Genomic DNA, 128,272 nt, shown 5'->3' on the forward strand with positions numbered 1-128,272 from the left:
GCGCGCACACAATACTCAAACCAGTATGTACCTGAAAACAAACAAACGCACAAACAAACAAACAACATTGTTAAAAAGTAAGTTCAAAGTCTCACATTTCTAAAGAGCAGAAAACGGTCATTAGTATCAACAGACATTTATTTATTTATTCATTTATTTTTTACCAATATTTTATTCATTTTTAGTTCATTGCATCAGTTCATCAGCAATGATTATCCATGCCATCGTTATAGATGGCGCTTGCCAGCACATCCATCTGACAGCAAGCCTAGTGTTTGCTTGACAAAGTCAGTGGAAAAAGGCTGTAAATACAATTCATGTCACCTGGTCTACGTATGTTCATTCTGGTTTTGATATGATTGATAAATTCCATAATGTTACTTTGGGCAAGCTTCAAATGCGTTATCCCACAAAGAAGACGAGTGCAGTGCATGTCTATTGTATTGACAAAAAAAGAAAGATCAGTAGAATGTACCAAAATGTGCACATGAACTGGCTGATTGTAGTGGTAATCATTAATCGATGACCTTTCTTGCTAAAGAAGCGCATGCGCAATGCAGCGTTAAACAATGGCTCGCCAGTGGATCATGGACAGAGCTTTGACCCCTGACGAGGAAAATCACGCAGCATCGACCGTATTATGACGTCATCAGTCTTAGCCGACAGGCCATTATACAGTTTATAACCGTAACCTTCACACAGAGACAAAACAATGCCACAATCGATACACTTCTACTGTGCGACCGAGATCGATACGTGAGAGTTAAAGGATAAGTCCACCTTCATATACAATAAGGAGTGAGAGAATGCAGCAATAATAGTAGAACACATCAGTGAAAGTTTGAGGAAAATTGGACAATCCGTTCAAAAGTTACGAATATTTCATTATCTGCGCAGTCACTGCTGGAAGAGAAGACTACTACAGTGTATGATGTCACATGCGTACAACTATATAAGGAAAATAAAAAGGGAATTTCACCAAACTTTACTTTTTGAATAAAGTGCACAGTTCTTCGACTTGCTACTGACGTATGTTCAGGGTAATATTATTCCCCCTGCCTTCTGAAAGAGAGATGTCGAGTGTTCTTTTGTTATGGGAGAAAAATGGAAATATGTTGAATTTTCTTTATTCTTTCTTTATATCGTTGTACTCATGTGACATTACAAGCTATAGTAGTCTTTTCATCCAGTCGTGACTGAGCAGAAACTTCAAAAATTCCTAACTTTTTAACGGATTGTCCGATTTTGCTCAAACTCTCACTGATGTGTTCTACTAATATCGCTGCATTCACTCAACCCACATGTCTATGAAGGTGAACTTGTCCTTTAAAGAGCTAAATACTAGTTGTTGTACATTTCACAGGCATGTGATTTGATGCCGAGCGGACTCGAGTTATTTCGATGTGTACATAAAGCCCAGGCCTGCAATTGGCGAAAAGAGATTTACAACGTATATGCAAAGTACAATATCATGAAATAGAAATACATGTATACTGAATACCTGTGAATATATACGCAAACAATCCGGACAAACTGCAGAAATTAGAATGTAAAAAACTAATATCGATTTGAATCGATTTGGGGACTTGTACCAGGGAAGATAATTATAGAGACACTGTAATGATTATGCATTGGTATATAGGCCTGTGGGGACCACGCTTGATTTTTGGTCTGTAAAGAGAAAGGAAAACAATCCCCCCATCAAAAAGAAAATTAAACTTCGATATACAATACCATGACTACTTATTTGGTGAAGAAAAGGCGAAAATCTACTTTTGGCTAAACAGGCATATAATGATAAAAATGTACCTTAAAAATCCATTGATTATTTCATGATTCCTTTACTTAATGTTTTTTGTTTTCAAACTATTTTTACTGAAATTGTGCACTATGCTAAAGTGTATCACGTATTTAACGGAAACTATTTTTTGTTCTTTTGAAAAGTTAATAAGGAAGATATAAAAAGAAAACAAAGAAAGCGGAATGAACAAAAAATCGATAAAGCAAGGTGAACGAGAAGTATGCAGAGTCAGATTATCGGTTTCATGTTGGAGGTCACCCGCAATGATGCGTTGCAAAGATAGCCAAGTGTACAGTGAAAGGTGTCCGTATAAGCAGTGTACAGCATCGTGTGGTCCACCGGACTCCGATGGTGTTATCGATTGATCGTGACGGTATTTTAAAGGGAACAAACTTCATCAAAGCCATAGTCCAGGCTAGAAGGCACCTAACCTTGTTTTTTTTTAGATATATACAATGTTTTTTGATGGTTTCTTGTCAATTCGAGGGTGCTGATTCCAAATCCGATTGATGCCACTCGCGTAACCTTGAGCATTTTCGGCAAAATGCAAAAATCCAACATGGCCGCCAAATATGCTAATTTGGCCGTGATAATCAGAATAAGGCGCATTCTATTACCAATTATTCCGCCAAACTTTGTACATTTCCTTTCCTAGAGTTACTCTATCTGTATTTGCAAGAGAATTTTCATTTCATATAGGTTTATTTGGTATTTAAAGCTCATTTTCAATTAAAAATGCATGGAAATATAGAACAAATTTACTGTATTTCTAGTCCCCTCCCTACGTACATGTACGCTGTTATTTCCACATATGTTTTTGCCATTCATATTGTACAGAATAAGAGTGACGACCATTTTGAAGAATAAAAATGCTGGGTGTTTCTTTTTTTCTGACTTCCAGCTATATTATTGTTTATTAAGATCTAGTGCTGATCAGTATTATATCTGAAGGATGTTCTTAACAAAAAGTTATTCTTTAGTGATGCAAAAGTCCTTATTTACCACATAAATTAGGATTATTACTAGGAATTACGAATGGTAAACCTTACGATGTTTAACACAATTTCTTATCTCTTATTTTGTTTCATCAAAGAATATGAGTGCACTACACATCACGCAAAAAAAAAATCAATATACCATCCTGTTCTGCATGCAGGTTGCATTTAAAAATGTAATACTCACACAATATTAACAACCTAGATACATGGTATTTATCAAATAATGTTGAAAATGGAGGGGAAGCTAGAAAGCAAGGCATCTAACATGTATCTCACTGAAACCATTATTTATAGGGTACAGAAAAGGTGCAAGGAATGGGAGGGGGGAGTCCTGTGGTGAAATTGAAATGGATCATAACTTCCATCACTTTTATATGATTTAATTTAAGACAACCGCCTTGATGTTATCGAGCAAACTTGATTTTCTTCTTGAATTAAAACAACATCAAACACTGGTGAAGGTATTTAATAAACAAAACTGTCCAAACGCAATACCTTTCAAACTATTCAAAACCAAGGACCAATGTGAAGTACCTTCACTTCTGTCAGACTTCCCATGTGTTTATTATATATACTTTGACATCATGAGGTCATTCATTCTCGTCTTAAAACCAAAACTGTTCTTTATTTATTGTCTTCAAAGATCTCTTTAATTTGAGGTTTGGCAGCAGGCGACATCAGCCCCAAATATGCAGGATTCTACGGCTAAAGATGCATATCAGTCCTGCAATTGCCTTAGTTGCAACCACATCTGATGATGTTCAGCACTTCCATGACTTCCTCAAGGGTCAGAGGGTGATTTTTTTTTTTTTTTTTTTTGCCATAGGACCAGGATGAAAGCCCGTTGAAGCCATCTGGCTTTGTTGCCATGCCAGAGACAGTATTGTAGGTAACTTGGATGGTCCATGGCCTCAGACCAGACCAGCATCTGCACCATCCGGTTTTGGGGTCAAAGCTGTCAGTGATGGGGAGAGGGGGGAGGGAGATCTGGATTGGCTTATGGGATTTCAGACACATTGATGGCAGGTTCCTGGGGGGGGGGGGGGAGCATTTAATGAAGCGTTTTGTCAGATATATATATTATATATTGGACAAACTGTTATATAAGCCTAAAAACCATTGCATCTGATTGGCTGAGAACAAATTTGTCAGACAAAACGCTTTATGAAATGCCCCCAGGTCAGGTTAGCAGGTTATTATGATTGGAAGCCAAGATCAGGGTATGCGTAGACGGCACTGGGGACACTTGCCATCCTTTCCTTCAAGCGTAAGGAGGGAGAGTGATTGAGCACCAGTTAAGGAGGAAAGACTTCCTTAGCCTATGCCTGCCACAGAAGGCTACCTTTAACATATAGCGTTGCCAAGATCATTGCTAAGATGGGAGGCATGGGCCTAATGGTAATCTTGTAAAGGTTGAGGCAAAGTCTCCAGAGGGAGAATTACTCCTCTATTGTCTTGAGATGGGTCAGCACTCGGCTAATGTCATCCAAGGACCTTCTATGCAAATGAGACGTAAGGGTAAGATCATCTGCACGAGCAAACTTCCTTCATGAAGTGGTTATCATGTCACCATGTTAAAAGGAGTGGAGTTAGTTTATAGCCACCCTGGAGGAGGCCATCATTCAGAGTCCTAAGTCAGTTGGTCTGCGACATCATGAAGCTGCAAGGGCTGAAATTTACGGAGAAGCAGTGTGAAGTTGTTATAGCACTGCTTTCAGAATGAGGCAGCACTTTAGAAATCTTAGAGCCTCCCTAGACATAATTCGCAAAGACATTCACTCTGAGAAAACTGGTGGTAAAATCCATCTATCGCGAGAACAGTGAAGCCTTTCACCTATCATGTCTACAATGTCAGCATGTCTATTGTCAGATAGCTCTGTGGATGGTTGCTGGTAAGGTTGGGCTTTGGATCTTCTGTAAAGGAGTGCTCAAGCAAGTCCCCACGTCTTTACCTTCTTTCTATGGCAAGATCACCCAAAGTACCTTGTAAGGCAATTGCAGTATTGCAGGGGTCGCGGTCGGGCAGGGCTGGGCAGCAGCAGAGGTGGGGGCAAACAGGTGTAAAACAAGCCCCTTGACTATGGGCTCATCCCATTATATTCATCATGAATCACCTGCATTGTACTAACATTGGTAAACATTCAATAATTCCACAATTCATCACTGAAGAAAAGGTAAGAGCAGTGTACCTATCTCCAGACAAAAAAAAAAAAATGTGTCAATTTTACGGGTGCTGCTCGTTATTCCGAAGGTTCGCTATTTCGAGGGTTCGTTATTCCGAAGGGTCGTCACTCCGAAACACACAAATTCCCTATACCTAGAGGTTCGTTAATCCGAAAATGAAAAAAGGGTTCGTTAATCCGAAGGGTCGTCAATCCGAAACACACGAATTCCCTATACCTAGAGGTTCGTTAATTCGAAAATGAAAAAGGGTTTGTTAATCCGAACATTTGTGGCGTTATCCCGAAGGTTCGTCATTCCGACGATTCATTAATCCGAACATGAAATTCGGAAAAATGAACCTTCGGACTAACGAATCTTCGGATTAAAGAGCCTTCGGAATAACCAACCTTCGGAATAACGAGCTGTAACCAATCTTACAGTGGCAAGTAAACAAGTTCATGCTGTTACATTTTAACCAACCTTGAGCAAATACACTGTAGGTGAAAAATCACGCCATCACAGAACAAGTGATAAATGTGATCTACCTAATATACAGATCAGACAGAAGGTCATTTGTCATTTGTATTTTCAAGCAAATCATATACTCTGGGTAAACATGAAAACCTTTTTTTTTTAAATATCAGAGATTTGAGGGAAGGAAGTGGGGTGGTCCCTTTTTTCAACTTTCCCCTGCCTCATGTTCTTTCTCGGAAGAGGGGATTGAACAGTTTGTATAATATCACTGTTAGATTAACTGAGTTATTTTAGGTAACGATATTTTAGACAGTTATTTGGATATTTTAATTGTGTTATCATCTGAGATTTAGCTTCAGTAAATCAGAGTAAATTTTATGATGTTGAACATCTCAAGGCAAGTAAGTGGCACATTTTCATGTCTAATAATTCCTGTCAAACGATCGTGATGTTGGCATCAATTCAAGTTTTGTTGGGCTTTTTCCCAAATTCCTTGTGAAAAATCGAGATTAAGGAACCAGACTTGGATGATTGCATCACAAATAAAACAGCCCTAAACATCCTTCTGATTTCTTCTGATTTGTAATCAGCACCCAAATTGATAAACAGTGTTGCTGCGTGACAGAAAAAAGAGAAAATTCGTTTATTTCCGTGCACATTTTATCGTTCATATTGTACAGGGGTATATGAGTGGCATTCATTTTGAATTTTTGTATTAAGAAGAACATAAGATTACAAAGAATTTATTTTCTGTTTGTTTGTTTGTTTGTTTGTTTGCTTGTGTTGCAAGTGGCACTCATCAGATTTGCATTACACATGCAAAACTTGATAACAGCGTAGGTATGTGACTGGAAAAACAGCAAATTCGTCTTCTATTTCTATGCATGCATATTCTTTTTTTTGCCATTCGTAAAGTACATGAGTATAGGAATGGCGGCCATTTTGAATTAAAATACGCTTAAAATACCAAATGTACCTACATTAAATGAAAATTTTCTTGCATGTGCAAATACAATTACTCAAGGAACAAAAATTTTGAAAAGTTTGATGGAATAATCGGTCATAAAATTGACATAAATGGGATTATCATGGCCAAATTAGCATAGCTGGCGGCCATTTTGGATTTTTGCATTTTGCCGAAAATGCTCAAGGTTACGCGAGTGGCATCAATCGGATTTGGAATCAGCACCCTCGAATTGACAAGAAACCATCAAAAAACATTGTATATATGGAAAAACAAGGTTAGGTGCACTTTCTATGGAGCCTAGCCTGGACTACCAGACGGATCTGCAAAACCCATCATAATCATTTGAACATATAGGCCTCGTGTGCTAACGCGTGACTTTCTGTAACTCAGATGGTTACATTTCCACATATTATTATGAGCAAGCGAAACCGTCATTTTGCTGTCAAAACTTATTTCAGAATCTCGTCTCCGACATCATCAGGAAAGGCACAGGAAACGTCACATTGCAATACAAATAAAAGTGAAAACAACAACAACACAACAACCCACGAAATAGACTGTAAACAGCAGTAACAGTAGAACAGCAACAAGAATAAACAAATAGCGATTCAAGTTGAGCGTGTCGAGAAACAGATATGGTTCTGGATCTGGAATTCGAAACCGTTCTGATTTTGAAGTAGAGCGTAAGTTTATTTGTTTTTAATCTCTCTTTGTTGCACCTGCCCCCTCCCCCACCATCCCATCATAACTCCTATGAGTCATTCCCAAGATATTAATTTCTTGCGGTGATATGGTAATAATATGGTAACATTGAGGACCGGGCATGTGGTTAACCAGGGACTAGTAATACTGTAGGTGTGGTTCAGATAAGACCTCATTATTACCGTTATTATTATTATTTTTTTTTGGTAGTAACATTATCATCACCACTTCTCTTATTTTCGTTGCTTTCAACATTGTCATCACTTTCATAATTATCATCATTGTTATGTGAAATATCGCTGCCACTACAAAACTCATCGTTGCTAACCCACTTTTTGCTTGAACTAGGTGAATATATCCCACATTGTAGTGGATAAAGACTTGACTTTCAAATCAGCGGTCCCGAGTTCGAATCCTGTAAAGTGCCTATTAACATTAAAGTTGAAATTTATAGAGAATTTAGAAATATGACAAGTTTGATATCTACGGAAAGCAAAGAAGCTAGTTAACAAAACTGGCTATCTTTTAGACGATGTAACTTTATCCCCAAACTGTTTTTGAGATTGAAAAAACATCCAATTTCCATGACCACGTAGCTCAGTTCGCTACAAGAAACATCGGATTTGAGTGACGTCACCAATGTGTATGAGCTGATTTGCCGTATGGCTATATGAGACCCGCTCTGGCAAAACCCGAAACTGCTCGGCAAATGTGATTTCGCGCTACAGCCCGAAAAAAGGTAAAAAAAAAAAAAAAAATGACCTCAGGGACCAAATTGACATTTTGGTATCACGTTGTAGGGGAAATTTTCTAGTTTCTGATAAATATCAACAACATTTCGAAATACAACCTACGAAATGTGGAATTTTGAGGAGAAAAGTGGGATGTCAATCTCAAAAGTTGGCCAAAATCTTAAGTCTATAAAGACCAAATCGCCTTCGCTTACGGCGAAAATGACTGTTCTTTTGCCGATCGTGTCTTAGATATTCTGCGTTGAACCCTGACACATTTGGTACCTACAGAAAGCTCTACCTCTGCTTATTCCGAATATGGTCATGGCATGATGTCATCCTACTCACTTTCATTCATAAATTCGTCTGAAACATGTGTTAGTTTATGCAAATCGTCTTCCAGACGCGTAAACAGCCTTGTTACCAAGACACGTGATCGAAATACGTGTTCACGATTGGTCAACTGCGCCGAGGACCCCCTTGTTTACAAGCAACCTACGTATATATTATACTATAGGGATCGCTGCAGCAGCGGTGCATGCTTGCATGCAACACGTGTATCGTGACTGCTGCTCAGCACGGAAATGTTGCAGTTTCCCGCTTTGTTAGACTGTTTTTTAGCAAGTTGAGGTAGAAATTAGAATTTAAACCAACACACAAGAGAAAAAGAAGGTCACATTTATCTGACAAACCTTCATCATGCCATTTCGAAGAAGAATCAAGCTGAAATCACGGCATCAAGGAATATTTCTTCACTGCCGATTCTGCTGGTACTGTTGTGCGAACACCTGATCACGGCGGTCGCGATTCTTGAGCTGATTACGGTAGGTTTTGTGCTTTTCAAACGTCGTATTTCCGTAAATTTATGGGTGTAAAAATGATTTCCAATCAATTACAGCTCTTTGGCTTAGTTATCATCCTTCATGAGTATGTAAGATTACCTCAGCTATACGCAATTCCCCCACAATGATCGATTTGTTGTGTCAATAATAACAGCAAATTGTGGCTGTACGAAGGAACAGCTGATCACGGCGATCGTGAATCTTGAGCTGACATAGGTTTTGTGCTTTTAAAACTTTGTTTTTCCGTAAGCTTTTGGGTGTAAAAAATGATTCCACTGAACACAAACAAACAAACAATTTCACGACGTGAATATATAGTTTTGGCGGACGATTTATTGTAGATTGACGACAAATTACACACCAATTTCCTGAAAAGTGCACACAGTTTGACTGTAGATATGTAAATGCCACTGGGTTGCATACACATTTGGTGACGTCACAGATTTGGCACTTTTCGTAGCCGCATCGAACTTTTTCCAGGGCTCAAATTTGGTAAAAATAAAAATTCTTATATTCAAAGCAGAGACAACTTTATTGCATGATTTATGTCAGAAATTAATCAAAATAACATTAAATGATGGAAAACAGTCAATTTATATGATATTATTTCCTATAAATTTCAACTTTAAGTTCTGGGACAAGGTGTTTTACCAAGCACATCCTTCTCTATATACCCAGGCATATAATTCGGTTTTTTGCAACACTGTACTATAACAATGACAAAGCAGGGGTCCCTGGTATACACTAGGCCTTGGAGTATAAAATAGTTGTAAACACTCAAGAGGTTAATCTGCATAAAGAAATACGTGTACCATGTTATCTATATCATTTTACTTTCTTTGTATAATTGCAATTATATTCAAGAAGGTGCGGTAATACTTGAGTGGTAATTTTATAATTCTTTATACGAACAGGTCTTAAAGTGGCCACTAAAACGTGGATGTTATACAGTGGCAATGCCAATGTAGCGTTGTCTTGATGGGTTGGAGGTTAAGTGTTCTATAGGTATGATTGTATGAAGGTTCACTATAAGTCAATTTGTAATTTGATAGCTCATGTATACACATTAGTACAAATGATCTTTCCTTTTTCTCAGTAGGTTATTAGTATAGGCACTTTGTCCGTTTTCAAAGCGGCATAATACACAAGCTTGCCCGACGTAACAATTTATGAAACTCTTGTTTAAACAAAGAATGGACTTGCGTTTAAACCAGATAACCATAACAGAATAATCGGTCAGTTGACATTCTAGCAGGCTTCCGTTTCATCGTTTGGTATTGAATGCAATAACATTTTTCTTTTGATATTGCCAAATGCCATGCTTGCTATCACGTGGATGTGCTGGCAAGCACCATTTAGATAAGGATCACACGAATAATCGTCACATCACAGATGCAGCTTATCTCAGTGAATTAACAAACCAAAATGCCTGTTGGTACAAATGACCTTTTTCTGTTCATACACAAAGGGGACTTACGAACTTGTCTACTATAGTATTCGCTAGTATGTCAATGGTTGCAAGGTTTCTCAGGGTCATCTCTTTGTAATTATTCGTCTGTACATTGCTCATAGAATAATCAGTCTACCAGAGAAGTACTGCTGAAGATCCATTACGTGATTGCATGAATATTTGACATAAATAGTTATTGTAATCTTGTAATCGTCATTGAACGTTAATTCTCTTGATGTGCATGGGGATAGACAGTGATGTAGTTGACGACATCCAAGGCTTGTGTGTGAAATCAAACCGCCAAAGGGATGTACAACAAGCAATTATTATATATAATAGACTTTTACATTACAAACATTTTGGTGATATGATTTTTTTTGTGTGTGTGCAACAGAAAAACAAAAGTTTACATGAGACAAATGTTTTTCTTTCAAGGTGAACATATCAACTATTAATAACAAGCATATATCTCAAAACCAATCAGTGCGTTCAGGCCAGGATTAAGTTCTTGACGTGGGTTAACAAAATTATTAGAAAAAATTGTTGAATATGAAATACTCCCTCCTTAAAGATAAATCAGTGGTATAAACACTCGAACAGTATAATGATAATGATAATAAAAATAATAATGATAATATCATAATAATGATAATAAAAATGATGATATAGACATTCATAACGCGCAACATATCCACTGATAGGTGCTCAAGTCGCTCACAATTAATGTTTAGCTAATTTTACCAAATTATTTCTGTATGATTGGGAGAAACAACAACATGACTGATGATAGATTAAACGAAACGACCCTTAGTCCTTTTTTATGGAGGTATATAGGGGAGAAGTTGTTTCCAAACTGAGTGTTCTCTATTCTTTTTCTTCTTTTTTTTAACTGCCTCTTTGCGCCTGAGGGGAAAAGGTATAATAATAGTTCTTTATTAAATAATGATGCAAACATGCAGTGTCTTTCACAGCTGGATACGACAAAACACTCACAAATAAAGAGAACTGTTTGAGACACTGGTCAATTTACTTTTGAAAATATCTAATCAGCAATCTATTTAAATAACTTTGGTAGAGCTTTATTCAACTGACGCCATTGACATGCCTTGTCACGCTCTCATCACGCTCTTTCAAGCATTTCCGCTCACCCAAACACAATCCGTGCAATCGCCTCGGCACGGGAAACGGAAGTTCACCCTACAAACCTTGCCCTATCATATGCCTATGCCATTATTTCCGTGAACTAGTACCTTGCAAACTTGAAAATATAATTATTCTGTCCAAACAGGTCCCCATATGGTATTATTCGTATCATCACCCACTGTTTACTTTCCTTCTCTTTTGTTTCACTGATCTCCCTATCTTTTCCCCCTCTCTCGCTCTTTCTCTCTCTCTCTCTCTTTCCCTATATTGGAGATATGAGAAAGGAAGGAGAAATCGGTGTGTAGCTTTGGCATCATTATTCCTCTCACTGTTTTTCCTTTTATATATGAGATATAATATATCTATAATATATATATACACACATATATATATATACCTATATATATATATATATATATATATATATATATATATATATTATATCTTCTCTGTCTCTGCCTCTCCCTCTACACATGTTTTAACCTGAACGTCATTGGTTTGAAGAAGTAGTCATCTGATATTGTAACTGATTCATATGGAATGAGTAAAAACTAAATAAGAAGCCTGGCCAAATTTTGTTAGCAACCTTGTACAAGAGAGAACCGCTGTAAAGCGGTGGTGGAGAAGCGGATCATTTAGTCATTATGGTTCATTACAATTTCACCCTGATTGTTAATCTATGTTTTAGAAGTTATACAAATTATTATGCTGTCGGAAAATAACTTTTAACGACACCTGCAATTCGCAGTCATGATTATGAGTAATCTGCGAACTGACTGCGACATGATAACTTTTCTTCCATTTCCATCCCCATTATTACATGCTTTATGTATAATATATTTTTTTTTTCATCTGCTACTCATTTTCATATGTACTTTGTTAAATCACGTTCTGCAATTATTACAAATATCTTGTGCATATGCATTGTATATACTTTTTTTTTATTTGATAGAAGTAAAAATAAATTTGAATCTTGAATCTTGAATCTTGAAATTTTTCTTTTTGATAATGGGTTCGGGATAATTCTCTTTCTGCAGTGTTCGGTACAGCTAGTTAAATAAACTGTTAGATCCTATTTCATGTTACAGCTCAAAAGTAAACGGTTAGAATTAAAAGATGTTCCGACTTAAAGGGGAATGAAGCTTATATATGTATGTATATATATCAATATTTGAAATATGTATATATGCATATATATATATCAATATTCCAATATATATATATATATATGTATATATATATATACATATATATATATATCAATATTTCAATATATATATATATATATATATATATATGTATATATGTATATATATATATATATACACACCTGTACATGATATACATGTATGTATGTAGATTGGGTAACCAGTGAATATAAACATATCAATAGGACACTTCAGTGAAATTTGAGGAAAATCGGACAATACGTCCAAAGAAGTCACGAATTCATACTCATGTACCGCCATGGCTGGATAAGAAGGGTGCACGTCATGAGACCGACACTCACGAGTCATACAGCCCACGAATCATACAGCCCATGAGTTCGATACTAAGCAAACAAGGCCCACGAGACCGATACATTAAACCCTGTGTCGTATCTGTCGAACTCGTGGACTGTAGGACTCGTGGGAATGGGTGTCAGTCTTGTGGGATGCCTCCGATAAGAAGACTTCAACAATAAGTAATGTTACATTTTGACAATTACGGTAAAAATATAGAAAATAAAGTATTTGACATGCATTTCCAAACACAATAACAGATCTTTTGGCTTACCTCTTTTAGGAGGCAGGTAGAAGGTCATTACACTTATCATCGTTATGTCAGTTGAAGGAATGAAAAGTTTTCATAAAATGTTAAATTTATGGCATTTTCATCATGTTGATTAATTGTGATTGTGCTAACATCAAGTAACTTTCAACAACAATTATCACGTTCACATTCTTTCACCAAATGATCCACAAAGCATATTGAAACTACAAAGAGGTACGTAAGTACATGTATCCTTGAAAGAAAGTGTCCATTGCACATACATGGACGTGTGCTCTTAAAGTATAGCTTTCAATCCAGGTGTATCCAATAAGGTTATATTATGACGTCTTATTTTCCTTTCTTTATCCTTACCTCCCTCGTTGGATCTTTCTTTCATTCTTTTTATAGTTTTTTCTCTTGCATTCTCTCCATTCTTCTTTCCTACCTTTGTTTTACTTTCCTAGCTGCTTTAATATACTTTCTCTTTATTCCCTTCATTCTCTCTTTAAAGGTGATGTCCTGGCCGAATTCCACTCCGAAGACCTTGAATTGCAGACCGGAATATCGAGGGTTTGTATCCTGCTACGACGATGAAATCTTTGACCAAGACACTTAAGTGTTATGACTTTGACCTGATATATTCAACAGGGAAAATAAAACAAGTGATAAAACTAGGCTACAGTAGGTATCAGTTTCCGTAGGACCGTATTACAAATGGCAACCTAATTCTACACGAAGGGTCCATTCGAGGGTTGCTGACCATGATTTAATCTTAAAAGTGAGAAAAGAAAATGATTCAATGGAAAAAGGTGTTGTGTTAATGTTGGTATAATTTTTCACACACGGTTTCTGTTCAATGCGATGCAAGTAGACTGACCCCCGAAGTGATAATGTCACAGTCTCTTGCCATAGCTAGGGTTGGGACCAGGTGCGAGCACAATGAGCAACGTTAGGGTTCACAGACCGGGCTGGGTGAGGTGTTTTAGAACCAATTTCCATAACGATGCATGGCCATGACATCACACTTTGCTATTCTATCAATCTATAGGGGCCAAATGGAGGAATATATTGAACCTGTTTTGAAGCTGACATAACATTTATGATCTGGTTGGCTACTGGTCTTTAAGCATTGTTAAGTAGTCGGCGATTGGTCGGGAATTGGTCAGCAACTCGTCATGTCGTCGACCAATAATCGTCATGGCAAGAGCCAGAAATAATCTCTTATGGCAATCAGTTGTCAAGAATTTCAGGGCCAATCAAACACACACACACACACACACACACACACACACACACAAATGCCAAACTAGTCTGGTCATCAAAAGGTTCCTGATGCAACGTTAACCTGACAACCACGTGCCAACCTCCAAGAAGCAACTGCCCATCAAGACCAGTCAATATTGATGGGGTCGTAGAATGGTCGACAACCGGTCTTTGTTTATGGGTTACCGGTGCCTTTGAAATAATCAGGGTTGTTTTGTTGTCACACATGTATGAAGAACACTCCTTTAGGATGTATTCTTGCTATTCGTTGGTAATTAGATTTGTGTCATTTATTAACAAAGGAATTGATCTGTCCAGGAGGGTCATAGTAAAGATAGAATGAGTAGAACGACAATAATGAATTTACCAACGGGTGAACATTACTTTACCAAATCGCTGGCACTGGTATTTAACTAATGCAAATGAGAGTAAAATGACATTGCTGTTGACATTCAAAACAAACTCGGGGCATGGTACTTTATCGAAGAATTATTGTAAATAATTCGATCTCCTGTTCTTGTCCAGACCCCCCCCCCCCCCCCCCCCAAGTCAGAATCGCACATGAGGGCGACAGAGCACGTGTATACAAGTTATACACCCTGCAAAACAACCATAAACTTCCACGGTCCGTTTTTACGTCAGCGCGTCATCAGAGTTGCGTAATCTTTGACGTTGCAGGCTCCTCAAGTTACCAAACTCTGTCCCGGAAACAGAACTTTTCAAGGTCTCTCGGCTCTCATATAACAAAAAAAAAGTTAAAGATGTAGTACTCGTCGGTTATCACGGGTTTTCTGATCATTGTCAATGTTTGCGTATGAGTAGCCAGGTTTGTCGAGGAACAACATTAGATAAGAATGTATTCTTTCAATTTGCTGGTGGGGTGAGAATCATGTTAACTGCGATATACTGTATCGTGAATAAATTTGAATTTGATACGTCAGTGTGTGCCGCCGCCTCTCCGACCGTCCTTCCTTTAACCTTCGCTTATCGCACATAACATTGATTAATTCTTTCCCTTTTCTATAAAATGTGTAGCTTATTCAATGATGCGCACTGGCAGCACAACAAACATAGATCATGATAATGTTTTTCAAGGTCGTCGTTGGAATAGAACGGAACTGGACAAGTTCCCCCTCCCCCACCCGCACATATACATACACGTCACATGCATACTTTTATTGAAAATTGCATTTACTGCTGGAAAAAAAAAGAAGTATCGCAAAAGCCTTTTAAAAGTATATATATATATATATATATATATATATATATATATATATATATATATATATATATATATTGTATAAGATTGTCACTAAAAAGCAGCATTTATTAGTAGTCTGTCTCGTATCGTGATTTGCTGGGTGGGGTGGGGTTAAAAAAGGGCATGTATACTAATCACTTTCAAGAAATTAAGAAATTATACAGTATGCCCACTCCAACAAAAAAAAAAAAAGAAAGAAAAAAGTATCATGTCTCCAAGATTAATATCATATAAAGAAGGGGGGGGGGGGATATTGTCCCGAATCTTCGGAGAGAGAAAGAGAGAAAGTCAGAGAGAAAATACCATGGACCAATTTCGTAATATATTAGTCCTGGTGTTTCCTTGGCTTGCACATCGAATACTGTTATCCAATTTAATGTTTGGGCACGTCGTAGATCATTATACACTTCCGTGCTCATCCCTTTATTTTGATAACGATGATAAGTTAACTGAACAAACCGATAAACATGTACAAATACTCTGTTCAGAAACAACATTACCGGAAAACTTCAAAATCTACTTGTCTGATTAGAAAACCCTAAAAAAAACTGCATTATCAACTTTTTTTACCGAGGATAAAGGTATTGGACGCAGATCTTTTCTTTCTTCTCTTTTGAAATTGAAAAGAGATGAATACAAATTCATGGAGATTGATTTTGACTCATTACGATTTTGAATATTTGATACTCATCTCTCATAATGATGAAAGACAGAAAAAAGACGTTCTATTTAACAACTGTCTCGCCGTGATAAAATACGGTGCACACTTCAATCCTGAACTGTTTCAAGAAACGGTATTTTTCAAACCCACGACAAAACCTCTTCCATAAAAAACAAAAGCAAACTAGAACACACACAAACAAACACAACGACTTCAGGAATAGTTAGATCCATTGTTTCATGCCCTTGCGATCAATATACCGTTATAATATTAGTAACCACTCCCATAAATGAAAAAAAAAGGCTACTATAGCTGCACAGACAAAAGAAATTCCTCGCACAAAAACAAGACACAACAATAAATTACAATAAGGATTGTAGACAATCGTGCTGGTATACACCACTGACGTATCCACTAACACGAAAGAATCTCAGGCTACATTTTTGTTTTACACTCCAGTTTTTTCCTGAACCTTTTTATAGGATATCTTTTTGTTCGAGTTTGTCAGAACACTGCGCGCTTGTCAAGTCATTGTGTTGTGCTTTTGTTTGTATTTCTGTCAGCCTATAAGAGTTTATTGACATTTCTCTTCTCTACCAGTAATTTTCGTGACATCTTATCCCTGTGTAAGGGCTGAGAATGTGAGGGTAGCAATTTTCAGGCAAGTTGCCAAAGAAATATTGGCATTTAGAACAATCGCTGTTAAAGCAAGACAACAGAGAGACTTCGGAATAGACACCACGCTGACTTGAACATGGGAAACCATGCACATTTTGGCGACCTTGAATTGATCTTGTGTGACGTCGTATATCTAATCCTCTAGATATTTCGTAAAACGTGCCCCCGAAATAGATTATGCAATAAGGGAAATTGCGTTTCATTTTCATCAAGCTTTATCCATTCAGTATCTATAAGATTTACCTAAGAAAATTACGATATTTACACGAAGTTACCCAGACGTACCTCAAACACACACCATTGTAGTTAGCCAAGCATAAGCATAAGCTTTCAGACGAGTTTTAGTTTGTACGGAATTCGTTTTTGTCCACCACAGCTAATAATTGTAAGGGGCATAATACATTTCAGCTAAATACTTCGGCGTGTACGTTAAAGGAGACCTCCGGATGACTTTCAGATTTTTACATTTTAACAACTATAAATCAGTTATAATGAGGACAGAGTTTCAGAATTTGTGATAATTGGGATAAAGAATAACACAATTTTCACAATTTAGAACAAACTGCAATGAGCAAGGATGATGCAGAGTCACCATAAGAATGCATGAGTTGGGGCTCAAGGAAGCAGAACAAAAGAAGAAGAAGAAGAAGAAGAAGAAGAAGGCATGCATAGATTATACACAGGTGAACTCGTAAGCAAGCGGTATTGTAATAAAAGTACACTGCTACATCTCTGAAATATGTGAACCCCATCATCCTTGTTCAGTGTAATTTGTTTAAGGTTTTTCAAAGCATTGTTTCTCTGCTCAAGAACCAAAATAAATTCCACAAATCTATATAATTATGGAGTTGTCGATTGATATGTACTACATGATGTGAAATTATGAAAATCGTCTGGAATGTCCCTTTAAGGAAGAGAATACCTCTAATGCACAGAAAGGGACGGAGAGTAATTCAGGCCATGATTAAACATCCCTTTGCCGTAGAGGGGGCTTGACGCGCTGAGGGTTCAGTTCGGGACATCATTACCTATTCCAGTAGAGAGTAAGTGTTTACGCAACGTCCATGTAATGCACTTCTGTCCATTCAATTAACAGTTTAAGTCAGTGAATCTAATTTCTAGTCCAGGGAAAAACTTAACATGACTGTATACACTCATCATCACATCTTAAATAGGGTAACAAACTCATAATCTGAAAAAGTGGTTGCATGCACAGGTGAAGTGTCCGTATTAGAATGTCCTAGTACAATATGTATGCAGTACAGAGTGAGTCAGAAAAGCAATATCCCATCATTTTGAAGTTGGCGTGTTTGAAGTATGAACATTTATCCAGGGTTTCATGACATGCCTTGGTAGAGTTTTCCTCCACGCATTTTCTTGTACCGATTTCATGTGGATCCTTGCATGCATGACTGAAATAACGGACATCATTTAGATAGAAGACGGCAAAATCTCACTTGCGCCAAGTAGCAGGGTAAAGATTGATCTTTTAAAAGAATGTTTAACTCTTCGTACACAGAAAGACACACACACATCCTCAAACACTCACATGATTTTTTAAACATGGATACCACTAAAGCACTGATTATTCAAGTCAATGTAGGGCAATTTGTCAGTTGCAATGAACAAATCTCGACGGAAGAATTTCACTATCATTTGACGTTTGCATTACACAGGTATATATATTGGTTGGAAATGAGAATAAAAACATGCCTGAATGAATGAATGCATGCATGAATGATTGACTGACTGACTGACTGACTGACTGACTGAATGACTGAATGAATGAATGAATGCCTGACTGACTGACTGACTGACTGACTGACTGACTGAATGAATGACTGAATGAATGAATGAATGAATGCCTGACTGACTGACTGACTGACTGACTGACTGACTGAATGAATGAATGAATGAATGAATGAATGAATGAATGCCTGACTGACTGACTGACTGACTGACTGACTGAATGAATGAATGAATGAATGAATGAATGAATGAATGCCTGACTGACTGACTGACTGACTGACTGAATGACTGAATGAATGAATGAATGAATGAATGAATGAATGAATGAATGAATTTGAATAACTGAGCAGTACCCGCTGCATATTGTGAGGATTAGAACCAACACTTTGCTGTAGGGCGGAAGCTCGGTGGCCTAGTGGAGATGACGCCTGTGCGGAGATCAGAAGGACGTAGGTTCGAATCCCGCTCGACTATGTACGCCAATGATTGTTTTATCATGGCTACTACTAGCACACCGATCAATTCATTGCTTACAACGATGTATTTACTTCGATGGAGTGCAATTTGTAAATCAGTTGCAAAGTAAAAGATTGTTTGACGTTGAAAATGGTAATGAACAGACGTAAAACAGAATGGCGAAGATAATAGTTATGACTATTCGTCTCATGGATGTTCTTTTCAGCTTTGTTTGTGATTTTTATTTTCCCGATTTCTCCTTCACTCAAGGCCCAATTCGTAGAAAAAAAAGTTAGTGACAAACAAGGACATATCTTGACTTCGTATTGTTTTGACCAACCTCATTTTGAAACATAAATTGTAATATGAGCCTGCAGCACTTTTCATCGGGTTCACATAGGAGAAAAGAGAGCGAAGAAAATGTTTTATTATACCGGGTGTCCCCCCAAAAAAGTGGAACGGTGGATTTTCAGTACCTTGCGTTCTAAAAGTGATATATTTTTTTGACATCATTAGAAAGAGCATCTTCCGCAGAAGACCATGACACCAAAATCATTAAATTTAGTTGAGCACTTTTTATTCTACGCTAATTTCTGTAAATGCAGTCATTTTCAATTTTTTGCGACTTATGAGATAATAATTTGGGTGCGACACGCGTTCCATACGGTGAATTGTGTAAGCTCGTTGATCCATGTCAACAAAAGATAACGCTTTCATATTGGGAGCGCGCGCACACACACACACACACACTGTTTTTTCTTGGCCTGAGCCCAATGTGAAAGCTGTATCTTTTGTTGACATGGATCACCGAGCTTACACAATATTCACCGTATGGATCGCGTGTCGCACTCAAATTCTTATCTCATAAGTCGCAAAAATCCGGCAAAATTTGACAATGACTGCATTTTCAGAAATTGGCGTAGAATAGAAAGTACTGAACCAAATTAAATGATTTTGGTATCATAGTTTTCTGCGGAAGATGCTCTTTCTAATGATGTCAACAGATATATAACTTTTAGACCGCAAGGTACAGAAAATCCACCGTTCCGCTTTTTTGGGACACCCGATACAGGGGTGTCACCAGCTTTTTTTCAAGGGGGGTGCGTTTTGACACTAAATGTTTACGAGATTTTTTTTTGACAGACATTTGGAATATAGGAAGCTCTCAATCCCTCGACTTTTACTGTTTTTTGAGGGAAACCAAGCGGGGAATGGGCACCGGTAGCTAGGATTTCATCTTGGGGGGGGGGGGGGGGAGGGGGGTAGTATGCGAGGGAGCGAGCAAGGGTGGGGGGAGGGTGTGGAAGTGCCGGAGAGGGTTGCACCCCTTATAAATGGATTGTGGAATGACGGTGTGAAACGACAAATTACTGGCAGGGATATCAGGGGAATGGCATAACGACTACATGCGAGCGAGCGGAGCGAGTGAGCTTGAAAATTTTGACATTTTACAGTCCCAAAACTGCCGTTTGTAGCCATATTTTTTTTGCTTTGTAAATTAAGGGGGGGGGGGGCGCACCGGGCCCAACTGCTGGCAATTACTGGCAGCAACATCAGGTGAATGGCATAATAATTAAACGCGAGCGAGCAAAGAGAGCGAGCTTTGAAATTTTTACATTTTACAGTCCAAAAACTGCCATTTGGAGCCATCTTTTTTCGCTTTGGAAATAAAGGAGGGGTGGGGGCGCACCGGGCGCAACTGCCGGTAATTACTGGCAGCAACATCAGGAGAACTGCATAACAATTAAATGCGAGCGAGCGAGCGAGCTTGAAAATTTTGACATTTTACAGTCCAAAAACTGCCGTTTGTAGCCATATTTTTTTGCTTTGAAAATTAAGGGGGGGGGGGGGGTTGCACCGGGCGCAACTGCTGGCAATTACTGGCAGCAACATCAGGTGAATGGCATAACAATTAAATGCCAGCGAGCTTGAAAATTTTGACATTTTACAGTCCAAACACTGCCATTTAGAGCCATCTTTTTTCGCTTTGGAGATAAAGGAGGGGTGGGGGCGCAACGGGCGCAACTTCCGGTAATTACTGGCAGCAACATTAGGAGAATTACATAACAATTAAATGCGTGCGAACGAGCGAGCGAGCGAGCTTGAAAATTTAACATTTTACAGTCCAAAAACTGCCGTTTGTAGCCATATTTTTTTTTGCTTTGGAAATCAAGGGGGGGCGCATCGGGTGCATCTTACTACTGGCAATTACTGGCAGCAACATCAGGTGAATGGCATAACAATTAAATGCGAGCGAGCGAAGAGAGCGAGCTTGAAAATGTTGACATTTTACAGTAAAAAACAAACAAACTGCCGTTTGTAGCTATATTTCTTCGCTTAAGAATTTAAGGGGGCGCATCGGGCGCAACTGCTGGCAAACACTGGCAGCAATATCAGGAGAGCATAATGATTACATTCGAGCCAGCGGAACGAGCGAGCTTGAAAATATTACATTTTACAGTCCAAAAACTGCCGTTCTTTTCTTAGCCATATTTTTTCGCTTTGGAAATTAAGGGGGAGGGGCACCGGGCGGAACTGCTGGCAATTACTGGTAGCAACATCAGGTGAATTGCATAACGATTGAATGCGAGCGAGCGAAGAGAGCGAGCTTGAAAATTTTACATTTTACAGTCCAAAAACTGCCGTTCTTAGCCATATTTTTTCGCTTTGGAAATTAAGGGGGGCGCAAGGGCGCAACTGCAGGCAATGGTATACTGGCAGCAACATCAGAAGAATGGCATAAAGATTAAATGCGAGCGAACGGAGCGAGCGAGCTTGAAAATTTTGACATTTTACAGTCCCAAAATTGCCGTTTGTAGCTATATTTTTTTTTTTGCTCTGGAAATTAAGGGGGGGGGGGGGCGCACCAGGCGCAACTGCCGGCAATTACTGGCAGCAACTTCAGGAGAATGGCATTACGACTAAATGCGAGCGAGAGGAGCTGTCCAAAAACTGCCGTTTGAAGCTATATTTTTTTTTTCGCTTTGGAAATTAAAGGGGGAGGGGGGGGGGGGGGGGGACGCCCGGTGCGCCCGGTGCGCCCCTCTCCCTGGATCCCCCATTGGTAGTCAAGGGTGTGGGTTTATGTTCATGACTGGGGGAGGTTTGACCAGCGAGGTGGCGTCGAAGTGACCAAGCGGGGAAAGGATGTCAAAAATCAGCACTTTAGAGCATCCCCTAAACTAATTGTGCGTGTTTGTTTGTCTGTGTGTATTATATGTACATGGAAAAGTTAGGAATTAGCCCAGGTCAAGTCTTTTTATTGGCAATGCAAGACATTTTTACATAGACTAGTATGTAAAGCAACACTGCAAAATCAATGATCTAGCTTTGATATAACGAAGCGTAAGGTACAAAGGTGTACATTCTACATCACATCGCGCAACATTGTAGCCACTCTTCGTTCGGATGTACTGAGTACACTGCGCACATCCTGCTTATAATTATGCAGAATGCCAGGAATCACGCTGAATCACAATCTTTTGTCGGGTCCGGGCTTTTTGAACAATGTTTCACACTATGTACCTATCTAATTATGGTTAAAAGAAATCATAGAAAAATATCTTATTTCTTGATCACCCTTTCATTCAAAAGCAGTTTACTAACACCTGAATTACTATTTCGGTAAGTCTTTTTTTTACCAGCGGATTGGGAGGGGGCGCACCCCCCGCCCCCCTCCGTAATAACGCCACTACTTTTGGGTGAAATAATTGGACAGATTTCTTGAATTCTAACAAAAAAGCAAGAAAATCTTTTCATCGCGGGAATTATGATTATGTGGGGTGGGGCAAGTGATGCGCTTGCCTCCCAATATTTTTATGGGGGCAACATTTTTGTTTTCTTTCAAAAGCAAGAAAATCCTCTCATTTCGGGAATTATTAATTAGGGGGGGGGGGCAAAATTAAAATATGCTGGCCCCTCAAATATTTTTATGGGGGTAACTTTTTGTTTTTCTGTCAAAAAAAAAAGATAAAATCTTCTCGTCTCTGGAATTATGGAGGGGGGGGGGGTGGGCAAAATGATATGCTTGCCCCTCCATTTTTTTTCATCTTTTGTTAATGAGGCTAAGGCTCGCTCTTGGGCTGGCAATATGGATTGGTCAGAAGTAACGTACATAGACCCTACATACTTGTAAGTGTGCACACGTACATGCAAACGTGTATAAGTGCTCCGTATCGTACGGATGTACAGTACGGTCGATAAATAGTAAACACTGTAGAATACTAATAGATATGTATAAAATCAGTGCTGCCAGAACCAGGGGTGCGAATTGATTTTGTGTGTGTGTGTGTGTGTGTGTGTGTGTGTGTCCCTGGTGCAAAATATGAAAGAAAAAAATAGAAAAGAGTAATTATTTAGCGTCCGGCGTTGAGGTCGCTCGCAGACTGATTTTTTTTTTTTTTTTAATGATCTGAAGGGGGGTGCGTTCGCACCCAACGCACCCCCCCTGGTGACGCCCATGCGATATAGTCTGAAATCAAGAGATTATTTACGCGTTAAGATTTGGGCTATGAGTTTTGCTCGGTTTTACTGCCCTCTGCAGACAAATCGAAGAAAACTAATAGCTCAGTAATACTTTCGTCTGTTGCAGTCATAATGATAATGATGATGGTGATGATGATAGTAATAGTAATAGGTTACCAGTCAAAGATCGCATTATTTTTAAGATTTGACTTTTGACTTTTCATTGCATTCAGGGCGCTGCTCCTCAGTATAACATTGACTTACTCCATAATTACATCCCTGCTAGATCTTTACGCTCATCCAACTCCGGTTCTCTGATAATTCCAAGATTCACTACAATATGGGGCACACGTGCTTTTGGCCATGCTGCTCCCACCTTATGGAATAACTTACCTTCAGCCGTATTGTTCTTCATCAGACTCCTTTAAAAGCAGTCTAAAAACTATGTACTATGTACTTGATATTTGTATGTCCTTTATCTCCTTCACTTTCTCTTCCTTCCGCGCCTAGAGCACTCTGCAGAGTGGATTTGGCGCTATATAAATCATATCAATTATTATTATTGTTATTAGTAATAGTAATAGTAATAGTAATAGTAAATTTAATAGTAATAGTAATAGTAATACTAATAGTAATAGTAATAGTAATAGTAATAGTAATTGTAATAGTGATAGTAATAGTAATGATAATGCTAATAATGATGATAATAGCAATAGTAGTAATTATGATAATAATGATGATAATAATGAAAATGATAATGATAATAATAATAATAATAATAATAATAATAATAATAATAATAATAATAATAATGATAATAATAAGTTCTCATTTATCCACGGTAGCTCTCCGGAGGGCCCTGCCATTATCATTACCCCGGCGTTGCTATGTACCCATTCATACATCTGGGTGGAGAGGGACATGGTGCATATGGGTAAGAACATAAACCAAGGAACATGTCCAAGGACGTGTAAGCACTGGGCGGGAATCGAACTCGGGTCCTCTGATTGGTAGTCGGGATTCTTACCCCTCTATTATGTCACAACGCTCCAAGGGTTCATTAAATGTATTTGTAATTTACCGGTACATCTTCATCGATGATAAAGAGGCGATATTCTAATCTTCATGTAAACAATCCCTCTTCACATCTTTACAGAAAAAAGAATATACATAACCTGAATTCCGAAGATTCTTTCCTAATTGTAATATTTGTCATTGATCACACGGACATTTGTTTAAACAACGCAATAATTATTATACAGAGGTTTTTCTCACAGACTATACGTGTGTCACCGGATGCTGATTCTGAAACTCTGAGAGAATTATTGCGCAACCATCGCAAATCGACCTTCAATTAGAAAATCAGCCAGAAAATGCAAATCATCCGAACGTGCGATGTAAATTCTTCATATTCTTGTTATTAGCAATGTTATGTTTCGTGCGGCATCCAGCCAGCTATTCACCTGCAAAAAATATATGTATATATATAATGAAATAAAAGAAAATCACCTTCATTCCTTCTTTTTTCTTCTTTTTTTTTTGCTGATTCATAAGAACAATGCCGAAATAAAAGTTTATTATCATTTCCAGTGTTTTATGAGAGGATCAGGATGCCAAATGCACTTTAAAAGTTCTGTCCTTTATTAGTATGTAGGAGCACTTAGTCCTCGAGTTTCACAACGATGGTAAAAAAAACCCAAACACAACAACAACACACAGTTGCTATCGAATGAATATAAAAGAAACATACTTGCTATTGATACCTTGGGAGTAGAAAAGTCTAATAGATAACATGTATAAGATACACATGAGGAAGAAAATGAAGGAGGATTGTAATTCTGAGTATTGGTAACGACTTTAGAAAAAGAGCATCAAATTTACATAGCATGCACATGTAACAGGAAAAATACAAGCAAAAAAACAACCAAAAACAAGACAACAAGAACAACAAGAACAACAACAAGAACAGCAACAACAACATAAGCAGCAACAACAACAACATCAGCAGCAACAACAACAACAAAACAAAACCCACTACCTACAAATGAATGAGAGAGCTTTAAGACATGAATTCTTTCATCTTATCTGCTACACTCTATCACTCATTACATTAAAGGGATCGTACAGTTTTGGCTGAGACCTAATTTCAGGTTTCTAACATTTTTTTTTTTTGGTGAAATAATGAGAAACCTCGTATGAAATATGAAAGAGCATGTAATACAATGAGGAACAACAATTCAGCGTTTATTTGATGAAATTTGGTTTGAAATGGCTGAGACATCCAAAAAAGAGCGACTCTAATAAAGTGGGAACCCACACTTTATTACGATCGCTTTGTTTTACTTTGTTTTTGGATGTTTCAGTCATTCCAAACCCGATTTTCATAAAAACAAATTTGAATTCCTCTTAAATGGTATGCTCTGTACTATATCATAAGTGTTTTCTTGGTATCTCGCAAAAAGTTAAAAGCCCAATTCTCATCTCCACCAATACTGTACCATTCCTTTAACGCAGTGTTGGCCTCGAGGGCCGTGTTTGCCTGTACTGTCGGACTCATAGACCTGTAATATAATTATGCCCAGTGTCAAACTCATGGACTTTTGGGCTGTATGACTCATGGACCTTTTCAATCTTTGGTACGTCGAACTCGTGGGCCGTATGAATCGTGGTTGTCGGGTTTGTGGGATGAACGCAACGAAATGAGTGCAATCACCGGGGCCGATGAGAGTCCAGTGTGTGGGGTGCAATCCAATACACAAGTTCGTATGTTGATGTGTCGAATGTATACAAGATCGAAGAATGCATAGAAGACGTTGCCCAAAATACACAGACAAAACAATGATTGTAGGCCTACCTAAAAGGGAAAGGCAAGAAAAATAAATGGAACATGAAAGACAAGAAGGACACCCGGTAATAAAGTGCGCGTGTATATACGTCACAAAACATACATACCATGTTTTTTCTTACTCATATGCCACTTTTCGCCAAATATGGCAACCCATTCGCCTTGTAACATGATAACATTCATTGATACCTTGAGGGAGGCAGTTTATGTTTGCACGCTACACTTTACACTCTTGTCTTACAACCATAACCCGCATTTTTCTGAAATTTTCCAGATGAATACAAACTCCCAACGGATATCCTTCAGCGTAGGATAATATCACATTGTTAAAGGGATGAACAGCTTTTGGCAGGTTGAGATAAGGGATTCAAGTTATTGTGAGATAATACGAAACGTCTTAAGACATATGAAAGTACATACAATTCTAAGAAGAATTTCAAGTTTATTTGATAAAAATCGGTTCTGAAATGGCTGACAAATCCAAAAACAAGATAGAACAAAGTGGTCGTAATAAAATATGGGTCCCACCTTTTATTAGAATCTCTTTGTTTTTAGTTATCTCGGCCATTTCAAAACTAATTTTCATCACATGAACTTTGCATTCCTCTTAGAATTGTCTGCTCTTTCATATTTTATAACAGGTTCTCGTTTTCTCACCAAAAAAGTTGGAAACCTGTATAGGCCCATCTCAACCAAAACTATACCATCCCTTAAATCCATGCTCTGCAATTGAAAGTCGACTGAGCAAGTGAATAAGCAGGGAGTGCATTGACCCAAAATATCTTTTTTTTTTCTACGCGTCAAATGTAGGTATTGAATTCCATTCTTTCAACAAATATCTACTTCTACTGACGCATTATGACATATTCCACCTTAACGTGAATGATTGGTAACGATGTAAAATTTTAAGTTTTCTTGTGCAGTTTTTGATCCCATGGTATGTGACAAAATGACGTTATGTTTTGGTCTGTCTTTATTCTAATGATATGCGTTTGGTATATCTTTTTTTCTTGCTTACCTGTGAGTATACAGGTGTGTGTTTGTGTGAGAAACAGTTATACATGTAGGCTGTGTATGGGGTGAAAGATACCTTGGTGTATTTGTGTGTTGGTGTGTGCGTGCGCACTTTACAGGTACAGTGAGTAAAACAAAAAGATGAGAAATAGAGTACAGGGTTTAACATATCAATATTACGACGCTCACATATAGATTACAATAATGTTGTCCTTGCACCAACTGAAAGCTAATGTAACCGAATCTCATTATCAATAGTTTCAAGGGGAGTATGAATGTAAATCAGGAACGCCATGATCGTTTCACGGAGGGACGATAAGCAACTGTGTGTCAACAGATGGCGCAATTGTATTTAAGTTAGACGGTCTCTCGTTTCTACCCTTCAACCTCCATCGGGAGCCAAACAGCCGTACTACTGGTAGCGCTGCCGCACTTCAAGTACTGAACTTCGAGTATGCCCACACACCCCGGCACTTATTGACGAAAGCAAAAGCAGAAAGATAGAAAGGAGAAGATATTGAACACCAAAAAAACCGAAGAAGAAGAAGAAGAAGAAGAAGAAGAAGAAGAAGAAGAAAAAAGATGAAGAAGGAGAAAGCAAGTAGAAGAAATGGAACAATTAAAGTAAATATCACCACAAAAAAAAAAAAAAAAAAAAACACCCAGCAAATTATTTGATGAAGAATGAGGAGGATGAAAAGAAAATGATATACGACGGAATATCAAAGTGGAGAAATAAAGAAGAGAAGAGCACAAGATAATGAATGCTAGAGGAAGTTGAAGGTAAAGGATAAATAATACAAGAGGGACAGACAGACAGACAAACAAACAAACAAGCAAAGGAAATAGGACGATGTGAGGGCTTATCTCATGGATATGAGCGACAGTTTCTTATGTGCTGCAAAAAAGAAAAAAAAAAGTCCCTTGAAAGGTCCGGGAACCTGACTGACAGAATGACGGATAAGGAATAGTTCAATTGACTCCGTCTGGTGTAATAGGCATTACAGGGGGCCCGTGCGGTAGAGATGTCTGAGAGCATTGCAGCTCGCAAATGATTGTTGTTGTCATGGAAACTATTTGAACACTGACTGCTAATTGGTCTTCGCTCGACGGTTATCTACCATGGCAGCAGCTGCGTCATCATACTCCAACTTATGATTTTGCTTTGCAAACTTTTGGGTACCACTCTTTTGAATACTAGTAGTAGAATATTGGACATAGGAAAAATACTTGCCGATCACTGCAGACCCTTTGTCACAAGAAAAATAGAAGCCCCGATGTTTCACCTCACAGTTCACACTGCGATCGTAATTTCTTTTAAATCTTATTGATTTAATGAAATTTTCATTTTATCGGAATTAATTCGGCAGTTGACAATGAGTCGGCTTTGCCAGACATAAGGATACCGCATGCAGTTCATGACGCCACTGAAATGGAATGACATTATTCACATATTATTCATTTCCATTTTATTGCACAGTTATAAAGTGGAATCATTTGACTTATCTCTTTAAGAAGGCAGTTGGAGTGATATCACCGTTTACACATCAGTGCTTTCCATTTAGAATGTTAAATTTGTTGAAATTCTTTGAATAATTTCTTTATATAGGCAATAGTATTGTGACAACGCGAATTGTTTCATTTTAGTCTTGATGGATTGAAGATTCATAACGCGTGAACGATTTGTTTGATCTTCCTCAAACTCATAAAAGCGTATATTCATATACTTTGTCTGCATCAGTTTAATTCAGATATATCTTTCGGGTAAAGATCTCATAAATTCTGTCTTCATAACATAATTATTTTTGTGCTATACATCAGTCATGGAAACCTAAATGATATGCTCCCGTTTTTTTTTACGAATGTTTGTTTGCATTAATTCCGCTTCTCTGGTAAAAATGAAAAGAAATTGCAGTGTTATCGTTGTTATAAAGAAGTAAACAAAACAAAGGCAAATTACAAAGTAGCAAAATAAAATCACAATCTCATGTAAATAGAATACTATGAAACATTTATGGCTGTATAATCATAAAGCCAGTCCATTTTGATTCAACAAGGAAGCACGAGACAGCAAGCGTAAGCATCGATTTCACTTAAAAGCAAAATATTTCGATTCTGATTATTCCATAAAGATGCAGTGCATTGTTATCAGTTCCTTGTGTAACGAGAGAATGATAATCAGCAGGCTTACGTGTTGTTAGACATGTTAGACGCACGTAGTTTACCATCTAACGGAGATAACGTTGTCGTGCAGAATGCGACGCACCGGGTTATAGCTCGCTCGTAAAAACAGCTAACCGCTGGGTGTTCCGTACCTAACCCAACCAACACAACCGCCGACCACTCATCATACACACAGCTCATACAGTGGACATTTGCACGAAAAGCGTGTCTGCGTAGTCTACATTATCAGACACAGTGTTTTTATTTCTGGGTGTGTGGTCATGAGTGCAGGTGTATTTGTTGTAATCATTTTTACGCACGTTTAGCTAAATTGTGTACACTATTTGATTTTCTGACAGTATAGCAAGGTATAAAAACGATTCCATACAATAATAGATTAATAGCTCCGTTACAGGTATTATGCTATCCACTTGTATTTCAATCCCTCTACGGTTTTTTTTTTTTTTTGGTGATCTTATTGATGCTTTATTAATGATAACGTGCTTATTGATTTACATGGACAAGTAACTTAAAATTTTCGGAAGATACTGTCGTATTTTCTCTATGAGTGCGAAAATTCCGTTCGTTATAATATCTACGAGAAAATTAATACTTCTAGATTATCTATGACTTTATATACGACAGTGGGAACATTATTTCAAATATCGGTTCCTGGATTTTTGCCATAACGAGACTTCCCCCGCATTAGACTACGACTTGATTCGCTCAAGGGGGATTGGACAGTCCGCACCGTCGCGTCCGAGCCCCTCACCACCCTCGCCTGCTTTTCGTCCGCTGCCGTACGCCATTTACGTGCAGCCTGACATTTCGCTATCTCGCCGCCCCAGCTGTGGGATTAGATAGTGATAAGCACCCATCATCACGTCAAAACTTTTCTCTATCACTTCCCCCCAAAACCGGGAAAAAGAAATGAGGAGAAATTTGCTGCATGCAAGAATTGCGTTATTTTCCCCTCAAACATTTACTTTTCTCCCTCCTCTGTATTTTCAGTTGATGTAGAAAGCAATTGCAATTAGCTTTCTTTAAACGGTGCGAGAGGTTTTTCCCCCGAACTGACAGCTCGTCACTCACGTGCCATGCTTACGAAGGTTTAGATGAATCGGCGTATTTGCGACACCTACGTTTCGGGGCGTTCTTGTTTTCGTGGGCCCGATATATTTATTTCCATCCCCAGCCTACCAAGGCCGTCATAGCCGCGCTGATCACGCCAGCCCCTGCCAGCGACAGATGGTGATGGTGATGTTCTGTAGTGGTGTAAGAGGAATGCGGGGACGTTAGGGTTTGATTTAACTCTTGGACTGCCGATCAGGTTCTGGTCTTCCAGCTCCCCCGCTCGTCATCCTGGAATACTTCATACTCGGTTCACTCTCTCCCTCGCAACTGCGGGACGGCAAGCATTCTGAGCGGGGTCGCGGATCCAAACCCTCGGGCGTCGGCCGGCGTCACAACCTTCCCAGCACCGATCGGACGAAGAAGAAGAGGAAGAAGCGAAAAATGGCAGTGCGAGGCGGGTGCATGCTCATCGTCAAATGCCTACTGTTTTTCTTCAATTTCGTGCTCTGGGTAAGTAGTGAGAATCAATCTAATCAGAATACCACGGATATCTTAGCACTGGGTATTATTGCTATTACTAACGTGTGTTGCCCACTTTACCAGGGTGGAGTTTTTTTTGTTATTTTTTTTTTTTTTTGGGAAGGGGGGGGGGGGAGTGGGGGACGGATCGTAGCGAACCATCTTCTTGAAATCCAAAAAAGATTATGATAAACTCTTATACTACTGTTTATCATCAGGTTTGTCACGATTTGCCAAGATTGAAGACTAAATATGAGAAGATCAAACGATGTAGACAAATAATGTCTACCATGCAGGTTGGACGAAAACAATGTACTGCACTTGCAACAGAAGGAAACCTATAGTTCAGTTCTCTTGTACAAAAGTTCAAGTTGCTTTCTTTAAAAAGTGATTTAAAGATAACGAATGAATGAAGGAATGTGAGAAAGAAAGAAGGAAGGAAAAGAAGAGAGAAAGAAAGAGGCAATATGTCACTCTTGTCATGGTCATCTAGGAAATGATATGGATGGCATTTGAGTCGAATGGTGAGTGTAAATGTGAATGCCTGTATATAAGGCGTCTTATTTCTTTGTAATAATGATTTCATATTATTTTCACCATCGAATGTGATCATTGAAGTACATTTCAGTATTTTTAGATTTGAGATGCATGAAATTCAGAAATTGTTCTCTGCTAAAGGCAGAAATATTCCCGATAATCAAGATCAAAGGGAAATTAATCATCTTTTACATTGTACCTGTGTGAAAAACTCTATCGCAGACTTATTTCTTGTTTGAGAACACAAGGCTCTCGAAAAACACATTATGACACCTCGGATTTGCGTTGACATAATTATATAGCGTTGCTGTGAGAATAATAACTAGGAAAATGCAACGTACATACAGTTTTACTGGTGTAGGCAAATGCCACTAATCTAAATACACAGTTATAAATCTGCATGTTTTTCGTACAGCGCAGTAGTCATTTGATAATTTTGACTTTGCGAAACGCGCGTCGAACTCTTTGGATAAGCACAGCGCTATGCTTATACCATTTACATTCGGGCGCGACCCCCGTGTTGTGCGCTCCGTAGTTTCATCATTGCGCGTTCTGGACGGGGCCCGCGAACCTGATTAAGTTCTTCACTTAAAATAATTCGAATAACTGGATTATCTCGGAGGGGTATATCTTTCCTCGGGCGTGACAGATAACACCCAGCAACATGACGAGGATCGATTTCTACGGCAGGAGATTAGTCCCGGTTATAAGTATCACATCTATGAAGAGTGCGAAGTAAGTTGAGACGTCTTCATTTTGGACGGAGAAGAAAGAAGAAAGAAAAGAAGAAGAAGTAAAAGAGATAAACGTAGAAGAAGAAGACGTTGATAATGATATCTATGTGTGTTACTTGGCCGGCTATCACGATAGCATGATGTGATGTATGACGCACAAATGCTCCGTCATCTTTTCACTCCATCACACACCAGAATGCACATAAACATTTTATACACATTCAGATAAAATCACCCTCTCCCCCTCCTACTCTCTCTCCCTCCCTCCATTTCAGTTACATTTCTCGCTCTCTCTGTCACACACACACACACACACACACACACACACACACACAAACACAAACACACACACATGCATGCTCTCTCTCTCTCTCTCCCTCTCTGTGTCCCTCCCCCCCCCCCTCTTTCCCTCCTTTCCCCATCATTCTTTTTCTTCCAACACTGGCGTGACACTAGGCGATTTTCACAGAGTCATGTAAACATACACTGTAATGTTTAGACGAATGTCGCCGCAGCATTGACTTGCAGTCCGCGTTTTCGTCTCAGGACATGCCGTCCAGACAAGGTGCTAACCTGACCATTTTTGACTGAGTAATAAGAATGTCTCTTATAGATTCATTCTGATTTATGTATCTTTTTTTTTCAGGTATGATGTATCAAAGTGAAATTCACCTTCTTCATCTCTGTCTGTAGTCTTCGTAGTGAATCTTTTGATAAATCCTGAGTCTGACCAGATAGACCATTTTAGTTCAATTATCTACATTATTTTACCCACATCTTCATCATACATAATTATCCTGACAACGAGGAAGTTTATATGAAGACCTGCCTAACATCTCTGCAAATTAAGAAATGATGAAACCTGTGTTACTACTGTTACTAAAATTAAATGCTTGAATTAATTAGTATATAATGAGTTTCAAAGTCCTGATTTGGCAGTTTTTGGGAAGGAATCATACACTCATTGTAGGAATTTGACAGAATGCTTTGAAAGGTGTGTACACAATACTACAATAATGCTACACAGGGGCGGAGCCAGGAATTCCGTAAAGAGGGGCGCGTAAAAAAAAAAATTAAAGAGGGAGGGAGCGCACGCACCCCTCCCCCATTTTTTTCTTTCTATATCTTTTGTTTCGACAAAAAAAAAAAAATGAGTATAAAGGAAGGGGGGTGGGGTGGGCGCGGCCCCGTGCGATCCTCCCTGGATCCGCCACTGCTACATCAGAGCAGATATAGAGAGACTGAGCTAATAAAGATGATAGAGAAACTGAGCTAATAAAAAAGGAGAGTCACACACTGCGGCTGCGACAGTGATGGCCTCGTTGACCGTGTTGCGAATGCATGTTCTTGGAAATCCATTCGATCGACACTGAATCGTACCTTTGCGAACATGAATACGTGACATTCGAATTGTCGTTGTACACGATCATGCCGGTGAACACCGACAAGACAAATACGCAAAGGGATCAATCATCGGTGATGCGACTCTCCCCTGCGTCGGGTCACGCCATTAACAGTCCCAACGCGAATCCATCATTTTTATATGTTTAACCCGTTGCATATTGATTGTCACAGAAACCTACGCACTGGACAAAGTCCCTGGGAAAGAAAGGATTAAAAGTAGCAAGATATCGTCTTTCAACACAGCTGGGGATCTTGAAATAACATTTAACCAATAATAATTGTGATGGTGACGATTACGATGATGATGCTATTAATATGCAATAACAATTTATATGATAACAAAAACAGAGCTACCAAGTCTCACGCATTCTGCGTGAGACACAAGCATTTAGGGGCCATCTCGCGATCTCACGCATGGCACCCATTTTTCTCACGCATCGGGCGAAGTCTGCAACTTGGGCCTATGATAATGAACATAGCTCAAAAGATTAGAGTGATAGTTGCAAATGAAGGTATATTTCCCTTTTGTCTGTCAAAAAAGTGAAAAATAGTCACTTAAGTATGCACCTGATCGCACCATTGAGAGCTAAAAATTGAAAAAACTCCCTACCGTGGGAGGCCACGGGGGGGGGGGGGGGAACCCCTCCCACACCCTCGCTTGCGCGCACATTAAAATTACCGAGATGCCGAGTCATGAAAATCTCACTCATAAATTGTTTTTGAACTTGGCATCCCTGCAAAAATAACAATGATAAAATGGATACACTCGATATAAGTGATAAGGAATAGAGAGGGGCATATAGCAACGCAGTGGTTTTATCTAAATTAGTGGCAGAGAAAAATTCTTCCTTTCAACGAGATAAGAAAGGTGCAGGTTCTAGATTAGATAGAAAATGCTAGACGCAGTTAGGTTAGGTATGTTATATGTATACATTATAATGACGTATAAAGATTATCATCATACATAGTTTACCTATTTCTTGGACACATCTATATTAGTATGTAATCTATATAGATTTGTATCAAACAAATTGATTAATAAACTAAATAACTTTTTTAATGTGCAGGGCAGCAGATTACATTCAAGAAAGTGCATGACTCTGTAGGTATGCATTTTATTTTTTATTGTGTAAAAGTTCGTCCTTTGTAGTGTTTCTTCTTCTCTGTTAGGATGATAAACTTTGTTGTGCACGAGTCGGATCATATTGCACATCTCCTTTCTGGCTTTGTCCGACATTCGAATGATCGTATGATGAGGAAGGGCTGCCTTGCGCACTGTCGTCTTCACGAGATCAGGTGTTTACTTCTGATTTAGAGAGGAACCTGCCAAAAGTCACGTGATTATCGACGTCCACCGGACGAAATTAAATATATCAGGCAAACAGAAGTCCGTAAACAAACGGGGAATTGATTTATCGCATCTTAACTGCCTGTATGCCTAGTGTATCAATAGCGATTCAATGTCGTCTTCTTCTAGTCTTCAATCTCCAACTTTTCTGCTGCTATTTTTTAGTTCAATCTTTCACTTCGTGAGTTTTGATATAGGCGATTTTTTTTTACATTATTTTACTTAACTATATCAATGCTCTGTGTTTTAGCCGGTTCAGAGTAGGTGCTTGTCTGCAATGAACCCTGATCCACAGATTTGTCAAAATATGGATTGATCTTTCAAGAGCAGTTGATAAAAGTCACGCATTAATTAGGGATAATAACATGTCATGTGCTCCGGGAATTGAGCTTTTGCTAATTTGGTTGAAAACATTCACCTGTGCATCCTATATGCACCCTAATTCGTATAAATATATTTTTAACATGCACAGTTTCGTGAAATGCCTATCCAGGTTTTCATATAGGCCTACCTCATTAACAAGTCAAGTTCAAGGAAAGGTCTGAAATGACCTTTATTTGCTCTTCCTCAGATTTTAAATGTGAACACCCCTATCTGTACGTACTTGTGCTCAGCTTTATGTTTGACCAAAATAATGTATAAACGGTTCTCAATAACTTTATTCTGTATTCTTTTGAAACTGTTGCTCTTGATTTGTAATATCGGAATGAAAATAATGTTGCCGCTTTTCTTTCAAAATACTGTTATCCCCCGAGTCCAATCTTTCTTTCCCCCTCTTGTTCATCCGATATAACATTTAGTTATATGCATTCATTTTCATTCTCCTTTTTTGTTTATTTTTTAACAGAAATTTATTGATGAACCACGCGTCTTTCCCAAGATTTAAAACTGCCGAGACGTGGCAATTTCTATGACTAGAAAAATATTTTAAGGTGGCGAAGTCTCTTCATGTAAGCCAGAGGTTAATGATAGTGTTCTCACGCAAGCCAAAATCCAATGTCGTGTCTGGATTAATAAGACTATGTGCCTACCTCCAAGCCCTGCTTCTTTTCCTCCGGCAAGTTGACTCGCGGAGTGTTTGGAAAGCAACGCCTCGCTACCTCGGGTGTGTGCTGGGCGAGGAGAGGTGTCCGTGACGGTCGTTTCTTACCTCAGCCTCTCTTCGGCTCGATAAGTGATACGCTCTGTCCGCCGTCGGCACTCTATTACCCCTCGCTCTTACGCGAGAGGGGAGAGCAAACACAATATCACGGCCAAATCAAGTTTACGAATTTAAACCTTTTACTCCCAGTATTTCAAACCGACACTTTCATCATTAGACGTGAAGTTATAGCCAGTTAAAAAAAAAAAAAATGGATAAAATGATGTGGAAACTGTCATTGATTTTTTATTTTTTATTTTTTATTTATTTTTTTTTTTTGGGGGGGGGGTTCTTTGCATTAACTTGATTTGTTGTTAATATATGACAAAGGATCTGTGATATTTGTTCCTTCAAGGCTTAAACACTTATATCAAGTGCATTATGATTTTTGGTAAGTGCGTACGAATTGATCCATGGTGATGATGGGGCAAACCATCGCAACTGACAGTCTTCAATGATGTATCAAACATGGACGTATAGGTTAGCTTTGTGCGTTAAGAACTTGGGATTAAGACCAAAACAACTGAATGATTCCTTCAGGCGTTATAATAACTAAACGTGCCTTTTTTTCCCGACATGTTTGTTAATTTACAGATCAGCAGTAACAAGTTGCGATCTTAACAAATCTAATTTGTAGTGGGAGACAAAGTGAAGAAACTCGCACCTGACAAAAATGCATTGCTGGGAAAATTTAGATCTTAATTCAGATTTTCAGGTTCCACCACTGTCAACAAACCAACAAACATTATAAGTATCTACTCAATCACATCAATTTCATAGAACTGCAACATTAAGGCGATCGCCGGTTAACTTTTCATTGAAAACAATCTAGAAAAAAAATCGGTCTGTTAAGTATCTTTGATGTCACCTTTATAGGACACTCCTATCTACACCTGTTGGTGGTTTATGAATTTGTCAGCAGTGATTCTAACTGCTTTAATTGTCTCATAGCTAATTGCTTGTTCGACCTTTAGCAGCTAATCCCTACCAATGCCTCCTGCCAGCACAACAATAAAAGAGATGTTTTACTGCTCTGACATCAGGATAATACAAAGTCTGATGGATCCATAAGACAAGCGTGTCCGCACGCACAGGGTCAGGAAATCAATTTCAATGATGAGGAAGAACATAAAAAAAAAAAAAAATGTTCTCCGGGAAATTAATGATCGCTCCTTGGATGGACACTGGTGAACGTCACGACCGAATTCCGCCATGACATTCTTACCTTCCCCCCTCCCTCCCCCCCCTCCCCCGTCCCCCTCCTCTCGCCTCGATTCCTCAGTTCATTGCGTTTTATGTCAATTCATATTTGTCATTTTATTGAGGTAAACGAGAGGACGTGATGTGAACATGTTATTACACCCTGGTCATAATCGTGATAAAGAATGTGAGATTGCCAGTATTGAGTATAATGGATAAGGGGGGTCAAGTTCTTACTTCCAAGAAAAAGAAGAACGGTGTTTATAGCAAATTAATGTTCATGCGATCTTTAATGTCGAGATGAATGAATGTCTGTTTAAGGTGACCAGTGATGTGCTTACCCATTAAAAACATATTCGATGAAAGGCAAGCCCAGTGCAGCAAAACCTTATCTTTTTCTTTTCTCTTTTCTTCATCATCTTCTCCTACACATGTCATGTGCCTTGTGCTACATTTTTGCTTCTACATTGTCTACTGCTTCATCGAATCTGTGTTTCTTCTTATTTCTTTTGTCTTCTGCTTCTTCTTCTTTTTCTCTGTCGACTTCTACTTCACATCATCATCATCATCATCATCATCATCATCATCTCATCATCGTCATCATCATCTTTATCGTCATCATCATGTTCCAATCTGTCTTTAGTTCTATCGATTCTGTGCTTCTTTTTTACCTCCGCCATATAGATGAAACCTACGTTCAGCGGAGGCTATTTTTTTTTTTTGTCTGACTGTCTGTCTGTCTGTCTGTTTGTGTACAAGATACTTCGAGAATGGATGATATGATTTTCATCAAACTTCTATGTAGGGTGCGCTTCTTATGAGGTACGAAAGAAGCGATTAAATTTGGGAGTGATGATGTCAAAGGTCAATATCATAGGGTCATAAAGGTCGTAAAATAAGCTTAATCTAACAATAACTCACGAACGGATAATTTGATTTTTACCAAACTTAAAGGCTGAGTTCATGATAAAGTAAAAAAAAAAAAGAAACAATCAAATTTCGGTTCGTGAGGTCAAAGGTCATAGGGATATAATCATTTCATCACTGTAAGTTTTGTAAGTTTTGTTTTTTAGTACCTCTGTGCCTATACGAAATAGCGATAATCTCTATCATGGTTGTCTGCCGGAGGTATAGTCTCTCGGAGTGCTTCTTTTGGGGTATTTTTCCGGCACATTGTCTTCTCCACTTTTCCAATATCCTCTCCTGGGCATCATCTTCTACTTTTCTGCTGTTCCTTCTCTCTCTTCCTCCTTTATCTGTTTCAACTGCGTCTCTATGCGGATCGACAACCCCCCCCCCCCCCCCACCACCACCACCAATGTCTCCACTCCCGATTCTCCTTAATTAGTTCAGCATGCATCACTGACCAATTTCTTTCCATCAGCCGAAATTATTAAACTGCAGTTCCCCTCATTTAATCGATCATTACTTCGGTAACCTTCCAGTTTCGTTCACGAGCTTCCCTCCGAGTAGCCTTCTGCAAAGGCGAATCGCTATAATTTCAGCACACGCACACAGACTATACTGAGTGCAGTGGACTCGCACACACAGCGCGCGACCGGCGAGCAGCGAGAGTAGCGAGCTCGCTCGGAGCAGGGAGGTGAGACAAAATTCACCTCCCTGCTCGGAGCTGCTCGCTGTGTGCGTGCGCGAGTCCACTGCTCGCTAGCGAGTCCATTGCGAGCTGCCTTTGCAAAAAGGCTATGCCTTCGAGACAACCACAGCAGGCGACAATCGATCAGTCGGCTGTGATTTTTTTAATAAATGGTTTTAATTCTATAGTTTTGTGCGTCTCCACACACAGAAATATTACCCTCTCTTTTCACACTATTTTATTTATTTATTTATTTATTTATTCATCTATTGATTTATTTATCTATCTTTTTATCTATTTATTTATTTATTTAATCAATGGCCTCTTGAAATTCGGAGGGAATTATGAACGATTCGAAACAGGCTTGTTTGCATCATTATTTTATTTGGTGTGTCTTTTATGACGAGTTGTGCATTTATAGCTGTTCATTCTTTTTTTTATGGTATATAGGCCAAGGACCAGAGATAAAACTTCGTTCTCAGTGATCGCCTATCATTCTCCGAAAGAATATATTATGGATAGTAAAGGTGGATTAATCGTGGTATCAGAATGTGAGATGAAAGGTGTGGTATACGACGCATCTGTGGTACACTTTTGTTTATATATATATATATATATATATTGAATATTTGTTTCAAAGGGAGAGATCATCGGGCAATATTTTGCGTCTTACAATTATCCCTAGACGTTATTGATGAAGTTGTCCTGTCATAATGAAAATTGTGAATGGATTATAATCTAACCTGAAATGAAGAAGATAAAAGAATATTTCGCTACATTATGATCCATTTAAATCATCCTAAACGACAGCTTCTTCGATGATGATGTCATGGGTGTATTCTTCAGGCAAACCTTCACCATCAATCCAGGGGTTGGCGTCTAAAGAGAATAATAATGTGATCTGCGCTACCTGCGGCGAGTCATGGTCCTTGTGCTCTGGGGTAAGAAGGGGAGGGGGGGGGGGTATAGAATGGTGTATGCTGAGATAGTTAAGGGATCATATTACTCGGCAGTATAAAGGAGACAGTCGGACAGTCATCGGTGTGGTGATGTAGGTCTCTCTGTGACGGGAGTATTAATTTCAGAACGATTAGATTTAGGTGAGCGCATGATCAGTGATAAGTGACTGATTTCATTCGAGCGGACGTTAATAGGTTGAGCAAGTCTAGTGGTAATACTCGTGTACGGATTTGACAGTATAAGCCAGGGCTTCGGAATTACGGGGCAGGTCATGGGGGTGGGGTGGGGGGGGGGGGTGAGGTGGGGGAAGGCTAGATGTTGTGGTGGAAAGAGATATACGGTGGGGACAGATATTGGCCTGCATGTGCGAATTTCGTATAATATGACAGATGAATGCATTTACAAATTATTGCTTCTTATATAATAATAATGATATTTCCCGCAATATTCACTCAGCCCTTCCCTCCGTTCCTCTTTCTTGCAATTCTTTCATTCTTTCACTCATTTACTATACTCTTGGTCTACTTTAAAAAAGACAGTTTTTTTTTAGAGTAATCACAGGTGTTAATACTTCATAGAACGATCTTCTCTTATCAAAGAAAAACGTTAAATCAAATATCATGAGTTCGTACATTAAGCACACCGAGGTTATTATGAGCCAGTACACTAATGAAATAGTGTAAACAGTTTTGAATGTGCATTCCGCTGAACTTACGCCTACACTATACACTGATTAAAGAGAGAGAGAGAGAGAGAGAGAGAGAGAGAGAGAAACAGGTACGCATATGCTTTGTTATAATCTGCTGGAGAGAAAAATGGACAGTCAGTAAAGACGAAAAATGTGAGAGACAGGGAGAGAGAGAAAACAATAATTTATCGGATTGCGGTTATTGTTATTATTTTGTTTGTTTACACAATTGATGGTTATCATGATCATCCTTATCTTTGTTATTGTCATCTTTATTTTAATTCTGAACAAATGTTAAGGAGTATACATAAAGAAAGAAAATAGGTAAAAGGGTTTTAAAACGATGTGTGTATAACGGCAATAATTTAACTTGATTGTTTAATGCAACCTTTCATGAGCATTTTATTATGAAATTGCATACATTAGAAGTGTAAGTCACGGTGACAATCTGATCATTTTCATTTATTTTATTTTCTGCATGATGTTACTTCACTTATAAAAATAATTCAAATTGTGGAACGAATGTTACGACATGAATGTGTTTGTCGTAAATGAATATCACAAGGACATGGGTTCGAATCCTCGCAGAAACGAATATCCTTGGGTGTGGTATTTACCCCCATCCTCCTTCCCCATTATTGTGTCTACAATGGCAGGATAGCAGAAATACCCTCTCGGTAGGATTGTGGTAGTATAAAAGGGGGCTACCCTTCTGAATTAATTTTAACAGTGTAATTTTAACCAAAAGGGAGCTTTACCCTTCTGAAATAATTCTAACAGTGTCATTTTTAACCAGCAATATCGATGGTCAATGAAGTGAATGATCTTTATTGAGGTAGATCCATCAAATCAGATGCGAAACCTGTAATGTAAGATTGGCACCGACACAATCATGATTAATTTGCTTGGTGCAGACTCGCTTATCTTCAAGAATTTGAGAATAGAGTATAAGGTATGCAATTAGAGTTATTACACTTGACAGTGATGCGGAAGACTATGTTGGGGCATAGTACCATATTCCCCTAGTTGACTCATTCTCTTGATATGTTAACGAGGCATCAACTCAAGATGATGTGACAACGAGCATTACGAAGGAAAGAATAAAAAAAGAAGAAGAAAATTTAAGGGGTCTGCATCTCGTTTGCAGGGGGTTCACAAGGAGGGGGGCACAACAGAACGAAAGCTCTCAGACATCTCTTTCAAAATGACTGGGTGTGTGTGTGAGAGGGAGAGAGAGAGAGAGAGAGAGAGGGGTTCAGATTGGACGAGGCACTGTGACGTGGCCATTGTGATGTATTCCCTTGGGATCAGTAGGCATTGGTGTTGTACACTTCGTCACAGATAGTGTCAGAAGTGTTTAAAGGGACACAGTCCTCACGAAATTTAAAAAAAAATATGTTGTTGTTGGTACCTCCAATGAACTACTTTCACCAAAAACAAACTTTCAAATCACCAAATAAGCTCGTACATTTTGGTTGAAAAAGTGTGACTCTGCATGGTGAATATGCTAATGAGCAAGTCTTGGCGGAGAGTCATGCGTCATCGATGCACAACTCTTCCCAGCCGTGTTCTGCTCGTTATCCGTACGCTCCCTAGTTTACCCGGATGCATGAAGACGTCGGTGGCTACTCCGACTCGTATTTGACATTGTTTCTACGTTGTGTGTGTGTGTGTGTGTGTGTGTGTGTGTGTGTGTGTTTGTGTGTGTGTGTATGTATTGTGTATTATATTCGCACGTGTGGACGGTACAACTAGATGATAGATCTACGGTAGATACGCGTACGCACCCCGTACGCGGTTTGCTCTTCGCACTTTTCCAGTCTCAAGCGCAGCTGCAGCCCTGTCGCCGCTCATGCATGTTCTATATAGTACGTACAGAGTGTACATATTTAGTAGGTAGAAACGATTCTACACAGGCCTGCTGCTAGTACACTATAGGGGCGACCGCATTCAGCGTCGTCTGGTCAGGCTATCTTACATCAGTAGTTTTGCTCGAATCGTGCAGAAAATTTCCCAGGAAAATCCTTTTTTCCTTCCCAGACCCACAGAAGTATCGTGAAAGGTGAGCTGTATGGCTGGGAAATATCGGTACAATGATGCCGAACATAAGAAACTTAGGGCCTACAAAATCTCGAAATCGTGTTGTGACCTACCTGTGCGTGGACAATTTGAGAAGCGATGTTTTTACGTGGACCGGCAGGCTGTGGCCCTCGGTTATAAACCGAGAAAACTCCTGAAACCAGATGCAATCCCGACCATTTGCTCACATGAGTTATAAAACAGAAACACCTCGAGCATCGACTTCGAAGAGAACCGAGGGAAAAAAGCGTAGAGAGGTAAGGAAAGTGGCTAGCTATGTTTAATTTACCGTGGGCCTGCAGCCGGGGTTGGACTGCAGTACAGTGCCACTGAGCTAGCTGCTGCCAGTGCCGACTGGACATGCACGGCAAAGTGGAGCGAAATCATATCCCTACGACCCCCTGTGTTTACCCTTCCCGGCTCACGTCATATTTTTTTTTTTTCGAGGAAAGGCGATTATCTGACTACTTACAGAAATACTGAGATACAAACAATATTTTCTTTGAAGAATTCGACTCTCTCATGCACAGGTTATCTTCGGTTTGAATGCCAAAATCGACTGGACGGAGTCGAGTGTACTGTGTATACATTGGTATGGTAAGGATTTGCGCGCGAGAGTGGTTTCTACGCTAAGAAGTATGCAACACGGACGGAAGCTAGAAAAGGACCGTGCCAATTTGATGTCAAGTTCATGGTTTATTTGGTTTAAAATACATATAAATTTATGTTAACAATATCAATTTTTCGTGAATTATATATATCTTAGCTTGAAATATTTTGTTTGAAATTATAAAACCACAAACTTTCACATTATATGATAAAATTGCAACTAATCATTTGAACACTTAAATTGGTTTTTAGAGGCACGGCTGTCAACTTGGTGAGTAGGGCATGCACTACGTAGCATCTTTTTGCCGGCTCTTACACGATCGCTTGCAGGAATTATTTTTCAAAAATCGCGTACGGAGACAATTTTTGATGTCCAAGCGTATAAATTGGTGAAAGTTTATATTTTTTACTCTTCTTAATTATCAGAACAGTGAAAATTCAGGACTGCTTCCCTTTAAGGGGATGCTGCAGGGACCTATGTGGCGCCTTCCGAATTCCAAGGTATTGGTTTTACCCCATCACAGATCCATCGAGGGTGTCATTGGCTTTACAAACGTTTCAATGAAGGATGAATTCTTCCCCTTCAATTTGTACGTAGTTAATTTGGGTCCTTACTGAACCTCGTGTAATAGTACTTCGTTTGAAGGGAAGATAGTTGTCCGTACTAACCCTTTCTGTGCAAGGGACTTTTTGGACAGTGAGCACAACGCAACAGGCTTTCATATCCCAATCGGTATTCAAACCAAACAAAGGGTTAATAACATATTAATGATTCTGATCCGAAGGATAGTGCAACGTGCCTGAGCAAACACCTTTAAGTTGATCGAGTGTCAATAACACCGTAATGCCAGTGAAGGTGGTAACAAAGTGGTGATGATATGAGATGCAATGCAAGTTTGTATGGAGTGACAATGGTTGCAAAACCTGTTGTAACGCATCATCTGCAGAAGGTTGTCCAACATGAGGTTTAAATAGATCTGGACTGAGCCAGTGTCTCGCCTGATTGAATCTGGCTGTTATTGAGACACGTGACGTACGAAGGAGGCAGGTGTCGAGAGAGTTGGGGCGAGTTGTAGTGTATCATTCCCTCTGGGAGATGGACCGTGACGTTATGCTGTGAAAAGGGATCTCCGCAGGACATCCCATGGCTGATGGAATGCACACGTCGTCCCATGTACCACTCGCCCGAACTAGCGGTTCAGAGCGCTAATGAGTTGATTACACTTTTATCATCTGCACATTAAAAAAAAAATGAAATATATACAAGAAGATACAAAGTATGGGAAGAATTACTGCCAAAGAAATGACTGATATCATTATCCAACATGATCGAACATAACATCCGATATCCGTTATCCGATATCATCTCTCGAAGTATGGCACATCCTCTGTACCGCATTTAACCAGCTCATAATGCATACCTTGACATTGTAAACTAAGAAATAATGGAAATTAAAGAAAAATACTCAGTAGATGAATGCCCTTTCCTTCAGATAATCCAATTTTAATTTTCATTTCGAAACATTATAGATGGAAAGTACAGCCGTACAAATGATATTTAGTATTTTGTGTAACATAATTTTACATCCTGTAACATATATCAACAGTTTAAATGAATGATATTCCGTATGCCTTTGTATATACATACATACATACATATATATATATATATATATATATATATATATATATTATATATATATTTATGGAACTCACCAAAATTTAATTTTCTCGGCAACGAAAGACGACTTGTTGACTTTGAACCTCTTCAGAAAGAAGAAAACATTTTCTATCTCAGCAACAATTCAGGGGGGGGGGGGGTGAATCAGACTTCTGATGAACTATAAAGATTCATATAACTCTTAAAGTGATTTTTTTTTATGGTTCGTATAATTTTTAGTGAGTATTCAACTACTTTTTGTACTTTCGGTTTTTTTTTTACATTTGCCGACTTCACAACGCTTATAGCAAGGAGCCATTTTCCAACTGACTTTCCATAAAGGATGGCGTCCACCCCACCCACCCCCTTTTCCCCATAGGCCTTTGTCGCCTACACTCCGACCTTTATTATTACAAACTCTTTCACCCCATCACTCCACACTATCCTCCAGTGGTTACAAATCTGACCTTAGAACTCGTCCAATGACGAATTGAAATGGACAACAGCTGAGCGCAGAGACATCATAGCAGTATTAAACACAGACTTCAAAACAGTGCACGTAATAATTAAGTTTATTGCTGGTTGTAAAAGAAATCTACTCTATGTTCATATCAGTAGTAGATGCGTGTATAATGCACCATAAATCCCTAAGCTGAAATACGAAGCCGCAAATTGGCAATTTCTGTGACGTGATGTACATTGTCAACGTAAATCAATTCAAGTCCCCATTAATTTCGTGCGTTCATGGCCACCGTAGATGCGACAAGATTTTTATTGTTAATATATCTTCATTGCCTGCCTGTCTATCTAAAACGTTATAGTTTGCAACCATGGTCGCTGCTGAGTGGTAAATGTTAAGAGTGATTTGGGGTTACACGCGACTGCATGAATAGTTCTCTTGCAATGCTAATAGTTCAATGATTGTTTACTTCTAGAAGATTATGATGTTCGCCATGAAAATGTCTCTGGAGCAATTTTTTTTTTCAAGTGTGAGAAAATTGTACTCCCCTTGGGCCGCTGCATGCAATGAATGTAATGCATACAATCATGATACATACTTGTTTAGTTCAAGTCAATTTAAATTTTATTAAAACATAGATATTTCACCTTCGTTGTAACAGAGAATACATGTAAGGTTTCATAAGCAAAACAAAACACACTGAGAATAGTATAAAATATTGTGGAAACTTATAGTAATCATACATTGCCATGAAAAGTGTTCCACGTCCTACAAGCTTGGGCTTTCAGTGGATCACTCTTTTCCGTCGTTATGATTACATATTTTTTTTATTTTTTTTACCATGACAAAGTTTGTATTGTTTCTTTTTTTTTTTGCTATGATATCATTCGTGCATCTGATTATGCCTTATAAATTATTGTGTTTAATGAACTGTCCATATGATTGAATGTCAAATTGACAACTTGTACTGCTCTGAATCATGTGTTTTTTCTCTTTGATTGAAATGAAACAAAAAACTATTAAATTGAAAAACAAATTTAACTGATAAAAATGAAATAAAACTGTACAAACTGCGAAAAATAGAGGGACCCAAGACAAAGTTTGTAGACAAATCTCCCTATAGGTACCTTCTTCATGAGATTAAACAAAATGTGCGCTTTACACGAATCACATCAAAATTTCATTAGAATATTATGGATACTTGTCCCACTTTCTCGCATCCAACAACCCCCTCCCTCCCCCTCTCTCACACACACACACACACACACACACACACACACACACACACATAAACATACTGAGCAAAACAGAGAGAGGGGGGGATAGAGAAGGGGGGGGGGGGGGGGAAGTAATGTGTCTTTATGTGGTTTTGCATGCACTCTGATTAACCAGAAGATTGTAGCGAGCCAGCTCCGTGCTCCGCTTATTCCCCTTTCCACTTCAGTAATGACGCCGGAGAATCACTCACAGCGAACATTACCCCGGGGAACATTATCGGTTGTCAGTGTCATGTTGCCTGTAAACTTTCTCGTTTCTTGTGAACTTGTGAACTTTCTCATTTCTGCCCTGGATATTATTTCTGCTTTGTGTAATTTTGATATCATGATCACAATCGATTAAAAACAGGAAAGTGGGATGTTCAATCATGAAGGATTCGCTATGATGGGCTTCCGCGGTGTTGAGAAACAGTTACATAATCTTTTTTGGAATTTTCTAAGACGTTGTAGACGAATCTGTCGAAACTTTTCATAGATTTGCCATTTTGTTTCTCTGCTCGTTGCTTCAAAGCTTAACCTCTTCTTTGTCCTTCTTCGTCCAGCGGAACCAGAGTGTTATGCTGTCCATACTGTCGAAGAATATATATGTTTCTCTAGGAACAAACGTCTAACTTCATTTTTCTGGTTACAAAGAAAAACAATAGGAAGAGAGAGTCATATCGTCACTCATCGACGGCTACAACTACGGCACGTGTAATAACGATGACCAGTTATCCATGTCCGCCATGCCATATACTCACAGGGTATTGGAATTTAGCCGTATCTCGAAACAGAACACCGGAAAACAATTTGGCGCGGAATGCCGACAATTGGCGCAAATCTGAAAGTCGATAGATGTTGGTTTAGCCTTATAACAAGGCTTGCTCGTGTCTCGAATTTTGACTTAGCGTACAAGATGCTAAACTTGTTTGGAGGGTTACGGTCAATCAAGGCAGTGAGTTCAGCCTTCAGCCTGTGCTAAGGTAATCGCTCGTGCGTTTATTCACGCCGGAAGCCGTTTTTTACTCCTTTTCAATCTAGTCTTAAAGGACAAGTTCACCTTCATAAACATAAGGATTGAGAAAATGCAACAATATTAGTAGAACACATCAGTGAAAGTTTGAGGAAAATTGGACAATCGATGCAAAAGTTATGAATTTTTTAAATTTTTGTGTTGGAACCGCTGGATGAGGAGACTACTACAGCTTGTGAGTCATATGCGTACAACAGTATAAAGAAAATATAAAAGAAAATTCAACATATTTTCACTTTTTTTCGCATAATAAAAGAGCAATTGACTTGCCTCTTTCTAAAGGCAGGGGGAATAATATTACCCATAACATTTATCGGTAACGAGTCAGGGGAATGTGTACTTTTTTCAAAAGATGGAATTTTGTGAAATTCTCTTTATATTTTCCTTGTATTGTTGTACGCATGTGACATCTAAGTTATTCATACACTGCAGTAGTCTTCTCATCCAGCGGGTACTGCACAAAAACTTCAAAAATTCATAACTTTTGAACGGATTGTCTGATTTTCCTCAAACTTTCAATGATGTGTTCTACTAATATTGCTACATTCTCTCAATCCTTATGTTTATGAAGGTGAACTTGTCCTTTAAAAAAATTCTAGACTGGACAATTTTGGGATAAAAATAGGGTTATAATTATTTAACTTGATTTCGGATACACAACACTTCGAACATGAGACATTGATACAAGACTAATGACGCTTGTTCTTTCTTTTTTTTTCACTTGGCGTGCTAGATCGAGCATACGATCTTTTTCATGGAGAGTTAAAGCAAAAAGAATAGAAAAGATATAAAAAACAACAACTTTGAAACTTACCTCTCTCCGCATTAAAACCTTTCATTTTTAAAGACTGACAATGCAGACGTTCGATCGAGAAAGGGTGAATCTCCCCCCTTTTTACTTGGTCTTCAAAATGCATACCGTAGATACGATCTTATTCATGGAGAGTAACGACAACAAAGAAAATCAGTAACCATACATTCTTTCCGGAAAAAAAAAGAGAAAAAAAAAATCCGTTCATTTTGCGGACGAATATGGCTATAGGCCTGCATTTGAAGTGAAGGACGTGGGAAAAAAACAACGGACAAAGAGAAGAAGAAGAGGAAAAGGAAGAAGCAGAAGCAGAAGAAGAAGAAGAAGAAGAAAAAGAAGAAGAATGGTTCAGAGTTCAGACGTTCTATCGAGAAATTGAGATGTCATGCCAAACTCAGAACGTTTTGGTTTATCCACGATTATCTGTGTTGAACACACTTTTGCATGATCTCTCACATAAAAACTTCGTCAAAAAGTGGAGGTGGAACTCTTTTCTGCCTCCCTGGTCATTGATACTGACCTTTTTGTTTCTGCTTTCTCGCTTGCCTTGGTCATCCCCCCCCCCCCGCCACATCTGACACACAGATGAGATATAAGCATGGCATAGATGAAAAGCCATGCGTACTGTAAATATATTGGACAATGACTTTGACCCTTTTAAATTGCCCCCCCCCCTCCACCTCAGAAATCTGCCCATTCCCATAATCATGTACCCACACTCTCAGCGGAGACGGAGTAGTGGATGTACAATGCATAGAGCGAAACTGCTGACATTTTTGAACCAACTGCAGGTACGACACCCCGTGTCTCCTCTTTTCCACCGCTGAGGGGGTGACAAGATGAACTTTTCTCGTCTTCCGTCCAGTGCAATTGGGGGCAGACGATTGTCACGGGTGTGCTGTTGAAAGTGACAGGCAATCAGGGCTGGATGGCGGGAAAATAGGACATGATATATCGCTCATACTATAGGGAGAGGGGAGCGAATGTCCGCCGGCGAACTCTAATGATGTACAAAGTGTAGAATAAGATCCAAGTCGAGATCTGGGAGTGTTTAGAGAACATGTCATCTTCTACGCAGTGGAGCGTGTAATGCCGCTACCTTTCACATTTTGAGGAAATCTATATTCCTTTATGTTCATTTGATTCTGTCTCCTCTTGGAAAGATGAGTGGGGGAAATCGCAGGTTAGCATGCTAGATACCAAGATGGAAAGAAAATAGTTTAACGACATCATACGCTGCGTTTTCTTTCAGTATTATTTGTTTTGTAGCCGTCAATTATAAATGTTTTCAGATGCAATTTACCCAGGCTTCATTTCTCTCTCGTTCTTCTTCTTTCTTTGCTCTTTCCGCCTAGTTACCGTTTCATTTTCTGTATAATCATTGTCTCTCTTTCTTTTTCATTATCTCTCTTTCGTTATATCTATTTACCTGTCGATCCATCAATCTATCTGTCAAGTTTTTTCCTATCTGCTTGTCCCTATCTATCTGTATATCTTTATCCAGAGAGTGATCAAATTTAGTTTAATTCAAATTGAATTTCATTTTACGACAAAACGTATTGACATACACTTCACCTTTTTTTTTGAAAGAAAGAACGATGCAAACAATGTATTCCAACTATACATTGTAAAATGAACAATATTATACAACGATACAAAATCTATCTATCAATATCTTTGTGTTTAATTATCTATATTTATCTTTCTATCTATATACTTCACTGTCTGTTTTTATTTATTTATTTATTTATTTATTCACTTATTTATTCATATATGTATTTATCTATCTATCTATCTATCTATCTATCTATCTATCTATCTATCTATCTATATATCTATCTGTATACCTATCTGCATCTATCTTTTTGTCTGACTATCACCCACAAATTCCAGTCTCGTTTAAGGCGGCATGGCGTTTAAGGCTCCGGGGAGTATCACGCTAAAATGCTGTCTCAAAGCACCAATAACAACCATGCCCGGAAAGAAATTGATTCATGGATCGGTAAAAATGGCGACATCAACAGACGGCGGAAAGGAAGGATCTCAGCGTTTAGCCGACAAACGAAACCGCTCCACATGAGCTTAACACGGCAAACAAGGACGGTCCTAGGAAGAAGCTACCGCTACAGTATATAAATACGCCACGATGTTTTTGGCGCACACGCAGGGGAGATCTAAGCAGTGCGAAATCCAAAAATAAACAGAGGTTTACATGACAGACACGTCATCCATATCGCAAGTCATAGATTGGAAATGGAGAATCCAGCCGACGTGTATATTTAAACATTCAAGAACACACAAACATAGATCTTTTCAAAAAAGAGAAAACACGCGCGTTCGCACGTACACTGTGGGAAACAGGTTAAAACAATGTCCTTATATAACGGATAAGAACCTTAGGATTAACTTTTCGGAAACGAAGCGCTTAGAAAAGAATATTCTGTTTTCAAGCAAATCAGGATTTGGAGTAAGAAATCCCTGGGAAATTCAAATAAACGATTAGTATGTTCAGAAGTCAAAATGTGGTCATAAAATTGACGCTTTATATGAAGGGAAAAGATGAGAAGGTATGATTTCATGTCTCTTCAGGAATTTATTTTTGGGGTTTTGTTTTTGGTGTTGACAAACTTTCTTGCGTATTAATGGTATCGGTATTATGCAAGAAAAAAACATACACATATGATAATTTGAATTGTTTTGAAACTCTAAATTAAATTCTGAAATACTACGGTAATAGCGTAATTTTACTGCCTGCATTCTTTTTAAATCAATCATTTACAAACACTAGAGCTGCATATATCTTGATTTAAATACGAAACCCAAACTATAGAAGAATGCATAACAGTGAAATTCAACCTCCTGTACAAGTTGACTTTAATATTTAAAGACAAAGGTGGCATTTTAACCCAAGTTTCACCTTATTCTTATATTTCCCAATGAAACTTCATACAAAACAATCATACAATACAACAAAACACTAAGTACAAATTAGGTGAACCCTTCACCTGAAACAGTGGTCTGTTTACAGTATTGGACCTAATCTTACAAAGCAGGAGAAATACAATGACGCCTATATACTGACACAAAAGCAAATTTGTTCAATTATCGCTCCCAGAATATAATCACGCAACAAAACGAGTATAGAATATATCCGTCGCAATAGGATAAAAAGCAAGACAATAAATTATGGAGTTTCCGTTACTCATAATATTTAACTGAAATAGGAATAGACGATGATTGCATCACCTCATGACTATACTCTCTTTTTGACCTGTACACAATCTTTCAGGAAGTTTTCTATTTCAAATGAAGAAAAAAAAACAATTGTATCAAACTCTATAATTATGTAAGCGAAGATGATTTTTAAGAATTAAGAGTGGATCACAGAAGGATGTGCTGTAAGAACAACTATTATAAGTATATTTCTATATTATGTTTTTAAGTAAAGTAAAGATATGAAAGGTGTAAGGTTTACCTATTATGCATAATTATTATGAAACTGCTTTTGAAATCCACTATTATATTGTAATGCTATGCATATTGAAATTAGATATTATTTTCAACTCTTTTTCGTTGTTGGAACGTATACCATTTTGATATTACATTTTTAACGTGTTCAATTTGACTCCGTTTATATATACAAAAAAAAAATGATCGTGGAAAGGTATTTCTTCCTTAAAGAAAATCTTATACAGGAGCAACTGATAGTCCAGCAACGAGAAAGAAGAGTAACAGCATTGAGTAGCAGCATCCCGCCTGTCCTTGCCGTGTTATATTTCGTATAATTTGAGGATGCTGCAGCGCGACTAGCATAACTTTCTTGTATACCATTAAAATTACCAACCTTCAACACGCCGGAGAACATGCCCGTCGAGCTTGTCTAATTTGGTGCGGAGCAAATCTCGCAAGAAAAATCAGGGACGGAGTTGTAATTAAATTGAGGGTCACCCTCGCGTTGGACCAGGCATGCATATGGACGCCAAGGATAGCCCTATATAGGCCTATAGTAGAGTGAATGCAGGAGGCCCGTGGCAAACTCGCCCGTGTCCTCTCAAGTTGGCTATGGGAGTCTATAAATATGTCTGCACCTTTCAATAATCTCGTAAACCCCATGGTAACCCCGGCTTTTTATTAACGGTTTATCATATTACCCCTCCCCCTCCCCCATATGCATTGTCAAAATTGGGAGATTGATAAATCAGTGTGTCTGTGTCTGAATAGTGAAGATACATTTTCAATTGTTGAAATACGTTTTAAATTAAAATGAAAAAAAAAATCTATATTCATTTATTTAGGCGCCAAGGAGTTTAAAATTCCAAGCTTAGATTGTATACCAATTTTGTATATACAAAACACGACATTATTGAAAGGTGCAGACTACTTTGTGGTTGAGCGTACTGAGTTAACAATGGATGAAAACAAATATGTTTCAAAAGAAAAGTGGCATGCACGATGTGTTTGTTTATATGTGTGTAAGTGTGTTTGTGTCCTTTCAGTAATACACAGATTGTCTTGCAAAGTGTCAACATGATACAATACAGCACAACGGCTTGATTCAGTCAGGGATATCCGTCGAGTTTGAGTGGTATACACAGAAGCCAACGTGTTGAATACACAGAATAGATACACAGGGCAATACGAGCCAAACAACGTACCACATTATATTATATCAATACAATGGATTTATTTGTGTGTGTGTATTTTTTCTTTTACTGTGGGACTACATGATAATGTCTGGGTCAGTGAAAAAGGTGAATTATGAATTATATCCTCCCGCTCAGTAGAGCTACTCTTGGTTAATATTCGTCATCATGGAAGAACTGGATATGAAAAAAAAAAAAAAACTTAATGTAATCTTCTCTAACTGAATTAATTTCTGAAGCAGAAAGCTGAAGCTGACTGGAAACTTTTGACGTCATAACGCAATCATATTATCACGTATCTTGTATCCCTTATAATTATAGACATTTATGTTAGTATATCAGTGTTTTTATCATTGTCATTATAAGCATTATTACTTCATTATCACGATAAGCGACTGTAAAAGATATTGCTGTTCTATGGACAACGTGTCACACGTGGAACTTTCCTATATCTCTTACATTTTGACTCCAATCTTGACGACATCATGGACATGTCTCTATATAATTCATGCTTAAACCAATCTGTTGACAATTCGTATCTTCGCATCCAGGACCACGACTCCAGTAATATTGTTTGTACGCACGTGAATTCTTCATAGAGGACGTACAAGACATCTGAAGGCAGAATACTCATTGTGACGTAGACATTAAACTTGATGGAACCATGCAGCAAGGACATTCTTTTGACTCATGACAAATTTACACACGCGACGTCATAATAGCTTAATGGCTCTACACGTTATACAGACCTCGGGAGGGAATCATCCTACATAATGAAGATCTTTATTGTTTGTTTGTTTGTTTTAGTTTGCTTGTTTTACTGCTCATTAAAATGGCGCCGCCGCTCGACCGGTGGCGGGTGATGGGGGCTCGTGCCCTTTCCGACTCGCTGAATTCGAACTGACATTGATTCCTTCATGCAACTTCCGAACTAGTCGAATAGACGTGTCCTTGATATCTGAGACAGATGTTTCTTAATTGATATATATATATATATATATATATATATATATATATATATATATATATATTCATATATATATATATACATATATATAATGAAGTTAATTCAAGCTCTCCAAGTGCATTTCTCTTTTTTATTTCTCCTGATCATGTTATGCTGCACTTTTGAGTAATTCATACACGCACGAACGTCCTATAAATCTTTCAACTCTATCCTTCTTCTTAGTTTAGGTATGATGCATGTGTCCTATATCTCAATGCTCAATTTTGCTTCAACTATGGCCAGCTATGAAAAATTCGCCATGCAAGTCGTGCTACGCTGAGTGAGCTGCGATGTATCCGAATTGCGTGGACGCCCGGAGGAGCCTGCGTTAGACATCAATCCCTGTAATGTCTGGGCGATGAGTTAATCAGGGAAGTTCCTACCACGCAATGGAATAGCCATGTGTCGGGATGCCCATAGGTATAGGTATTGTGGATGTGAGGGAATTCGTGGTGGGTATCTACTTTATAGATGTGTGATGAAAAGATGGGGTGGTGAGGAAGGGAGGGGGGCGTGGATGGAGGGTGGTGGTGGGGTGGAGACTTTGGCAGGGGGTGGAACAGAAATATCCGTTGGAATAAATTGCTGAATTAACCCTTTTGCCCTCGCAGAAGAAATTGTTTCAATGAAATTTACCATAATTACTTAATTAGAAGCAGAACACGGTTTGGGTAAGAGATCACTTAGAACAGTGTGTATTGCATTAACTTTTACTTTTTTATTATACAATGGACGAAATGTTTAATTTATCTTTTATCACAGCGACATTGGGACAATTATTATGCACGATCGGGTATTACAATGCTGTTGGGTGACAGGTATACTGAAGTAACTAGTAGTTATTACAACCATGTCACATAACTTCACTATAAACAGTGCAGGGAAGGGGGAGGGGGAATAGGATATTTTCCAACAGGATTTGCTAGAATGATTGAAACTTTTATTCCAGTTACGAGTCTTTGACGAAAAACAAAACATTTGATTTGGTTTCTCCTGGTGGAATGTGAATGTGTATGATCGTACTTGTTTTTTTGTTCTTCAGCCATGTGTGTGTTAATAAAAGAAGGACAAATTTACTATCAAAGTATCTACATCCCGAGGAAGGATACATTAAACGAGGCTTGATAAAAAATGTAACAAGTATATGAATAAACAAAAACAAAAAAAAATAAAATAATAAGAAAGATTGAAGAAACAAAAAACAGCAACAACAAGATAAAAATGAAGGCGAGCAAAGGGAAGCGTCATTCCCTCTCCCAGGACCAGCGACTCATAATGCAATTAACACCGTTTTTACACAACAATGTTGGCGAAAGTTAATGACGAATTTAAAGGAAGTAATCGTGTGGTTTACTCCCCTCCGAGCGTTTTCAACGCGAAATAAGTTATATGTTCGGCGATCCATTCCCATTTCCAGAAACAACAGCAAAAATAAAAACAAACAAACGATGAAAAACAAAAACAAAGAAAATCCAAAAAAATTGTATCTGATTGTTATACGAGGATATTCACTTTGTTGAATAAGACAGGTAACGCACACATTCACGAAAAGGGGAGAGATAGTTGTTGACACGTAATGTTGATTAAGAGAGGGAGAGATAGAGAGGTAGATGGAGGGGGGGGGGGAGAGAAATATGCAGACAGACGAAATCAGATATTTATAAATGGCTATACAAATAGAGTTCGAGGAGAAAGATGGATGGATAGATAGATAGATGGATAGATAGATAGATAGATAGATAGATAGATTGATAGATAGATAGATAGATACATAGATAGATAGATTGATAGATAGATAGATAGATGGATGGATAAATAGATATAGATGGATAGATAGATAGATGGATGGATGAATAGATAAAGATGGATAGATAGATAGATGGATGGATGAATAAATAGATAGATAGATATAGATAGAAAGAGAGAATGGTGGGAGGGGACGAATATCGGGAGACTGTGACAGAGGTGAAAGTGCACACAGGGAAGAATTTTCCTGCAGGGTCATGACGTCACGGAATGACAGTTCCCCGATGGGATTGGTTATCTGCGGGGAGGTTGCTAAGGTGGCTAATTTCGAAAGCGGAAGTGAACTGCGCGAAGTCGATGCACCGTGTACAGAAAGGACACATGCAGTGTCATGCACTCAGTGCTCCGGTACATTCTCGTTAGCATACTGTCTTATGGTTAAATTTATAACGGGAACATCTTCCTTGGAATTTTTCCTTTAAGACTAGAACATCATCATATCTCTAAACTCTCAGGTTAAGAAGGAAGAGACAGTGGAATCGGAAACCTAGGGCCAAAGTCATTCAAGTTGCATCTAGGATGCAGTCCCGATTTTTTTCGTCTTCTTAGAACGCCTAAAAACATAATTGCACATTGTGACTGTAATTGAACGGATTTCAATGGAATGATGAGAACATGTGGAATTTTTCAGAATCTTATTGAGACCAAGGATATCAACTGAGAGAGCTTTGTGTCAACTATGTGTTGGAAATTACTTAATGCCGAAGCCGATGGGTTACTTATTTGATTTGAAGAGTAAACTTTGTTAAAATTTTGTTGCATCTTTGTCTAAAGTTTTAACACCTAACAGCAGTCAAAAACCACCAATGGTATCGGAAGTGAACCACGCCCATTATCAGAGAGGTCAACCCTATTGTCTTTCCTGCATTCCTCGTTTAATCATTTTTTTTTTTTTGCTCGGCATTTTCGCCTTTATTACCATGTTGAGCAATTAGTATAATGATTTGCGACAAAACGCTCTCGCAAGATTTCCGGTACAACTCGAGGTAATCGCTCTCTGGGCAAACCATAATTTGAATTCCTCTTTGTCATTCTTGATTAAAATCACCTGTCAATTTGGAATACTGCTCGATGGTGTTTCCCCCGCCTGTCTTATTCGTTGTTTCAGACTGCTAAGCACTATCTCATATCATAACACGGTAGCACCGTATTTCGCAGAACGTTGCACGAATATTTGGGAGAACCATGTTGTATTGAGTGAATCACATCCATGTTTGCCTATACTTGATTGTGATATTTATCTTCAAAAACCCATTGGAAATGATATCTTGGATCGATATCGGGTTTTTTTCCTTTTCGGTAAAAAAATCTAGCTCGCCATGATACATGTATGATAAAGGTGTTTAGTGGAATTCGTGTAGCTCGCCTATGATGGAAACCACCGTGCCAAATATGGCATGGCAAAGTGCGAAAGCCCTACAGCGCCACACCTCGGCCGTGTTATGTTAGCAGCAGTAACTCAAGGGGAACTATTATTACCCCTCGCACCGATGAGAGATGCGACGGTGCAAAAAGCCAATTATGCGCTGCAGTCGACTTTTTAAAGCAATAATAGCAGGCATAGGAAGAAGAAAGAAGACATAAAGAAAGAACAACAATGCCGAGGGGGGAGATTTGTCGCCTGTTTTCAATCGCGAGAAACCTAGAGCTGTTTGCAGTTACCGGGGAATGGATAGATCATAATTTGATTTTTTTTTCTTCTTAATTTCAACACGAGCATAAATTTATGCGGCACTTCAACTTCAACCTACGTCAAGCTAAAGATGTCACAAAGCGGAATTAATAGCACATCCAAATTATACGTGTTATAATGCCAACGCGACATGGTATATAAAAAGAGTATACCAATGTTTCATTTCAACGGCATGCCTTGGAATGTGACGCACAGAGAGACCAGTCGTGTCGACTTTTACGTGACTGCATTGAACAGCTGCCGCTGTTTACTAGATGCCTTGTAATAGCGACACTGTACAACCATTATAGCCTTCTTGAAATGCAATAAAGTGATTATGAATAGGCGTTCAAGGAGTAAGTCAGAGAGAGATACCGTACATTAAGGTATATTAGTAATCAAAATGTTACAAACTTGCAATACCATAGTATTGTAAATACGAAGTTCATTGAAATGAACATTCGAAAACAAGAAACATTATTGAAGGTTTAAAAATGTATACACGATGCCTATGAAAAAAAGTACCATAGCGATTTTTTCGTCAGTTTGATTATGTTCTGTTGTTCTGTTTTTTTGTTTTTTTTTTGGAGGGTTGTTTGTTTTGCTTGAATTTTTTGGTTGTTTTGCATGATTACAAACAGCTGCGTGCCATGTTGTTTAAAAGTGCATTTAACCGACTCACAACAGGACGTCGGTTTGTAAATAAAATTTTGGAAACGTGGAAGTAAAATGTAGATTGATCTTGCTTCGAAACCAGTACATTAACCCTCTTTGATGTCAGTCACTCTTTGTGTTCAGTTTATGGCATGTGTATTGAAGAGGAGGGAATTGGATAGAAAGAATTGTGATCTACATTGAAGGTATAACGCCATAATTTGATGCAGGTCATCACGCTACTTGCATGACTTGGTCATTCTATCGAACTTGAACGCCACTATTGATTAAAAAAAATGTGTAAGAACAGAAAGAATAGGAAAGACAGGCTCTGAAGAGTTTTAGAGCACCAAGGAGCAATGAAGGTTAAATAGTCTCAATCTTGAGCATAATTTGCTCCTGTTTCAAAATTTAATCTCATGTCAATAATATGAAAATAGACCCTCCCAATCCTTGATTGCTTAAATTGCATCACATTAATCTTCAGATTTTGGGACCACGTTAAAAACAGTTATACATTATGATAATGTCAATCTATCTCAAAAGTTGGACAGGGATCTGGGTAAAGCTATCCTGTCCTCGAGTGAGTGTGTGTTAGTAGAGATAATCCACGACGTTACCTTGTGACGTCACAATTTGCAGGGGATCCACGAAAGGATCCGCTGGAACCAATTAGACGCTTCTATCACACTCAGCGTGCACTGTCTTTGGATTCAAGATGATTATTCATCTTGCTCGAGGATGTGGGGATGGGGGGTCGCATGCGGTAAAGTGCGGCAATCTTCAAAACCTTCCTAGGTCCGAACCCTATATGCCTCTAACCTGAGTAAGTTCAGGGAGGTGATATTGTCCTCTCATCTCTCTGGTAAGTCCCAATTAAGCCGAAGAGGAAAACATACAAAGAGATTACTTTTCGCTCATCGTTTTCCTTCAGATTGAACATCATTGTCAATGTCTATAATGATAGAGATGAAATAGTCTCTGTGATAAATACAATGTATATGCCTTCGTTCTTCATCTCCTTCTTCTTCTTCTTCTTCTTCTTTTTCCTTTTCCTCCTCCTCTTCTTCTTCTTCTACTTCTTGATCATCATCATCTTCTTTTTCACCGTCTGAGTTCTTTTTTTTCTACTTCTCCTTCTTTTTCCTTTTCTACTTGTAGTTCTCCGACAGATATCAATTATAACAGGTAATAAGAATTGCTTGGTTAATATCTTACAAACTGCCTTTGATGGAAGATTTTTGGAGATCGGCTGCTTGACGTAAGGAAGTTTGGGATCAGCCTTACCGACAATTACAATGGCACAACAACGCATTCCGAACTCTGAACACACACACGCACACACACACGCACACACACACACACACACACATTAAACACAAGAGAACTATTATAGCAACAGCAAAAAAAAATTGATAATCTCTATCCCAAGTTTCTGCCTTTGGTGATGTACAAAGGCCGACCCAGTGGAATGTCAAACAGTTTGCCCGACAAACGGTGTGGCCAAATGGTAGCATAGATAACGCAATATGTTTTCAAGGTGGCGGTGATGATAATCCAATATTGTAAGGTGAGGTAGCCTTCTGACGGTGGTGGGGGGGGGGGGGGGGAGGGGGTTGATCACATGTCCGGACGAAAACTGACCGGGATTATACTTTACGTTTTTATCTAATACTATGGTTATGAAATCATTGTATATCATACGGATACATGTATAACACACGCACGGATAGAATCACACACGAACGCACATATTATAATTCTAAATGATGATGCAGTGTGTAAGTCAAGATAATCATCCAGACCAGAATTAAAAAAAAAAGAATTGAAAAAAGAAATGTGTCTGCGCATGGCACTTTTGCTAAACCACCATTTTGTGTGCTTTGTGTGCCGAATACCTAATAGCGTTGCACACTCTGTCCCAAGCTCATGGTACCCCCCCCCCCAAAAAAAAAAAAAAAAGTTTAAAAAAGCTTTCTCTGCTATATACATATCAATCTTTTACCAATTCACAAATTTCGACAGCCAGTCATGCATCAACGTTACCTGTATACCTCTAAAAGATCAAAATGAATCAAACTAAATTAAGCAAAAATACGAAAAATTGGTCGTTCAGCCGTCTTGTATCTTTTTCGTTTACGACTTCTTTCCCTTTTTATTTGTCAGTTCAAGGTATGTTTAATGTTTGATGACGGCATTGTCAAAAATAAACGTATCCTCGTAATAATGGCTTTATTTCATAATTGTAATACGGAATATTTTAAGTTCTGATGAACCTCTTCGAAATACACTACTCTATATGCAATTACATCTCTTTCCTTTTCTCTGTCTGTCACTCTGTCTGTCTCTTTGTCTGTTTGTCTGTCTGTATCTCTGTATACATATGCATATATACACAATATACACATTCATATGCATACATACACACACATACAAAAATTATACACATAAGATACATCTTTATTATGTAAATGATTTACTTGCATAGCTGTATAACTGTGTATACAATATACATGGAATGCACACTCTCTTGTTATACATAATTATTCATTCAGTTATATCTCGAAATATCTACACAAAGGACTGTCTTTGTATATTGATCATCATGCTCGTGATTTTGGCTATTAAGGCGCATTATTCATGATGCAAAGGAACGAAATCATAATACACATCATGGGGGCGAGAGTATAATAGTAAAGGGAGGATGGTAAGGGATTCACCGAGGAGCTCCGGTGAAGAAACGCATCATTAGCCATCAGGGTCCGACGGCGAGTTGTCCTGTAATAGATAAACAATACGTAAATCACGGGCCGAACATATACAATCTCCTCCTACCTCTCATTTATACCAGTCATTGTATTCCCATGTATTCTCTCCTCCCTTTCACCCTCTCCCCTCCCTCTCCACCCCTCAGTCTCTCTCTTGCTCTCTCCTTCTCTTATCTAACCCCGCAATTCTCATTCACTATTTACAATATTGTGCAACCTCTTTGTATGAGGCCAAGAAATTATGATAATTTCACCTCCAGATGGTTCCCAGTTGTGTGGTGTGGGATTAAGATGCGCATCAGACATATCACATCGACTTTAGCAATAAGCAGTATACTATAGCAAAACGCGGAGAATATTATACATATACAAATTCATATAATACATTTCATTTCATTTTATTCAATTTCCGACAAAGGTATACAATACAATATGACATTTGCAAATACAAAACCTTGAGTACAATGTGACAACTTTTGCATATTCAAACGAAATTAATGCAGATCATTTTCTTTTTACAATAAAACAAAACTTAGTTGAAGGAAACGCATATACTATAATTATATTAGGCAAACTGTAACTGAATCGTATCAACATGATCAAGGAAAAATGACGGAAGTGGAGGGAACTACTAAAACGCCTTGCTTGTAGAATGCAGTCCCCTCGCGAGTAGTAAGTATAGTAATAGTCAAACGAAACGATAAGACAAATTGCCTAGGAAATTAAGGGAACATATCAATTATTCTATCCAGCTATCATCAATCTATCTATCTATCTATCTATCTATCTATCTATCTGTCTATCTATCTATCTATCTATCTATCCATCTATCTATCAATATACTTATTTGTTCATTTGTTTATCTATTCATTTTATTCATTTATTTACGCAATTTTTATTTATCTATTTATTTATTTATGTATTCATTCATTCATTCATTTTATTCATTTATCTATCTATCTATCTATCTATCTATCTATCTATCTATCTATCTGTCTATCAATTTATCTATCTATCTATCTATTTGTATATAGAGAGAAAGACAGAGAGGTAGTGACAAGAGGTGAACGGGGAGGGAGAGAACATGTCATATATACGCGGGATCTCTATTCAGTGAAATCTAACTACACTATAATAGCCGCATAAACATTGGATGCTGCTCCCGTTGCTCAACTTCGATGACTGTTAGTGTATAGTCCTGATGAAAATGGACATTATATAGACCAGGGAACCAGTTCACCATCAGAAAAGGGTTTTCGAAGATTCACTGTACGTGATGAGAACTGATAGACTGCTTTCTCCGCCCCCCTCTCTTTATCTCTTACGTTATAATTCCCATCGCGGTTATTAACGATCCTTTTCCCCAAACGTTTATGGAATAAAGGGGGGGGGGGGGGAAAAATAAAATGTCAGCGGCCCCTTAATCGCCCGTATCGCTGCGTGAGCGAATCTACATTGATCGGCCATGGAAACGGACGTCCCGCCGACTCCCAATAATGGCGGCCACTTGTGTTTATCTTCTCATGGACAGATCGAGCGACAGGCGGCGGGGAATTGATGTGAATTATTATTCATCTCCCCTCCCGTCCCGTCGCGGTTGCATCTACTGTTGATTCCCTGCGCATTCTAAGCTCCTAGGCACAAATTGTTCAAAGTCACGTGCATTACCGAAATCGACCATTGTTTTGCTTTCTTCTGTCGATATAGGCAGCAGCGTTGAGCAAGGGAGAACAAAAGCACCATTATATTGGAGCAATGATTGATCGTTATATTATGCTCTATAAGGAACGCTAAAGGGACTCCCCAAGGAACATCATACCGAATCATAACGATTCTATTTTTTTAATGCCATCATTTTGCCACATAATTTGTGAACAGTTTTTGTCTAATATGCATATCAATCATTTCATATTCATATAGATACCTAATTCATTCATTTCGTTTTTTATTATTAATTTTTGTCTATCTACGCATTTCTATACTTTCTAGACAGCCTATGAACATTATGCATTTTGTTCTTTATTCTTGTACAGATACATCCGTGTTTTATATGTGTCTAAAAAAGGATATTATATATTATATATACATATATGTATATATATACATATATATATATACATATATATTACATATATATGTATATATATATATATATGAATATATATATATATTCATTTATTATTATTTTTTTTAGAATGTCGCCTTCATATCCCTTTCGGTAAAGATTTAGAGTTGTCATCTTTTAAGAATAATCTTAAATAAGTAAAGTTGAAAACTTTTCCAGTGATCATAATCTGGAGTTTTAATAATAAGGTTCATTATACCTGTAGTGCACTATGCTATCTTTCGAAGATGTGAATATAATTATGTCGTGTGAATTGTGAGCAAAATGAGAAGAATTATGTAGATACCCGTGTATAGCACACCATGACCTGACCTAGAGGTACACGTGTATAGCACACCATGACGTGACCTGGAGGATGAAATGTAATTGTCACTGAGCAATCCTATCGACCTAAACCTACCCTTTTTAATGGGTCCCTCCATTTTTCGATATTTTGTGTAATGTTGTATCGTCTATATCACTTCAGTCAATTTTCATTACAACATTATTTGTTACCCCAAGTTTCAACAATTAGTATGTTTTCTCAATTTACTTTGTTTTGATTATATGTAACCTTATTCTCTGTTACCAAAGAAAGTGAAATGTTTATGTTCTTTTCGAAAAATGAAATTAAGTTTGAAATGAATTGAATTGAAGTGATTAGTTTGATTCGTTGAAATGTGTAATGGCCGTGGATCTTTTCTACTAAGTCTACATACACTGTAGTTGCTTTTTCGAAACTTTAAGGACATGTGTGTGTTTCTAAATCCCATGATCGTCACTTACTGTCAGTAGCATTTGACGGTGTGTGTGTGTGTATGTGTGATGTGTGTGTGTGTGTGTGTGTGTGTGTGTGTGTTTCTGCCCTGAAACTCATTTTACACACCACTTTGAAGCGTAAGGCTGATTGAATTATGAAGCTCCTTTTAGCGTTGTTCTTGCTGTGCTCATGCAATGGTACGTTTGTGTACGTAGAGATGGATAAGAAATAGATAGATAGGTAGATAAATAGAGAGAGAGAGAGAGAGAGAGAGAGAGAGGGAGGGAGGGAGAGAGAGGGAGAGAGAGAGAGAGAGAGAGAGAGAGAGAGAGAGAGGGAGGGAGAGAGTGGGTGGGGAGGAAGGTAGGGAGATAGCGGATTCCTGTGAAAGTGTCACCTGTAACAGACTGTACACGCGTAAACAGTTCCATTAGTCCATTAGCCCACAAGGGATCAACCTCGACTAAACCTGGAAGATATTCATGAAGAAACACATGCATGCTATCTTGGAAGGCACGCAGCTTGTTAAACCTTGCCCCCTCAAACAGGATGAGTATGCGGTAAGCAACACAGGTTTGGAGGAATGGCCACGGTTAGCCTGTTTTTCTGCAGTAACGAGATTGCATGGACCCTTTAATGTGTTGACTAATACATTTTAACGCCACTTCAGGTGTGGCCCCTCAGCCAGTGTGCAAAAGGCGAAGTGCTATATGGAGAAAAAGAATTAAGAAGTAGCAAAGTATAAGATGTTATTAAAGATGACAAAAAAAAACTCATTAAAACAATTTTGCTTGTGTGGTGATGATGATGATAGATGTTAATAGTAATGAAGACAATAATAATGATAATAATAATGATAACGATAATGATAATGATAATGATACGAACAACGATACTTATACCTTATAGTATTACTACAACTACTATATGCTACTACTACTGCTACTACTACTACTACTGTAAATAATAATGATAATAATAATGATAATCATAACAGTGATGATAATGACAATAATTATAATGATAAAAAACAACAAAGAAGAACAAGAATAAGATGAAGAAGAAGGAAGAAAATGATAACAACTAGAACATGTAGAAGGAGAAGAGAAGACGGAGAACAAGGTGTTGGAGGATAAAGTGAAGGAAGGAGTAGAGGAAAATCAAAAAAAGAAAGAGAGATAGAAAAAGAGGGAGAGGGAGAGAGAGAGCTTTCAACGTAAATCGGATCATCCCATTAGGCACACGAATTATAGCACGGTTGATCACGTTGATCAGCGTAATGGTTTTAGCCCAGTTATCATAGCCTCTGCATGACCCGGAAACGTGCCCTCAAGTTCTCTATAGGAGAAGGACCCATACAGATAGATAGGCAGGTGAAAGATGTATAAGACCTATAGGGCAGTTTCAATTAAATCACGAACGTACGTATACATGTACTTTGTACCCTACATACATACATAGAAATGCATACATACATACATACATACACACACAAACACACGCATACACACTTAAATACACACACATACACCGATTGAGAGACGCGACTCATTTACAGAGACAAACATAATCATACATACACACTCGCACACATACATTATTGGATGTATGCACATTGCATAATCACGCAAAAAACAAACAAACGAACAAACAAACAAACAAACGTACATACATATACATACACTCGCAATCAGGGTGATGTTCGCTCTAATTCAGGCGCGTTTATCCAAAAATAAGATAGCTTTCAGAATAGCGAACTGTAAGTTGTAAATGCAACTTCGATCCTCTAATGCTTTTTTTCTATTAACCTTACCATAATGGGGTGAAAACATAATCTGTGCTACCAAGTCTATTTTCCATTCTATGATTATATTGATATAAAGTTCATCTCTTACTCTATTGATGGGAGGTAAAGAAACAGGGACAGTAAGGGAGGGGGGTCTGATTGAGCGGTGAATGCTTATCCACCTTGCCATACTATTCGAATCCCTGTTTGCATAAAGATGGATAAGCAAAGAAATTTCTAACATGGTCAAAATTTCTTTGCGAAAAGAAAAACTGTTGGCGACAATAAAAACTGACTGCAAACTTGCCTGGAACAGTTTGTGAATCCTGACGAAACCCCAACATTCACTACGTTTGCAACCATTCACCGGAAACTCTTTTTATACCAAGCTGATTTTGGCACACTATATAGTGCGACGTACGTTAAACGGTTTTCATTGTCGCAGGCAGATTGCTAATTTGATTGGAACTGTTCATACGAACAGTGACACAATCTAAAATTTCTTGCGGGCGCTGTGGCATAGTGGATAAGACTCCCGACTCCCGATCGGAGGACCCGAATTCGAATCCCACCCAGTGCTTACGCCCTTGAACAAGATGTTTTTTGCCCACTATGTCCCTCTCGACCCAGGTGTATAAATGGGTACCTGGCAATGTAGAGTAATAATAATAGCAGGGCCCTCTGGTATAGAGCAGTGGCAACACTGAAGAGGCTACCCTGGGTTGATAAGTCATTATTATTATTATTATTATTATTATTATTATTATTATTATTATTATTATTATTATTATTATTATCATTATTATTATTGTTATTATTAAAATTTCTAAAATTCGCTATGCGTCCGCAAATATTCGCCGCTCAGTATGATACCCCTTTAGATAACCTTGTTGTCCTACTTGCCCTTCATAATGAAATAGAGAAGGTACAATTCAAACAAGTTATTGGTATTGGGAGATAAAGCAAATATAGCTACTCCAGAGGGTGCTTCCTTCGAGTAGCTCCTCAAAGAAATAACGTCAACTTTGTTTAAATCCTACTATGTACTCTTAAAAACATGTAGATACGGTTCACAGGTATAACCAACTCTCAGTGACATGTAGACGTAAACCTGGGTTGTATTAGTCCCACGTGACACGAAATACGCCCTCAAATGAATGACATTGTCTGTCAGTTCAGAATTAGGTCATGTGTTCGGCAACCGGTATCGCTGGCGGGGTTTCCGTTTCATTGCTGCTTTATCTTTACACGGGCCAAGTATCGCCTGTCTCCAATATTAGACCACATACAAATTCCTCGCGCCGAAATGGGAACGGACAAGCTATTATGGCTTGAGGCGAAGTCTGCTATTGCACTCATAGGTCAAAAGGTAAACTCTCCTGAGAAAAGACGCATACACACACACACACACACTCACACACAAAACACACACACACACACACACACACACACACACACACACACACACACACACACACACACACACACACACACACACACACACACACGCACGCACATTATACATGTATATAGGCCCATAGTGGGATATTTACATTGTATACCCACTTTGTCCTTAAAATCGTGAATACATCAAAACATTCAACAGTTTTGTAGCTTTAGAAATGCGTATCAGATATCAATAAAGAAGTCATTGGTGTGTGTTCTAACATAAAAGAAAAAAATCTTTTTCATTACATTTTGTTTGAGTAATCCAAGCTTATAAAATGCTCTGCAATTGACAACATCATTTACCCGATCGAAGCATACCTTAAACTTGTTTACCTCTAGCGTCATCTGCACACTGGAGCAGATATGAACTATATTTCTTTTCTTTTAGCATGGAGATTGTGTTTGTAAGCAGGCTTACTTTTTTGTCGTTCATTTGTAGATTTTGGGCAAGAATGATAAATATTTTAAAGTTTATGAACCTTTTTCTCCCGTCCTGTTACTTTCCGTTTTTTCCTTTTTCTTCTTCATTTTGTTCCTTTTCTTCTCCGTCGTACCATCGCCGTTCACTCAACCCGCTTATGGCCAAAAATTTTCCTCTGTTTCCGTTTTTCCCATAAATCCTTAATTTCGTTCTCATCAAGAAGGGACCCTCTTTGTCATTACTACTTCTTTTATTTTGTCTTCTTCCTTCTTTTTCCCTTTCCCTTTTTCATTATCATACTCATCATCATCGTCATGAACCTGTATCTTTGAATTTTTCTTCCATTAAACTCTGCACTTCTTTCATTCATTTCATTTCATTAATTCCATTTATTAGGTTCTACACAAATTATACAGCGCTGTCTTTGCAACATCCATCCGTGACAAGTTAAAGTAACACATACATTTTCGTTATATAAAGACTATGATAACATAAACATGAAACAAAATCAATCAAAATCAATCTCAAGAACATTACATTCATGGAAAATGAATAAAATTGTGTGCGTATTAGGAACCTGCATAAAAGCAGACATGATTGTGAGAGTCACTCTCATTGCTTTTTTCGAATGATATACCACTTGTAATGAAGTGTTTCTCAAAAGTGAAGAAACAAACTGAAAACTAGTTATTCTCTCTGCTTTCTTTTTATTATATTCCCCCCTCCTTCAGTGCGCAGGAGGCACGATTCTCGGCTTCGCCATCTGGGTACGCTTCGACGAGAACTCGCTCAAACAGCTCCCAGACGACAGCGGCATCAGCATCTATGGCGGCACCTACGTACTCATGGCCGCTGGGGGCGCCATCATGGTGGTGGGTTTCTTCGGCTGCTGCGGCGCCATTCGGGAGAGCATCTGCCAGCTCTCAACGGTAAAGCGATCCATCGAGTGTCGATGATGATGGTGAAGATGCAATTGATAGTGATCAGGGGCGGATCCAGGAATTCCGTAAAGAGGGGGCGCCTTTACAAAATTAAAGGGGGGGGGGGGGGCGCACGCACCCCACCCCAAACTTTTACTTTTATTTCTTTTGTTTTCACAAAAGATAAAAAACAAGGGGGGTGCATGCGCCCGGACCACCCCCGTCTGGATCCGCCACTGGTGATGATGGTGATGATGGTGATGATAATGATGATGGTGATGATGGAGATGATGGAGATGGTAATAATGATGACGATGGAGATAGTGATATTAGCGATGTTGGAGGTTATGATGGTGGTGATGGTAATGATGACGGTGGTGATGCAGCTGCTGCTGATGATAATGAATATGGCAATAATAATAGCACTGTTTATAGCATTCAAATTTTCAAATTCAAATCCAAAGGTTTTATTTTCACTTCTTTCAACAGAATGTACAAAAAATATAGATTCGACATACGTTTGAAGGAATGATACATAGATAGCAAAGGATAGCATATGTCAATAATCATTACAAATTTAGGCATTTTTCATACAGACGTATTTATACATTCTGCCAAAAAAAGTGGAGGTACCCACTCAAAAGACTATGCTTGTACAACGTGGGCACCTCACAGGAAGAAAAAAAAAGGTGAAAACTTAACTACAAGTGTGCGGGATGAAAAAAGAAGTGGAAAAGGGGAAAGGGAAGAAGCATAAATACAAGTAAAGAGACGAGACAACTAAGAACAAAAAGCCTAGATCAATCGGTACATTCAAGATCAAACCAACAGAGACTATTAGCCATATTAGAAGTGTAGAGCGTTAAAAGCGACGAGAAAGTGATATATACAATTGTATGGAATTGCTGATAGCAGAACACATTATTCTGTTCTGTGAAGGCACGTAAGTTTGCAATAGGAAAAACAGGAGATGCGATGCGGAATTCCGGGAAAGACACGACCTAATTGAATATTTAGGACCTAAAGAAAATTGTAATAATTGTGTGTGCATTGTTTCTATTCATAATTGTAATAGAAAATAAAATTTCCATTGATTCGGGCCTTGAAAAGCCCTTATTACCATCTTAATCAATATTGATTTTTATATTTACTGTTATTTACTGTTTCACTGTTATTGTAAATGTCATCTCTATGAATAAGCTCTGGTGCAAATGAAATCATTGTATACTATCAATAATATCATCATCACTGCCATTATCACCATGCACTATTATTAGACATAAATCAGTTTTAAGAGACTGGATGTAATCTAAAGTATAATGTGTGTTTCATAATGTTTAAGTATTACCTAAAAAAGTAACTCCTTTCATAGTCATTAGTGATCCTGCAAATTAAAAAGGAAAAGACTCAAGCAAAACTAATGTACCAACAATCAATAAAGAATGAAAAATCTCACCTCCTTATCATTCTAATTGCACTGTTTGATTATTAGCTACCGGAATAATGTCAACACGACACTGTTTCATGCACGTTTACTATGCGTGTGAAAAAAACAAACAAACATTGTATAATAAAGATACTGTGATACTCTGACACTATGAGTATCGCTTGCCTTATACGGGCAAGAATCAATGCAAAAAGAAAGAGCAAGCATTTTGGTGCACTATGCAAGAGCTGTACTCATTTTCCTGCTGTCTTTACGATCTTTCTCCGTCAGTATTTCGTCATCGTGTTCGCGATATTCTGCGCCGAGATCGGCGTCGGCATCTGGGTCTACCTGGAGAAGGAGGAGATCGGCAACGAAGTCGGCGACTACTTCGTGTCCATGGTGGAGGAAAAATACGTCGGTGACGTGTCGATACAGCTCATGGTCGACATCACTCAACGAAGGGTGAGTACTTTATCACGATCAAGGCCAACGACAAAAAAGGTGGGGGAATCCTCAAAGGGAAGAAAAAGGGAAGTACACCTGTAACCATGGTGAGTAGTAATGGTTTATGATTAAAATGGTGATAACAGCATAAAATTGCAACAATAAATTATGCCTGTAGCCTCTTAGTAGTGTGAGCACTGCTCTTCCATAGACATGATAGGGGCCCTGTATGCCTAATCGTTATTAGCTATCAATGCATTTTAACCTTTTGTGAGCCCTATGAGTGCACATTAGCACACAAAACCTCATAATACAGTGTCGTACACATAAAAAACATTGGTGTTTGATGGGCGGGAAACCATAAAAGATGGGGAATCCAAAAAGAAAAATAATGATGATGTTATATTACAACCAGTTGTAATAACTACGCATAATAACAGACCTCCCAACCTTTCTGACTGAAAAACAGGGATGATTTGGCTCAAAAGTAGGAAAGAAAGAACAGTCCCCATAAGTAAAATTATCCAGAAAAGTAGGAAACTCTTGTTGAAACAAGAGCTGGGAAAGGTCAAATTCATTTTTCCCCCTCCAAATTCAGTATGGTTAGGAGGTGTGACAATAATCTTTTGTGTGCCCTGAGTGCACATTGGCACACAAAATCTCACAGTGTTGTACACATAGAATTACTGGCACACGACAGTTTATGGGATGTTTGATGGGCGGGAAACCATAGGCGTCTTTGCTGTAAAACATCTTGTTTCAGGATGGGGGCAGTGGATATCTTCACGATCTCCTGTAAATATCGTCTACAATGTTATTTTGCTTTTAACTGCTTTATTTGTTGACGATGCGAATGTCGTTCCCTTTCGCCTGTAACCCCAAAGTAACGAATAAGGTATATGTTTTTTACTTCCTGATACACTTTCTGTAAAACTAATATGGATGCATGCATATAGATATAAACATTACAAATACTTAGTTTCCAAAATATTTATACGAAAATCACAAAGGAGTGAGGCCAAATAGGGTGTAGAGGTCACTTGAAAACAAAACAGGTAAATTTGCCATTCGATATAATCAAAGATGATATTGTAGTTTGTCTTTCACGAGAAAAATATAATGGCAAAACCAAAATCGGATCGACCAAACACTAACTTGTTCCCGTCTCTCCGTCTGTGTGTATACATCCTTGAAATTTTTAAATTAATATTGTACATTTCCCTTGGTTTATAGTGGATTAAGCATATCAAAGCGATATAAAAGCTATTACTTAAGCAATGTGATTTCTATAAGCTCTTTAATCAACTCCTGTACGAATATTCATTCCTTCAGTTCAAATGCTGCGGGGCTAATGGTCCGACTGACTGGACTGATTCTGGCCAGATGATCCCCGATTCCTGTTCCTCAAACTGTACGGAATGCGAGGACGTCGGGGAGTACGAATCCTACGAAGTGGTGAGTGTGTTTATTTATCCCTTCGACATCAATATCTGTCTAAAAACTTTTCAGTTATGGTTTACCTATAATTATGCATACGTCACAGCCACTGCTCATGAATATTCACGATAGGTGATGCGTTTAGCGACTGAAATATAAAGAGGAATGTATGAAATGACAGGATGGCCGAATCGGGGGCTATATAGGAGTTAGTAGGAATTGGTGGTTCAAGTATGATTCGTTCCAATTGTCAATGGAATGATTATTAACAAATAATGAAAACGTAATGTCACAAGGCCACGACAGAAATTATTCTTGCTGAAAAGAACACAGTGTCTCTGAGTCACAGTGTGAACCATAATGTGAAACACAATGTGACATCTCTTTATACACTTAAATTTGAGTGTTATGACATTGCGAACATGCTGTGAATCATAATTTCACAGTTTGAATAAAACATTAATATGCGAATTCCCTGTGTGAAAAACTACACCGCAGCTTGAAATCACATTCACACTGTTAAATTAGAGCTTTTTCATAATACTAGTAGTTCACTATGAAAGCACATCGTGAACACACTGTGGGACTCTGCGTTCTTTCCAGCAGAGATAATAATAATGTTCGCCTTTCTGCATTTATACTTCCTCCCCTATATCACAATTACATCTTCTTTTTTTTTAACGAATTCATACTACGGGGATAAACCCCTGCAAACACGTGCAAATGTGTACATATCATATTGAATCGCTAATCCACCGCTTGGGGGCCCTTATCTCATTTTTCTTTCTTCGCCTTACGACTTCCCTTTCCTTTGGTACCAATTTTTCCTGTCTTTCTTCCAACAGGGATGTAAACCGAAGATTATCGGATTACTTCAGCAAAATCTGTATATAGTCGGAGTGGCAGTTACCACAGTTGCACTTGTAGAGGTAAGGAGATTTGCCTTTTGGTGTAATAAAGTAGAATCCTCATTACATTCGACTATGCTTCAAGGAGATATCTTACTCCTTTTTCATTGGGAATTTTCCCAAAGGTATATGTGACCCTGCACCTTAAAACAAACAAAAAGTCGCCAGACATGAATTTTTAGTTAAGACCATATTCTGAAAGAGCAGACTTTAAGCTTTAAGATTATGTATAACTCAAATCAAATGGACTCTCCTAACCTATCTAAATATTGGAAAGAAAGCACAGACTCAGGAAAAGTGTGAACTGAGAAAAGAGGCTCTGAAGTACAGTGTCTATTCAAGCGCTTAATCTGTACCAGACCGTGCTGGCTGTGCGATGAATGGGACAAAAAACAGGAAGTAAACCACCAGAGTAACAACAATGAAGGGATTATCTGATTGAACTGAAATCAAGAATGCCTCATTAACATTTTCTGTCCATAATTAATGCCAACTTTCAAAGCAGTAGCACTATCTTTTCAAAAGTTATTAGAGTTGAAAGTGAAGAGTGTGGACAAGGTTTGTCAGAAATGAAAAAGGGATTATAAAGACACACCTAATCACACTATTCTTCCAAAACTGTTCGAGATAAACTGCTAAAAAACACATTTTCCTGCCCGTTTTATGATACCAAATTTTAGCATAATTTAAAAAGAAGACCCGCTTTTTCAGAAAATATGAAAAAGTCAAGTTCGGCTAGTTTGACCCATTTCACTTATTTTCAGTCCTCACGCAAAATCAGTGTGTGCGACTTTATGTTCGTTTTGAGGTGCATGGTCACATATTGTCTGCTGCAAGCATTTTTTTCTTTTCAGTTGAGAGCAGCAAAATCAAGAATGGTGAAATGGATTTAGTAATTCATTTGTTGGAATTCTTCGTGACATGGCGACACAAATCATAATCGAATTTGATAAAGAGATTCATTACAACGATAATAAACTTAGTTTCCAGAGAGTGACATAAAGTATAAACTATCACAAAGATATTCTGTACATTTCACGCTCATTGTATAGTTTTGAGAAGGAGCTGTTCTTGCTCATGAATGAACTACGGTGACTCCCGGCCAATCACCAGATTGCTGGTTCGAGTCCCGTAGCTGCAGCGGTGCCGTTGTGCCCCAATAGATAGACAAGATATTATTTTCAGCCTCATTGCGTAGTCATTTGAAGGGGAGTAAGACCGTTGGTCACGTGATTGCTTCCTTACAAACACTCCTTGCTAATATTCCTTTCAGTAGTCATGCAAAATAAATTCAAAATGATTCAATCCAATAAAAACACAAATCGTCAATTATTGTGGTATTACGATAATGAAACAACTGATGTGACGCTCTTTTGTTGAAGGCATCGTATTTCCTTCGGAGCATTCCCTTTGCTCGATGCGAGGTTATCTCACTGACATTCTCATTTTCATTTAACATAGTAAAGCAAAGTTCATTGATCTCGTGATCAAAATTTTACTACCAATAATCATTATTTTTACAACTCTCTTGCAACGACGTGAAAAGAGCCCTCACCAGGTCCAGCGCATATTACTTTGTAAGTGTGTGCTCTTGTTCGTCTTGTTTGACCTGCAGGTATTGGCTATGATTCTCACCGTCTTGCTATGTCGGGCAATACGACGAGACATTGACGATGATGACGAGAAACCGTACAACGCTTGATAGAAGTCAAATGTATTTACAGCGAATTGCCATCATTGGATTAAGGTTTCAAAGCTGTGCAGTCGAACTGTATCATTCATCTATCAGAACATGATATTTGTATTTCTTTGTATGTCGGGGAACATTACATTACTTTGTGGAAGAAAATGCAATTGTGACTTATAGCTACATTGTACATGATTGTATCTATATTACGATTTACACGAATGGTTATCTACAGAACGTTGCGTTGAGGTTAAAGGACAAGTTCACCTTCATAGACATGTGATGGGTTGAGTGAATGCAGCATTATTAGTAGAACACATCAGTGAGAGTTTGAGCAAAATCGGACAATCCGTTAAAAAGTTATGAATTTTTCAAGTTTCTGCTCAGTCACGGCTGGAGGAAAAGACTACTATAGCTTGTGATGTCACATGAGTACAAGGATATAAAGAAAGAATAAAGAAAATTCAACATATTTCCATTTTTCTCGCATGACAAAAGAACACTCGACTTCTCTCTTTCAGAAGGCAGGGGGAATAATATTACCCTTAACATACGTCAGTAGCAAGACGAAGAAATGTGCACTTTATTCAAAAAGTATTATTTAAAAAGTAAAGTTTTGTGAAATTCTCTTTTTATTTTCATTATAGAGTTGTACGCATGTGACATCATACACTGTGGTAGTCTTCTCTTCCAGCAGTGACTGCGCAGATACTCGTAACTTTTGAACGGCTTGTCCAATTTTCCTCAAACTTTCACTGATGTGTTCTACTACTCAGTATTACTGCTGCATTCTTTCAATCCTTATGTATATGAAGGTGGACTTGTCCTTTAAGTGTAATTGCCAATCACGTTGTAAAAGAAACCTATAGAACTCGTCGAATGACTACCACTACAGCATTCATGATGTTAGTGTGTATGTGTCCAGTCATGATATACCACTTGCTGATCTAACATTCATGTTAGAACAGTCAGTATCACATTCATTGCCTATAACAGCAAACAATTTCCTGTCAGTCGAGCGGAACTTTTTCAGCAGCTGGCGACCAAAGAAAACGCCCTCTCGTGCTTTGAGGCATTTCGTTTGGTCACTCCGACGCCAGAACGTGTTGGTTGTTCACAATCTATGTACTATAATATAGGCCTACCTATTGTGCGTGTGTATAAGTCATTTTGAACACTAGCAGATTGTTTGTTTGTTTGTTTTGATACGTGTAATATAATACAATGTCAGTTTGTCGTCGCTATTATTAATGTTTTGATTCTCTAATTGGTGACACTATGTTGAACACATAAGCTGTTATGAAAAGTGGCTCTGGCAGCTCGAATAACAGAACTGTATATGCTTCATAATATCATGACATTCATACAGACTACATTAAATCCGTATACTGTTTGTAATGGGTTTATAAATCACTTAAGTGTTATTCATATTCAAACTGATATTATGAGTCAAAAGTGCACAATCCAGTTTCTACGCAGTTTTCTCTGCTTTTCCATACAGTCATCACATCATTCTCAGTCGCCTTAAAAACGAACTCGAGCTTGACTGTACTTTCCACTCTTAGGGACGTTTTTATTATGCCATCGTGTGTTTGAAAATGTTGGTCTTTTACTCAGAGAGATTTATCTCAACTAGACGAACCAAACAAAAATGTCATTGATTGATGAGTTTCAAAGAAAATTAGGTTGCTACAGTGTATACTTTTCAATTCGGGAATATTGAGTGGAAACCTTAGTATGCATAAGCAACAATATTATTATTCAAGACGTTTTTTTTTTTTCTATCGTTTTGAATGCATACGTGTCTTCAGGGGTAAGAAAAAGGTATTTAATTTATACCCTAAAGTTAATTGCCATTAAGTTCACATCTTGTCTTTTTTTCTTCCCATCTATGATACACTGTACGTTCTGTACCTCAGTTGACATTTTAATAGAAATTGTTACTAATTATTGTTGTTACCTTCTGTTATCTGCATTGATTAACCAATATCTATTCAAGATTATTTTTTAGTAACTTTGAGTTGGTTACGTCATCGCTTTGTCTGCAACAATGCAATATCAGTTCAAATAGCATTTGAAGTTGCGTATACATTACTGTGGAGCCGTGAAGACAACAATATGGATCTTTTTTTTTCCAGAAAATCGATGTTTACAACATAATTGTCAACATGTAAATAGCAAAGAACTTTTCAAGACGATAGAGAAAGTACTGGTAGAATGGTAAATCCATTTGGTTTCTGTGAGTATATAGGCCTACTCATATAACGTGCCAGAATACTGCGTGAGTTTGTTCGAGTATTTCACTATACCCGTGAGCGTAATGCAGCAGTGTGATAAGGTGTAGTAACTGGCAAAAATTGATTATGTTTCGATATAAATTTATAAAAGAAAATATATAACCACATGTTCATTCATGCTGCTTAATGATATCCAGTGCTCATACGCACCCGCTGAGTATACCATTGCTTTCGAAATTAAGTGATGATTAACTTGTTCAATTTGATTATGAAATTTCCAGTCGCTGGTGGGCTTTTATGTTTCAAAAAATACGAATGACTATACATGTCATTGTAATACTATAGTTAAGAGAGTTATGATTACAAGAAAAGGACATAACGTGATTTCACCTAACCTTTGTTTACTTATGTTAATTACCAGCAAATGCCGTTTCGACAGGATTACATTGTTAGCGATATAGGCTATACCCGAATTAGCCCCAAATTGTTGGTTGTGAAAGAACCATATAATTATTGTTTTCATTTCTAAAGCAGAATACCTTAAAAAATCATAGAAAGGTAGTAAAGACATACTTGTCGAGTCGGAATAATCTTGTGTTCTATAGTATAACATTCGAAATGGCTGAAACCTTGCGTACATGCTTTGTACATTGCTTCTTGGTGTGAGTGATGTGTTCAAATTTTAGACAGAAGTCGCCTGTTGTTTTTTTCCTCGTTAGATATTAGGACCTATAGTGCACTTTTTATTGCTTCTACAAAGTGCGAGTTATTGTACATAATTGTTAATAAAGTGTCTTTCAACGATATATCATACCGTGTCTTATTGTTCTTTATAACGAACGCAGTCATGGTTCCATATTCCCCCTTTTTTTCTAATATTGTGCTCCTGTTAGCCAACATAACGTTGACATTTGAGGAAATAATACTTTCGGAGAGACCAGAATTTACTCAAATTTTAGTCAGTTGAACCTCTATTATCTGGCCTCCCTTTATCCGGATCTCTCTATTATCCGGACGCAATCTCGCCGTGATTTTTTATCTTTTTTTAATAATTACGGGAGAAAAGGGGGATTCCCAACTCCTACACAAACACACATGAATTACATATACTTGATACATTTCTTAATGATTATTTAGGTAAATCATCCCAAGAATTTATAAAAGAAAATGATTTCATTCTTGCAAACACGAACCTCTATTTTGGGGTCTGTTACTGAGTATAACAATGAAAAGGTTGCAGTATACACATTACTACATGTGGTACTACAATGGGCTACATCAGTACATGTGTATGTATATGTACATGTATAAAGCATTGAGTCTCCCGTATCCGGCCAAATCCCTTATCCGGATGAGCCCCGGTCCCGACTTGTCCGGATACGAGAGGTTCAACTAGGTGGCGTAATGGTATGAGCCCAATCTTTAGATTCCATCATACCCAAGGAGTTTTCATGAACAGCTGATGAGATTCCACGATGATAATGATCAAACTACCGTTTTGCGTTTACGAACAAAATCAATGGAGTTTTTTTTTTCGGCTTTTGTTATTTAAGAATTACATTCCTATTTGTGAACCTGCGTCACAAAACCAACAAAAAGTCGTCAGACATGGATTCTAAGTTAAGGGCAGATTCTGAACGAGCAGAATTTAAGCTGAATTGGTCTTTCATAAATGATGTAGGCCTTCCTGTATTGCTCTATTCCAATGGACTCTCCTAACCTACCTAAATACTGGAAAGAAAGCCCACACTCTGGAAGGTGTAAGCTGAGAAAAGAGCCTCTAAAGTATATAGAATCTATTCAAGCGCTTTGTCTTTCACCACACCGCGCTATCTGTGCAATGAAAAATGTAAACAACCAAAGCAACAACAATGAATTTATTAAAGGATTAAGCTTAAATTGAGCGTGCTTTATTAACACATTCTGTCCATGATTAACGCCAACCTTCAAAGCAATATATCCTCTCTAAAGTTTTTATAGGTGACAGTGTGTACATCAACAGGTTTTTAAGAAATAAAAAGAACACTCTAAAGACACACCAACTCACACTATTCTACACACACACACACACACACAAAAATGTGTTCGAGAAAAACTGTTAAAAACACAATATCCTGTTCGTTTTATGATCCCAGGCTTCAGCATAATGTATAGAATAAGAGTAATTGGTCTTTCATAAAATATGAAAAACTCATTACTGGCTAGGCCGACCCATTCCACCTATTCAGCTCTCACACTAAATCGGTGCGTGCATATCTTTGTTGGTTTTGCGATGCACAGCCACATTTACCAGAGTTTTTAGTGTCACTACCATGCCCGACTAACACACAGTCGTGCGAATTTATGCTGTGTGGTTTCCTTTTTTTGTACCAACAAAATACAAAAATCCCTGTTAACAACTTTGATTGTTGTCATTCTGCATGCGTATATATTATACGGTGTGGCTATCTGAAACAAAGAATAGTTAGGCCTACAGAGCCAAATTAAACAGGTTGTTTAGGCCCGGGGTCATCCCACTAGACCGACACCCACGAGTCATATACAGTCCACGAGTTCGACATTGAAAGCAGGTCCATGAGTCATACATCTCACGAGTCATACAGCCCAATGAGCTCGACAGATACAACACGGGGCTTTAATGTGTCGGTCTCGTGGGCCTTGTTAGCTTTAGTGTCGAACTAATGGGCTGTATGACTCGTAGATGTATGACTCATGGGATGTATATGACTTGCGAGCTGCACCTGTATGACTCGTGGACTGTATGACTCGCTACGGTGGGTGTCGGTCACGTGACGTGCACCCGTAGGCCCTACATACGCCATATCACTTTAACATCAGCATTAAAACAAATAGTTATAAAGCAATGGATGAAGCACAGTGCACAAACAAACATAATCAAGGTTCCTACGAGCAATGATGGTCCTTCCTAACCGACATCATGTAAGCTTTGAATGACCATGACAGAAAGGAAAAAACAAATACTCAAACAATCCTAAAACACAATTTGACCTGACCTGAGATATCACTGCATGTACTTACAGGAACAACGCCAATCAATACAAAGCAATTGAATAGGGCCAATAAAGCCCTTTTTACACTTGTGTTTCTTAACCCCGGACTTTCTCTGACCCAGGACTATCGGTAGTCCCGTACCAATTTTTTCAGCTTTTTACACTGGCCAAATTAGTCCCGTACTATCTCTCGTCCGGGGCTAAGGAGAAAACTGACCTTTTTACACTCGTATTTCTTAGCCCCGGACTTTCCAAACCACATGAATATTCATGATTACGCTGTGTACTGTACACGTACACGCACGCACGCGCACCGGCAGCACTTAATTGATTACTTCGTTTCTGATTGGTCAGTGAGGGTCGGACTTCGTCTCCGTCGCTTAGCCCAGGATTATTTTTTCGATCTGTTTACACTCACTAACTGCTTGGCACCGCAATTGCAGTGCTAACCCTGCTATTTTGCAGGCCAGATAGTACATAGCCCCACCGTTGGTACGGGACTAAGCAAAAAATTACAAGTGTAAAAAGCCCTTAAGTCGTAAGAGATGAATTTGCTTTATGACGAACACCTATTCCGTCGTGGCGTATCCAGGGGGGGGGGGGGTGCTCATCGGGCACACGCCCCCTTTATCTTGTATTAAAACAAACGAAATAAAAAGAAAAGCAATGAAATAAAACCCCGAAGTAGCACAAGAAAATATTCTTTTTTATTTTTGCCCCCCCCCCCCTTTACGGAATTCCAGAATCCGCCCAGTATCGGGCCGGTAATTTGCTTTGCTAAACATTTTCTTTACATAAAGCATTGTAGCGTTCCCTTCGGGCAAGGAATAACCCCCAAATAACTTCAGGTTACAATTAATACATGTATCTATCTTACCATCTAATTACAATGCCGGCGCCACGTTTTCAAAAGTGTTTCAAGGGTTTTGAGCTAACAAGCAAAAAAGAAAAAAAAAAGAAAAGAAAAAGGCCTTCAGCGCAACTTTTGGGACCACTTCCGGGATTCTTCAGCTGACTAGCGAAAAAAAAAAAGAAAAGAAAAAAAAAGTTCTTCAGCGCAATAGGGGCAAGGTGGTGACACCCTATTTGTATGGTGCTCGCTCCCCACCCCCCCCCCCCCCGTCCCCCGGTTCCGCCGGCCCTGAATTACACATATCAAAGAGTGAACTACAATATCAAACCTGTCCAGTGACATCGCACCTGTATCACTATGTGGTGGCAGTATGTACAAAGAATTTATGAGTAGGTGAAAAATTATGGTGAGGAGAAAAATTTCTTTGTGGCCGAAGTACAAAGAGCTTACCAGTACTCAGTAGGCCTATGTCATGTCGAGTAACGAGAAGGCTATAGAGCTGCGATATGTAAATACAACTCTATGGAGTAGGCCTATCAACGTGGTGACTGTGGTGTGAGGAGAAAAATCTCTTTTTGCCGCAGTATTAACACAAAAACAACATTTTTTTAAAAGTGAGCCACCAACGTCGGCCGTTCGCTTCGATCAATCATCGCGTGTATGTGGATGTATGCACAATCATGCTACAAACAAAACGCGTAGACCCTAGGCCTATGTAAAATGTATGGATCATGGACACTATGGCCGATTGACGTGAGCGGATTGATGTGAGTTTTATCAAAAATACATGTTGTTGTTGAGTGCTGGCAAGGCCTAAGGCATCCATCAAATATAAGTGATTTTGTCGTTGAACTTAGAGATTTCCGAGCAGAACCAGAACTGTCCGTCCTCGTCTCGCAGTTTCTATAGTTCTAATTAGCTATCAAGTGGAGGAGTTTCATGGAAACAGAAATTCGACTTAACACGGTTCTTCCGTTATAGGTATAGCGGGGCCTACCTCAGTGACCTGAAACGGAATGGATAAACAAAATCAGATGGTGCGCTCTGTGTTTACAAGACAGCCTGGTAAGACAGAATGTTCTTTCCTAGAAACTCTTTTCACCCACTGCTTCGCCTTCAAGAACTAAAAGTAATTGTAACATTATGTTTGTTTCGCTCTTTTATGTACCAGACTAACAAGTGTTATGAACTTTAACGAATGATCTCAACTGCGATTAGAAGTGCTACGTACCGGTAGATATCTAACACGTTAGTCGTTTGTACGTGTAATGTCACGATGTGTATGTATGGTTGAGTGAGGGCCATGGCTAGAGCCTAGAGAACTTCTACTGTACTGTACTAGATCTAGTCTAAATTAGAACCCTATGGCATGCCTACTCTTATATTACTATTAGACTAACTGTAGTTAGAGCTTACATGTGTTTAGACTCTTACTATTTTTTATAGTCTAGAGTCTAGATCTAGGCCCTAACAGTAACACCCTCCCTAGGCATAAATTAACATTAGTTAGGCCTAGAATCTAGATACCCTAAGTGTTAATTACAAAAATTTCGTAACTGAAAGAATGTTGGACCAGTCTCAAGAAGGTGCAGGAGATGCACAACTTCAATCAAAGTTTTAACATACAAAAAGGCGTGGTCTAAAGTTAGGTTGTAACCTAACTGCGACCAGCCCCAACACGTACTGTGTATACGGAGCGTCCTGGGGTTAATTGTAACCTAGCCCGACCAGACGCCATGCAAAGCCTGTCGCTATTCATAACAGAGACTGGACTGTGTATAGTTAGTTGTATTTACCTAGTCCTAGATGTGTTATGCAATCTAGAATTTAAGAAACGAAACTAACATTAGATCTATTGATATACACTAGAGTCTGTATCAAGAAATTATTATTTTTTTCTTCAGAGATGTTTAGTTATTTCTTCTTTCCTTTCCTTTGTACGTAGCTCGGATTGTGCTGGTAGACTTTTCACCACCTTTTAGTGCCGAGATCTGCCAGACTCTGTACCAGGTCCTGGAACACACGCTGTCTCTAGTCTGCTCCATGACAGGACCGTGTAGGGTTCCATTCTTTGGTCTCTTTGCACTTGGGGCTCACTCCGAGGTAAGATGTTGGCCTTTCTTTAAAATCCAGGCCTTTCTGAGCCCATTCAACTATCTACCAGGTACTGTTTTGTGGTTGCCATCTTGTGCCAAAAAATCTGCCAGTGTTGGTTTCTCTTCAAACTTCAAAGTTTGCCTGACAAAATGTGCAAAACTTTCAAGAAATATATTGCTCCATAGATTGTGTAAGTGTGCTAATTGTGCTTACCTGCAGTGCCATGTATATTTCTTCCTCAAAAGTGGGATATGCCTTCATTTTTTTTTTCCTCAGGAAAGAAATGTTTAAGCATCAAAACCAAAATTCCTATTTTTGTGAACACTGGAACAGAAGACACTCATCTCCCTGTATGAATGCATAGTAACATAGGAGACATATAAAATTCCTGCATTTGAAATACCCACCCCCTCCTTGTCAAATTTCAGAATTAACAAGAATGATTCATCATGCAGTGTGAATGATGCCATGATAGATTTGTCGTCAACGGTAGATGTGAACACCTTGTTTTATATTTCTATTGTGAATTAATGAGTAGACGTACACTGCAGTGCACTGTAAAAATTCTTCTTTTATTCTGTAAGTTTAAATGTTGGTGCTTTGGGAACTTCTGTGGGACCATAAAATTCCTTGTTCATGCCTGAGTGAATTTTTATGAAGAACTGTTTGCTTAGTGACATCGTCAGCATCATTCATATTAGATACTTTTTTGTGGAATGGGGGGTGGTAAGTTTCCATTTTCAAAAAATGTATGTTATCATGTAGTGATGAACATAATCTGTTCACAGAATAGTAGACAAGTAGTGAGCTTGCCACTGCCATCTTGTAAAACTTCATGGAGATCAAAGTAGTGACAAAATATTGCCAAATTTCAAAAGAATTGTGTACAGCATTTAATATCATAATGACACTTGGACTAATACTGCATGGCCTAAACAAAAGTTTGCTACTTAGCATAAGATTCTAAATGATTGCTCCCAATTTGAAAAGATGCAAATAGGTTTTGTTTTGTTTTGCTTCGTTTTTGAATAGTCCGTCCAACTCCTCTCCATATCTTTCTATCCCCAGCCTATTAACACTCTTCCTCCTATGTACTGCAGTGCTCCATAAAGGGATGATTTAATTACTGGAACTGGACTTTACAGATGCTTTAATATTCCAGCCTAAGCAATTAAATTTTAGCTTTGCAATATGAGTCTCATCAAACCATTCTGTCGTTTATGTCATTTTTCTCCAGAACCTCTTTCCGCTGCAGCATGTTCGAGGCAACTTTCCTCGCCTGCAGAATGCTCTTCGAGAATTGAGGTCCTACCAGAAGCAAGCCACAGCCGTCACAGAATCTGGTGGTAGGAACCACCTTCCACAAGCACTGCAAGATGCAGTGGCTCAGTTCAAGCGCCAGTCACAAACTCTCAGACAGGTACATTATGTAGTGATAGATATCATTCTCATCTGGTGTATGTTATACAATGTACATGTATACATTGTATGAAGTAGCTATCTTTCGATACATATCAGTACAGTGCACTCCCGTTATAACGAAATGCTCGGGACCGGCAGTTTTCTTTCGTTATAATGAAATTTCGTTATAACCGAACAAATACAATATCTAACAAAAACAAGGAAACCACGTTTATATACAATGTACATCATATTCTGTTTGCTGAATACTCACCATACACTGGAAAGCTATGTGAAATGTGATGGGATAGCTGTATTACAATAATAAACGCAAGTTCCTCTCAGAAACTGTGCGTGACACAAGGAGCGAACACACAGTGGTGAGAAGCGTTCACCCAATGCTGAGAGGCTATTATAATAATATACATGTACTTGTTCCGCTACGTATTTTCGAAAGCAGTTCGCATTTCGTTATAACGGAGCACATTTCTTTTGTTTTTCTTTGTCTGTGGCGCTCGGAAAAGACTTCGTTATAACAGAAATTTCGCTATTACCGTGTTCGTTATAAGCGAATTTTGTACCATAGACTTTAATAGTGATAATTTTGGGACCAGAAGATTTACTTCGTTATAACGAAATTTCGTTATAACCATGTTCGTTGTAACGGGAGTGCACTGTATAAACATGATAATTATACCCCATACGGAAAGTGCATATTTCAAGTGTGATATTTTGTGGTGGTTATATCTAAGCCTTGGTATTTTGTTTAATCCTTGAAAGAAACGTTTCTTATGACTATCTTACGTGCATAAGTAAACGGGCATACAATTCCATTAGCTCATTGAGGATGGGCTGATTTCGCATTTCCCACAGACACTTACCCGAGTATACTTGGGGACTTGCCCTCAGTGGGTTAAGACAGCGGTTCAAGCAACGTGCTTGAAATAGTCACTTTAAGAAGCATGAAAGAGAAAACAAATATCATGCTGATTTATGTACAATGTCCTTACTCAACTTGATTGCAGTAGGGATTCATTGGCAAGTGGTCATAGGAGTGGTGCAAGTGTTTGCAAAAAGGGAGAAAAAGTCAGAACACGCCTCTTTGCTAAACTTCCAAATGCATACATATAGATGAAAGAAAGCAGTTTTGCTTTGATAAAAGAACTACACCCATGAGAAGCCTTGTTTTCAGTGCTCAATGCTCTTCACGCCACCAGAAATGGAGGGATAAAGAAACATAAGTCATAAAAGTTTGAAAATATTTCATTGCAAAATATGTCCAAAAAAAGAAATAAAGTAGGATGTGATGAACTTACAGCAGAACTAGTACTAGAAGTCAAATTGTAAAAAAAAAAAAAAAAAAATAACTGCGCCTTTACCTGTTCTAAGCAGTTATTTGTTTGTTTTGTTTTTGATTTGCCATGCAGACAACAAGTTTCAATGCCCAGCTGGAGGTCATTATTGTCACAAGCCAACAGGGCGTCCTCGTGTCTCGGCAGCTGGAAAAGATCATGGGGGACATGGACCTTGAGTGTCTGAGAGTGAGTAAATTCTGCCTTGTGCCTGTGTGTATGCTGTTATGGTTCTATTCTGCAAAAAATATATCATTAATGATATTACTTTCATTTAAATCAGCGTGAAGTGGTTGAAGAAAGGCAAGGAAAATGTACCGCAATAGTTATCTCCTATTCGTCCAATGAAATAAGTCAACATAACAGTACAATGAATGAGGGAATGTAACATAAAAATGATACCTATCTCACTCAGCCATTATCATGACCACATTTTGCTTGGTGAGATTAGTATTTGTGAAAGGTCGCAAGATCAAACACCAAAACTTAAGTGTTCCACAACGTTGTTCTTAGTTGTATGTCATTCTGTTAAAACTTATTTTTCAGCAAGGTTCCTTCGCTAGACTTTTGAAATGACATGATTTGCCCTGACAAAATTACACACACACACACACACACAATATCATTCGTGCGATTTTCGAATGGAATAATACTAAGCCGGTTTTCTTTGAAATGATAATCTGTCACCCAAGCATTGCCTTTGAAAGGATTAAAAATCATTTATTGGGCATCAAAGGGATGAAAATCTCTTCATATCCCCCAGAGAATCCAGGTGTTAAGTGTGTTCAGCCCAGAGAGTGTAGTCTTAGCGGACGAAGACCCTATCTCCAGCCAGCAAAGTTCATCGACCACAACATCATCCTCAACGTCGGGCGAGAACCTGCTCAGCTCCGGTGTTCTGGAAGTGATCACCATTGAACCAGGTTGGTGTCTCAAAGACATCACTAACTTTCACTATGTTGCTGTCTTATATTTTGCTATGCTGCTGTCTTTATATTTTGCACAGTTGCAAACCTATAATTTACTAGCATTTATTGTGGCAAGTAATGTACATACTAATCAATACTGATGAAGAGCAAACAGCAACATCCACGTTTGGGTTGTGGTGTTTCATTTAGCTTGACACAATATCACTGTTTTACATCACGCTATGCCATTTCTTGTAGAAATATGGGTGCCAGAAATTATGAAAATGAAATAAAAAACACCCTAAACAAGGCTTTTTGTAATTTCATTGAAGCAAAACTTTGGTGATCAGGGTATTAGTAGTTGTCAGCTGGTATGTTTCTATAATATCAAAAGTTTACTTGTACCATGAATCATTCAGTTCTTTGAAAAAAAAAAACAATTATTGTAATCATAAAAAATGGGATTTAGTCTAGAGTGGTTTTGTTTTGTACTATATAAATTCATACATTTTGGGTAATGTATTAATGTGATAGGAAAACAAAATATGAAAATATAGACTTACTTCTGTTTTCAGAAGGTTTCATTTCCATCTTGTTGCTTGGGATCATCAGTTTGAAAAAAAAAAGGAAAAAGAAAAAAGAAAAAGATATGCCAAAAGGAATCTTACTCCAAACTTGTTCTTGCTACATAAGTATCTTAAGTTTACAGTGGTTCTGGTTTGCCTATTGTGCATTAATTAGAATATGATGTATCGTGATTTTCTCCTGATTTGATACTGCCAGATGAGTTGAGTTTCCAGAATTTCTTCACTTCCTGGTTTCACGACTACAGCACGGATAAAGAACATCTGCACATCTTGTTTCCAGGTGCTGGTAAGCACAGATAAAGACAGTCTAGTGCTCGTTGAGTGGGGAGGCATTTGACAACAATAACAATAACAATAACACCAAGAAATGGAAATCTGCAGTTAGCATTTGATAGCTTGTATTAATCTCTTTGATTCTTATAAGTTGTCCCCAGCTTAAATGTGTGATACATAATTCTTTAGCATGTAGTACTGTATTATGACATTGTTATTTCTGCCACTACACAACGGAAAATGTCAATTATGTCCCTGAAATGAAATGTGTAAATTTTGCACTGACTTATGGGGCTCCATATAATTTATGCAGTGTAATTTTAAGTTCATTTCACGTTCAATGCAATATACATTCAAAATTTATACCATTCCCTTAGGAGAACACCGAGTATTTCAGGACTTTATGAAGCCCTCATCAAATATCATTCATTTAATTGCACATCAAAAACCTTTGTTACACGGTTGAGTAGATATCTTGATGCTATTATTTGACTTTCTTGCCTTGCTTTGACATAGGTGTGACCTCAAGTAAACTTGTGCTGAAATGCGACCTACAGGAACGATTGATCAGCCCCACCCTACTTCCATTCCAAGCTCAGTTTGTAAGTTGCAAATTAATTACAATTAATTTCAAATTTAATTAAGATTAATTCAAGATTAATTGAAAATTAATCATAATTAGAGGGATCTTAATTCAGGTTGATACCAGTAATTCATTTTGAGGGAACAGTTTTATCAAAAAATAGATGCTAGATATCCCTCAGGAAATGCCCCTACTCTCCAGGACCAACACCTTTTTAAGTTTTTCACAAGCAACTCACCTACATAGAAAAATAATATTTGATTGGTATGCCACAAGTCAAAGAAACGACTGAGTATCATCTAGAAACCATTCTGAGAGCAGTTTAAGATTTTTGCTGGCTCGCTTGAATTGCTCAGTACTAGATGTGTTGAATATCATTTTTTTTTTTTAGTTAAAAAAAAAGAGTCAAATTGGTGACCTCTCCATCTAAAATCAAACATTTAATTCAGATATTGCATGGATTTTTATTGTACTCATATCATCACAGGGGAATGCAATTTCTGCAGCTCATTTTTTTTGGTTATGACAAGTATGATAAGACTGTATTTTGACAATTTTTGTATTACAAATAAAAATGAAAATTATTCCCTTAGATTTATTTCAGGTATGAACAATTTCTTTGTGAAACAAGATTATTTTTGTTTTTGTCTGTGCAAACATGGAGAGACCTAAATGAAATGAAATGACATGAAATGAAATAATATTGTGTTAGCAATGGTCATACTCCCCTCACCATTGCAGCAGCTGACCACTGCTCCGAGTCCAGTCCACAGCAAGCCTCCCACACAAGGGTCATCCTCCACCACCCAAACAGTGCCGGTCAAGAGGCTGCGGGTCATACAGATGGTCAAGATCAGTGGGGTATGCGATTCTGTGGTGAGTGTTAAAACACATAAACTCAGACGCATGCACGCACGCACACACGCTCACACAAACTGTTTTGGCTCAACACTTCAGTCAAGTTCACTGCTTCTAAGTGGAAAATGTAAAAGAAAACGCAAGAAAAATACGGGTTTGTTACACTTTCAAATTATAGGACCATCTTTTTTCACTCTTCTAGTTATAATAGACAAATATTTGTGTGTGTGTGTGTGTGGGGGGGGGGGTGGAGGCGGGCTAAAATATAAACAGACAACTTGGCAATTTATTTCAAAACAAAAGAAGATTAACTCTTTATGTGCCATGGTGGAAACCCCCTGTGTGCCACGTTATTCTGAGACACGAAGGTAGTCATGCTTTGAGAAAGAATTCTGTTTTTCCAATTTGTATAACTTCTACAAATTTCTGTTAAGATGGGCATAATAGTAAGCAAAGTTAAAGACGAATGCCAAGCTGTGTTTTGATATGAATTGTACGACAAATCTGTTTTCATTTTGTTTTTTTGAATGATCAGTTGCTACATTACTGTAAAGGCATGACTTTTGCACATAAACCGTGACAGAAACTTAGAATGTACGAGCAAATCTAGTTGGAAACACCGCTTGATAGTCAATCACCACATAGAATGCAAGCTGTATATGAGAGGAACAAAAGCACGAGAAACGCTTTCATTGTACCGCGGGATTAGCAGTGATTAGCGATTTATCGATTGGTTTGGCGGCTTTGTTTGTTGAGCAGAATATGTGAAGTTGGCGCGCCGTCGACTGAGTCGGACGTGCGAACGTGGCACATAAAGAGTTAAGACTTTAAGACTCAATGCAAAGATATCCCCAAGTCTCTTGCATCTTCTAAACTTCCGAATGCTCTTTTTCCTTTTGTATAACCATAAATTTCATTTATCATATTTTGTAATATTGACATCTATTATGTACTTATATTTTATGTAAAAAAGGAAATATATGTACAAGTGCTGCTGGAGTTGGAAAAATGAATGAATGAAAAGTATGGCAGGTTTCAAACTTGACACTTTTCTCTGCTGCTGTCCACTGTCAGTTTGAAGTATTTCATTTCACCTTGTCTTAGTTTGGTTCCTTTTAACTCAATAGTTCTTTAGTCTGGTATAGTGTTAGTCATATTTCTTGTTCCTTTTATTATGTTTTGATTTGTTCTTGATTGAATCTAAACATTCCTTGTCTTTCTAGATGAAATCTTAATCTTCCTTATTGTACTTCTTCTCTCCTTCTTCCCCTTTCTTCTTCTTCTTCTTCTGATTAAGTCTGCCTCCATCAATAGGCTGGAGATTCTTGCAGACTCTGCTATTAACATTATAATACAGTTTATTTACAGATATTTACAAGCACATAACAAATTTGGAGAAAATACTGTAAAACGAGGAATTTTCGCGTGCACTTTAATTTCGCGAATTTCGCGAGCGCCAAGATTCGCGAAATTAAAATGCACGCGAAAGTCCATGTTTACACTACGTGAATTGAACGCCAGTGGCATTTCGCGAAAATTTCATGCCACGAAAAAGGCTGTCGGCTCCAATTCGCGAAAAATTCATGCTGCGAATATATCATGTTTTACAGTAACTAGCCACTGTGATCAACCGTTAGTCGGTAACAGAATGATCCCACATATGGCGCTGAAACAATTTCTGACAATATTCTTGTAATGTACATGACACTTTTTCCTTTTCCTCATGCTTATTGCACTTTTGTTTTTATAGCTGCACATAGCAATTTAAAAGCAAAGCTAACTACAGTAACATTTATTGTCAAAACTATCACTTTCTTGACTATGCATTTTTCATGATGGTCAGATCTTTGGTCAGCCGGCCGTAGCTCGAGCGACGTCCTGCTGGAAGCTGGACTGGGAGGAGCTAGATGCCAACCAGCAAAACTTCCATGCCCTCTGCCACCTGCTCCATGAAAAGGTGCTGTACCACCAGTCTCTCTGCATCTACTGTATGACTCTGGGATTTTAGCTTTAAAGAGACTGCACAGTACTGGTTTAGGTGACGATTCAGGTTTATAACATTTTTGGTGAGATAATGAGAAATCTCGCACGAAATATTAAACAGCCTGTAATTCTAAGAAGGATGCAACATTCATTTGATGAAAATTGGCCTTTAAATTGATGAGGTATCCAAAAAAGCAATCCTAATCAAATTGACAGGTCACTGCTTTTATTAGGATCTCTTTGTTTTACCTTGTTTTAAGATATCTCAGTCATTTCAAGAGCGATTTTCATCAAACTTTTGATTCCCTTTAGAATTGCATGCTCTAAACATTTCTTAGAGTGGTTTCTAAATATCGTACAAAATGTTACAAGCTGAATCCTCACCTCAACCACTACTGGATAGTCCCTTTAAACTGAAATGGTATTTTTGCCATCAAGACTTTTCTGTTTCAGATGTATTGACCCACGTATGCCTTCATATTTTCTTCCCATGTTTTATCTGATGGTGGTACTTATTATCTTGTTTCTCACTCATTCTTTTCTATATCCCCCTGGGCTTAGCACTGGAAAGTAGAAGCATGCCTCAATTACATTTTCCTCTTGTCCGATGCTAGATTGCATCACCATATCTCAATAAGAATGATAAATCTGTTGTAATACTGTACTTCATAACCTCTTTCTTTATTAGAAAAAAAAAATCATGGCAGTTATCCTCAGTGGCATTTTTTTTTTCTCTCTCCCTCTGTCTGCCTGTCTCTTTCTCTATTTCTCTCTCTCTTTGCCTTTCCGTCTCTGTGTGATTCTGTTGTGGTCTTTATATCTGTATCTCTCTCTTGTAGGAAGTGGCCTTGTTGACTCGTCTAGACCCCAACGAGGTGACCAGCTACCCTTACTCTGCCAGCAGTCTGTCAGCCATCCCCAAGCCCAGGGGACACTTCCTCATCTTCCCTTCCCCAGCTCTCTCTCTGCTGATCAAGCCAGTTGCTACCAGCGAGCTGATGCTTCCAGGTGACTTCCAGCCTGTGGCAGAGAAACCGGTTTCTGATGCGGTCACCATGGTGATGGAATACCTGGACCAGGTAATGCCAGGAATGACCTCAAGATATTTTCTTGCATCTTTAAACCACTGATAGTTTGCAATTGCTATTTCATTTTGGATTTCTTTGTTTTGTTTGATGACACAATCAGGTGTAAAATAAGGAAAGAAAGAAAAAAAAAAACATGCTCAGTGCACTTTTGTGTTTCAAGCTTTATGAAAACATACTATTTTTGTGTGTAGTATGTATGATAAATGTGATCAAGAGAGTATGGCAAATAATACTTGGCAGTTTATACTAGGCAGTTTCTTGCAAATTGGGAAATTAGAATGTTACCTTCAAGAATTTCTTTTTGTGCTTTTCAATGCCACAGATTAACTGAGTAAGCAGCTGTGTTGAAGTAAGGTTAACTCAAAAACAAACAGAACATTATGTTGCCATTGATTTCTTTCCCCCTTGTGTATAATCTAAACCTTACCAATATATCACATACATCTTGGCTTAGAAAAAGAAAACTAGATAAACGTGGAACTGGATTCAACTGCCTGAGAAATTGAAATTATGATGAAAGCAGAATCCTCTTCCTTGCACGTACCTCTCCTGGAAGCGCAAAGAGGTTTATTTGTGAGATAATAGAAGAATAAGGACCATTTCATAAAATCAACATCAAAACAGAATTTAGCAAAGAATTGAAAAAAGTGAGCATGTTGTATTTTCTTCTTTAAATTACTATTTTATAGCTTGAGATCTCGGAGACATTCAACCCTCTCCTAGCCAAGTCTAATCTTACCCCGAGCCTTGTTGGTTTGCTGACCAGGAGCACAACATCGACAAGGCAGCCTAGACGATCACGCCCACCACAACCAGCTCAGGTGGGTTAAGAGATGAAAGATCAGCACTTACTGTCTTCAATTGCTATGTTAAAAGGTGATCTCTGCAGGACTCTGTGTGTGACTTTTCCTTTTAAAACCATCAAATCTTGGGCCTAGTTTTCCTCAGAAATGATTATTTTTTCCAAATAAACTTGGCTTAAACATACTGAAAAAAAGAAGGTAAGCTAGAACTAATCAAACTCATGAAAGTGGTATAAAAATGTCCATTTTAACAGCAATACTCCTTTTAATCTTAGGCTGTGATGCAAATCGCTACTAGTAAATTAGATGCATATTTAGCAATTTCAAGGTTTACTTTGCAACCGAGGTGAACAGTAGTATATGAATAAAATAGGTCCCAAATGAAAGCTTTTTTTAATATACCCTATACAAAAGTAATAAAGAATTCTCCTGAATTAAAAAAAGCAGTATAAAACAAAGCCAAAAATTCATCAAAGCCCAGACATGCTTTTAGGACTTGATTTTTGGTTAAATTCTTGTAAAGTGCCACCTAAAAAATGTTATGTTTTGTATAATACATAAAGTTTCAAGTTTTTAATCAAAAAAGACCCTGCCATCAAGATGTTAAAGTAGCAGATGCAACCATTTTCAACACAGTTTGGCAAAAATCAGCTGTGCAAATTTAAGAGTAAACGACCAATTTTGCAGGAGAGTAAACTTTCAAACCTAATAGGCTTATGAAAAATCCAGTTGTAGCATAATCAATTACTCACAAAAAGAGAAAAGCATAACAAAAAGCATTTATGAAGTTTTAGAACATTTTTAAACTCTGAAATTTTGACAAAAAACTAGTTGTCACATCATTAAACTGCATATACGCATCTTTACATTTACATGTAGATAGTTATATGAGATGTTTCATATTCTACCAAATATCACCTAATTTTGCAACTAGGGTCATGAGGTGGTGTTTTACCTTATTACGTGTACTCAATCCATGTAAATGCATGGTAACATAACACCATTGTTCTAAATTCCTTCATGTTTCTTATGTTTATAATATACCAGCCTGCCTTTAGCTACACCCCAATGGGAAGGGCGAGAGGGAGGGGACGGGGCCCCACCAGAGGCCCTCCCCCACCCCAGCATGGCTTCCAGACCGCCACGAACCTTGTCCGGTCACCGGCCGGCCCCAGCTCTAAACGCTTCTGCACCATACCCATGGAGAGCAGTGTCTACGACTTCGAGTACTGAAGACAGCGTCACAATGACAGACCAGGGACTGCTAGAACTGCACTCTATGGCACTTGCCCTGTGGCCTCATGGGGCAACTGAAACATTACTCCTGCTTGACCAAAGCTTCAAATGGTTAATATATCGCTGGGGAGCCCTCATGAGGATATCAAGCACAATGGAAACTCAGAGCATGCAGAAGTTTCAGCAATACTAGCACGCGCAAACTATAGAAAAGTAAAGCTCTTACCTGCAGCTAGATGTTTGCAGCCCCATGACATCCCTTACCTAGCGATTATAGCAGCTGCTAATGCATGCAACCTCGATGAGGAGTATGATTATGTGTGTAAGGATTGGAATGTGTTAAAATGAAAGGTGTGCGTTCACAAGGACTGCATGACATTGTGTGTTTTGATCCTTGTGCTAGTGTAGGCACTGTATCTTGAGAAGTACACTGTCATATTTATCCACAGTAAACAACAATCCCCGTCAGTGGTGAATGTACTACTTTAAGTTAAGGGAGGTGACCTCCATGTTTAATTAAAATCACTCATGCCTTTTTGTACCGAAGCATGCAGTAGATCTAGATACCAAACACTGTCAGTATTAAAATGCATGTGATATATATCAAAATAGGTGGCTATCGATATTGTCTACTCACAATTCTATTCTATTGTTGTTGTTGTTTTTTCTGTGCGGAATTGCTTGAAACTTTACATAACTTTTGGAATATTATAAAGACATATATCTGGACTGGACAAAGAACAACAAAGCCTGTTTTGTCTGGAACTCATCCAATCCATGTACATTGTAGCTGTAAGTCATGACTTCTAGCTATAACACGGTAACATATTGAAATAACCCCTTCAAACTAGTGTGTGGCTGTACATATTGGATTTTGTTTGTTTCCTCTCATTTGGTTACACTGATCGAACTTTCAAAGTGTCATGTGCTCTGGCTATGTTATGTAATTTTAAATCTCCTTATTCAAGGCAAAATACTTTTAAAGGCAGTATAAAGATGTTAGTTTTTAGCAATTGATGTAGATTATTTAACAGTGTGTGGTGCTTGTATGTATACAATCTCTCAGCTCTATGAGCTGTGTACAAATGATAGGGTTACCAAACCAGCCCACAAGATAATCACGTCGTGGGCCAGTGTATATAATGTGTCTGGGATATGGAATATCCATTTCAGCATGCGGGGTAACGTATTACCCATATCAGCGATTGATTTCGTTAATAGATATCCAGAATTTAGATGTTGTATGACAGCATACTAGCAATTTGATTCAGTTTGTGCTCCCTATCTTGCTTCTTTTAGGCTATTTTTTTTTCTTCTTCTATTGCCTCGATTGATTCTGCCACCTATTTTGCAAATATAAGAACATGCAATCACGGCAAGGCAGGTGCAATACACACCTCTGTCAACTTATTGTGATAGCGCCATCTCTCGGCAAAATACCACCCGCAGCATGCATTGCGTTTTATATCGCAGATTACAGCTGTACCTTAATTTTACGCTCCACACGGAGTATTGATAAATATTCTTGAGTATCCGGAATAGATTGTGTATTTTGTTTTTGTTTTTATCTTTGTCTTTATCAAAATGCTTCAAAATGGAACTTTGAACTTGTATTGCAATAAAACAATACACTTTACAGCTGAACACTCAATAGGAGTGCAACATGATTTGAACACAATGCGTATCATTGTGAATAACGTTGTGTTTGTCTTGTAAAGAAAATTATGAGGTTTGCACTATTTTACCTACTATACTATGTGTGACTGTGTCTTTTGTTTGCTTGTTTTTTTCTTGAACAGAATGGTCTACAGTAGAACTTATATCATGTGTAGTTATAGACCCATACACTTCATAGGTGAACATTCAATACAACTTGATTTGAAGATCATTGGCATATCATTATGAATATTGCTGTGGCGAGGTTTGAATCATCTTACATATATACATTGTGATTTATAAGTTAATGAACAATGACTGTTCATCGATGATGGTACTGGTAGTATCTGTGTTATAAAGTGAAGGTTTATTTCATCGTTTATAGCGTGGGTCTGCTAGAAATCAAAGCGACAGGAATACTGTAATGGACACGCTCAGATATTTGGTTTTCAACAATAACTTTCAAATGGTTTTATTTTACGGTACAATGTATAGCATAGGCACATCGCCACAGTAACAGCCACTGGATTGAATAATCTTATCAAACAGTTATTCGGGCTATAATTCAGCTTACTATTCCATTAATCAATTATAAACTTCACGGCTATGAATCTGACAATGTAGCAATGTTAATTGGCAGATGTATACAGTCAGGGTACAATTTATACAGAACAAGAGGTGATAGATGCCATGATTTAAAGCCATTGATATTTTCAGGAAAAACCTTCCAAAACATTCCACAAGAGTGTGCACGGAATACCTACATGCAATTCTTTAAAAAAAAAGAAAAAAAAAACATGCAAAAGCTTATTCATGGGGGTGGGGTGGGAACTCTGCTTGGTCCACCTCGATAGGCTTTAATTGGTACATGTACCCGGTACAAGAACGAGCGTAAGGTATCCATGATTGATGAGTCATGCATATCGTACCTGAATATCTGTCTAACATAAATACACACGCAGTTTGCGTTGACCATTTTTTTTTAACGTAATGTTTTTCAATCATTCTCCCTGAAGAGCACACAAAAATGTTAGCAACATTATATGACGTAAAGAAGAATTGAAGCCGAATACTGCAATTGCTAATAAGTCAGCTTATTTCTGGATAACAATAAGCACTTCAAAGGAAAGGACAAATATGCGATATATGAAATGCATTTGTAGCAAGTTCTCCTGATATAATTAATCGATTAACCATGTTAACTATGAATATTTATAACGATGATAACGCGCTGTTCACTTTCAATACGAAAGTAAACGGTGCGAAGGATTACATTTAATTTGATTTGATCTAATGACTTTCGTATTGTCTCTTTACATTACGCACTGTGTTAGCAGCATAAAATTGCTAATAGAGAAATTCTATTGTAAAATCCATTTGTATTACAAAGTGTAAAAGAATGTAAAGAGATACAATGAGTAAGAACACATAAAAGGGAGGGGTGACATGTTTAGAAATGGGATAGAAGAAAGGGGAGAAGGAAAGAAAAAAATTTGGTGTGTCAAATAGATTTCAGAGTCATCACCGTATTAGGGTTAAATGAATGGAAATTGTGAGATTGCCTAAATAGGATAAAAATATATAAGTCCTTGTTCTACTGAATTAATGGAAAAATGGCAACTGTCCGTTTTGTATTGAAGTAAAGCATCAAAGTGAATTTTGCAAGAAATTTAATGTCATTTAACTTGCATGTTTCTATTCCTGCAAATAAAGGATCTGAATGGTCTTGAAAACCTGAATCAGGGGATATACATAAGGTTTACTTTTGTGGAAGTAATCCAAAGTGCTATTATAACGACTTTTTGAAGCTGCAATATAATAATTATGTACGATGGTATCAAGGGGTTATGAAGCATAAGTGAATTGTTCATTGGAACAAATATTTCAGCTCCTGTAGTCCAGGATCACGTGTCCTGTATACCAACAACAAAGAAACATAATGTAAGAAATAATTGCACATTTTCATATGTTTATACATTCACTCCCACGCGCCCTAGTTGGGACTGAAACTCATGGATGCAGTTAAATTCTACATTACATGCAACTGCACCCTTCAGGAAAAGAGAAATAATCTATCACAATCATTCGAAACAGGACCATACTATCACTTTGCTCTCTGACTTTGATATACAAAACAGTCTTGATTAGTTTGAGGTCTTGAAGAGAGTAAAGTAAATCTTTCAACAGAAAAAGAAAACTGAAAAAAAAAAGAACACAGTTGCCAGCAGGTGGAGAAGAAAAGTACAAATAAGAGAAATATTTACATCACGGTGTATATCAAACCTTTATTCTCAATAGTTAAAGGGGAATTTCAAACGATATCCATAATTCAACATCATGTAGTAGCTACATAAATTAACATCTCCACGTATAGATTTGTTGAATTGTGGTTCTTGAGCAGAGAAACAATATTTTGAAAAACCGTAAACAAATCACAGTGAAAAAGGATGATGACATAGGAGGCTCACATATTTCAGAAATGTAGTTAGTGTAATTTCTTTACAATATCGCTTACTTGCGAGTTCTCCTCTGTATAATGTATGCATGCCTTCTTTTGTTCTGCTTCCTTGAGCCCCAACTCATGCGTTCTTATGGTGACCCTACGATGTCATCATCCTTGTTCATTACAATTTGTTATAAATTTTGAAAATATTCTTATTCTTCATTCCATTTATAATAAATTCTGAAACTCTGTACAACTATTAGTACAACTAATTATAGTTGTTCAAATGTAAAAATGTGAAAATCATCCGGAGGTCTCCTTTAACCGAATATTGCATAGTTACACAACCTGGATCCTTCCGAATAGGAGTTGTCTTCGCAAGTTAGTCCTATTTATATTTCATGGGAAATGGTACATGATAACATCTTGAACTAGCCCGATATTTAAATGACTAGTTGCAACGTATGGCAAAATATGTGTTTTTCTATTGTAGAGATATCAGAACCACCAATGACAATTAGAAGACCCCACAGTTGTCTCATCTTACTGCCTTGATTGAAATAATACTTCTGTACGTGTAATTATTACTCATCATCAAGATTAGTAAGCACCATCTATCACCTCATGGTCATTATCAATCAGCACGTATTGTGTACACTCGTTGTAATAAGGGTAATGTGACAACCATGTCAACTTGTTATAAAACCAAAATGTTTAATCAGTTGAGGACACATGTATGTTCATTAAAGCCACATTAAACAAGTTAGTTTGTAATAAAAGATATTGAAGATTCGTATTCGTGCGTCCATAATTCAGTTCATTGGCGTCACAATAATGCTATACTATCATGTATAAGCAGAAATGTTGTTCAAGAGATATAGAGAGTAAGATGAAAGAGACAAGATACGAAGAGGAAAACAGGGAACGGAAGACATTCATATTCTACAACATGAAAACATGATGATGTCTTCCACACAGGAACACGACTGAATTGGAGGTAGAGTGGTACGGCGCTGAGCTCCTGTAACTTTGACAAGCACATCACTAGTTTCTCGAGTAGAAGACGAAAGGTTTCCCGGTGGCAGCCAGTTTGTCAGCCGAGTCACATGTCGGGTTCTAGGCGCGATCTTGAGGGGCGGTGCATGGCATGCGTTGCTCGGTGCATTGAAATGACTGAAGAGAGTTTCAAGTCAGACGGGAAGGCCGGGAGGGGGTGGGGGGAGGGGGGGAGGGGGGCAGACCTGGTCAAAGCAAACAAACAAACAAACAAAACAAACAACAAACACAAAAAGAAAGAAAGCAAGAATCAAACGAACAAACATAGAAAAAGAAAGTGACAGAATTTCCGCTTTTTCATGGAAAAAAATAGATATTAAAATCAGTCTGGCCAGATATTTACACTTACGCTTCATTATTATATTCCGCATTTTTGTACAGAATCGATGTGACACTCCAGTTGATTGCGAGTTTAACACAAGACTGCCAATTTGAGATGGAATTAAACAAAAATATACCGATGTACATGGAAGATATGATTAACGTGCTATGATCTTATGAAGAACCCACTGAAATGCAAAGGCTTGCGGGAAATAGGTTCCATCGTAGAAGGAAGCTCCCGAAAATATCAAGGAAAGTTGATAATACTAACACCTCCTTTCAGTGAAGTAGTGTATTGCAGTGTAGCAATACAATTTGCATTTTCTAACCTAAACTTCCTTTCTTTGTGGTCATCCTTTTTGGTCAGTTTCATCCTAATGGTTTGTGGTGAGGAACATGGCAATTTCTTTTATGTGATTACTTTTGATGTCTTAATCATAGGTTATGACTTTAAAGACTTTATAGATGTGTTTGAAAAAAAAAATGTATTGTTCCCTTCGTTGGGAATATCCCTCAGTTTTAACTCTTCTATATAGGGATGCTTGCAGGCTGCTCATTGTCCGCAGAATGGGAGAAGAATGCCTCTTTGATGACTGTGCTGCCATCTCATGCCTTGTGGATGTACAGTAAAACCAGCAATGACGGTCGGGGGCTATAGGCTGTACACTCTAAGAAAAAAAGGTTCTCAAATGGTTCTCGTCGGCTCCGAAATGGTTCTCATCAGATGGTTCTCGCAAAATGGTTCCGATGAGCACCTATAAATGGTTCCCAATCGAAATGGTTCCGTTCGTCACCATTTGCTAGTATGGGACCCAGTCCCCGAGTGTTATTTGTGGTACTCCTGCAGGTCAAACAATATCTTTAGGTCCACTTTCATTTTTCCCCTTGCTATATATTCGAATGCCAGATGTAAGAATCACCAAAACTATGGTATTGGTACAAAAATATTGTATGTGTTTCTACTGCTGTGATAATAAAAAGTACATATTGTTTTTATCGTAGACTAATGACTTCTCTTGGCTGCGTGCCAACTGACAGCTGCCACCATCCAATTTTAGCGCTCGATCAGATATGCGTACGCGTAAACGTACACATACTAGTACTGCACTGTAGGACTATGTAACCGCGTGCCGCCGCTATATGTAGCCCTGTGCTGCCTGCGCTGCGCCTATGCAAACCTAGAACCTACCACCACATTAGATAGCGGCAGAGTGCCAATGCAATACCTATATGCATGCAGCAGCAGTGCGTCGACACTTACTACACATCAACACCCATAACGAACGGCACCTGGTAACGTTAGACATTAATTTTGACAAAGTGGACTGGAAACGTGTCACTGTCAATTCCATTTTCGCCACGGCAGTCATCAGAATTTAGGAGAAGAGGTAAGATTTTTAGTGTTAATGTGGTTTTATCTCATTTTTAGATGACATTCGTTGGTACAAAATCAAGTTAGAATGTTACGTGTTAGTGACTGTTAGATTCATCACTCAGTTTTCGTTTTCAGTCAGTGATTAACCTTTAACGGTTAGCTAGATCCTAATGTTAGATCTAATTTGATCGAAGCTGCTATCTTGTGTAATGTTAACCAGGTACAGTAGATCCAGATTTAACAATAACATGTTAGGCCTGACACTTTACAATTAGAAATTTGGCATAGCAATGGCTCATGGGCTAGCCCGAACAGACGCCGTGGGGGGCCGGAGCATGGCTGTACGTTTTTACAGCGACTGGGCAGGGCTATTTTACTTAGGTAGGTATGCATGTAACGTTTAGACATTTCTATATGCCTATTAAAAATAGAGTCTACTAACTCCGAAACATAGCCCAAACGCCGAACGCAAAGATAACTGTGTACAAGGAGCGCCCCGGGGTAAGGTCTATACCGTCTACATGCAATGAGGAAATTTGTTCTATCTTTAAGTTATAACTGTCAGTGTAAACGTTAGAGCCAATAGAGGTCTGTGTTAACGTTAGAGCCAATAGAGGTCTGTCTACAGCCCAGTGGGCAGTAGGCCTAACTGTTAGGTCAAAATCTCTTCAGTATGTTTTCAGGCTTGTTCTAAGTGAGGAGTCACGTCATGTAATGCTGTGTTCTGTTTATCGAATTATAGCAATGACATTGTTTTATTAACGCGGTGTAGATCTATTGTATCTTTCAATTCATATATCAGGGAAGTGGACACACCAACATGCACAGAAACCAGGGAACAAGTAACTCTGGCCGGGACGATGAAGCAGTACGTACGTGTTTGGGTCGCTGGTGCGGTTAGGGAAAAAGGTAGACTCTACATTGATCAGAGAGACAGCCCGTGGCAGACCGTTGACAACATCGGCCAGAACCGTAGGCTTAACACTAGCCAAGAATGAGCTGGGCGGCCACAAGAATTCATCGATCAGAATAAGAGCCCGGGATAGCCCATTTGCAGCATCAGCCAGAACCCTAGTGTGGGCTAGTCGAGAATGAGCTGTGTGGCTAAGACGATACATCGATCAGAATGACAGCCTGTGATAGCCCGTTGACAGCATCAAACAGAACCGATGGGCTAGTCAAGAATGAGCTGGGTGACCAAAAGAATACATCGATCAGAATGACAATTTTAGCCCGATAGCCCGTTGACAGCATCGACCAGAAACCTACGCTAGCCAAGAATGAGCTGAGTCAAAGAAAAAACACTGATGCTGCCAGAGAAAACCTTTGAGAAATTATGTAGATAGGGGAGGTAAGTCCGTTTGCATTGACTTATAGTGTATTTTATAGCTGCTCTTTCAGAATATGCCGTCAACCAAATATTCATGTCAGGCGACTTTTTGTTGGTTTGTGTGATGGAGGGTCACATATGTTTTGTTATGATCCCAATACAGTATTTGCAACTTACAATGTACCAGTGATAATGTTTCACTATAATTTGCATTTAACAGCTTTGAATCAACTGTATTGGGGGGGGGGGGGGGGGTAGACGTAATGAGATCAGACCAGATGCCAATCTGAGAAGTGGAGTCATTCATAGTTCTAAACTTTAAAAGCACAAATGGAAAATGATCTTTATACTTCTCCAGTCATTGTGTGGTTGATTTCTGCACACTTTTAAAGTTTGCACCTAGACTGGTAAAACTTATTGCATTTATACCCACGCAGGAATTACGTATTGTGTAGAGAATTGAAGATTATGTAATTTATTTCAAAGCACTGATGCACCTCTTGTCACCAGTTTATATTGCTTTTGCAGAAATACAAAATGTACATGTACGTGGTGGTGGTGTTTAAAAGACTGTTGGCAAATTTGGTGAACAAAATGACAAATGCTAACAACATATTATTGTCATAGGCAGGTTATAGGACAGCAAATTCAAACCTCAGCTTTAGACCTGCATTGTATATAGTTTACTCTAATGAATTTGTTGCTCTGCTTAAAAAAAAAAAAAAGTGTAAATGAAGGGTTTGTTCGCAAAAACCGATGAGTCCATATTTGCCAAATGGAAATATTTGCGATTAAAGGTCAAGAAAGATAAAGAGAACAATAAGAAAATGTTTGCTTCTTTTGACCATAACTTCAAAAATGTACCTTTATATGTAGTAACCAATATATAATTTAAAAGGTATTATTTTGTACTTTATGACAGAGACCGTACTTCAAAATCTTCAAAAATGGACATCGGTTTTTGCTATCAAACTCTTCAAATTTTTATCAATTCCCAATGTTATATATTTTAGATCATGGTTGAGGAATTTTGTTCATTCATGCTTGTGAAACTGTGTGGGTGTGGTATCCTAGCTCTTTTCCCCTTGGGATTCTTATTATCCTTCTCATTATAAAACAATGTGTTCTTTTCTTCTTCTTTTTTTTTGTGTGTGTTTCCGTAGGACATGCTGTAAATTGTTAGAAGTCATGATTAACCTGAATTGATACTCTTCTTGTATTTGCAGTTGTATAGATGTGTCTATGGTGCTTTCAAATTGCAGAACAACAACAACAACAAAAAGGTCACTCGTATACAAACAAAGATAAGTTAATTCAAGTACTCGACGTTATGAATGTGAAGTGAAGTGAAGTGAAGTGAAGAAGTGTAAAGCTTATCCTATCCCAAGTATCATACCAGCAATATAATGTATGTTTTCTGTGACAATACCAAAGGTCCTGTTTAATGGAATTGTTTTCCTGCCCTTTGTAGTTGCTTTTAGGACAAATATGCGCTAAAAGAAAAAAAAAAAACCAACACCGAACAAACTAGTAAATATGTGGAAAAGTTCCTCATACTACTTAAGCAGGTAATGTACTTGACTTCTGCCTATCTTAAGACTTACACAATTATTGTATCTCATCCATGCAGGAATTATTTCACAGAGAATTAGAAATTTTGTTATGTATTTCAAAAGCCTGATGCACCTCTTGCTATTTCATATCATCTGTACAGAGATGTGTGATGGTGTTTCAAGAACTGCTCGGTACACAAATGACAAATATTGTGGAAAAAAATTAGTGAACAAATGAAAATAGTTTGTTAAGAATATTTGACAGATTATAACATGACAAATACAAACCTCACCTTTAGATTGTAAAAGTGAAGGTGAATAAATACATTTCTGCGAATTTGTGAAAGACCAAATTTCTATAGTTTTCAGTTATTGAGTAATGTTTCATGAAAAAATATTGGTGAATGTCATGTACATGTATTCATGCTTGTGAAACTTTGTGTGCATGGGTGTGTTATCCTTGCTCTTTTTTTTTTCCAGTGTCAATGATTATGTATGATATGCTGATGTATTGCTAATATACATGTTTTGAACGTATGTTTGACTGATGAGATGAAATTCAGATGAATTCATTTCATTTCAAATGAGTTTGTGATGCACATTTTCAATGCAGATAGGTAATGTACCTTTAAGAATGGTGCCAGTGAAGCACCTTACCAGCACTGCATGTGAAACACACCAAAAATACACAGACATCAATTCACATACTACATTCTAAGAAAAAAAAAAGGTTCTTTTGAGCACCATTAAATGGTTCTCAGCACTGTCACAATAGCGACACCTTTTTGGAGCCTGTGAGAACCTTTTTTAAATGGTGCCTGTCAGCACCTTTTAACATTGGTGCCCATTAGAACCTTTTCCAGTGAAATGGTTCCCATGAGCACCTTTTGAAAAGAGTCAAAAAGGTGCCCATCTTTAGTCAAAAAGGTGCCCATGGGCACCTTTTAAATGGTACTCATGAGCACCATTTCATCGGGAAAAAGGTTCTAATGGGCACCTTTTGCAAAAGGTGCCGACAAGCACCATTTAGAAAAGGTTCTCACGAGCACCTAAAAGGGTGTCGCTATTGTGACAGTGCTGAGAACCATTTAATGGTGCTCAAAAGAACCTTTTTTTCTAAGAGTGTAGGTCAAAATTTAAAAAGAAAAGTTATGTAGGAATGTTGAGTTTAAAGTACTATAAGATTCGATGCTGAAATATTGCGTAAAGTTGCATGTACAGTGTTCATTAAACAAGGTATTATCTCATTTATCTTTACGTAATTCATGCACAAACTTTCAATCATGCAATCATTCCTGCATGCACATAGGCCTATATATTTTTGAACTTTAAACTTTAATCTTTCAACTTTTGAACTCACCACAGGTTCCTGTTATTTAAAGCTTTACATCCTCGAGATGATCTCATAGTCTCTGAATATGATAATGTAGAGGCGAACCTTTTCAGTGTAATGCAAAAGGAAATAATGTTTTGCTCAGTAACGGAATCAGCTCTTAAGTTGTGTTGCTGTACTAGCAATACATGAATGACGTATGAAACAAATAAGGTTATTTTGCTTTCAATAATTCTTAATTAAATCTCAACCTTCACTCCTCTGATTGATACTGTCTTGCTTTCATAATTCTTAATGTTGGCTTATTTCGTGTGGCGTCCAAACCTTTTTACACATCGCAATTGGATTGTACATGTAGTTCAAATCCTTGTTTCAGTAATTGTTACATGGAATGCTTTCCTGTAATTTTATAATAGCCGACTGCGTTATGTTCCCAACAGCATTACATACACGTACAATCTATATAGGTGTGATCCTTGCAAAGTAACGTAAATACATGTAACAACATATCTATTGCAGTTCAGTTCATCCCTAAAAACACCACTTGTAATATTGAATATGTTACTCTTTTAAATTTTTATTTATTGTCACTTTCTAATTTTTTAGAATTCTGTTCTGTGTCTTTCTGTAGGTAGTTCAACCACAACTTGCGTGTGCGAACATTGCCTGTTATGCGTGTGTTGTTCTGCTGCATGGGCACTATGATGATTAAAAAACAAACAAACAAACAAACATAATTACATGTGCTGTTCACTAATCTCTGTGTTGATGAAACCAAGGGCTCTGTCCTAGATCTCGATCAAGGTCTGAGACAACATCAAGGTGGAAGGTGGGGTCCGATCGACCCTGGTTAGATGAGACTGTCCCGGTTGTTCTGCCGGAGGCCGTTGGCAACGGCACGGTCGATATTCCCACATGCACCACCATCCCTTAGACTGCCTGGAAGCCCGCCTTCGTTGCATGTCAGCTCATTGAGTCTGTGAGTTGTTAGTTATGGTAGAAACTGATAAAAAAAGGTGAAAATGGTTTCATGACTCATTTTACCATTTAAAATCAATTATTCATATATTTTTTTAACCGTACATTTTGGCATGTACGGACATGATTCATGCCTTCTCTTTTCTTACTGACATTCCCTCCCTACTGGAAAGAACACAGTGTCCCACAGTGTATTCACCGTGTGGTCACATAGCCGACTATGTGAAAACGCTCGAATTTAAAAGTTTGGAGATGATTGCACACTGTGGTTTGGTTTTCATAGAGTGTTCACATGTAATGTTCTGTGCCACACTAAATTAATGATTCAAGGGTGTGTACAGTTCTGGTTGAGGCGAGGATTTAGCTTTTAATGTTTTGCGAGATACTCAGAAACCACTTTATGAGATGTCAAAGAGTGTAGCATGCAATTCTAAGGGGTATCAATAGTTTATTTGATGAAAATCGGCTTTGAAATGGCTGAGTTATCCAAAAACAAGGTGAAACAAAGAGATCCTAATAAAAGGCGTGGCCTGTCGCGTTTTATTATTATCACTTTTTTAGATATCTCAGCCATTTTAAAACCGATTTTCATCAAATAAACGTTGAATCCTTCTTAAAATTACATGCTCTTTCATATTTCATGAGGTTTCTCATTCTCTCACTTAGGTAACGCGAATCCCCACCTCAACCAGTACTGTGCAGTCCCTTTAAAACGCTTAAATTTAACAGTGTGAATAGATTTCACACTGTGTTTACAATGTGTTCATATTGTGTTCACGCTGTGTTTCTCACACTGTCGGACACTGTGTTCTTTTCAGCTGCAGCAGGGCTCCTCACAACTTCATTCCTGACTTTACTTCAAAATAAAAGTATTGGCCTGTTTTTCTCTTACTCGTCAGAATGATCCAGCAGGTAGAACACGAGGGTCGTGAGATCTAGAAGTGGTCAGGGAATATCTCCATGAACTGTAGATTCTTGTTGAACTCGCAGGATGTCCATAACAGTTGGACCCTGTATACCCTGTCAAGGTATCACCCACGATGTCGGCTTGATCTTCTCCACCCACAGACCCTGTCGATATCTGCCTTTCCTTTAGGTGAGCTGTTAAAAGGATGATTATTATAGTAGGCCTATTCGTTGAGGTGAGTATTCAGTTTGTAACTTTTTGCGAGATACTTAGGAGGTTACTTTAGGAAATGTTAAAACGTATACGATTCTGAAGGGAATTCAACGTTTATTTAATGAAAATCGGTATTGAAATGGCTGAGATAACACCACAAAAGAACACAAAGAGATCGAGCGATCATAATGAAAGGCTGGTCCCACATTTCATTATGATGGCTTTGTTAAAGATATCTCGGCCATTTCAAAACCAATGTCCATCAAATGAACCTTGAATTCCTGTCAAAATTGTATGCTGTTTCATAATATATTTCATTTGAGGTTTCTCATTATCTCAAACAATCATCATTAAAAAACAAAAATGGAAACCTCAGGTCTCATGCCAACCGAAATTGCACTGTCCCTTTACTAACGATAAATTAATCATTTTTTCAACACACTGATATATGTAGTCTCCTTTTCACCTACAAAGTAAAGCTCAAAGAATATTTAAGTAAAACGATTTACATATATACAAGGGTCAAAATTAAAGGGGATGTTACGAAGAAACACATTTAAGTTTTGATTTATGTATTCTCCCATAATCATAATTATGCCTATACTGTCAATAATCAAGTCTCAAAACTAAGTAGGAGCTTCTAAATTATGTCAAACATGTTAAGAAGTCTTCCTTCAGATTTCAATCACATGACTTTCGGCGATCAGAATTTCAGTCTCATTAAGCACTACACTACACTAGTGTAGGCTCCTACTTGACTCTCTTGACTCTGACTTGGACCTTCAAGGGATGAGGGCGGACAGATATGTCCATATCGTAAGTGCAATATGAAACACTAAAAACCATACAAGATTTAACAAGGCCAATGACATGGAGAGACAGATCTACTAACCTACGGGCACTGAGTCTAATGGTATTTCTCTTTTATAAGTTATAGTTAGTCCTTTAAGGGTAGGATAAACGTTAGTCTTAGGATAGAAACTCGATCTATTCTAGAGCCTAGGCCTACAGAGGGAGTGTAGACATTCACAAGAAATATTGATTTTTTTAGCATAAATAAAAAAGTGAATAGACGCATGTGAAACTGAATTTAGAGGGTACGCCAGATTTCAACAGGATTGCTACGTTATACTCGATTAGCATATTTAATACAATATATTCAAAAGCAAGGTCTATACAACATAACTTATCTATCCATACTACTTCGGATCACTGTTCTTCGTTGTTTACCAGGCTGCCGTATGAATGCCCGAAATTGTAAAAGAAATCTTCCATTGATATTGAAATATCTTAAATTCAGGCAAATCTACAGTTTTTTTTTAATATATTAGGCCTACTGTGAGCACAAATCAAAAAGCTTTAGTAAAGAATCAATTGTTACTCACCTTAAAAATCGCTGGTTTCTCAGTTTGGGGACAGCTATCAATGAAGTTTGACCCTACAGGCAAGCCAGAACTAGCTCCAAGTTGTAGCTAGCTAGCTACCTGTGTACAGTACGAATAGCGACAAAGGTACGCAGTTTCACGCAGGCAGTGCGATATAATAGGGACTCATGCGGCGCCAAATATTTTTAAAAAGTACTATTTTATATGTATTGCCTGGAGACTAGGCTCAATGAAAGGTTTACCTAATCTTGATTTGGGATAGGTTATATGGCAATGCATCAGAAAACCAAAAGGAAAGGCTCTATCCTCCATTTTAGGCGGGGCCTAAAATACGTCCTGATAATATGCAGGTGAAATGGGTCAAAGTAGTCAATCTTTAGTTTTTAAACGTAGGGCCTACTTTCTGAAAGATCAGTTGTGACCATACATCACAAAACCAACAAGAAGTCGCCAGACATGGATTTTTAGCTAGGAGCAGATTTTGAAATATCAGACTCTAAGCTTTAAATTTATGTATTACGTAATTCAAATGGACTCTCCTAACCTATCTAACTATTGGAAGGAAAGCACACACTCTGGAAAGTGTAAACTGAGAAAACTGGCTCTATACAGGGTGTATTCAAGCGCTTTATCTACTCCAAGCCATGGCCATTGTGGGATGAACGGAATAAAAGACAGGATGTTGACCACCAGACAGCCAGAGCAACAACAATGAAGGGATTATCAAATTAAGCTGAAATTGAGCGTGCCTCATTATCATTATTCTGTAGATGATTAATGCTAACTTTCAATGAAGTAACATCATTCTTCCTAAAGTTATTGGAGTTGAAAGTGAAGAGTATGGGCAGGGTTTTTGAGAAATGAGAAGAGGGTTTTATGAGAAACACTTTAACACACTTCCACCAAAAAGTGTTTGAGAAAAAAGGTGCTGAAAAACAAGCTCCTGTTTGTTTTATTATACCAAACTTTGATATAATAAAGAAAAGGACTAGATCTTTTAGAAAATATTAACAATTCAAGATTGGTCATTTTTTATTGTTTGAAAGATCCATTTTCATTGAATAAGTAAACGTGTACGCAGAGTCTGCGAACGGAATCTGCCCCATACTAAAATTCCTTGTTTGGCGACTTTTAGGACATTTTTATGATGCAGGGTCACATCCTTTTTTATCTTTTTTTTTAAATTTGAGCTTAGGTTGTTGATTCAAAATCCGATTGATGCCATTTGCACAAACTAGATCAATTTCGCCGAAATGCCATGGAACATGGTAGCGAAAGATATGAGTTTGCACGTAATATAATCGCATGGTGAGAATATACAGCCGCCATTATATTATACTTTAAACATTTTTGTCCCATGGATTCATAAGAGATACTCTTTCTACTGATTATGCAAGTGAATTTTCGGCATTCTTGTCACTCCAATACTAATGTACATCATTATGAAATGACAAAAACAAAATGCATAGAAGTGAAAAAGAAATCAAACAAATGTACGTCTTATATACTCCCCCCCCCCCCCCCCCCCGGTCACGTATGTTCCTAAACCAAGCGGCGAACTTGCATGTTCATTACAAATCTGATTTCTTTTGTGTCGAAAAAGCAACAACAACAACAACAAAATGACGTAACCACCATGCACTCTTAGTCCTATACGGTGCACTCCCGTTATAACGAACACTGTTAGAACGAAATTGCTGTTACAAGGAAGTAAAAAGTTAGGCCGCATTGTTATATGCTCTTTGTTTCATTGTTTATTTTTGTTCGATTTTAACGAAATTTCCATGTTACGAATGAAAAATGCCGGTCCCAAGGACGTCATTATAACAGGAGTCCACTGTAGGTGGTACTCATGTATGCCTTTGACACTATTACGATTTTCAGAAATATGTCTAGAAAACCAAACCTTTTTGATTTTCTTGTCATGTATCTATATATGTACTGTTCATTGCTCTTTAAGTGCTGATTATTAATCATTATATTAATGATTAATGATTATAAATAAAGGATGCACGGTACAAAACGCGGCATACGAAAAGAACAAAAAACAACACCACCCCCCAAAAAGTAATCACACACACACAAAGAAAAAAACACCAAAAACAAAACAAAACAAAAACAAAACAAAACAAATGTGCACCAAACCAGGATTTTTATCAGAAATTATATAGTAAGCAAATTTGAAGGTGGTGCATTCGATAACTTGGAAAATTTTGCTGTAGGTAATGGATCATTGATCAGAGAAAAAAACAACAACATAAAAACATGCAGGACTTGGGAATTATTAACTGAAATGTACAGTACAGTTATTCATAATAATACAAAATAAATAGATATGAACATGTGTCTTTGAAGTTTGAAATAAAAACAGGATCTAACGCAAGTGCCTGCTGTTCAAAAGACAAATCGTGCGATTTTAAGTGTCATAACAATGCAAGAGACCGTTATCAATTTAGCATTATTAGCAGATGCTTGATAATTTTTAAAATGACCTCAAAATACACATTATAAGACGATCATCATAAACCGATTACCTCTCACCCATTTGTTACACCTCACCAAAAGTAAAAAAAAAAAACAAAACTAAAGAAAACAAAACACAAAAACAGAAAAAATAAGAATGTGAGGAACCTCTATCTTTGAGTTCTCATATCGTTAACAGCTATCATAATGATTATGAGGTTATAACTAAATCATTAAGTCATCAAGGGGTCATCTGCAAAATCACCTTAAACGTCATAGTTTCAATGTAAAACGTAATTTCAACATAATTTTTGGGTCATTATCCTCAGATTAAAAGCCACATGCTGACGTCATAGTCAGGCTACAGTTTGCTTGTTTTGTTTTGTTTTTGTTTAGTTTTTCGGTATGTCAATTAATGTGGCTGTGTTATTAGTGCAATGACTCGCAATGTTTGTCCTTACCTACTTACGAATTTCTCTATTAAAGATGGCGATAACTATGTAGCTGATACGTTAGGCTATTTATTTGTTGCCCCCTTTTTTGTTTGCTTGAATGTAAAAACCATGTCTACAAGCTTATCTCATTTTTATGTAGAAAATATGACATAATCAAATTTCAAATTTTTGGATTAATGATATATCCCTTTTCTTTATTTTTTTCACTTTTCAATTTGATGATCATAATTAAATCACTGTAAATAAATTGATGTAAGTTAACCCAATAAAATTGTCTGTTCTAGGTGTTGATGTAAGGACATAGTTATTATCCTTTATTATATCTCCCTGTCTCTCTCACTAACAGACCGGTCTTTCTCTTTCTTCCTTCCTAAATGGTTGTTTCATTCTGTATCATAGTCGTATTAATGACAACTACAGGCGGAAAAAAAAACAACACATCAAAACCACACACACACACAAAAATAAAAAAAATACGCGAAGGAGCGGAAACATCCCCTTCTCGCGCGGGGTAAAATTTCATTTCCTTTTTGCAACAATATTATTCCATGTTGAATTTATAATAAATAAATCATCATGTATTCTATTTGTCTGAGTGAACTCTATACAGTAGAGTCAAACATGAATAATAATGTTGAATTGCGTTTACGTAAAAATACACGATCAAGAGACGGCAAAACCACTTCCTGCTTGTGATTTCACGATTTTGCCAAGTAAAATAGAACAGTATCTTGATAAAGCCATACATTTCCATGCTACTGACCAAGAATCACAGTTGGCCCTATTCATATTTTGAGTTGAAAAAAAAAAGTGGGGCGGATGGTTCCACTGGGCGGACTACTCTGCGGGTCATAGTGGAATTTGTTGAGATTCTGTATTATTTGTCCCATTTTCGCATTTTTTTTTTAAACCGAAAGTGTAAGTGTGTGTGTGTGTGTGTTTGTTTGTTTGTGTGTGTGTGTGTGTGTGTGTGTGTGTGTGTGTCGGGGGAGGGGGGTAGATCTATGATAGGGCACGTTCTTAAATGGGGTTCTGGGAGAGGAACCCTGAGAGTCCTATGCTTTAAGGGATTCGTATATTTGTTTCTTTAATAAAAGTTACAATTCTTAATTCATGTTATTAAAACATCGTGTTAATTAGGATGTGAAGAGGAGATATTGAAATTAACAAAGTTTCCCTGCCCCCTCGCCCTTTCACGGTTTCGCGGCCATAATTATGTCTATTCATTACCTCTTGAGAGAAAGAACGTTCCTTATCATGGTTCCAAACACAGAACTCTCTCCTCGACCCACACCGCCAACAAAATATGAGCAGGATAGTAAATATATGCACTACTTTTTTTTTCAATACATATCCGATTTCTGTCGATGCAACAGTACTGCCAACAATGACTCGTGACCTGACCAAGTCCACGTGTAATGAAAACCCCACAGCCGCAGCGATATTGAAACTGGCAACTTTGTGCCTGTCGTAGCGGATATAGTTCACCACACAAATGATTTTGCTGTGCCCAGTGCCAGTCATGTGTGGGGATTTTAGTAGTTACTAGTATTTGTGACATGTGGTATCATTATCGAAAGCCGAGTTTAAAATGCTCAGTCATTTACGACATAATTGATTTTCACGAAGTGTCGGATGTGTGAGGGGGTGTCGTGTGAGTTTGTCTTGTATGTTACTGCCCACCTACTGCGTACTTACTCCAAGGCCACAGACTTAGTACAGATATTCTTGGCGCGGAGTGCAGTGAAGTCCTACAGGGAAAGAGACGAAGCACAAACTCGCCTAATATACTGATAAACGTCGATGCAAGGTACCCGGTATCAAAATGCAGAAGCAACAAGCTCTAATGCTGTTTATTATGGCACTTTTTACAGCCTTATCTAGGTGCCAATCGTCGGGAGAACAGGATGAATGGACGTCAGGCGGGGTCGAGTGTAGTGTGTGTAGGTGCATCTGGGACGACGGGCAGGCACTTATATGCCTAACTAGCGAGCTCAATGCATCGGATCCCTTCCAAAATATACCGGAGTCACCGGATATCGTTTCCGTTACAGTATTTCGTGACGCTCCAGAGAACAGTGGGTCTTTGACATGGCCAATGGATGACGAGCTGGTAAAACGCTTTCCCAACGTGCGCAGTTTGAACTTTGATGGATGCACTTTTAAGACGATTGAACATGGCTTCCTAAATGGTCTGTCAAACCTTCAGTCATTGACCTTCTTCTCCAACGGACTTCGAGAAATTCCAGTGGAAGCGTTGGCCCCTGTCGCAGGATCTGTGAGGGAACTGGACATCTTTTCTCAGAGCGGACTAACAGAGATCCGCAACGGTGACTTTCGCGGATTCTCCAATCTTTCTACGCTGCGGCTTACAGGCAGTGCTATATATCGTCTGCATGTTAATTCATTCGTTGAACTCGTCAGTTTGACAACTCTGTCTCTAGATGATAACAACTTGACAGATATTCCCGACAACGTTTTGGACATTATTTCAAATATCAAAACGTTGGACCTCAGTCGGAACTCGCTCCGAAGTATTCCGAGAGCAGTCGACGGCCTCGAACATTTACAAGAGCTAGACCTCAGTTCCAATCAAATATCCGACATTCGCGGTCTCGATTTCTTACATGGTATGAAAAATCTAAACACTCTGTCGCTGGAAGACAATTTGATTTTGACGTTAGAATCTGATGCTATTATCGCTTGGGTATTTAATTCTTCCTGGCCTGAGGTTAAACTGTGCCATAACCCATTTCTTTGTGATTCCCACTTGTGCGACTTGATGCCTCTGTATGATAATTTCTTATTTTCACCACTGGATTGGACCAAGGGGAAACTTCAAACATGCGAGTACGAATGTGCGTGTCCATTGAAATACTGGGGGAAGCCTTTTAAAACTGTATATTGGGATATTTGTTTTAACGACCGCATCGATTCGAACCTTTCGGCGACAGACGTCAACGTTCCCTTGCTTTTAATGAACAGTAATAAACGAATGTACGCGATTGGCGGAGGAGTCGGTATTTTGGCCTTTGCTGCCGTGATCTTCGGCGTGGTCGTATTTATACGATTTAGGCGCATCAAATTGATGAGAGGAGGATTTATATTCGCAGGTCGAGGTCTTCGACGGAAAAAGAATAATGGACAAGAAGAACGTTTGGTTTATGATGCCGCCGTCTACCATCACGATGACGAAGTGGAATTCGTAGACGAACGCCTCCGACCGCATTTAGAAAATCATCCTAACAACTTCCGACTCTGCCTGCCGCTAATCCGCGACTTCCGCCTTGGTGTTAAGAGATTGAACGGTTTAAGAGAGTCGCTTGTGTCGAGTATGTGTGCCGTGTTCGTAATTAGCCATGCTTTCGTTATTGACGCCCGATGCAGGCAGGCTCTGGAAGTCGCATGTGACTACCTCCATCGAGATGATCTTGGACCACCCCATATCAAGCAAACTGGTTTGATCCTGATACTTCTCGATCCAGTGCTCTTGGAGAATCTCCCCGAGGCCATAAGGGTTCTTGTCGATCGTTTGATCACGCTAGAGTGGAACAACCTGGATGAAGAACGTTGCTGGAAACGACTTGAACAAAGCCTACATGATTTCGGTAGACAAGCAGAAAACGAAGTTTGATTCTGAATTATGATGGAGCAACGCTGACATCTGTCAATGTAGATAATAAAACATATGTAACCCGCTTCAACAAAAGGATCCTAAAGTCGCTGACGGATGAGACAAGAAAATCGAGTTTGAAGCCAGATCATCAAAATCCGTCAGAACGTTCGGGTTTCTGTTTTTGACATAATTTTGTAGTCTAATGTATCTTCTGTCATCTGACGAAGTTTCGAAGCTAAATGATCACAGGAAAGGCAAGAAAATAGCATTTTTCTTGGCCATGATTTTCCAACTTTCAACGGAACAGAAAAGTGTCCGAAGATTTGGATACAGCGGCGCAGCTAGACTCCGCCCCTTGCAACGAGGGAGTGATCTCATTGGTCAGTGCAATGCATCCTGGTTACTGATTGGTTGTGCGTAGACCGAATGCGTAGCTTGAATGAACATCGCGGAGGTTGCTAGGAGCGTACCTTCTAATTGTCAAATGGTGAAAACGGTCTTGCTTCCCCTTTATCCTGATAGCGTCGGAAAGAAAACTTTGAAGGCGGTGTTCTGGAAGCGCTGATTTCCTAAACCACTCGACATGCGCTAATAAAATCATCGATACCTCCGCAACCGAGTACTTTTATGAGTTATGTTATACAATTATACTAAACATTAAAGTGGAAGAGTAAGGGAATAATAGCATGTCATTTTCAGAAAATTGTCCTCTGGCAACTTTTGGATCCTTTTGTTGCAGGGGGTCACATATTATAATTCCAGGATTGAGACACTGCTACGCACAAACGCTAAGTGATATTCAGGGTTGAGGAAAGCCATTGTTGGTAATACTGGATTGACAAGGGAACGACTGTGACCTTTACCTGTGATGAACATGGACATTAGAAGTATTTCATTCATCCGTACAGCAAAGTGATAGAGTAAGATAATCATCAATTGTGCTGTGATTTGGCTTTATAGTTGGTAGCGCGTCTGCCTCCAGATACATACGGGTACCGGGTTCAATTCTCCAGTTTTACTGAGCAATGTTGTTGTGAATAAAACTATTCCGTGAGTTTTGGGATTCGGTTTTTAAATTTTTATTGGAAATATTCTGACGAACTTTCAATGCTCTCCGACTAGATATAACCTCGTACGGCCCCGTCAAAGTTTAAATTCCGTGTATATGTTAATGGCGATATACGGTGTAAAACTTTTCATATGTGAAAAATGCATATTGTAAATCCATCATAGCACGTTAGGATGGCCGATGACCCCTATAAGATTATGTTTTTTTTTCTCTCTACATATTTTGAAATGTGATGAGTCATAGTGAGTCATTTAATGGGTCTGTAAGGCCGGCAAAACGATTTGAAAGTATCGATTCCTGCATGAAGTTGAAATATGAAAGTTCATAATGACGTCATCAGAATGAAAGTTTATTCGAACTTTTGATAACTTGTCCAATTGGAATACTAAAATTGCAGCACGTGAAACATGTTGAATATTCTTTCGAAATTATAATAATTTGCAAGAAATATTTTTTTTTTACTTGACTGAATAATGTCTGAATCACGTCTTAAAGTTGAAGTCGAAAGTTAACCAATGATACAACCCAACATTTGTTTTCTTTTTACTTTTATAGCCTTATTAGTGTGAGAAAAGGTCGATTAGAGTTAGTCTTGTATTATCTAAACCTTTTACGTTTTATGTCTATAGAATTCTATTTCATTGTTTGGCGAAGTATTGTTTGACATGCTTTTGACAGCTTGGTAGCAGCTAACTTGAACTGATTTCTCCCAGATTTCGATATATAATGTAAATGACACTTTCAATCATCTCCCTGTTTTTAATTTGAATGCCGAATTCATGCCTAAAAAATTTATTGATTGTTAAGAAAAAAAATGACGTCATGAAATTTCAAATTGTTTAAAGCAAATCTCACCTTTACGAGACAATCTTTTTACTGCAATTTGGTTATAGTGAAGCTCATTAATTGTCTATCGAACTTTTAGTAACAACCTTTCAATTTCATGACGTCATTACTGTGAAAACGTCGAGTACATGATGTCAATCTTTAACTTGATCTTACCTCACTTAAGTTATTCTGAATTTGTTTTCGACCAGATTTCAATATGGTGTATAGCTTCATTTGATATTCCTTGTCAAAGTAATGATAACTTTTTACTTGCATGACGTCATCGTTGTGGAAAAAAAAATCAAAATGTTTGAAGTTGACCTTGTCATTTTTACTTGATGACGTCAACTTTATCCGAGCATATCTCATCCAATGTTTTACTAATTTTGTCCTAAAATTCCAGAATGTTGTATCTTACCAAATTGTCCATCGAATATATTATTAGTTTTTCAGTTTCATGACGTCGTCAGCAGAAAATCAATTCAATACTAAATTGTAAAATTGATCATTATGGTATGATATCTTTATGGTAGACCGTTGTTTGCTCCGAAATGCCAGTTGGCATGACTTTTTTCTTTCTCTAAATTAAACAGTAGCTTGATTATTATTTCAGGGATTTTTGCTGGATTTTTATAAATTGTACCTCATATATTACACTTTTGCAAAATAAACTTTGTCTACTGTCTGCTTGTCGGGATTTTATCAAAAAATATTGCTTGAAATTGCAAATTACGCTTTGAATGGAATATAGAGATTTTGTGCAATACAAATCTCATATTATTTACAGAACCGTTAGTTTATCGTCCGCAAAACGCCAAGTTCGAATTGATGAACATTTCAAAAATTACATGGCCAATGGCTCCGATCACGAATTGAACTGATCCCCTAATTTGTTTCTAAGTCCAGTCATGTCAACTCCTAAGTCTAGTATTGTAAGATGTATTGGCAAATCTGACCCTTTACACGTATAAGAAATAGTTATTGTAGAATATGTTGTGTTTGGCAAATTGCAATGTATGATATTTTTCTTTTGTATTGCGGTAGAAGTTGTTGTTAAGCGCATTGAAATCCTGTTTTAGAGTCTGAAATGCGCTATATAAGAATTTGCTGTTATTATAATTATTGTTATTTTAATAACGCTAATGATTACTATGATGATAATGATTATAATAATAATAATAATGATAATAATAATAATAATAATAATAATAATAATAATAATAATAATAATTATTATTATTATTATTATTATTATTATTATTATTATTATCATTATCATTATTGTATACAATAAACAGCTTGGAACAGGGACAAAACTGAGAGAGTCCCTGATGTTGGTGTAACGAATACTTATAGTTATAGTACAATATTATTGCCTTAATAGATGTAGGGCAGGACTGTCATCTAGAAGGTTCACTAGTGTACTCATAGTAGCAAAAACAGCTGCTGAAAACTTCTTATCCAATGGAGTTAAATGGAGTCAAAAGGGACCTGAGCTTTCGATCCTTGCAGAAAAGCAATCATTTTGCCTCTGACGAAGATTCTGCTTGGATCGAAAGCTCAGGTCTCTTTTGACTCCAGTGTCATCACTGTTGGTATTTTCATTACAAATACAAACTCATATTATGCTTTATTATCACCATAGCAAAAACATTATGATGTTCAACAACATTAAACGTCACAAGTTCCAGTCTGTGTGTATGATATGCACCTGATGAAAATCCTGTTTACGGCTGCTAATTGGGAGTTTTATTTCGTTTTTTTTTTAACATTGTAAAAGAACAAAAGAACAACTTTGTGTAAATGACCACCATCAGATTTGTAATGAGTACATAAATCTTGATTTAAAACAGCGTAGACAATTACGTGACAGTAACACACACACACACACACACACACACACACATGTATTTTCATCCATGTTTCCTCTTCTTTTTTTGTCATTCATACTGCAGTGTACTATGCGTAAGTATACGAGTAACCACCATTTTTTGACATGAAATTGACTCTTATACACGGCACGTTGCCATGTGAGACGAAAACGCACTTGCATAATATGATTATGGAGAAAGAGATTCAAGGAACAAAAGTACACAAAGTTTAGAGGAATAACAGGCAACCGAATAGAAGTTGAGATAATCATCGTCAAATTCCTACTTTTGACAGTCTTATTGGATTTTTGCATTTTGCCAACAAAATTAGAAAGATTATAGTGAGTGTCATTGATCAGATTTGGAATCATCACCATTCCATTATCTCAGAATCAAAACAAGGGTCAGGCGTTTATTAGTCTGGGCTGCTATATCGTTAGCGCGCCTTCGCTATAAATAGGCCGATGTATATAGCCGATATCATGCGAAAACGAGCATATGCCTTTCTGGTTGTACTAACAAGGATGCATGAGTAGAGTTTTCTGGCAGATAGGGCAAGTGTGACAACTGAACAATAAACTACACTGAAAGTAATGCAACTTCATTCAACTGGGAATTTGAATGCAATATCCATATCCAAAATGTATCGGACTCACCGGTTTCACAATTTATTCCTCCGTACCCTGAAAGACAAATACAGTCGTAGCTGTACGATACCGGTGATTTATAGCAGAAACCTCCGTTTAGACAGGGCTGTCTATCACATGGATCCAGCTCTGTACAAAATTAAAGAAATCAAACAACAAAGATGAAATCATTGTATCCAGCAGTAATTAATGAAGAGCAGGGTGATGTATCTTTCCTGCATCACCTCCACAAGTGTCTAGTGTTTATGTCAATGACATTCAATCGCTTACTAATACGTAATCTTGAAGAACCCGAAGAAGAAGAAAACAAAAAAGCTCTGAAAGTTCATGCGGAACTTATTTTTCCGTTAGTTATTGCAAGAATCTATTTCAAATATCTCAGCTGATATTAGAAAACATTACAATGAAAATTATAAAACAATTATAATAAAACGTTGTTGTTGTTTAAAAAAAAGAACCACAAGGAATTCACTGCTAAAGTTAATTACTACGTTGGGAGGTTGAATGAGGTCAGCAATCAACATGACAGTATGCATAACATGCGAACGTACCAACATCCGACACTACTGTCTCGGCAGATTTAGACCCATCATGAGTCTGACACCAGGACTGGTAAACAAGGCCCACGAGTTCGACAAAAACCAAACTGACTTAGGGACAGGCACATCAGGCCCCGTGATGGAAACCCAGCCGAACTTGACTTTTTCATATTTTCTCAAAGAGCGGGTCTTCTTTTACATTATGCTAAAATTTGGTATCATAAAACGGGCAGGAAAGTGTGGTTTTTTTTAAGCAGTTTATCTCGAATATTTTTGGTAGAATAGTGTGATTAGGTGTGTCTTTAGAATCCCTCTTTCATTTCTGAAGAACCGTGTCCACACTCTTCACTTTCAACTCTAATAACTTTTGAAAGGATAGAGCTACTGCTTTGAAAGTTGGCATTAATTATGGACAGAATGTGTTAATGAGGCATGCGTAATTTCAGTTTAATCTTATAATCCCTTCATTGTAGTTACTCTGGTGGTTTACTTCCTGTTTTTTGTCAAATTCATCGCACAGCCAGCACAGTTTGGTAAAGATTAAGCGCTTGAATAGACACTGTACTTCAGAGCCTCTTTTCTCAGTTCACACTTTTCCTGAGTTTCTGTTTTCTTTCCAATATTTAGATAGGTTAGGAGAGTCCATTTGATTTAACTTATAAACCATTTTAAAGCTTAAAGTCTGCTCTTTCAGAATACGGTCTTAACTAAAAATTCATGTCTTGCGACTTTTTGTTTGTTTTGAGGTGCAGGGTCACATTTATCCCTAGTGTCGAACTGGTGTGCCTAGTTGCCTTGTTTGTTTATTTGTTTCATTTCCATCTGAGAATGTGGCTGCATAGTCCACATTTATATGAAAACATTAATTAACATTTCGTTGACGAAATGACTGATTTCGTAATAAAATAGGCAATTGGCGCCCCATACAAAACTACGGTCTCTGTCCATGGTTTAAACCATGGACTTAATTGTACAACCTTCCTGAATTCGGGCCAATGAGAGTCGTAATTATAGTCTTTATTTAACTGCCGAATTGTCTTTTGAGAAGGGTTTTTTGACACCCTCTCTCGCTCGCTCTCTCCATCTCTCTTTCGCCTCTCCCTACTATTCGTTTGCATTTCAATCATCGATCTTTGCTCTCTCAAGATTGAACATTCAAATTTTGTTTTCAGAATAGTGAAAGTTGGAATTGAAACGACTAATTATTAGGCAAATGAAGATAATACTGAATCCAAAGGAAGAAGTGTTCTATCCCCATGCGTACTCAAAGACTGATCGCTGACTGTTGGACTATCAAAATACCAGTCAACGGCAATAGTTGATATCAAAGCGATGACCATCCGCAAACAGAAACTAAAAAGAATGATAATTCGCTTATTTTCATGAAAATTATGGGGACGAAAGAGATCGTCACTGTATGAAAACAAAAATTAAATATACATAATATTAGTGTATTACATATATATATTTTCATATACAGGGCTTATCAAAAAAAGGTTACACTTTTGAAAAAATTGTCTAAATCACATCTCAATATATTTGGATGATTTTCATTTGTGGATACCCAATAGTTTATCTATCAAATGCAATCAACAAAACACATTTTTGTTCACGCTTGGCTGAACACTGACGCTCTTTGTCCAGAGTGTGAAAAATGGCTTGCGCCAAATTGAAAGAAGATGGAAAATTCAGCCAGCAGTCCAAATAAGTGTTCTCATTCAAACAAATTGCTTTTTTGCTCAAAGTTTTGATTATGTTAAGATAGTTTGGGAATTTTCTGACGATTTTCTGTCACGTTTTAAATGATTCCATTGTGTTATGGAAGGTCGATTAACAACATCAAGACCTCCAAAGCACAGTTATCACAAATCGTGCACAGACATATGGAACCCACATGGCAGTCACTCAGTCAAGAAGAAAAGTACAATCAATCAATCAATCAATCAATCAATCAATCAATCAATCAATCAATCAATCAATCAATCGATCGATCGATCAATCAACCAATCAATCAATCAATCAATCAATCAATCAATCAATCAATCAATCAATCAATCAATCAATCAATCAATCAATCAAGCAGTCACAATTGTGTACCTGAATATAAGAACGACCCAAGTCCAAATTCGGCTATCGCGTTTGAAAGCCATTTACGTAGTCATGCAAATACAGATAATCATTCAAGTGACTGTTTTATATTCAAATTTGAATTAATAACACCCCAATAACCGAAAACACTTGAGGGAGTAGGGAATCTTTTATTAATTTCCATTTTTCCTAAATTTTCTCTAATGGACTTGGGTCGTTCTTATATTCATATACTCAATTGTATGCATGTTTAAAGTGACAGATCGACAAAGGGAATATCATCTTCCCACCCCCCCCCCCCCTGGCTTAAAGGCTGGGTTTTTTTGTTTTGTTTAGGTTTTTGGTATTTTGTTCATCCAAAATGGCCACTGCTCACTGCTCTCTTCCCTTGTTGTTTGGTATTGATGTGTCCGTGTATTGTAAAAACTGTACTTTAGAGATCTTGAAGTAATTACACAATCCATTTCTCACCGATTAATTTAGAAATGAAATCACCAAAATTACGATAAAGCTGACAAGAAAAATTCAGACTATCACAACATAAAGCTTTTAAGCAAAATAGAAAGCATTTGCTTTCTGCCTCCATTAAGAAAAATAGTAATACTTTTGAAAATGAAAGAAAAAACACAAAACAAAAACATCATTTTTGCGTGGGACAGAATCTAGGTAGCAAGAATTAATTATTGTTCTCTGCTTTGAAGGGGTAATATTATATCCCCCAAAAAACTTTCATAAATTCATCTGGCGGACTAAACACATTGGATTTGATTTATTTTTCTGCAATGTTGGGTAGTTTTGCACTTTCAAAGTCTCAGTTGCCTCTGGCTATGCAGCAACGATTTTGTCTTTATTCATAGCGTAATACTCTTAAAAAGATTGTGTAATTTTATGTCAGTAATGACTACGGTACGCACCTAATCCTAAGCCTTCTCATTTGACAATCAAGAGAAATGATTATAATCAATAATAATGATGATGATGATAAAAAAATAACAATAATAATAATTATGATAATAATTACAATAATGATAACCGAATATCATTGACTTCATACAATAAGCATGATGTCAGAATTTATAACAATACTGATGATAATGATAATGATCATAATAATAATAATAATAATAATAATAATAATAATAATGATAATAATCCAATATTATTGACTTAATCAATAAGAATGATGTCAGAATTCATAATTATGTTGGAGGACCCTGTTGTCTTGCCTCTGTCGAGTTACTCTACCTCTATTGCCTCGATTGATTCGTCCAGGTTTGTACTAGCCAAGTATAATCTTGCGAATAAAAACATCTTTCAATGGAACCATGACGAGTTTGCTGACCTACTGACAGGACCTGCAGCTAGCAGCAGCAGGGGCAATTTGTCTCTACAGCCTTCGTGCAATAGCACCCTCTATTGGCAGACTCCTCCAGGGCACTGTCTGTTGATGATTACTTTGTCATGCCTGCGTTTTAACAGAATCATGTGTACAGTTTGATTCTAAAAGGGGAAAAATCCACGTAATGTTTTAGATCACTCATTTCTGTGATGAAGATGATGTATCCCAGATTACCCTACCGTAAACATGGACAATTGACGAACAGTTTTACAGATGTAAGTGCCCAGAATTGTTTCCTTTGTTTGTTGTTGTTGTTTTTTTCTCATATCAACAGAACAATAATTATGTATACATGTAATGTGTATGGTTATAAGCCCATCTCATACTTCCCAAGTGAACATTCAACACAATGACAATGAAGACAAGGCGTATATTATAAATATGAATGAAGTCGGGATTGCTCTATCGTCGATCAAAGTGTAGATATGGTTTACTTAAAACATAATTGTATGCTTGTGAGTAGGACTCTGACAAAATATCGGTGATGGTACCAATGTTATTTGAGATTAAAATGCATTGCACTCCTTCTTTCACCTTTTACACAACCGATCACGCTTGTGGCTACAGTTATAGTACCTATTCTTCTTTTTCTTCTTCCTCTTCTTGAGAATATTTTTCGTTACCACACAGTAAATCTCCTGATTCAGGTTTATGTTGGTGAACACCTTGTTTTCTCAGACTTTTTCTTTGAGTATAATCCTGCAGGCAAATAATGGTTTCGTTAAAAAAACAAAACAAAACAAAACAAAAACTACACCCTCGACCTTGTTCGATAACAAGTGAGTATAATAAACGTAAATACGCCCCTCACACACTTCGTTGTATCAATGTATGCATATCAGTACACTCAAACATGCAAAGGTCATCACACATTAACTTAACATAAATTCACCGTGTATTATTGTTATAAAGGCGTTATGTACAGTCTGTCATTAAAACCGCACGATGACAATGTTGTTTTTGATTAAATAAAAACAAAAAACACAAATCCGTAAATATGTTTTCGTATTTTAACCAAGTCTTTGGCAGCTTAAACAAGGAAAAATCATTTCCGCTGAACATAGTACAATGTTGTCACTGGTTGAGTATATAAAAAGTATTATATGGGGCACAGTGAATCAGGTCTACATTGAATAAAACGGTTATTATGTTATGACGACGAGAGCGTTTAAATCAGATTATGCTTATGATTTTCTATGCAATGTTAATCCGTCTCACAGGGGACAATTTAGTTAGAAATTCTATTAATTCCCATAGTTAAACTAATACCTCACACTTAACCCAGCTGTATCTAATAATAACAGACGAAGCATACTCCGTGGGTTACATCCAGCCGTTGACATTAACGGTTACAGTTCGTTATTCCGAATGTTCGTTATTCTGAATGTTCTTTAGTCCGGAGGTTCGTTCAAGTTCAAGTTGTTCAAGTTGATTTATTTCGTTATTCCGAAGGTTTGTTAATCCGAAAATGAAATAAGGTTTGTTATTCCCAAGGAATGTTAATCCGAAAATGAAACAAAGCTTGTTATTCCGAAGGTTCGATACGGACCCTATTGCATGTCGGATCAGCGAACCTTCGGAATAACGAACCCTATTTCACTTTTGGATTTACGAACCTTCGGAATAGCGAACCCTATTTCATTTTTGGATTAACGAACTTTCGGAATAACAAACCTTCGGAATAACTCCACAAATGTTCGGATTAACGAATCTTTTTTCATTTTCGGATCAACGAACCTTCGGAATAACAAATCTTCGGATCAACGAACCTTCGGAATAACGAAACTTCGGAATAACGAACGGCACCCGACATTAACCCCAGTTTCACCGTCAGGACTGGTGCCACGGGATGATAGTCACCGACACTAAAACTACCTGCATCATTTCCTTCTCTGAGAGCTTCACATCCATGCTGACCCTACTCAGGACTAAGTTAGGTCCGTGTTTCTGTGAATTTGGACCGATTGACCCTCTTTTTATCACTTTTACTCGGATGTGAGTCAGTTCGACGTGAAAGTTTGTGCAGTATCGGATGGGATGCCCACGTAAAGCTCACGGGCAAATTGCTCCACACCAGCTGTTAAACAGTTAAACGGAAGTAAACTAAAACAAAGGCATTTCCGATTTCTCTAAACGGCACCTGGAATTGTGATGTCAGAGGATGTCCTCTGTACGCGTTTTCCTTTCTCATGTGTTCTTTAATCTTTCCTGACTTAAATTTGTTTTTGTTTTCTTTAGGGAATCATCAATTCTCTGGATAAGAAGACTAGATGAGTTCATGATATGGCAGTTGCTCAACGATATCGAGGAAATATAAAGATAATCCAGTAAACTTTCATTGTCATGACGGAAAGTATTATAATTCCTTTGACTGACTTGTTACGTACTTGTTGGTTTGTTTTATATCATATTTCATTACGGTTGGAAAGAAAAACAAAATATTATCAACCTCAGTTAGGCCGTAAGTGGGTTTCCAACATATAAAACAACACAATAATCATGATAAAGAACAAAAGATGACATTCACAACGCGAGAAAGAGTATAGAGGTAAAAAAAAGCTACAACACAGAGACTGGTTACATTGAAAAAAGTCAATCAGATACAAAACAGAACATTTTCATGTTTAATATCTGATATCATGTTAAGTTAAATCAGGCGAGTGGGCAGAGCCACACAAAAAAAGGATGAACCAAAAATCAATCTAGACTAGTTCTATTCCAAAAAACAAGAACAACAACAAACATATAAACAAACAAACAAACAAACAAACTCCAAGATTTTCGAGTGATCCCTGAGGTCACTCCAAAATGAGTGAAAGTAGATATTATTTTCACTCAAAATTCACTCCAATTTCACTCAAAACTCACTCTTTTCTGTTATTCACTCCTTCAAGAGTGAACATTTTCACTCTTTCTTTTTTAGAGAGTATGTAGTAGTTTGAAAACCAATTATAGGCAAAACTTTTCCTTACTTCACATTCAGACACATTATTATGTAATGTTTCATACTGTAGCATTCGACTATACATGCCATTTACTTGTAGGATTATTCTCATCCATCTGCCCAGTTGGAGTTTATGTGTGGCGGTGGAATTTGAGTTCATTCAAATTGTATTGCAGCAATCAAATGGGATTGTATCGTGCTTTTGTACAATGTAATCGCTGTATTCAAGTCAATGAATAACCGTGTGCGTGTGTACTTGAGTTATTTCCTTTGTTTCACACCTTTTTAGCTTTCAGAATGCACATTTCAGAAACTGTGTACCAGGACTACATCCATTTCTTCTCTTTTTGTTTTCTTTCTTATCGAGGACAATCATAAATGCAAAACGAAATGGATGCAGCGTTGAGTGCAGACAACCATTACAACCCCACACCTTGCAAACTACAGATCAACAGAAACAAAACAAAAGATAAAACAAAATCAATCATTTGACGGAAATTCGGATCAGAACGACAACACGCACTACCGCGTTCACCGGAACTGGCCACTTACAGAATGCGGGTTGGTTCTTCCTTTCATTGTGGTAAAACCATAAAGGTAGACAGACAGTAGGCTTACCGACTCGATTTAAGTCCTCTCATGATTTTTTTTCTTTCATTTTTCATCGTTTTAAATCTGTTACAGCACCCCCTCACAAACACACACATACACACACACACACACACACACACACACACACACACACACACACACACACACACTCTCTCTCTCTCTCTTGTCTTATTCCCATAAGGTTCATTCTATCTACCTGACCGTTAAATAAGGGCGCTGTATTTGTACAGTGTTCCTCTTTATATTTTTGTACATATATGTTGTTCTATAATTTGTCTCGTATATTACATGAATCTTTTGCAAGCGTTTGAACAATGTCATTTAATGACATTTAATGACATATTTACTGGCCAGTGAATGTACTATAACTGGCGACTTTTCGATTTTTAGATGAAATTGCCAACAATTCTCAAAGGTCGCTTGCACAACTTTAACTGCGATCGTCCTTTTTTTTTCCGTGTACCGATGTTGCAGTTGTTGGTTATTTTGCTGAATGTCGTTCTTTTCCTCGTCAACGATCCCTTCTTTCAAATTTTGCTTGCGGCGAAAACCCATGGTTTCCTGTTTGTTGAGGATGTATCAGAATATGCAAAGACAAAAAGCAAAAAGATAACCACGATTGAAACTTTCGGTACAAATGAACCTTTGTAATTGCGGTCATAATAATCAAGCAATTAACGTTGTTGCGACGGTCTATTTACATTAGCATATCTTGCCACCCCCGTGTATTTTTGCTGGTACTCTTTGTAAGTAAGTAGGCCTACCCATGTACAATCTGCATAACCAGAAACCACAAGTGAAAAAAAAATGACATCATACATTATTCGACCTGGTCTCATAATATCATTATGCCTAGCGGACAGACCCCCCCCCCTTAGAAAATAATAATTATAATAAAAAAAAAAACAGCGAAGAAAGGAACCTCTATAAAAGACTATGATAACAGTTTATCCCACCCCCAGCAAATTCCCTACGTGAAATTGGTGTTTGTTTTCTCAGCCATATGATTTGTTCTTGGAAGTTCTTAGTTTTGCTGGCAATAAACATTGCTTCATTTCTGTATGTTAACCATCATAGCGTAGGCAGTAACTTTTTTTTTTTTTGGGGGGGGGGGGGGGGTTACAGAAGCGCAGGGTACATTTCAGTATCCAGTTTCAGCAGCTGGAACCATGTGGGGATATAGTATAATTATGTATATCCAACTTGCCTGATGGGTCCTTCGGTTTATATTTGTCGTGCTTAACCTTCTGAATGATAGGGGTGCAAGTTGGAAATAGATACCGGATAAGGTTTCTTTCGATGGGAGCGGGCGAAGGGAGGGGCTGGCTGGATAATGTATCATC

General features: G+C 37.9%; 3 protein-coding genes across 3 annotated transcripts; all 3 read left to right on the forward strand.

The window, feature by feature from the left end:
• The first annotated feature begins 30,467 nt into the window (after positions 1 to 30,467).
• LOC139738394 (CD81 antigen-like) lies at positions 30,468 to 74,593 on the forward strand. Its single transcript, XM_071649030.1, has 6 exons — positions 30,468 to 31,161; positions 68,485 to 68,682; positions 70,391 to 70,564; positions 71,879 to 72,001; positions 72,829 to 72,912; positions 74,507 to 74,593. Exons 1-6 carry the CDS (start codon positions 31,093 to 31,095, stop codon positions 74,591 to 74,593), a joined length of 735 nt encoding a protein of 244 aa, XP_071505131.1. The 5' UTR covers positions 30,468 to 31,092.
• A 7,102-nt stretch (positions 74,594 to 81,695) lies between these two features.
• On the forward strand, positions 81,696 to 93,845 carry LOC139738407 (meiosis 1 arrest protein-like). Its single transcript, XM_071649044.1, has 12 exons — positions 81,696 to 81,744; positions 82,625 to 82,782; positions 84,014 to 84,196; positions 85,605 to 85,759; positions 86,370 to 86,452; positions 87,221 to 87,310; positions 87,814 to 87,899; positions 88,622 to 88,756; positions 90,582 to 90,695; positions 91,561 to 91,800; positions 92,499 to 92,630; positions 93,660 to 93,845. Exons 1-12 carry the CDS (start codon positions 81,696 to 81,698, stop codon positions 93,843 to 93,845), a joined length of 1,611 nt encoding a protein of 536 aa, XP_071505145.1.
• A 19,296-nt stretch (positions 93,846 to 113,141) lies between these two features.
• On the forward strand, positions 113,142 to 114,950 carry LOC139738408 (uncharacterized). The gene is made up of 2 exons (XM_071649045.1): positions 113,142 to 113,646; positions 114,271 to 114,950. Exons 1-2 carry the CDS (start codon positions 113,142 to 113,144, stop codon positions 114,948 to 114,950), a joined length of 1,185 nt encoding a protein of 394 aa, XP_071505146.1.
• The last annotated feature ends 13,322 nt before the right edge of the window (positions 114,951 to 128,272 follow it).

The sequence above is a fragment of the Diadema antillarum genome, unplaced genomic scaffold (assembly GCF_040938485.1).
Source record: "Diadema antillarum isolate AM-2024a unplaced genomic scaffold, OU_Dant_1.0 seq00000740_RagTag, whole genome shotgun sequence".
Classification (NCBI taxonomy): Eukaryota; Metazoa; Echinodermata; class Echinoidea; order Diadematoida; family Diadematidae; genus Diadema; species Diadema antillarum.

Coding starts and splice junctions, on each gene's coding strand:
- LOC139738394 (XM_071649030.1), top strand. CDS start 31,093: ATGGCAGTGCGAGGCGGGTGCATGCTCATCGTCAAATGCCTACTGTTT. Junction 31,162..68,484: donor TCTTCAATTTCGTGCTCTGG/GTAAGTAGTGAG, acceptor CCCCTCCTTCAG/TGCGCAGGAGGCACGATTCT. Junction 68,683..70,390: donor GCATCTGCCAGCTCTCAACG/GTAAAGCGATCC, acceptor TTTCTCCGTCAG/TATTTCGTCATCGTGTTCGC.
- LOC139738407 (XM_071649044.1), top strand. CDS start 81,696: ATGGATAAACAAAATCAGATGGTGCGCTCTGTGTTTACAAGACAGCCT. Junction 82,783..84,013: donor CACTTGGGGCTCACTCCGAG/GTAAGATGTTGG, acceptor ATTTTTCTCCAG/AACCTCTTTCCGCTGCAGCA. Junction 86,453..87,220: donor AGTGATCACCATTGAACCAG/GTTGGTGTCTCA, acceptor TGATACTGCCAG/ATGAGTTGAGTTTCCAGAAT.
- LOC139738408 (XM_071649045.1), top strand. CDS start 113,142: ATGCAGAAGCAACAAGCTCTAATGCTGTTTATTATGGCACTTTTTACA. Junction 113,647..114,270: donor ACTAACAGAGATCCGCAACG/GTGACTTTCGCG, acceptor TTTCGGCGACAG/ACGTCAACGTTCCCTTGCTT.